The 144,179-nt window shown below is 38.0% G+C and overlaps 4 protein-coding genes across 5 annotated transcripts; 3 read left to right on the plus strand and 1 right to left on the minus strand.

Annotated features, from left to right (window-relative positions):
- Nucleotides 1–7,857: 7,857 nt before the first annotated feature.
- Nucleotides 7,858–22,304, plus strand: LOC140228405 (uncharacterized). Its single transcript, XM_072308625.1, has 12 exons — nt 7,858–8,338; nt 9,230–9,415; nt 10,740–10,816; nt 11,717–11,789; nt 12,402–12,506; nt 12,980–13,177; nt 13,712–13,819; nt 14,141–14,461; nt 19,662–19,784; nt 20,421–20,522; nt 21,305–21,382; nt 21,943–22,304. Exons 1-12 carry the CDS (start codon nt 7,877–7,879, stop codon nt 21,967–21,969), a joined length of 1,860 nt encoding a protein of 619 aa, XP_072164726.1. The 5' UTR covers nt 7,858–7,876; the 3' UTR covers nt 21,970–22,304.
- A 2,509-nt stretch (nt 22,305–24,813) lies between these two features.
- On the plus strand, nt 24,814–63,935 carry LOC140228980 (uncharacterized). The gene is made up of 13 exons (XM_072309238.1): nt 24,814–24,956; nt 52,208–52,691; nt 53,922–54,107; nt 54,838–54,917; nt 55,413–55,476; nt 55,940–56,062; nt 56,392–56,589; nt 57,051–57,179; nt 57,737–58,099; nt 59,180–59,302; nt 61,703–61,816; nt 62,719–62,790; nt 63,909–63,935. The coding sequence occupies exons 2-13, from the start codon at nt 52,209–52,211 to the stop codon at nt 63,933–63,935; spliced, it is 1,962 nt and encodes a 653-aa protein (XP_072165339.1). The 5' UTR covers nt 24,814–24,956; nt 52,208.
- Nucleotides 63,936–71,413: 7,478 nt separating this feature from the next.
- LOC140228982 (uncharacterized) lies at nt 71,414–81,154 on the minus strand. Its single transcript, XM_072309239.1, has 6 exons — nt 81,097–81,154; nt 76,651–76,722; nt 76,047–76,060; nt 75,030–75,109; nt 74,027–74,130; nt 71,414–71,580 (listed from the first exon to the last, which is right to left on the minus strand). The coding sequence occupies exons 2-6, from the start codon at nt 76,713–76,715 to the stop codon at nt 71,499–71,501; spliced, it is 345 nt and encodes a 114-aa protein (XP_072165340.1). The 5' UTR covers nt 76,716–76,722; nt 81,097–81,154; the 3' UTR covers nt 71,414–71,498.
- Nucleotides 81,155–81,351: 197 nt separating this feature from the next.
- On the plus strand, nt 81,352–101,828 carry LOC140228983 (vesicle transport through interaction with t-SNAREs homolog 1A-like). 2 transcript variants are annotated; one of them, XM_072309240.1, is made up of 9 exons: nt 81,352–81,456; nt 85,428–85,486; nt 86,895–87,005; nt 88,685–88,768; nt 89,275–89,359; nt 89,871–89,941; nt 91,117–91,178; nt 92,116–92,232; nt 99,760–101,828. In XM_072309240.1, the coding sequence occupies exons 1-8, from the start codon at nt 81,363–81,365 to the stop codon at nt 92,204–92,206; spliced, it is 657 nt and encodes a 218-aa protein (XP_072165341.1). In that variant the 5' UTR covers nt 81,352–81,362; the 3' UTR covers nt 92,207–92,232; nt 99,760–101,828. The 2 variants fall into 2 exon arrangements, with proteins under 2 accessions (XP_072165341.1, XP_072165342.1); XM_072309241.1 differs by lacking the exon at nt 99,760–101,828 and having other exon boundaries at nt 91,117–91,174; nt 92,116–92,199.
- Nucleotides 101,829–144,179: the final 42,351 nt, after the last annotated feature.

Below are 144,179 nucleotides of genomic sequence, written 5' to 3' on the forward strand. Positions count from 1 at the left end.
TGCCCCGGGAGGGGCCGTTTTAAGAAATAAATTCATTGTCATTGTCATTGTCATTGTCACCTCCCCAAACCGGAAGATTGCACTGTTTGCACATACTGTTACTGTTACGCAGCGACGTGGCGAAAAGCATATTGACCGCTGACCTTTAACCCTGCAAAATAACAACTCCTGACCTTTAACCCTGCAAAATAACAACCGGAATTGCCTCGCAAAACTCCCTCGTATAGGTAATAATGTACATTGTACAATGTACTATAGCCTAGTCTTACGTACTGCCATCAAAATAAAATGGGGATTCCCCTGCCGCGTTTGCGTACCACTCAACATTTGCAATATAAGGCAAGCAGCAAACGCGTCCACCCCTACAAACGTCGGTGAATGACACAAACAGAACTATCTCACACACGGGCTTACTTGGGGATAACACAGGAGAAACACTGTAGGTGGCCTACGGTGCAAGCAACGCGGAAAAGGTAACTAAAAATTTGTGCTTTGAGGTAATGTGCATCATTTTGTAGCGTTTCCCTCGTGCATGTATTAGTTTCTTTGTCGTACTGCAGGCGAGACGTTTCACCTCCCTGCGTACCGTAATCGCGTATACCAGTAATGCTTACACATCCGAAAGATCGGTCTGTATCTGTCCGTCGGGGAATGTTCCGCGGAGACTGCGTCTGGCTTCATGGATCCCCTCCGGAGGACAGCGTTAATGGCAAAATATAAAAGAGTCCTCCGGACAGACGGATCTTTCTGTCTACGTGTGCGTGTGCAGATTACCATTAGGTAATTCTTGCCGCGTTAGTATGCCGTAGCTTTCATTATTCAACAAAGTCACCGTTTTAGGCCTTACAAGCGGGTGCAAATTTGACCATATAAATCTATGAAGTTTATACATAACTATATCCATGTTGTTTCTTTCCACTCTGTTACCGATCTTGTCTAAAATTTATATGTCTATATTTCTTTAATACCCCATCATGCTACACGATGGGGACAACAGTTTGTTTGTTTACGCTGTTCAAATTTTCTTTAATGACATAATGATTTGGGCCTGCTACTTTGTCAGTGTTTGCATTGTACAGAAGAAGCCAGCTTGGTGTGACCAAGAAGGTACACACCAGGCGGATACAGTCTCTCTCACACACACACACACACACACACACACAGAGAGAGAGAACGAAACGGGCCCTCACACTTCCGTTATTATATTCGGAAATCCATGAATGACATCAACTGAACGGGATGCCATTCATCGTCATTGGGAAATTCATCACGAGTCCAGGGGAATTACTCACTACCACTACCATGACTACCAGTACTGGGCGGTACTGCGTAGTAACCGATCCACCTTCCTGATTGTATGTGATACGGCTGTATTACCACAGACACAGTGCAATGAGTGAACGCCATACGTAGTGCAAGGAGCGTCATTTGAGACGACCACAAACCACTCGGACCGCCACCAAAGGCATAGTCGAGATACTGGACAATTTTAATCGTCCGCATTACACATTATTTGCATGCACCCACACAATGCGCCCAACCGCTGATTGCGACACTCCACGTCCAATTGGTACTCCCGAGGGGTGAATTGTATAATACAGTGTGCATACAGACACCATCAACGTACGTCCGTACGTACGCGGGTACACTCACTGATCTCACCTCTGAGAGGGGAGATCAGTGGGTACACTGCATTGCATACGAATACAGTCCAGGAAGTGGACTACCAAAGGTGGCGAGGCGTTGCAGTCTTCGCGGAACATAATAATCCCGACGACCAGATCCAGACCGATCTTCCGGTCAATACAAGCACTAGATCGTCACGCGCGTCAAATTCATACGAGAATTCTCTCGATAGAGTTATACTAGTATACTGTTTGACCATGGGGCTACATTTTCATTATTTGACCCATGTTGAGAGCGTGTACGACCGCAAAAAAAAACAACCCCAAAACAAAACAAAACACACAAAACACAAACACACAAAAATAATAACAAGAGTCTATAATCTAGACTAGCCATAATCTTTATCGCTACATGTAAAATAGTGTATATTGTAGCCAGTGTAAGTCTTGCCTATTTCATATTGGTGAATCCCTCGCTTATATTTAATTCTGACTGGTTGAAAATGCAGACATAATGTTCTGCAATGTATTGTATTGCCTTCATTTGTTATTTGAAAATTAATACTACGCTTCCTCGTAGTACCCGAACTACCCCATCTAAACTGCCCTGGGCCCTGTTTCATAAAGCTGTTCGTAAAATTACGAACAACTTACAAGCAACTGGTGATCAGTTCTGATGTGCTATAACTTATCAGAATTTCCATAATTCAGCACAAGAACTGACCACCAGTCGCTCGTAAGTCGTTCGTAACTTTTATACGAACAGCTTTATGACCCCCCCCCCCCCTGCTTTGATTCGTAGCGGTACGTGTAAGGTCTCACACTTGTAAATAATCGTCATAGTGTTAAAAATATAGGCCTACAAAATAACAATAGAATAACAAAAATCAGTAGTTCATGTGAGAAGGCCAACCCTGATATTTGCCCCCAAAAAGGCGGCGGGGGGGGGGGGGGGGGGGGGTCTGCTCAACTCCACTCAGAGGTCCTCAAAGGGGAATTCCGGACCAGTTAAAAGTTCGTTAGATAAGAAAGAGGAACATTCTATACCAGCCCAACTGCGAAAGTTTGATCAAACTCATATAAAATTTTGGGAAGTTATGAAATTGTGAAGTTTCACTAATAGTAGTTCTTCCAACAGTCAATATTAATATGCAAATGAGTGAGTTTATGATGTCATGGCCTCACAACTTAAAGATCTGAAGATTTCCAGGTGTTTTATGTGTTCAAACACAATCATTCCCCATGTAGTCTCAAATCCGTATGGCTTATCGTTATTTTGGGGATATTCGGCCAGAAATAACATTGATATGCTTTTCACTTTTATTGTACACGATCAATGACGTATAACTTTCCTCGTCACAAAAAAGAATAATTTATTGCCATACACAAACGGTTTGATATAGTATCTCCCTATTTACCTTCGGCATTTTGTAGTGTTTTTATGCATTTGTAAATATTGCTGAATACGTCTGACCAAAATTATACACTGCAAAAAGTCCGGTGTTAAATAGTGAACACCGAGCTGGTGTTAAATTTTTGGTGCTCATTTATGGTGTTAAATTAACACCCCCGGGTGTCATTTCCAAATTTTAAACTGTTTTTTGAAGAGTTTCTTAGTAACTGCACTTCTTGTTGATTTTTAATTTAAACAAGACGATCAAGAATTTTACGTTGAAATACTAGATTTTTGAAAAAATGTGAAAATAATTTTACACCAAAGTAACACCAGCTGGTGTGGTCCCTTATTGAAGCTGGACGGATGTTAAACCATTGATATTAACACCAACAAGTATCAAATCAACACCATGTGGTGTCATTTTTTAATTAACACCAGTACAGTGTCAAAACAACACCTGGTACAGTGTCAAATTAACACCACGAAGTGTCAGGTGAACACTTTTCAACACCATCACAGTGCATTTTTAACACCTGTGGGTGTGGTCCTTTATTGAAGTTTGATCGGTGTTAGATTTAACACCCGTGGTGTTAAATCTAACACCCATGTTTTTACAGTGTACTACTGAAAGAACATCAGGTAAAAAGTCTACACAGAGATAATGCGATTTTTTTAATTGAATTTCTTTGAAAGGTGCGTTTGCTGAAAATTTGAAGGAAATGAACAATCGACAAGTTGTACTGGAGAAGAGCATTCCCACTTGGCAATCCAAGAGACTGACAGAATTGGAAACTATAAACAAACGGCTGCTTGCTGTCATTGCTGGTAAGACATGCTATGTAAAATTTTGTTGTGATGTAATAGGTACACACACACTCACACACACACACACATACAGATATACATATAATAATAATAATAATAATAACAATAATCGTAGATAGATAGAGAGACAGACATACCTGTAAATGCATGTTACTTTTCGATTCCGGTTCATTAGAGATATTCATGTAGTATTCTCTCCCTTTTTCGTACAATGCGGTGCTTATAATGGTAGTTAAAATGAACATTAGGCGTAATTACGTGAAATTTAAACATTAAAATGGGTTAACTAGTCAGCATAATATCTAAATTCTCACTAGACTTTAAGACTTTTTTTAAACAGAGTTTTAACGAAATTCTTATAGAAGGATGACAACGGGCAATAAGCTCAGAGAGTGAGAACTGGATCGTTGCACAAAACTTCGCGAGCGTGCGACGCAGACAAGACAATGATAAATCAGTATAGTTCTCTTCTCTTTGTAACAATATCCGGAAGTATTCTGCAAGGCGATTTGACGAATATTTGCCATACTGCATGCTTGTATTCTATATAATACAGGTAATTCCATCGGAACGCCATGCTGTCATGGGAGCCCACACATAATAAATGAACGGACATGGGTACATGCGGCGTGACTTATACTTTATAACGCATTACCTCTGTATATTTTATCTCATTATCATATAATTTCTGTGACGTATTAGAGACATTCTTATACTCAGAGATATAGGCTCCTAGGCGCGGTCAAATTGGCAAAAGATCGAGAAGATGACGATCTTTAAGATCTCAAAGGTTTGTCAGTATGACCGCGCCTATTGTGTCAGATAGGGGGTCCTTGTACTTCATCAATCAAGAAAGAACCGGAATTTAGGGTTATGCAAAAGCCATAAACTAGGGATTTTGTAAGTTAACAAATTTACAAGAATGAGCATTTCAAGCAAAAACCACTAAGTAAATGGATGGCGCAGTGCATCTCAACTCGGAATTAAGCCAAGTCATACCAGGATACTGCAATATAATTAGTCACAAAGGAATGAATTACGGTACATAATTTACATTCAGACCACACTCGGCTGAATATCCAATCGGGTATTCCTCGAATCGGCAATCTTGGCCAAAGACTAACGGATACACAAAAAGACGGAAATTCTGTAACTTTTTGATAGCGGTACAATGCCAAATTTCAAACGTATACGAAATGCGACTAAAAGAAAAAACAAAACAAAGCGAATTGTTTACACTGTTTGAAGGGGTCAAAATACACTTTTACTATTCCTGAATATGGCAGAGAACGACGCACAAACGTTGCAGTAAGTGCAAGTCGGTAATTATTTCATGTTTTTAAGTACACTGTATGCACTCTAAAGAATCCTCAAGTATAAGTTCTGTGAGTTTCACGTTTTTAAAGAACTGAATATCATCTATGTCAGATGATGAGCACAACTGCATGTATTTTACACCTGTCATTAAAAGGGGTGCACGTCACGAGACCGACACCCACTAGTCATAGTACAGCCCACGAGTCATACAGCCCATGAGTTACACAGCTCACGAGTCATACAGCCCATGAGTTCGACACGAAGCTAACAAGGCCCATGCACGAGACCCGTGTTGTATCTGTCGAACTTGTGGGCTGTTTTTAGCTATAGTGTTTGAGTTTGAGTTTGAGTTTATTTATAACAACAACATATACAACAAGAAAGTTTGAATACATATCGTTGTTTACAGCAGCATTAATACGTAGCACACATAACTGTCGAAACAATCTAGAAACATATCGAATATATACTTGACAGTAATGATTAAGTAATCTAAAACTATTCATCATAAAAGAGCTTCATGAAACATACAATTTATGGTAATAATGTACACATTGAGGTCGCTAAAAGAACAAAGAGGTAGTATAGCACAGGTGCTGTAGGTGTTGGTCCTTGAACACAATTATGTTACATAATGAACAAATAAAATACGTGTAAAAATGCTGTTATAACGCTATTGATTTGTAGTACCATTGTCTATACAGATTTAATGTGTTTTGCTAAATTACTGCGGAAAGTCTTCCTGGTATTAATTCTCCTTAATTTTTTTTTTATTTTATTTTATTTTTTTTTTTTTTTTGGGGGGGGGGGCAAAGCGTTCCACAATATTTATTTAACTCCTATAAGAAAGTGAGAGTTGACCATACATAGTTTTACATTTTGGTAGATAAAGCAAGCCTTCTTTTTTGCCCCTTGTTGAAAAAGAATGTTGAATATCTAGTGTCGAATTTATGGGCTTTATTTGCTCACCGCATGCAGTGTCGAACTCATGCTATGCGCTGTATGACTCGTGAGATGGTGGATGACTCATGGACCTGTTTTCAATGTCTAACTCGTGGGCTGTATGACTCGTGGGTGTTGGTCTTGTGGGACGACCCCATTAAAAGTGATTCGTTGAAGGTCGAATAAGGAACAGTTATAATTCAACACAGATAGAGTGAGAACGCTTCATAAAGAATGTGTAGATTCTTTAAAGGTGAATCACTTTGATGAATCAAGAGGAATTTCTCTTGCTTTCCGGATGTTTCGCCGAAGGGGGGGGGGGGGGGGAGGTTACCATCGTTATTCCGAAACACACAAATTCCCTTTAGCTAGATACTCGTTAATCCGAACATTACGTGGCGTTATTCCGAAAGTCTCTTAATCCGTAAATGAAATAGAATTCGTTAATCCGAAAATGAAAAGAAGGTATAATAACCAATTTTAACCAATAGCACTCGGCAAATAAGAATGAAGCTGAAGAAAACACCACTGCGTGACATGTAACGGGCATGGACATGTGTGTGTGAGTGGGGTTTTTTTGTGCATGAAGTATAGAAAATATCAAACATGCTGAGAAAACAAAATTTGGTATTATCATGTTTGCTTATAGTAATTTGTATGTCATAGCTTCATTCATGACTCATTGAATATGGAGCTTTTCCGTCTCATCATAGGGTATGTCCATAACAAATCGCTCTCTTTTTAGTAATAGCTCCAAGAAAAGGCACGTGTGGATTTGTATGCGGGCATGTTTTCTATGAATCAGGGCTTTTTAGCGTATTTTACGTCGAAAAGCTTGGCAAAAAGTTACAAGTATTGGATGACGCAGTGAATTGTCAAGAACACTGTGTTTTTCCACGATGATTATCAATTACGCACGTCTCGTATAGTTTCTATCGTAAAAAGAGCTAGGGTCACGTACAATTGAAACTCTTTGTGAGGGGGAACTACCCAGTCCTTGTGCATTTACTATAAATGTCTAATGAGACAGTCGTAGTCACGTTTGTTTGAGCACGCGGCTCCTCCTATCTTATCTATCATATGAAATAAAACCATAAAAGTCAAATTCTTTGACAATGAGTTTCTTAATATTACTCAACTTGCGTTGTTGTTTGCTCATGATGGGAGTAGGAACAGTCAAGTATGTCTGTGTGCATGGACATGATGTACACTCGTCGTGTCATGTGTTCAATCTGATCGGTTTATGGAACATAATGGCCTTGAATTCACTTTTGTGAAAGCTCTAGTATTCATTATTCATGGGTGCTTTTTAATGCATGGAAATTAAACAGCATATCCACACTCTGCAGAGTGTCTGCCTGTGCATGCAGTGCGTGGTAAAAGAGATTGGTCAGAAGAGAAAAACTTGACCATGCTGAAAAGAAAGAGTGATAATGAGCAATACACCTCATCATGATATGATTAGTGGGCACAGTTTCTATTACCATTGCTGCAATCACGTGCCCTAAATATAGACTATTTACCTATTGTGACTAGACCGAATTAAAACTCTCTTACCTTTCTCTCTCTGCTTCTAAAGACAATAAGTTTGTTTTATCTGATCATAAACCATGTGATTAGAACCACTGCATTTTTTCATCGTTCAGTTACATGATTAGATAGGGGAATTCCCTCGATTCGAAACCTTGTCGGAGAAGCTTAACTGTCTGTCCATGATTGTATACGGTCCATTATCCTTATTCTCGCAGACGTCTGTGGGGGCAAACTTAAAATGAGTGATCTCAATGATGTATCACTGGCTTCGAGCGACGTGTTGCACCAAATCGACACCCACATCGCCAAACCGCCGAACTACGGTGACGGGGAATCGGCGGAAGAAGAGGAGGAGGAGGATCAAAAAGGTACCATAGACATCAGCACCAAGACCACACGTGAGACTGAGGGCAGAGATGAAACCGACGGCGTGGGCGAAGACGACAACGGGAAGAAGGCGATGCCACCTACTACATATAATGTGTGCGATGATGACAGCGACACTACGCGTCGTGCTGATAAAGGAGTCGACGGCAGCCCCAACTTCGGGTGCGAGATGTCTGGCGAAGATAGCGACGAAAAAGTTAATCGTGCTGTTCATGAGAAAGTGGACGAAGAGGAGGAGGCGACGGGGAAGGGAGCCGGCGGTGGGCAGAAGCAGACCGGTGGTTCCTGGGTATTAGTTCAACGGGATGGTGAGGTAGGGAAAGTTATTGATTCACACTTTGATTACCTATTTATTTATGTATATCCACGTATTCATTTCTTCCACACATGTACATGGTGAGGGTAAAGATAGTTTTCTGTTGATGGATAAGATTCATCGGATGGATCGTCATTTTGTCTTCTAACTGAGATTCAAAAAGGTTTGGTGTTTTCTATTTGTTTTTACCACGATACTTTACAAGAAAGCATTCGAATAAGAAGCACATTCAATTTCTTTCTTCTTTTTTTTTCTGGGGGGGGGGGGGGGGAGGGGAGGGGTGCCCATTGTTGTCATTAACGCCCTCAATAAATTGAACGCTAAACACGTTGTGATTGCAAACCATTTCCCCCAAGTGCGTCGCCCTGTATATTGCACGTTGAATTGACTAAAATGTATTCCACTTTGAGTTTTGTGATTATTGTTGATTGTTTGGGTCACTTCTGTTCAAAGTGTAATTTTCACCAGATACGTTATATAGATGACAATGTCCCAGTCCTTATTAACGTTATTAGAGTACTAGGTTTGTTATTATACACTTTTCAAATAAAAAAGTGTTAAATTTTCTATTTCTTTCAACAGAACACACAAAAATACGATTATGATACACTCTCCAAACAAAGTGTCTAATTTTCTATTTTTCTTCTTCAACTGAATGCACAAAAGTAGCAAAGTTCACGGAAATTAAAACAAAATGTGAACTTAGACCAGAGAAATAGCTCCTGTACAGAATACAAAATATTAGAATGTATAAGGCGTATTGCTTCTCCTAATTCAGCGCAACTGGTGGACTGTGACAAAAGATGTCGAATAGACAGACGAAAAGAATAAAATGATTTTCAAAGTCACCTTCCGCTTCGCTTTGTCACAAATTGTGCCACCTATTAGACGGCAAAAGATGATCACGCAGAGGACAGCAGCGTGGATAATATCCCGGCGCTCGTTGACGGCGTCGAAACTGCGATGGAAGAAATGACAAAGGGAGATCCAGGAGCCTTCAGTCGGCTGATTTCCTTCTTGATGACTCTTTTACCTCAGATTCTCTTCCTTGTAGATGAGCTGAAGACGCTAAAGGTAAACAAAAGTAAACATGGTAAACAAAACTCATCAAATTTCGATGATTTTTGTTTTCCATTGTTTACTTTTGATGAGTTTTGTTTACCATGTGAGCTGTTGAAAAGTAAACATGGTAAACAAAATCATCAAAATTTAACATGGTGAACAAAAGTCATTGTGATCATTATGTTTCCCATTCACGAATTCACAACAGCGCTAGTGATTGTACTGGATTGATATCTTAGAATCGTGTAGAACAATATGTTATTAGAGAAATTCATTCAGTTGTGTACATTTTATTCATTTCATTCATCTATTCAAATGATTGCATGACCATTTGTATATTCATTTGTTCATGCATTACTCGTTTTATTCATCTATGTGTTAAAGTGTGTATATGTTTGTGTTTCATTTAATTTTCTTGTATTAATTGTTCTTTTACTGTGATAGTTTATGTGTTCATTTATTGTGCGTGCTTGTTCAGGATGATTAAATATGCGCCTTTATAGGAAGAAACAAATAAAACGAACGAACAAACAAATAAAATCCCCATTATAAGTGGGAAATTTAAAATGAAATATATGATAGAATATAAAAGCTGATAAATGTTTAAAGACCAATAGTAATATACCCAGTGACAGAAGTGTTCGGTGTAACCGACATAACTTTATAATGGAAAAGTTTACATAACCAACTCCATTACATTGCAAACTGATTGACAAATTGCCCTACTTCGACGTAAATAGTCGATGTAGGGCAATTTGTCCATCAGTCAGTGTAGGACAATCAATAAATTTGCCAATCAGTTGCAATGAAGAACATCTCAGCGGAAGAATTTTGTGAATTTGAACAACTCCATTACGTTTAAAATCCATATTTTGGCATTCCCACGCGATTTCACGCGATCTTTATCTGTAGCATACTGTGTGATGAACAATTCAATAAAATTTATTTCCTGTATAGAATATGGATTGTTTTGACTCAATAAGGATTCATGCCTTGACTACAAACCAGTAAGACAAGGAAATTCGACACCATGTATGATTGCAAATATAGAGTAACGCAGAAAGGATTTTTGACACTTTCCCACACTATGTAATCTTGGTCAATGGAATTGCTGTCCCGTGACAAGTGAGTCATGGCTGTGACGCCGCTGAGGTTGATTTGGATCCATTGGTCTAGCTGCGACCTGAAGATGTCTTTCGCATACATACACGTGCACTCACACACACAAAGAAGAAAAAACACGAATAGCAAAATACTTTGCTTGAATCGTTTCACATAATAAAAATGATACCCTATAATTATGTCGTAATCGTTTTCCTGTCAACTATCATTGAAGGCAAAAATGAGGGGACTGATCATGAGAAATCGGCATCTTGAGAGAGAGGTTCGTCGAATGGAAGAAGCGGAAAAAAGGTAAACCTTTGAAAGGAGATGCCTCTCCTTGGTCGAATTGACTGTCATCAATGCAGTGAGGTAAAAAAACAAGCAAACAAAGAAAAAGCTTTAATGCTATGGGAGAAGTTTCATTACAATAAGAACAAGCTTTATAAGAGGTATTTCTTTTAGAGGTGTAATGCATTTTACCCCCCCCCAAAAAAAAAAAAAAAAAAAGAAAAAGAAAAAGTTGCACGTTGCAACCACATGGTGCAAATTAGAAACTTAAACCTAATTGTTACCTCCAAATTGGATCCGATTCTGTTTTATAAACTTGAATGTCAAAATATTCAACTATAACATGAAGTGGCATTCACTTTGGGATTGCTGTTGTTTACTGTAGATGAGAAGTGTAATCACTCTCAATTATCATCTCCCGTGTCTTTTAGTTAGCATTCAACTAAATAAAACAAATACTAAATATATTATTATTATTCTAATCTAATCTATTATTCGGTGTATATAGTGTATATGTATATATAAATTATCAATCTGTCAGTATAGCGATAAATAAAACAGGGGTGGGGAAAATAATGAAACAAAAAACCGGAAACAAAGAAAGAAGCAAACAAACAAAATCCTGCGAAATTCATGCCTTCACAAGAGCTTCTCGTTCATCCTCGTATAATGTTCATTAATAAATTGTCTGCAAAAACCACAAAAAGCAAACCACGATAATAACATTTTGAGTAAATGGCGACTGCACATCGCTTGTATATCGAAGTTTTTGTGACGTTTGGAGCAATTTCATGAGGAATTTCATGGGGAATGTGTTCTCTCTGGGGTTTTATACTGTACACGTCAAAATTATTATAGACCCCTGTCTGGAGTTCGGAGTAATACAGCAGGTGACTATCTTGTTTGGTATGATTGTTTTAGGAGGCAAGTGGAGAAAGTATCCATAGGTACCACAGCGTTGATTCAACCCGAAGCCCCGAGTACCAAGTGCATGGTAAGTGTCTTCAAGATGGTTGTGGAATCATCTGGATTTTGAATTTCGTCCAATGAATGTTCACGGGGAAGTTCGTACAGCCAATCAAAAGTTTTTTAAGTCAAGAAGTTGGCAGTTTTGATATGAGATGAGTGTGTTGGTTCCGATAACTTCATTGCTCAGACTTAGTAACTGATAAACAAAATCACCTCTGTCATATATCACTAACGGTTATGGATTTACTATCTGATATATCCGTTAACGTCATGTCAGGCTTAAGGAGTTGACGGACTTATCAGAGCGCTACGTCCAGGGGAGTTTCAAGGCACCAAATAATACCACCTTCATTGTGATAACTGTATCTGCCACAAGCGTGGGTGAACATCGCATGATATTATCGCAGAATGCTTCTTTTGGTCAGCCCCGGGGTAAGCCCGGCTATCAATCCTGCTGAAAAATAATACAACTAAAAAGATCAAAGTGCCGTCCTTGTTTTGCCACAGTTCTTTTTTTTTAACCCATCTGTAGAGTATAATGTGCGAGATTAAATATTTTCTGGATATCAAGGATCATTACCTTATTGAAATCCACCTCTCATTCAATCATCTTTTTGTTTATGATATCATTTTGCAGGTGTGCGAGAAACGGAAAGAATCGGAAGTAACGGAAGACACACCACTTGCGTCAGAGACTGACTGGAAGAAAGAGGCGCGCAGATTGAAATGCCAGTGTAGGGAGGTAAGAATTCAGACCTTCGTGTTTTGCTGCAGAACAAATTATAATATATATATATATATATATATATATATATATATATATGCTCAATGCTTTTACAACTTTGAGCACTTTTCATCAATCCTCAACAAACTTTGTATTCCCGACGGATATATATATATATATATATATATATATATATATATATATGGAATTTTGTGAAAAAATCAAATGTAGGTTAGAGAACCAAAGTTGGTCGAAAGTGTTCGAGAGAGTTTAAATAAACAAAGGTGACGTAGTTAACAAGACTTCGAAATGAATAAGGTAAATTATGCACTTCAAAATACATGTATGACAATAAACACGTTACTAGACATGCTAGAAGAAAGCGCTCTTTAACTACAGCTTGGGTAAAGTGATCCATGGGTTATGGTGTTTCAAGATATTTCTAGCTTCACGATAATGATTAATCGACACTCTCTTCTTCCATGGCACAGCTCCAGCGCGTGAATCACTCATGGGAGAAGTACACCACCAAGATATCGATGCGACACGAGGCGGAGATGAGGAAGAAAGATGGCCAGCTGGCGGCCACCGAGGAGAGATGCAAGATCCTCGAGAAGAGAATGGAGAGGAAGTTCAAAGAGTATGATCAGACACTGTTTCATCTCAAGAGTATGGAGTCACAACAGAAGGTACGGAGGCTGCCCGCGATGCCTCGAGTTTCACCCATTGTTTCGGTTCGAAGAGTAAACGTTGTATACCAAAGTCTCCGACCAAGCTGTGTATAGATTCATTCCACTATTTATCACATTCCAACATAACACAATGATATCATAGTTAATAGCCAGGACCAAGTTGAATTCTAATAAAAAAAAATACATATAGATGAAATTTCATTGAATTTGATGTGAAACCGCTTAGGTGTTGTGCTCTTCGAAGTGGAATAAAACAATATTATGTTGTTGACAGATAGATTGCCTTCTGCAGTAGATATTACCTTTTTAGTGGAAAGAGAACGTCAGAAATGGATGTGCAATATCCACTTCAAAGTTCGTAGCAACACAACAAGTATACTTAACTGTAATGTATGTACCCCTTACCCCATGCGCAAGGAGAGATTTTATACAACTATCCCTGACAGTTAGATGCAGAATGCAGTACTATAACTGTTAGTCGTAAACCACGGTGTGGACTCACTCTCTTCACACGGTTTTCTACACTCATAGAACGTTGCCGAAAGGTACCGGAAGGAGCGGGACCACTTTCGCCAGAAGACCGAATTGCTCACCGTTCAGCTTGGAGACAGGGAAGACGAAATAAAACGACTCAACGCGGTATGACGCTCATATACATTGTTGGATATGAACATCGGGTTATTTCTTCATCTATACAACATTTTTCGTTGTCTGTTGAAGGTGTCTGATCGGCATTAAGCAAGGGGAAGAATAGCTCTGCAACCTTAAAAAACCCTTTGTCGAAGTAGCCGTTGTTCAGTGATATTGTGAATTGTTTTATAATTTGTAGTCATAATGAGAACAAAGTTTTGTTAGTGACATACATGCACAATGTCATTAACAACTGATTCTAGCTCCGTATGAAATTACTCCAAGATACCCACGATGCATTATTGCAGAATTTGTGCGTTCTTTAATCAGGTTGTTGAGCGCAAGAATGCTCAAAAGGCCGTTCAAGAATCTGGAATAAAGCAACAAGCGCGCCTCGTCGACCAGCCACGCCCCGGCTCTCCCAGTAGAGAACTGGTTCTGGAAGAAAAGAGGCGCTCTGCTGCACCTCCAGCTGGCCACGCCCAGCACTGCCCGGAAGGGCGCCGCGAAGAGGCACTATCGAAACGCGCCTCGGGCAAGGTATCATCACCCCCGCTCTCGCCGAGGGGTCCGCCAGAGCAAGTGAAGGAGGCACCACTCAGTTTCACCAGGAGTGAACTCAAGGACCAGGTCCTACTCTACAGGGAACAGGTTAGTTTCTACCTCATTCCATATAGCATCTGACGATTGGAGAATAACTTCATGTGACAAGACATTGTTCAGCGAGGAAGCTGAGTTTTTCACTAGGTGATGAAGAAGAAGGGAGAGATCTTACCCATTGTTGGTGTTTGTGAAGTAGAAATGGAATATTATATACATAATACTTATGTATCTATCTATGCCTATACAATATGTATTATAATAATTATTCATATATATAGGACCTATATAGAAGTGTATACTGTACATTCTTTCAACGTCATGCATTTTAACAAACTTAGATGTCTATATTATCGCGATGATGTAAGTTGTGTAAACCTATACAGATATTGTCTGCAATTATATAAGTCATTGCTTTCGGGTTTAGCGATATGGTATTGAATTTGTCACCATCGAGTAAAGTCAGTTTAATTTAGTTTACGTCCTTTACTTTTGCGCCCGTCAAACAACCATCTAACAGTCCTTACATTGTACGACTACTGCATAATACCATTTCAGATTTGATATTTCAACCAGCTGGAAAGGGAGCGAAAATCGCCCATCTACTATGATTTGCCACTAAGAGAAGCAAAGTCTCGCAGATCATAATTTCCTTGTATGAACAAAGAATAAGAACGTTTACTCTCGAAATTCAAAATCAAAATGTGGGTGTATTGTCCACAAATTAAGCGAGCACGCAATATCTGCGTAAAGAATCCATTGCTCTATTTCGATCGAAGTAAAGCGCTTGTATAATTTTAAAGCACCATAAATAATCTAGAACACAGATGATGGAGTGAAATGACTATAATCCCTCGCATGGCCATTAATATGAAATCAAACTGGCGTCTATTGCCTGTTGCATAGTGCGCAAATCATGAAATCACAGCTCATCAAGATAGGTGACCCAAATTGTACACAATTGGAATTATGTCATTAATTTTGCAAATTGCCATGGGGGATTTCCCTTGCTCAGCCCACCATTTTGTTTGTATTTCCTCATCGCAGTTACCAAATTTCCGGGATTATAACTCTTATGAGATAAATGGGATAGGTCATGGTGAATCACGTAAGATTTTATTGAATATACTTCGATTTTACGAGGAAATGGGATCTCGTTTATTTTTAAGGGTAGACTTCGGTCAACATCCCCTGACACTCAAGTCCAAGAGTTATAACAACCATTATAAGAAAAAGGAAGTTTGCGTCGTCTACGTTATTCCTCCTTTCCAATACTCTAAACTTCTACAACATGTACAGAGCTGAATACAATGAAGGGTATTTAAACGTTTGAGACATTATGTCAAATTCTATTCTAAACCTATGCCAAGTGTGTCATGTTTATTCCTCTCCACTGTACTGCTTTGTATGCGCACGCGTCGGGCAAGAAATCAACTTTCGACAACACTTAGCAATATCCGACGTCAACATTACGTTGTCGCATTCAATTTTATGGAAGCTACTAGTATTCTATTTCATGATGTGCTTTGAGTAAACACATTGTTTTTGTGGGGATTATCTTTGTAAAAGACCTCAGTTTTGAAAAGGAAATTATGAAAACACCGTGAAAATGAAAGTTGTTATTCGTATGTATCTGATTGTTCCACCTTCTCGACTCTTAACTCCGATCATTAGTTCAGACCTCTCGTCTTTCCTGTTGTTATTTTATCCCGCTTGCCTCGCTGTAGTTCCTATAGCCTCCCAGCGTCATATTTCAGAGAAGTATACACAATAGATAGATAAAATACGTACTCATTAACGCTTTCGAAAGCAAATGCGTAAAACAGCTTCAGGATTATACTTTTAAAGCAAATTTTTCGTCGACTTCAAAAACATTGAAACGGAAGTGATCACGGTAATTTCACCACTTGCTCACATAAATACAGTTATATCTTGATTGTAACATGCTTGATATTACTTTCACTGACGTCGGTCGGATAATAATTGTGTAATCTTTACTAATAGCAATCTTTAGTGAGTGTTGGAGTCAAAGACAAAAACAATGGGCTTCTCCTTACAAGTGAAGATAAAACAAATCGTTCCAAGAATCAAAGTGTCGAATGTTTTGATATAAGTGTCGCGATATCAATTTTAAGTTCATCGAATAATGTTATAAATATCATTGGCACGCGTACAGGATGGACGTTCATCGTCAGTCAACTCGACATTCCTTTGTGTATATAGTACATTGAATTTGAAACACTTCGTAGAAATAGGGGATTCTATGTCGAATGTGATGTTATGCGAGACTCTGTTTTGTAACAAGAATATATGGATGCATTTAAAGAAGTTTAGTGAACCCCTGCGTTTATACACAATTTTGATATTTTTATGCAACTGATTGACAAATTGCCCTAAATCGACGTAGAATTTCATGAATTTGAATAATTTTGATGTTGTACAGATGATTTTACATGTAAATGAATAGTTAATTTAGCTTTTACCATACGCGCTATACGTAGGCCTACTCCTTACTTTAGTTTACATATACACTGTATATAGAGGGCTTTGTACGTGATTGTATTCTTGAATACCATCCCTACATGGTATGGTCATCTTATCGACTCATGACCCTTAAACCATTCTTAAGTAGCCTCGTCCGCGAACTGCATCTAGTATTACGCTGGCAGAAATGAAGGAAAAATATTACGTGGTAACACTTGCAGTACGATGTGTAATCAGGTCGACTGGAAGAGGGCAAAGTTCCAAAGCTGCTGAAAGATTTCTTGCAATAATTGACGAAGAGGCTGCACACCCAATAGTCTTCCGAGACGAAGATTTGAGGCGTACGAAGAAGTGCCCCTCTATAAAGGTGCAAGATTATTAGTGATCTTTGTAAAATGGCGGCGACAGCAGCAGCAGCAGAAGAAGAAGAAGAATCGAATGTGTGAGACACACTCAGAGACTGTCGTGCTCTAGGTGGTGATAGTCTGGAGCCCAAGATGGGTTTATTCGCTCTCTCCGAACAGAGAGGCGCAAGTCCAACCCCTGTGGTGCCTCTCGTTTATCACTACCGAGCCTGCTGCGTGAAGATGCGAGAAAGCATCCCTTATATAGGCGTAATCCATATTATATCTTACGAAACGCACCGCCTCATTAGGCACGGAGTCGTTGCTTTCTTGTTTTCCCCACATTTTTAGGGAAAACCAGGTGAATGTGCATTGGAAGTCAGAATTGTTCAAACCATTCCTTTTGACTATTAAAGACCGAGACAATTAGAGGTCACTATATGGATTGAAACATGTTTGTACATGTTTAGCATCCTCGGGAGGAGCAATAACCACGCCCATTTCACTTTGCACAATCATTGTTTCCTTTTTTGTTTACTTTACGATGTAATTCAAAAGTATTTAGCCATGTCTGTGTATTTACATTTTAGAGTGTATTTCCTAATAATGTTAGCGTATCATAGCAGCTGTGAACGTATAATATGCACAGTGATTACTGATGGTAGAGCAACTTTCTTTATGCTATACATTCATTTTTTAAGACAATTGTTGCTTGAATAGACTTATGCGGTGGAAGTGAATATGGAAACAATGTTAATAATGATGGTCGTGACGACGACGGCAATGAAATAATGGTAATGGCTATATTTAATAGTAACTATAATAACAGTAATGATATCAGTAATAATGACAACAGAGCACCAAATTCTTGTACGAACCATTAATGTCGAGGAAACCTTTTAGGGGCACGCAGAGGAATACAATACAAGAAGGCTATCCGACAAACTTAACTGTAATGCGAAGCGTCATAAGGCAGGGGTAGAATGTTTCCAGAGATTCCAAATTTCGTATTCTGGATGAAAATAAGACGTTAGTGTCATATGGGAGGTGTCACATAATTTTATATACAACAAATGCTTGTGATGATATCTAAGATTGCATTCTCACGCCCATACTTCCAGTCAAAGAGGATGTCCATGAACCTTAATAGCAGAAACAACAACGACAACGGCAGCGAAACAATCACGAGGTTTCAGATATTTCACAAGTCTTCGTGGTCTACCGTAGATCGTTAACAACTTCCCCAGACCTCAATCTACCGGCAATTGCGGTTTCATTGTGGCAAGGATAACTAAGTAATGAACTCTAAACCAAACGCGTGACGCGGTGACGTTAATGAAGACTTTTCCTGTTGAAAATCCCCTCGAGGTTTAAAGTGTGCGTGAGGCAACATCCATTCATCTTCACGACCACGCCCAAAGCCTGAATGGGCGTCTCCCCGCGCATCCTAGTCTAAATTCTGAGCTGTTTGAATGCTTTCTCGTCGTCGTAATAGTGCAACACGCACCGCAGACGTCCAAAATGTGACGGGACAGTCTTGAGAATCAACTCTAGGTCCGAGGAAAGGTCGGTGCGTGTCTCGGGATGGCGCCATCACACCGTTTGATGCATAAAGTGCGTGTCATCCTAGTATCGTGGGGGGGGGGGGGGAATGAACAAACACGCGAATACAAAATTGAAAAAGCAGTCCAGAGTGTAGACTAATACACAACATGCGCAAATACTCCCTGAAAGGTGTAATTGACACGTCATGCATGCCAACGGCTTTAGTATTTGATTTCATTAAATTAACAATGTTATAGCATCATTCCCTACTTTGGAGGTCAGTAATGAATGAGTCACGGATTTTCCTTTTTTTCACATTTCACCTGGGAACAATGTAGCAAAACTGTGGTGTAATGGATATCGTGTACAAATGCATTCAATTATTGAACAGAAGGTCCGACCAGGTTCGATTCGGGGTGCGCTCATTGTTGGACAATATACATGGTCGACCCACAACGTGTGGGTAATACTAATAGCAAGACGTTCTTGAAGAACAGTGCTGATAGGTTAGATTAAAAAAATAATAATTCTTGAATATACTACTAATAACATTGTAATAATAATGGAAAACTAATAATGCTGTGACGTACAGCGCAAAGTGATAACCACTATTAGTCATGTTATGTCTTTTCTAGTATGAAATATTGAGATTCAGTTGTTACTCTATAAGGCATGTGTATATGGACGTTCTTTCGGTTATTATCTATCTATCTATCTTTCTATCTTATCTACTTTTCTGTATCTATATACCTATCTATCCCTGTCATTGCTTGCCTTTATCTACCGTCTTCCTTGATAAGAGGTACTGTATGAGGTACTGTATGTTTTACTCTCCTCACCAGGGCTTACTAGCGCTTTCCTTTTGTTTTATTTTAAAGATGGACGTTTACCGATCAGATTTTCACCAAGAAAGGCGCGATCGTGAGAAAGCCGTGGGCCAAGTGGATTCTCTGAAGAAAGAACTGGAAAAGACGAAAACCAAACTCAAAGACCTGCAAACGGTGAGTAGGGCGAAGGGAGCCTTATACACTAAAGATGGTGATGAAGTTTTGGAGATGAAAATCTGATGCTGCTGCTAATGATGATGATGATGATGACAATGGGCACAATTACACTGATAGCGATAATAACCACGATAAAAGAAAAGAAAATAATGACATGAGTAATAACGGAAACGATGGAAGAATGATTATGAAAGTAACAAAGCATTATGAGCTATTCATGAATTAGATCACTATGAAAACGCAAATGTTGAATCAACATTTAAAAGGGCCGAGGAGTGACAGCATTTTTTGAAGTGTCGCATCCAACTTTTAAAATAACATTTTAAATGTTGAATCTAGCAGGAAAACCAACACTTTCAAAATGTTGTCACTCCTCGGCCCTTTTAAATGCTAATTCAACATTTGTGTTTTTAGAGTGATGATGATTATGATACATTTATATCTTTATTATTTAATATTAATGTAGATTTGAACCACTAATAGAAATATATTGGTAACACAGAAATCACCAATACACGGTTTTACCTACACGGTCTCACACCATTAGTATCAATAATCAATATATTTACCACAGATATGTTTCTTATTGTTAGTTTTGTGTGTATTGCTTTGTTGTTGTCATTCACGCCACAGCGAAGGAAGGTAGAGGCACACAACTTGTACGTCTTGGCACGCCAGCAGGGGCGGGGCGAGATTTTTCCAGAGGAGGCGCAAGAAATGCGACTCCGGGAAATCGTAAGTCTGCTCCTCCAGTTACGATTCCTCCTTCTTTTAATTTTCTTCTGTCCAACTTCTGCTAGTTTCCAGTCAGGTCTTCCAAGTCATTTTGTCCAGCTATAATATTCACCTACCTGTAGCTTTATTAGTATTCACTTCTAGGCTTACAGATAACATTTAAGTATGTCTCAGTGTCTTATGCTCTTTAATTCATTTAAACAATATCTTTGCTAGCAATGGTTTAGTAACCTGGTCATGATCAAAATATTTGTCATGACCACTATATTTGATCGATATTTTCACTTTGAACATATCATACGTTGTCACAAAGCACTCGATAGTTTCATTTGATAAACCTGTACAAATTTTAGCATCCTTTGTGGCTCAGTGAGTTGACAACGGACCATAAACTCTAATTTACAAGGTTCCATGTTCGAGATAGGTGGCAGCAGATCTAGAGCTTAATAAATCGAACTATGTATCATGTAAAAAAAAAATCATGCTCTGTTATGTATTAGCATTTTGATATTTCTAATGCGATGAACACAAGAAGATATATTTCATCAATATTAATCGGCCGCCATACCCCAGTTGCAGATGTGACAGGGTGGTTTTTTTTTTTGTGTGTGTGTGTGTGTGTGTGTGTATTTTTTTTTCTCAGGATTGCTATGGGCCGCGAAGACATATCAAAAGGAGGATAGATAATAAATTCTGGCATGATAAGTTTGTTAAAACTAAGGACGTCTCTATATCGTGCAGTTAAGATATTTCATTCGTGTCTTTTGCTTATTTCTCTACAGCAACAGTCTGCCAGGGGAGGGCAGAAATATCCTGCGTATGGGAGAAAGCAGGTAGAGGATAATGACTACCTTTTGGAGGTAAGAGCGAGAGAAAAGCGTTAAGGGTGTACACGTATACCTAGCTGCTTGAATGTCGAATATTTTTCAGAAACCTCAATTCTACCCCCTCGCCCATGGGGAAGATGTGTACTTCATTACTCAGACACACGTAACGATCATAGTAATTACCGCTGTTACAGTGACAACCGATTGACAACCCATGTGTAAATGATGCCGTCTTGCTATTGAAGCTGCATTTATTGTAATTTCCATGAATATGAGAACTTTGTTAAACGTCTCCCTTGATGGTTGACTGTATTACGCCGTCTTCACTTTCTGCAGAACCTTACATTGCATTGAAAAATGCAGAAGCATTTGAAATTATTTCAACTGAATCTCAATCCATTTTTTTAATGATTTTCACCTTAAAGACTGCACTGTGTCTGCATAAGTCTCTGAGAGAACATTCGCTATTATTACAGTAGATCTGTCAATGAGCTTATAGTCTTAGAATGTATTAAAAAGTCAAACTAGAAACAGAGCAAAATATACAAACAGAACATAACACTCTGAAACGTGATTCTTTTATTCAAACACAGGGACATCTGTACGAAGAGTTATATTAAACCTTCTACACCCGACTCCACACGAAGCCCATATACAAGTGGGCTCGGCAAAGTCCCTTGCTGATTAGTCGAACTGCGCCTCGTATGGGTAAGCCGAGCCCGAGCTGGAGACGAACGCCGCAACAAGAACTTGGCTTTGCTACCTGTCCACCACACCCAGTTCTGAACAGCACAGGGATTGTGAAGTGTTTTATTCAGCTTTGCGTAATAGCCAACCACTACTGGGTCAAGGGAATTGCATTTTACGTGTGCGTGTGTGGATTGGTCAATGTGACTTTATTTCATCAATGATCAAGAATAATTTAATTTGCAAAGTATACATTGTACTTTTTTTTTTTAAAAACAAACAGTTATTGCGGTTTTATATTTGTAATGGTAAAATCTATCGTACCATTGTGACAATTGTGTTGCTGTGTCTTTGTATGATTTTTCAATTGATAGTGGGTAGTAAATACGCGAGTTCTGCATTACAGTTAAACGCTGATCTTATTTTTTTTGTATCCTAGTTTGCTATTTTTTTTCAAGATTCCAATAGAATTTGCTTATTAGAACTAATCATTAGCTGCATACTACTCTGATGTCGAAACAAACGTTTTGCGACTGAACATCATGTTCAAAGAATGTTGTTCCATAATTACTGAGTTGCTTTTCAAGCTATTTCTATGATGGTCTCTACATTGTCTGTTCGAGAGTTCACTCTGAACGTGATCCATAGTGACTATATGGCAAAAAGAAGCAAGTTACAGAAAGATTGTAGGTGGTACCTCAAAATATCTTAGTCATTTGCACAGACATTAGTACAGTGTTATAGTCTTGATTAAAACATACCTCTGGTGATCGGTTATTTGGTGTTTTTCATTTGTTTGTTTGTTTGTTTGTTTGTTTTTTCACTGTTCACGAGACACCCGAGTGGAAATAAATTGTACTAGTTTCAATCCAAAAATATTCAAAATTTTGAATTTGAGGATTTGTTACTTGCTTCTTCTTGCTATTGTAGGTCAGTAGAAATATCCGTATGTGTCGCCTTATATGCTGCGCTGTGAGCTTTGGCTATGATAGCAAATATGTATTCGCTTTTACTGTGTAGTCACTGGTATTTGAGATATCACTGATTTCTTTGGTATGTTTAGCTCCAACGAACTGTAAACAGAGAAGTTCCTGTTGGAATTCCATGTACTGCAGCAATACTTTTACGATGACCGGTATAGCTACGATATTATAACAAGTTTGAAATAAACAGAAAAAAAAAAACCCACAATGTCTGATGAATAGAACTGCGACAATTTTTTTTTTTTTTCAGGGAAAAATAAATTACAGCAAGGAGCCCAAGTCTACTGAACCATATAATCAGTAAATATTATTTTATTTGAACTGACGAATTGTGCATGTGTATTTTGTAAAGAAAAATTCATTTGACCGAGAGTTGGACCCCTGTAATAAAACGAGACTCCAATTTCTTCAACTAGGCCTGCTTAGTGTATTGTATTTGAATATTATGTGACTATTTTCCTCCGAACGCCTGGTAACAATATAACTTTTTAGTAGTCTGCAACACCTCTGTTAACAAAGTGTCAGTAGTTTGAATATACTTTCGTGAACTAGTACACACGACTTACGTTTACAAGCACGTTTCATTTGTATGAAATTGTAGCCAAAATAACATGATTTTACTTGTAGTGGCAATATCTTTTTAAAAGAAGACACTTCCATGTCACAAGTGTCCCAACAGAGATATGGGCAAACATAAGAAAAGAAGAAGAAGAAGAAAACAAGTTGGATGATTTGAACTCGTCCTGGTTTAATATTGATTGATATGCCCAGGCGTGTGTTAATGGGTTTCTTGTTCATGCTGTGATATCGTATACGTGTGTTGCGTGTTCACAAATTGTATTATGTGGCGGTTGTATGTTTGTTGTTGTTATGGTATGAATTACGTGCCATTTACACCATCTTTCTCCCAACGTTTAATGCACATGTTGAAATATAAGGTGTTTATTTTTCTGTGTGCAGGTGCCCAAATTATTTAAAAACAAATGTAGCCAAAAAAAAAAAAAAAAAAAAAAAAAGCTGCTGAAAACTGCTTATCCAATAGTGGCGAGCCAATGATTTTGCCTCTGACGAAGATTCTGCTAGGATCGAAAGCTCAGGCCCTTTATGAAAAACAAATAAACAAACCAACAAACTCACTTTTTAATTCATATTCTGACTTGTCTGAAACTTACCCAATCTATCACTTTTCTATGGGTGAGGTATAAGTACTGTAAAAGATTTACTTGACATTTCTATGTAAAAATTATAGCTAAATGAGCAACAAGACAGGAAATAAAGTTGGCGAAGGAGGAGACTACAGTAACGGAAATCATCCTCACACCAACTGTTGACCAGATAGGCCTACTCGGCCAACCAGGGAGTCAAAGTAAGGGCAAGAGCACGAAGTGGCAAGAGAACTTTATGGTGGACTCGGTCATATGTATAAGTTGTCATTCATACCTTGCATGCAAACCTTGCTATAAAATCTCATGCCAATGCTCGTAGTCGTCTGCAATCACACCCAGGCTTTCAACCACCAACGCTTACAAAATAAAAAACAAACAAAAACGAAACATCAGCAAAACGATTACGAAACAAGCACAATAAAGGTCTTTTTCGTATGAACGTTTATGTTTGTGTAGAGGTCAAACCTTACTTTTGTAATACAGTACAGAATAGACCGCACACGTCCGTCAATCAGTGAAATAATCTTGCGAAATAGGAAACGGGGAACCCCTTTTGACGTCATCAAAAATCCCCTCCGTCTTAGGACATTGCGCAATATCAGTGTTCATCCATGATACATGTATTATTAAACTGCAGGCTGCATTTCGCAATACCTGTCGTCGTGTTAACTGTCTTCGCCGTTTGAGAAGGGCGTTTCATCGGATTTATCTGAATCTTGGGACATGAGGACTGCCATTGCTCTCTTAACCACTTCATCATTGCAGCGGAAGGTATGCTTGTCCCATCGACAGTTTTCCGTAGACTCTGATAGAACACACATAAGGCACCAAAACGCACTGGTGGAGTAGTCTTGACCAAAGGCGTCACCCGTACCGATTATTTCTTGTCAACTTCCGTTAATAGAGTTCTGCATAATACAAAGTTTAATAGGGCTATCCTGCGTTTGATGTATATAGAAATTATAGTAGTAGGACAGCTTTCAATAGAAGCGTACAAGTTTTACGTGGTCTCTTAATCATTTCAGAGTGTACCATTCTCACTCACCCAAAACCCCGTTGTGACGGAGAGCCCAACTTTGTACTATGGACACTTGAAGAATATTATTTCGATTTGAATTTAAACAGTAGTTAAAGAGGGAATTATTTTCAACGGATTTGTATAACCTTTGCGCATGCTCACGATTTCTTTTCTTTTTTTTTTTTTTTTTTTTTTTTTTTTTTTGATGTCAAAGGATCAGAGGTCATGGTTGATGTTTCCTGGATCGTAGATACTATTTCGGCCGCTTTCTTCATGCAGTAATCGTTATACAGAACGTTAAAGGTCAATGTTCCTTGTGATTTCAGAAATAAATACCTCTTTATACAATAGGAAGCAAAAAAGAAAACGAACCATTCTTTTTCAAATAATGGCATTCGGTTAGACACGTTTTAACATTTAGTGTGATCATCAACGTACGTTCGCCGTCTAGAAAATGGTACTTCGCAGGCGGAAAATTTTGTTATAATTCATGTTGGTTTGGGAGACATTTCTGCTTTGCCCACTATGCATTATCTGTTCCCAGGTCACAGGCACTTATGACTTGAAACATCAAATCTATATGGATATGCACATGTTCATGTACAGGACGTTGGAATGAATATTACCCAATGCATTTCTCCCAACGCACTCACTTAGCACAGCACAACACCGGCCGAGCAAATTGCACCCAAACGAAGAGCTTTCAAGGGTTGTGGGAATCGTGAATACGACGTGTAGTACAATATTTCACAGCCCAGTCTCTGACGAGGTAGAGACGAGAGCATAATGCGAACAACACTGGACGCCATGAGCTGGACTACGGGCTGCACTGAACCATAAACCAAAATCCTTTGTGCATGGACTGCATGCTATGGTTGAAAGTTGTTGTAACTCAACTGTATACTGTTACCACCTGTTTGGATTTAGTTGTGCTTGATTACATGATCGATAAGACTTCATCTGCCGAGTCATAAAAAGACAATTTGCATAAGTTTCACGAGATTACCTCAATGGTACCGTTTTTCTTCCGAAGAGAGTATACATGCTTTGTATTATTTTGCATTTACCATACTGAAAACAGAGATTTGAAGTGTGCAACTCGGATATATTTTTGTCATTCTAGTGTCAACTAGAATGTTATACAAGACTGTACCCCTATGCAGCAAGCTGTTCTTCACAAAATAAGCATCGAACACCACTTCTTACCAGGTGACTTCTTGAGTGTTACAGAATGAAGGAGACAGGGTAAAGAGAAGAAGAATAAGAAGACAATGATATGAAAGGAATGTCATCTCAATGAGTCGTCGGCTTTGAGCTATTCGGCGAACGACAACGTGGAACGAGAGTGTGGAACCATGGAGCTACTGTAATCATGTGAGGCTTATTGATGAAATTGACCTGGAGATATACCATCAAGGCACGTCACGGATGGGGACCTCGCTTTATTGTAGGAGCTCCTTGTAACTTTTGTAGGTCTATACATATACTTCGTCCACCCCATTTCCATCGTCCATTTTAGACTCTGTTGACTGACGACACAATGGTGATCTGACCTTTTCGCAGAGGTCACTGCAGCAGCGTCGATTGAAAAACAGACGTTATACCATACTCCCATGCACGAACACACACACACACACACACAAGACACGATCGCTTACACACTCATGATCACGAGTATAAAAGTGATTATACTAGTACTTCATAAAATGTGATTCTGTAGAACGTACCATTGCGAATCGCGTGTAGACGGCCTATCCAGTGTTTTGTATGGTTCGCATTTCAAAAATGCAGTTTTCATGTCTTTGTATGTCTCGTGTGTTATGATTATATCGTCGTGCTTTCTTGTGTGAACGCCGAAAAAAAGCCGAAAATTAAACACTTGGTCACTTTTCATGTATATTCGATATGCTATACGAGAGCGATTGTAAAGTTTAATCATTGCAAGTCAGAAGTTTATGACAGTTCGGAAGGTGTTTGATGATCTCTGCCATCGATTCTTGATAAAATTTCATAAAAGATGTATATAAAGAGAAGAAATAGTAACATGAACAGTCAAGTTGTAAATACTGTAGATATACATAATAATAAGAATACATATGCATAATGTATACATCAATACTAGTATTTATGTGTGTGTGTGTGTGTGTGTGTGTGTGCGTGTGCGTATTGCAGAATGGCGGAGATTTACACACATTCGAGAAGGAAAATGAAACATTGATTGTTTACACGGAGTGTAAACATCACAACTTATGTAGAAATCTAGGTATCATATGCATGGTGTGTGCGTTTTTGTGCCTGTCTGTACAATATATTGTGTCAATAAAGCGTTTCTGTAATATATTACAGAGTGTACAATTCATTGAATTCATGGATGCTTCTTTTGATAGGCCTACAGCCTATAATAGAAACGAAACATCTTCACCTGTCCTCACTCTCCCTTGAGTTCCATAGACAGGAATTCACTCAGTTGTTGCTAGGTATACGATAGGGCAAGTCTCTGTGATGGTAAACTTTGCAAGTTGTAGAGGGCAACATTTATGAAAAAAAAAAACCCACACACATTACTGGAACGGTCTGCTCACATGATTGATATATAATATCCTCACAGTCACAAGCACGTGTGCATAACATTTAACATTGCAGACTGAAGAAGAAGAGTTACGATACATTTTTTATTAGAGGAGCTACTTTCACGTGTCTATACTTTGTGTGCATAAATTTGATAAATTGTCACCATGGGTATTCGAGGTTTTCCAGATCTTTTGCATGGAAAGGTGCAAACAACAACAACAACAAACAAACTTGTTGTTAACCACGTCAGAGGTCAAACTGTCGGAGATGAATGTTCTAGAAAATTGAAAATAAATATCAGTCCAAATACTGTTTATTGTTCGCATTTTTACCTCCGACAAAAAAAAAAAAAAAAGATGTTTGTCCCTGATATTCCCCAGCACCTTTTTCGCGACCCTCATAGACACGATACATTGTATGACGTGACAACAGTTTTTAGAATTGCCTTAGGCACAGATGAAAGCTCTACAAACGTGTTAAATGACTACTGAACAGTAGAGACTGCCTATTACGAAGTGTTTTCCGAAGGTTTTTTGAAAAGATACTTTCTTCACCTGTGTACATCCACTAGAACATCTCCTGCGTGGGTGCAAAATGATATAGTCAACATTCTGAATTTCAATTTTTGAATACATAAAAGAAAGCGCCATGGTCTCAATTTGTATGTAATAGTTTCCGAGAAAAGGTTTTCAGTAGTCATCCACATGTTGACATGAATAATTTTATGAATAATGAGTTACGAAAAATATAGGCCAAGTGTCAATGAGACTTCGACTAGATGTTGAAGCGAGCGTGATCGGAAAGAGCGCGACAATAACGACACAAATCATACCAACAACAGTATTTTCGTGCTTCATCTTTTAATATACCTTTCACTTGTAATACAGTGTGTCTACAAAGAATGAAGTGATAAGTCAAATGTACTGTTTGTCATTTTTACTTTTCTGTACTAGTTTCATACACAGTAAAAATTGATACATTTTCTGCTTTATTTTAGAAAACATTTTAGTTTAGGCTTCTACCGAAATGAGATTTTCATATCTGTTTCATGAAATATCCATATTCTATTTCATTTTCTGTAGTGCGCAGAGTGCGCTTCACATTCAAGGTGACTTAAAGTTGTAGAGTTAAATCAGACATTTGTCAGACACGCTGAACAGAGAAAGTACAATTTCATGACACTGAACAAAAGTTCTGAATTTTACTGTTTAGTTTTTGGTGTTAGGATTGATGTTTTGGTGTTGGATTAGGTGTTATGATTAATGGTGGATTAGTTTTCACAGTTTTATAGTGGAACGTGACATTAGAAGAAAGAAAAAACAATTTACAAACCAATGACATGATCCTGAACATCGATCATAAAAAGAGTATCAACTATCACTATAATGATATATGATTACTATTAATGGTTGATACTCTTGTTTGCATATAGCCCTACCGCACCGTATGCTATCTTGGTAAGATAGTATACTGTATAATGACCACTAACTCGTGCGTTTATTCCATTACTCTTGCGCATGCGGATGGTCTCACAAAAGTTTTCCCATTTAGTTAAATAAGTCGTTGGCTACCATGTATAGCATGAGCTATCTTCCCAGCATAAGTGGCGACTTTTTGACAATTATTCAAAAGCAATAGCATCATTCTGGCTCAAGAAAGTACCAGTTTGAGTCAATTTTCAAAACGCGTTCGGCTCTTTAGATCCACTGCGTTATTCAATGGATTCCCAACACAGTCCATAAACATTGGCGGGCTTTTTACCTGGGATGACATGAGACAATATACATGTATGAAGAGAGAGACCACACATCGTCTTTCGTGACAAATGACTGCAAGTGGTTACAAACACATTTCGGTTTGTCAGCAAGGTGGCGAATACCTTGAACGTGAGAGGTATTGCGGAAATGAAGGGGGACCAGCTGGAGAAAAAAACAAACAAACAAACTACGCACAAGTTGGCTCAACGTACTAGGCCTAGACGAAAGCAAATGATCCGCATTAGTCCTGGTATAGGCACAATGTCCCTTCGTCTGGACACCAGAGCTCTGTGTTTTGACTGGACAAAGCACATTACCACCAAAATACATGTATGCTCGAAAATCAAAAGGACCCTATACAGGCCTTTTTAGGAGCAACCTCAAGATCTCTTCAAGGGCAATTAAGCAGACAGCGTATTTGATAAGACCTACGTCCGGCCGATTATGGAATATGCTAGCATCAACATGCAGGAGGCTGTCCAATGGCCTCTAGCTCGCGTTGTGATGACTGAAGAACCTTGTTAGAGGATTGCAATTTTGGCAATGTTGTACAAAGTACATAACAAGCTTGCCTGTGTGAAAATATCAAGACGCAACTCAAACCTTCTTCGCACGCCAAAGGATCGAGGGGCTATAGCCAGTAGTTGCTCATTCTCTCTGTCGGACCCAGTATCAACAAAACTCATTTCTGTCATAAGACCTACGTCCGGCCGATTATGGAATATGCTAGCATCAACATGCAGGAGGCTGTCCAATGGCATCTATAGCTCGCGTTGTGATGACTGAAGAACCTTGCTAGAGGATTGCAATTTTGGCAATGTTGTACAAAGTACACAACAAGCTTGCCTGTGTAAAAATATCAAGACGCAACTCAAACCTTCTTCGCACGCCAAAGGATCGAGGGGCCATAGCCAGTAGTTTGCTCATTCTCTCTGTCGGACCCAGTATCAACAAAACTCATTTCTGTCGCGGACTTATATAAGATCACGGAATAGACTTCCACAGGGCAGCATCGAGACTACCTAACATCGACATCTTTGTGTCGAGGATCTCGAGTCGGGAATAATAGCCCAGCCAATACCATCTTTATTCTTCTTTTTTTTAATCCTCAACAAGATAAACCAACCAATGTGTATCGCCGACCTCCTTTGGAAGTGACATGGTACTAGTTGATTACAGTCACTTAACATGAAGAAGATTGAAGACTTGCGTACATCCTCTGCAGCGATTTTTTTTTGAAGTCTTATTGTATAGGATGCAAAGAAGCCAATACATGTACCTCCTTGGTCTGACCTGCTTACCCATACATTTTCTCGTATCTTGCAGTTTTCTCTCTTTCCACTTATTACTTGATGCTCTATTTGCAAAATGCGACTTCTGTAACAAGCGTTCTAACTTTCACGACGTCCACCACATGGGACATCTTTTTTTTTTCCGTCAGATTCTTTCATGTGCTTTCCAAATTAGGTCTGTTGAGATGTATATAGCTCTGTTGAAGTAAAAGAGTTAATGACTAGATGAACTTTGCTGACCGTAGATCCATCACACTGAGAGTGAGCCTGTCGAAAATATACCACCGTAAATGGACAGTGAAAGTTGCCTGCAGATTCACTTCTTCCTCTGTGTGCTCCGGGTCCAACCCGGAAGTTTGCCTGCTAGGCGACGCCCCCTGTTACATATTGCTTATCCATATGGACATCGTACATCTATTTATTCTGAGCATACTTTCAGAATGTGTATTCACACCGGCACTTAGATCGAAAACAGGTGTTGCACGCTAGCTCAATCAGGTCTGGATTCGTGACGACCCGTGTTGTGGTCCTTTCATGTATGAAAGCCGCTTTAGGTCCATTTCAAAATTTCCGTCGAGGAAGCCACTGCAATGAACAAAAACTGTATAGTGACTGACAATATGATACAGACTGTCAATGTGAGACTCTTAACTAAGCATTATTTTGAGGACAATTCGTACTGTATTTGACAGTCAGTCGTATGCTAATTAAAGAGCAAATAGCAACCTTTTATCTAAGTCTGATCATGTGAAATCTCGTGATTCATGAGCTCTCTTAAATCAATTAAACTTTTGAATATCATATTTCTAGAAGGAAGAAAAGTTTTAGGCCTATATTAAGAATAAAAAAACCCTTCTTTTTATATTACTTTTGGAAGAATAAGTGAAAGTTTAAGAGGAAGAGATGACATAAAGGGCAAAAAAGAAACTGTCTTGATCCCCGTGCAAAACTTTTTATTTTGAGCCCAAGTAAAGATTACGTATAAAAGCTGAACGTCTCTATTTGTAAAAAAAAACAAAAAAAAAACAAAAAACAAAACAAAAAAAACATATATATGTATATCTATCTATCTCTCTCTCTCTCTCTCTCTCTCTCTCTCTCTCTCTCTCTATATATATATATATATATATATATTCAGTGACAATTTCCGATGCAAGGTACAGAACGAGAACTTCTAATTTCTACCAAAATGAAAATCTAGTCTTCTGATTGGCTGAATGAACCAAGCTCGGGTGTTTTGAATGGATCACACATGCATGAGGAGCGCAACCTTTAGCAGGCCAGCTGACATTTTGGTCAGATCTTCATTGACCAATCACAGCCTTTCATAGCCAAATGAAGAGGCTTGCCCTCCAGTCACAGTATAAAACTCTTCCTAATCATACACAACTCTTTTGCCCATGGCTTTCAGTTTAGGAAAAGCTTATTCTTGACACGATTAAAATACAAAATATAGGTACCAATAATCACATTTTGCAAAAATCATATTCAGATTTGATTGTCATGCCAAAATTATTGAGACTCAAAATTGAAATAAAACTTGCATAATGACCACTTATAGCGAATGTTTAAGATATTTTCACACCATTTTTCTTGCCGTAAATCTCCCTATTCCCTTAACATTCTTCATGAGATAAAGCACATGTTACAAAAGAAGTGATTTTTCTCCTTAACATTATCTAATGATTACAATTTGAACAGATTCAAAGCAGCTATACAGCAAAGTAGAAATAAGTGTTCCAGAAGGGTCAAGCTCATTGTACATATAAGGACTACACTGACCATGCATAATATTCAAATGAGCTAAGGGGACCTGTTGATATAGGTTGTTATATAGTAATATGTGGCATGTATAGATGACGTAACCCTTCTCATCTGTTCTTTTGTTATTAGAATCATTTTCACGCTTTGATAATAACATTTTATATCCGATAGACCTGTCTTATGATCACCACGCACAATACTTCTAATCCATGGTTAATAATACTGAATTATGCTTAATGTAAAAATAGATTTTAAAAACCCAATTGCAGAAGTATCATCAAAATAGGACAAAAAATTGTGGAGTTATAACGACATTTCAATGTTTCACATGTTTCACGTAATAGCTTTTTTTTTGTCACAATCACAATGAATGCACATTAGCAAGGGAAAAGACATCCTCACCTCGCAAATAATATTATTCTTCCATTGATCTATCCACGATATGATATATGATTCTTTTGTTTTGGTAGACAACGTAGCAACTTACTTCTACATATTCCGCTGAAAGTCATCATTATAGGATACATAATAAAATAAAGCTTGTTCCTTTTTTCCTACCTTAAATAAAGAAGTCATTTAACGAAGATCAAGATGTTAATGTGTACGTCAGAGACTTGCGAGGCATATCCTCATTTTGAAATTACATATTTTGCATTTGAATAGTATTACTATTTCGCAAAGTATGTGAATTTAAGATATTTTCTAACTTCCCTATATATCTTAAATCTAATTCTGATGAAAATGCTAACTGTATGTTTGTGCCAATATATTTTACGCTATAATAAGACATCTTTAACTAGGAGTATAACGACATTCATAGTGGATGATACACCCTGAGAGTGTTTGTGCATTAAAAACTTGGTGCCGAATGTTTTTATCATTATTTATTTATTCTTTACCTTTGCTGTGAGTAATAGCATTCATTCGATACTGTATGTTCAGTCGAACAGCTCATACAGTATGTCAATATGCACATTATACATTTATAGCGTTTAATGGTCAATGATAGACAATGTACATATAATATTAATGTCGAATACACCTTAAAAAGAATAAGTTTGACCCTCAGGATTCCTGCCGTAACGTAATCATACAAACACGAAATAGACCAAAAATATATTTACTTACGAATAAAAAGATGACATGAAAAAATTTACAATCGTGGCGGATTGGTTTCACTTTTTATGAAACATTGAAGCAAGGATTATCGTCTACCATATCACCCTGCACCTTACAGATACACTAACTTCTGTTATCAAACAGTGGAAATCTCTATTTACAAATATCTCAAGGAATAGGCAACTCGTCTTCTGTTAGTAATCAAAGAAATATGAACTCATCTTTTGAAGCTTCCGTGAATGTCTTATACCAACTAATTGTACAAGCTATGTATGCCCTACCTCTGTACTATTGGACAAGCCAGATCAAATTTCAAGAATATACCAAGGCAACCGTGCATGGATCACGAAATCCCTTCTCAAGTCTATTAACAGAAAAAACAAAATGTTTCGTAAATGGGTACTGATAACCTTCTAAATGCTACAACAAATCTCTTTATTATTCTTTATCATAATGCTTTCTTCTTCACTCGGTACTGGGCGTGTAGCCAAGCAATTTTCTATTTCCAATGAGTCTGCTAAATCTAAGTTTGATATAAAGAGTACATGGAAGGTGATTAACACAGCTTTGATATCCGATTTCCCATATTACATTCTTTCAGACGGGTTTTCAATACACAATTCCGTATAATGGTGGATGTATTCAATGGTTTCTTTCTCAATATATCTAGGATCAGATCTTGCCGGCAAATTGCCTAACTCCTCAACAATCTGATTCGTTTTTCAAGAGACAGGAATGCACAGAATTTGTTTTTGTCCCCATATACTGTTGACGTCAAGAAAGCAAAGCAATTATTGGATATCTAAATAACAAAAAATACAGTTACTTACGGCATTTGAAAAACCTATCTAGTGAAAAAGTTCCGGAAAAGACGAAAATCGCAAGAGTTGTCCTCATATTCAAAAACGATTAAAACATTTCTAAACGATTAACGCTTGATATATCTTCTACTTTCAATCTCAAAACATAATAAATAGATGCATAAAATATAAGAAGTAAACAATTCAAAAATACTCGTTTGAAAACAAACTCGCATTTTATGTTTGATTGCAATATTCTTTCGAATTTCCCAGTTGAGATTCAGGAAAACAAAGAAACATAAAAAAGCATAACCCACTCTTTACTAGTTTTTATTGGTGAAGTAACTCACACCGATACGACATTTCTCTAACTGTATCGATGTTTTTCTCGATTTCATGAAGGCTTTATCAGTCAAGCCATTGTGACATCGGCTTTGTAGAGTGGTTTAGCTTTATGGTAATTAGCTTACTAATGGAGAGCAATACGATTCCACAAAATTTAATGGTCGTGAGTCAATCACGAAACCAATTTCTTGTGGCGTCCCCCATGGTTCTCTCCTTGGCCAAATATCATTCATTTTGTACAACAATGGAATCTAAAATCGTCACAGATTCTTTCTTTTATTATGTTTTGCTGATGATACAACTTTATTTCTCACAAATCTTAACTCTAATACGCTCATAAACCGTTCAACCGAACACTTGTGGCGTTGTTCCTAAGGTTCGATTATCCGAAAATAGAAAAGGTTCGTTATTCTTATGGTTCGTTGTTCCAAAAAGGAAACAAGAAATAAAATAGCGTACCAACGCACCGTCGGAATTACAAACTTGAGCATTTTTTTTTTTGCATTAACAAATCTTTGGAATAACCAACCTTATCTTATATTCCGAATTGCGGCGAGCCCTCGGAATGACAAACTTTTAACGAACTGTAACCCACTCATGTAAGATAATGAATATAAACGTGTCCAGTCCTGAAAGTACCCATGTCCACGTTAACAAGTTATCATTCAATATTGATTTAAAAAAAACCACACAAGTTATTCCTACTCATGTAAAGATCAACATTGATCAAAGATATCAATTTGACCCTAATCGACAGGACCAAGTTGGTGTAGGACAAAGTAGGACTCAACATTGATAGCGATTTACTTGGAAGACTCACATCAATATTATTTTTTTTTTTTCATGCCGGACATAGGAATCCTAAGCAAGCTGAAACCTGCATTTCCTAGGTGCACACACACAGAAATTACAGTTAACTTTGATTTCTCCATATATCTTTTGTGGAATTTTAATATGGGGTAATTCATCCAAACTTTTATGTGAATCGCTTTTTCATCTTCAGTATACGCCCTATTAGAATACTTTACCATCAAAATGACCATGCGGGGTATTTATGTCAAACAATCGATATAAAACAAAACAAAACAAATAAAAGCCAAAATTCTGAAAATGTAGATTAAGATAGCTATTGAATAGTTGCATATCTCAAGTTCATTAGCATTCGGTTTTTATCCCATGCATGTGGGTGTTGTCTTGTACTGCTCTGTTTCTACCAAGCAAATAAACTTGAGCCGAGTTGTGCTCTCGAATACCAGCCTATAAGTGTTCTCGTTCCTACTCGAAACATTTCTGGGGCTTGAAAATAAATAATTTATTTTTTTCTTGACTGGTTAGACTGTTATAAACTTGTTCTTAATGCTAAGAAAACAAATGACATGGTATTCGCGACAATACAGATAGATATCAACGAAATTAAGATTACTGTTAAAGATTTACATTTTGATCAAGTTTGTTCGATTACATTCCTTGTGACAATTGATAACAAACTTAATTGGAACGAACATACTGATTTCCTCTGCAATAGATTGTCAAAAAAATGTGGGCCGGGATATTTCATAAATTGCGATTTTTGTCAAGAAAGGTGTTGCTTCTAGTTCTTTATAATACTCTCGTATTACCTCCTTTAAACTACTGTGCAATAGCTTGGCCAAATTCAGGTATGACCAATGCCAGGAGATGTTTTCCAAAATGTTTGATTAACTATTTTCAAATTTGTGATAACAGAAGATATGATATGAGAATCAAAGATAAATTTACACTGCCTTATGCCAGAACCATACCATCATATAATTCTATATTTCTAATGGACCCAAAATCTGGAATGCCATTCCGGTTGAAATAAGACAGAGTTCATCGCTGAATGAGTTTAAAAGAAAATTAAGACTGCATGATTTAAATCAGTATGCCGAAAGTGTGTGATAAATTGTTCTCTTATGAAATATGTCAGAGAGTGTGTGTGTGTGTGTGTGTGCGTGTGTGTGTGTTTATGTGTGTGTGCGTGCGTATACACTGGTATATATATGTGTGTGTATCAATTCGTAAAGAAATGTTTTCGATTAATATCTTGATATTTTATGAATGAAATAGTATGGGGACAGGACTTTTCTATAAGGCATAGCCTTTCTGTCTGTCTCCGAACACTTTCAAATGTATATTCGTAATGTTATACTGATGCTTATTGTGATCATTCTTTTCTTTGTTCACCATGGTGTTGCCAATTTTCTACATATTTCCTCTGTTTTTACTGAAAGCGTTGAATAAATCGAATCGAAAGTGAAGTGACAACAGATGGCTTTGTTTTGTTAGCTTTAATGGGCCGGATGCATAAACGCTAGCAATTGCTTGTGCTAGCCTTTTACTCGAATCCGTATGCATAAAAAACAAGCAATTGCTTGCGAGCATGCGAGCAGAAGCTTTTGCTAGCAAGCACAAGCAATTGCTTGCTGCCCGCAAGCAATTGCTTAGAGACCAAGCATCTGCTTAAAAACGTATGCATAAAACATACCTTTTGTTTGTTCTTGCTAGCAATTGCTTACGATTTCCCAAGCTCTGCAAAATGAGCTTGAGCTTTTGCTTAACTGGGACGTTCCCTTTCAAGTATCATTTTCATATTCATAAAAGAAAGACCACACTTGTGCAGGAGTGGTACAAATCTGCAAGAAATTACTCCTAAGTAGTGTAAGAAACTTTTTCGTTTCAACAACGGGAATGTCCAGTGGTAAGCACGCAAAATGTGATGAGAAACAGGTAGGATGTCCGACTTCGGTGGAGAGCGAGGAGACCTCTCTCGACGTGCGATCTGGCAGATCCGGGCTACTACAGACAAGCAGTGAAGGGAATCAGCTAGTACGTGTCTGTGTGTGTGTGTGTGTGTGTGCGTCTGTGTGTGCATTTATGAGTCAGTGTCATTTCATAGCTCTTCTGGTATGTCAGGATATGTTTCCGCACACGCATGCGCTTTCAAGTACATGCTGTCACATTCGCCTTTGTTCTTGTGTTCGCACAGGCGTGACGTCCTTTTGTTGAAAACGCAAGCAATAGGTATAAGAACAAGCAAAAGACAAGCATTGAGCTAGACCTTTTGCTGGACGAGCTTGTGCTTTTGCTTGAAGCGATTGCTTGTAAGCAATTGCTTGTTTTATGCATTCGGCCCATTGTATCGGGCTGGTGGCACATTATTGTTTTCTTTTCTCTTTTTTTTTCCGTCAAAAAAGAGAAGAAGAAGAAACAAAAATCTTTCCTTTGTACCCATGCTCCGTGCCGCCAATAGAGTGGTGCACCCTAATTCTGTAAATGCTAATGGGATTGCTTCGACAAATGACCGCAAGCATCATTCCTCATTCACAACTAACCAAGTGAGCAGCATTTCGCTGTCCCTTTTTACAGTGCGTATAAAAAAAAGGGTTATCCAACTTTGGAGGGTTACTATTTCATAATTTTCAGCTATTGAGAGCTCAATGTTGGTTGTGAGGAAAGGGGAACCCTTCCTCTTTCCATTGGTACCTAATTATGTTGACAAACATCATGTATGGCTGAGCATATGAACTTTTTTAAGACAGCAATGACAAACTGCCCTTTTTCCAAGTTTGAGTGTCACATGCAGGAACAATGAATGTCTCACTGGATGGATGCGATCTGTCAATGAAAGTGGTCAAATTAACAGGAGAGCCTGCATGACTGCAGGCTTGTGTTTCTTCTAACCTTTTTTGGTCCATAACCTTCATTATGGCCATGTTGTTGACAACTTGGTCACTCCCATAAAATGTTAACCCATTATCCATTTTCTCCCTTCATTAGGTGATTTTTCAAATCATGTTTTGTTGCTACGAGCTCTGCGTTGAATATGAACAGAGAAAATAGACTGTGTGGGATGGCCTTAATTGTGGGAGTGACCAAGTTATCGGACAGGTACAGGTGGCCATGTTGCAGATTTAATATGGACCACAAAATGTTAGAAGGAACCCTGAGCAGAAACCTAAACACAAACATCCTTTCCTACACGCTGGCCTGTTTATTTGGGCACTTCCGTTGACAGATCTCATCCATTCAGTGAGACATTCATTGTTCATGTATCACTCAAACTTGGAAAAGGGGCATTTGTCTTTAAAGTTCATGTTCTCAGTCATGCATGACATTATTTGTCAATATAATTAGGTACCAATGGAAAGAAGAAGAGTTCCTCTTTCCTCACAACCAAAATTGTGCTCTCCATAGCCGAAAATTAAGAAATGGCAGCCCTCCAAAGTTGGATTACTCTTTTTTTTTTTTTTTTTTTTTTTTTTGGGGGGGGGGATACGCACTGGTATATGTTTGGCAGCAATCATTTAGTGTGTCAAGAACAGGACAAATGTACTTCTTTAAATGTAAATTCTATTAAACACGCGGAAACATGCATTAGCCGATTATTTAATCTGAAAGATTTCACATTTAGGTACTAAACCTGGCAAACAACCTAGTGCGCAAGATGTCTAATCGTTGACTTTTTTTTTTTAATGAGATAGCGAATGTTCCATTATTCAGTCCTGGGGTATTGATAACAAGAAAAGTTTAAATAGGTTTTTTTTTTTTTTTTTTTTTTCTTCCGTAACATATGACCAAAAAGTTCCACGCAGGAGTTCAGCATTTTCTTTTGAAATGCAGCTTAAATATTGCTGAAATGAAGAACCTCTCATTTGGTCCCAATATTATGAAAGCTCTATAGGGAAGAGTAGCTTGGAGCGTGGAAAATCAAAGCCAATGGAATGCTATGCTATAGAACCCACGCTTAATTTACACACAGTTTATAGAAATTCAACTCCCTCCCTTCTATTGTGAATGCCTCTTATACTGCACAATAGTAGTACATATATGGCAATACTAACCGTTATTTGTCAACAGGATGTGGTTTATTTCGTTCATCATGCCATTGTATTTGAGAAATGTTTGCTGCATATACATTGTATACCCAAGAGTATTTTTGCATTTTTTTAAAGTTTGTTTTGAATATTGTGTCCCTGCTCCGCATCAAGTTTTTCTTTTTTTTTTCACACTCGAAATCTACTGGGACCTATACGCTTAACAAGCTTGCTCTTATTGCATTTCTCTAGCATTTTTACCTAACTAAAAATCTTGACAAATTGACTACCATGTTCTATGTTAGTATGTTTGTACATGTATGTTCTATCCTACTGGATAGAGTGTCCCTTCTGCAAAAAGAAAGTTCTCCTTGTCATCTGTTATCCTTCCATACCCTCCCACATAAATTTGTTATTTGCCTCTAATAAGCTGTTAAAAATCAAAAATTTGTGTTTGTCTAATTTTGGGCAATTTATGTACATGTACAGCAACAACTCACTACCGTCCATTTTCGATTCTATGTTTCCAAGAAATCAATCATTCCATGAGTATCCCACTCAACGTGCCAGCGAATTTCATTTACCTATTTTACGAACGATTCTTGCTAATAACACATTTATTTATACTGGCCTAACTTCTTTGAATTTTTTGAAAAATGATATAAGAAATGTCTCTCTATACATAATAAAAGGAGATTAAAGTAATTTCTATAGTAATCATGGTAATATTCTGTTGATTAATCTTCCGCAATCGGATTGTTATTATTTTCAAAGGATTCAGAACACTGCTGCCCGCATCATTGAAAAGCTCCCCAAGCATAGTGAAATTTCATGTACTTTTACTCACCTTCACTGGCTCCCCATTGAAAAGCATCTCATATTTAAGATTCTCCTGTTACTTCAAAATGACATCAGTCCACAATACATTAAGGAATTAATTACCTCACCTGTCCCCACACGTAGTCGTAGATCACAACATCAATCCCTTCTGCGCATTCCTAAAGTTAATACAAAGTTTTATGGTGACAGGTCTTTTTCAGTGTATGGAACTCATTACCACAACATATCCGTCAGTCATCTTCCTTGATCTCATTCAAATCTTCTTTAAAGACTTATTTATTTGTGAACTGTTTTTTTCCTTTTCTTTGTACATGTGTGTGTGTATTGAAAGTAATTCGTTAATTATGTTTTATGATAATATTGCAAAGCGCATATAATATAGGGAACATTCATTTGTTATATGCGCTTTTAAAATTTCATTATTATTACCATTACTATTTATATCGCAACTTTATGATCCCACAGAATTGAATTAGCTGTTAGTTTATTTTAATTCCTTTTCAAAGAACTTGCATTACAAATAATATATTGTCACGTATTTTCTCGTCCCTGTTGTCCTAAGACAATTGCAGAGTAGATTTGATTTTAGTTATATTACTTCTGTATCTATTTCTCTACATTTCCGTGTCCTTTTCACGCATCCCATTATTTTATGTACTTCTGTCGAGGATCACTGGATCTGTTTTGCCTTTCTGATCGTTGTATTGTCTTCCTGTTATGTTAGTCTTGTCTCATTCTGTCTTGTGTCTTAGTCTCCCTTTATTAGTTTCGTCTCCCCAGTCTCTTTTGATGTTTATTCGCGTGTGTATGTGTATCTGTTTATAACTCTGTCTTCTTAGTGGGCTTCCAGACTTTTTTTCAGACCTTTTTCCCAGCCTTTTTTCCTTCGAGCATTATTTTATTTTTCTATTACGATCCACATTCTGTACCTGAGTGGCCCCACATTCTACAAGCTTTGTCTCTTTAGTGGGTCCCTGAATTTTTCGATATTTGCGTATTGTTGCAACTGATTGACAAATTGCCGTACATCGACGATGTAGGGCAATTTGTCAATCAGTTGCAATGAAAACATCTCGACGGAAGAATTTCATGAATTTGCGTATTGTTATTTCATATTTATAACTTCAGTTCTCATGACAACGTATTGTTATTCCAAGGTTCCCCAATTATATTTTTTATCAGTTTACTTTGTTTTGATTATGCAACCTTATTCTCTAGTACCAAAGAAAGTGAAAGGTCTATGCTCTTTACGAAAAATGAAATAAAGCTTGAATTGAATTGAATTGAATTGAATTGAATTGAATTAAACTGAACTGAATTGAATAGTAATATCTTACTGTGAATCCAAGCTAGACACTCTCTGCCATAATTTTGATGTACTTTATCATAGACAAACATGACAATGACTTCGTCACCGTTGTAACACTAAAGAAATATTTTTGTAGATAAAGGAGAAGAATGAAAATAGATATTACATGTGTCGTGTTTGTGTGTGTGTGTGAGTGAAGGTGTTACTATCAGACTATATATGCATTCACCAACGTCTGCCACTGTTTGCTCCCACAGTTTATAGTGTATCATGCCCGTCTAGAATGTTGACTATGGCTGTGACTATGACTATGATTATGACTATGACTTCATGACTATGTTTTATACTTTGGTGTATTTGTTATCGACGGCGCCAAAGTCGTCAACAAGCGGTGCTGTTTTATGGGGCCTTTTTCACATATAGAGCGAGACCTCTTGAAAGACCTCTAAAAGACCGTAAAATTGACAAATCTTTCAATGATCTTTCAGCAAATGTTCAGCGTAGTTTCAACGATCTCCGTGGGTGTTCATAATTCCTAAGTTATCTTCCAATAAACATCATGGTCCCCACATGGCCTCCGAAAGTTATGAAAAGAGTCAAAATAGTACTTCGGCAGACTTTCATGAGAATGATCTTTCAATGGTCTTAAAATAGTCCTTCAGCGAACTGTGTGCTCAAGGGTTTTACCAGTCTCTCAGTTGTCTTCCGGCGTTCTCTAAGAAAAAAATTGCCACCTTTTCATAGAGGAGATCACTGAAAGATTATTCAGAAATCATTGAAGGATCATTGAAAGGCAAGTCCCTCAGCGATTGTGATTGATCTCTTGAAGATCTCAGGGAGAAAGTCAGATGATCTTGTAGTGATCTCTAAATAGTCTTATCGGTTTCTCAATCACTACAAAAACGTCGGTGTCAGATTTGACACCATAGGTGTTAAATCTGAAACCGATCAAGTGTCAATAGAGGACCACACCCAAAGGTGTAAAAAGTATGTTGTGATAGTGTTCAAAAGTGTGGCTTGTGCCGAAAGGGTGGGTTGGGTGGTGGCGCGTCGCGTTAATGGGAACACCACCCTTCGTCCAAAGCCCCCCCGGTTTTGCCGAAAGGGTGCGTTGGGAGCGTTGGGTCGCGTCGCGTTGACTGGAACCCCACCCTTCGTCCAAAGCCCCCCCCCCCCCCCGGTTTTGCCGAAAGGGTGCGTTGGTACTTTTTCTCATGTAATATTAAAAGACGCGTTTTGAATTTATATTTAACCTTCAAACAACCATTTCAAAGAGGCTATCGTCCGGATCGGTTTACACTCTATTACAACTTGGTCTACAGCCAGTTGGTCTAATAGACTGTTTAATATCAGTTGGTCTAATATATACCAGTTGGTCTAGTCATCATTTCGTCCAATTACTGTTTGGTCTAATTGCTATTTGTTGTTTAATACAAAACTCGTCTTTTAACCCTATAAAGCCCAAGGGGGGGGGGGGGCACATTGTGCCCCCTACCAGGTTTGTCATTCGCCACTCCTTCGCCCTTAATCCAGTTTTAACCAAATTTGGTGACTTTTCCAAAAATCTTATTTCCAACATTTTGATATATAGTTTAGCTATATTTGATATTGCTGGTTGCCATGGCAACAATAAAACTGACAACCATGTCAGTCAGATTTTGCATATTTTTCTGTTCCAATTCCAATTAACCATATTATAATGTATAAAATGGGCGTTTGTTGGCTGAAATTTGCTGAAGGAGCAAAATGTGAAGTAATTATCGCCCTGAAATGTTTTTCCTATTATTTCCTTTGTTTTTCCGTGACAATGCCATAAAACAGTAGCTATAGTAGAGATACTTGAAAATAACAGTATTTTCCAAAGATTGCCATTCTATTTTGTGTCATTTTGATTCCTCCACCCAAGTTATACCTCTAATATCATTTGTTTATCACATTATCAATCTGCAAACTTAAAATTCCGATATTATTGGACTATGAAATATGATAACTATGCATGTACCTATCCCTAACAATACATCACAGGTCTCATAATGTATTTCTTTATTTTGTTATGAATAGCGCCCCCATGTAGTGACCTTGAGAAATTTCAACCATAAAAACTAATGAGCTTTGACTTGCAGATCATTTGTGGCAAATATGAAAAATATTGGTCTATGATAAGACATACTGGGGATAAAGAAATTATACAGAAAAATCATGTTTTTAGCATATTTCCTATGTATTTCTTTATATTGTGGTAAATAGCGCCCTCTATGTGTCACCATGAAAAAAATCAAGTATGTGGTCATGTAGACTATGAGTTGCTCTACCCATGTGCCAAATGTGACGATGAAACATCAAAAAATAACATCAAAATAGCTTGGGCTTTATAGGGTTACATGAGAAAAAGAGAAAAAGTACCAACGCACCCTTTCGGCAAAACCGGGGGGGGGGGGGGATTTGGACGAAGGGTGGGGTTCCAGTCAACGCGACGCGATCCAACGCTCCCAACGCACCCTTTCGGCAAAACCGGGGGGGCTTTGGACGAAGGGTGGTGTTCCCATTAACGCGACGCGCCACCACCCAACCCACCCTTTCGGCACAAGCCGTTCGAAAGTGTTCACTTGGCGCTTCGTAGTGCTGATTTGACACTGTAGCTCTTGATCGTCTTGCTGAAGTGCAAAATTAGCAAGAAGAACAATAACTATTAAAGAAACTATTCCAAAAACAATTTTAAATTTTGAAGTGACACCCGGAGGTGTTAATCTAACACCACAAATGAGCACCGGAAATATAACACCAGCTCGGTGTTTTATATTTAACATTGGACTTTTTGCAGTGGTGAATGTTCGACAATTTTCAAGGTCCTGCAAAGAACTCTTGATGAATTTGTTGGAAAAATTTGGGTTTTTTGTTTTGTCTCTCAAAAGTCTTTCGAGGGGGTTTAGAGCCATTCCACATAGACACTGTTTTATCTGGTTTTAGAGACTGATGATGGTATCTTACTAATTTTAGGACTCTCAGTGGTCTCTCAAGCGTCTCCGTCATGTGGAATGGGGACCTTAAAAACAATGCTTAGAGAGCATGCACATGTCGTCTGGGTGGACTATATACAAGTGGGATAAATTCCTTAGGTAGGTAGGTAGGTCGGTAGGTAGGTATTTATTTCCGTTAAAACATATAAAAATTACAGTTTAAAATGGCTGGAGTCCATCCTATCCATATTCAAAAAGAAGTAGTATGCACTCCCTTCTTCCTTACTCCTCTTCTTCTTTTATAAAGCAAGTCGCACTTCGAACCCGCAAACTTATATCTGATACGAGAGCTACTAGCATGACTAGCACGTCACTTTGCTTTGTGGCCCCGGGTTTGTGACACTTCCGTTTGCTTCACGTTATATCTCCAGCTCATCTCATTATGAATAATGAATAAATGAATAAATATTGTATTCCGGGCGATCACATAAAGCTAATTTTGGTTTTGTTTTGAGGTTTTTTTTTTTCACGTATTATAATAATACAGAAACCATCAAAACAAACAAATCAAATCTAATCAAATTTGCATTCTCAAGGTGAACGAGAATTGTAGCGTTTCCTTCTTTCACCACCTTAACACACATGACCCGCGGTGGACCACAAGCTTCAAGGGTCAGTTTTAATATCAAATTTAAAGAGGCATTAGGCCTAAGCAGAAAAATATGTCTGGGAATCCCGAGTTGCTACATAATGTTGTCGTTGTTGTCGTTTTTCAAGAGCGATCTTTGTTCATGGAATTTCCCACATCTCAAGCCAAACAAACAAAAGAAAAAAAAAACACAATTTGACAGTCTATCGTACAGATGTGAAGACGTGAAACGTATTTGAAACGAGCTCTGAACACCGGTAAGAAACTTCAAAGCGTGTAGACATATAGATATTTCGTATTATCTGAATTTTCCTATTAAGTGAATGTATGTAAATGTATTGCAAGTGAATGAGGGAAATGTAGTTGATTGAAGTGAATGTATATGGCAATGAATGTAGAGAAATCGTTACAGCCTATATGAACTGTATATCCTACGTTAGACATCTCGGGTATATGGTCTTATCTGCGCGTGTCGTTTGTGCTAACATCATTTGTGACTTTAAGTCTCGTTCGCCATAGAAGTAATATCTTACACCACAGTAATGTCATTTAATGTAAATCCCTGATTCATCTCTTCAGTTATTTCGTCTCTAATATGGGAATGAAGGAGAGGAGAAGGACGAGCTACATATGCCTGAGTGTAAACTATCAAATCAGTTAGACACGGTATGACGACTGTGCTTGATATCACTCCGGGATATCACGGACAAAGAGAAAGTACTGGCCAACTAATAATACAAGCAAAAATAGGTAAATCTGAAAAAGAGAGTGTTTTCAAATCTATTCCATGATTAAGCATAAAAAGAAAACATAAAGAATTGTCTTCTTAAGATCTTTATTTTGGCAGTTTTGATGATTTACAGATTAAGGACGTTACATCTGAGGGTAAAAAGTGGCTATACGTTTCCTGCAATATTTCAAAGTAGCTCGTTAGAGGGTTTGCCTATTGCGCCATACCTCTGATCTCTAATTGCTTGATAGACAACGTGTACACATGACTCGAAGCTGTTCGCCAGTTGACACATGGATTGCGTCTGTGGCGCCAACTCGACGTAATAGAACGGTCCTGTAATGTCTTCGGAATTTCTGCATGCTTTATCCAAAAAAAAAAAAAAAAAATGCCCTTAAAGTTAACATTCAAAGAAAATTTAAATGCTGTGTTTCTGCTAGAATCTTGGAAAGGACAAAATGTAAGACTTTTATTCATTTCACAACGGGGAATGCAACAAGAGCAAAGAGAAATTTCGTTCAATGTTTGCGGTAATACCAGCACTTCGAATGAATTCGGGAAAATTCGGTGAAGGTTTTACTGACGTCATAAAAATGGACCAATCTAACAGCAGCAGACGACGTGTCACAAGTAAATCACCAATCATAAATGCATTCATTGTTACTGAAAAAGAGGTTGAATTACTTCGAATTACGCTATTTGTGATATTCTTGGAATGAAAAAGGTGGCACTGAACGCTGCTGTACCAGTGCCCTGCTTAGAAACCATCACTGGAAAGGCATTACGATTTTAGAGTGCAAGGGCCATCGCATTTTCGAATTTGAAAAGCTCGTCTAACAATGCTGAATGTGAATGACCAACAAACCACCCCTCGCTGCAGTGCGGCTGAATTAATGCATAACTCAACTTACGGTAGACTAAGATTCACTTTGCATTGGTATAGCATTTATCTCGGCTAAATACCAATAAAACGCTCACCAAGAAAATCAGTTACACCTTCAGTGACCTTTGAACCTCTAAATTGTCTATAGGACGTAGTATGCTTTTGCTTGCTGAGTCCATTCTGTGACGTCACAAATATCAGGCTTGTTCGGCGAATTTTGGTAGATTTTCGAAATAGAAAGGAGACTGACATTCTCCTTTATGTTGCACAAATCTTAGCTGGGGCTAGCTACAACCAGAGTAATATCAAGAATGTCTAAGGAACATTACAGAGTAGAGTTTGTAAGATCCTGAAACGTCAAGGTGAGACGTGGAATGGTAATGTCACGGAAACCTTCAGGACATCCAATCTTAACCACATGACGAGACAGGCGCGGTGGAGCAACCCAATTTGCATCTCATTATCGCCCCGTTCTATTTGAATTTCCAACGGGCATCCACGGCTGCCCGAAACTGTGTGCATGAAAAAGTCAAATCTTTACCTTCTCCTTGTGCCGCTATGCGTGCCGCTAGTAAACTCAAACTTCCCACACTATTTTTTAAAAACCTTCCTTTTGATGAAAAAATTATTTGCTGCACTAGAACTTGAGATATTAAAGCGTTTTGAAATTCACCTCTCGCAAAACATGCTCTCTGTTTTTTTCCGACTGGACTATGGCCGGGCTCCAGTGTGTCCGAAATTGGCAACATAAGTTTATCAGGCCTCAATCCATATATGGTGAAAGTTTTCGCTTGGTTCCACTTGTACTTTTTGAGAAATCAACTTGTTTCTACAGGGTTTGGAATAGAAAATTGTAGTCAGCGAAACGATTGAAAATGACGTCATTTCTTTTCCCGTAATATTGGGCATGCGTGGTACGTGAGATTCAGGATTTCGTGCTCATTGTTGGTTTGCATGTGACGCAGTCAGTTTTGCTGAGTGTCGCACGGCGGTGACTGCTGAGCTGCTGCCGCGCACGCTGCATGCAGCAAAGCTTTGTGTGTGCTGTGACATACAGTCACGCGATTATATATACATGGGACCGACCTGCACGCTTTGCGTTCGTGTCATTTTTTACATCACCTTCTGTTTTTTCCCGACACAACCATGGCCGGGAATATTACGGTATGACATTTAAAATGCAAGCAGATAAATAAATTTCGATGTACTTTGTTCGAATGGCGCTTTGGTTCCGCAATCACACTTCGTGAATTTTAGGATGATTTTCGAGGCATATTTTTGGTAATTTTGCTCGCCAGGTTTTCGCTAAAATTTCACATTTTATCATTGTCAAATCCTTTAATATGTTATATGTGCATATTCGGACATGTTTTCAGATTCAAACTCACTCAATTTTAATCCGAAAATAGGTTTCCTTAAATTGTTATTACCTTGAGAAGTTGTTTACTTTTTCTCAACTACACGAGTACATGTTGTTTACTTTATGCAAATGAGGCTCGGCTGCCGATGGATTTCTGCGAGATAATAAGCCAGTTCGTAGTTCCACTTTGCGCATGAGCAGAAAAAGGTCATTTGTACCAAGAGGCAAGTTGGTTTTTAAATTCACTGAGATAAGCATCTGTCATATACAATGATTATTCATGCAATCCTGGTAAATGTTGCTTGCCAGTACGTCCACCTGACAGCAAACCTGGTACAGTGTATTTGGCAATAAGAATAAAACAGTTTTTTAATGCGTTCAATGAAAAACAATGAAATGGATGCTTCCCCGCCGGTTGATTGACGGACCATTCCGGTCACCTGGTCTATGCAAGTTCATTCATTGTTTGAACACGAATTCCATGAATTAGGCCTATTACGTCGGGCAAGCTTACCGGTACCAATAATGTCTCTTTGAAAACGATTGAAGTGCCTAACCAACCGAGAAAAAAGAAAGGTCATTTGTACCAACGTGCCCATGAGCTAATTACGAACTAGCTTATTGGGGTGCTCCACCGCGCCTGGAGATGATAGCAAGAAGTTGAATCTCTGCAGAAGAAACCGAAAATGCCGACCAATCACCTTCGTTGCTTGTGGAGGGGACATCATGGCGTCACCGTTTCTCGGTCAACCGTTCACCGGGATTGCTCGGCGGTTGACTTAATGTCCATGGATTATTTGTTGCTCTTCGTTGCTGGGCTAAATAGCACAGAATGGTTCGGACTTGACACTGGCGACATGTTGTCTTCACGGATGAAAGCCGCTGCATCGTTGGTAGCGGCTCAGTGATGATCTGAGCTGGCATTCATTCTGGTGGAAAACGCCACTGGTGGTTCCGGTAGGAAACTTCAACACCGTCGCATACCGGGATGTCTTTGAGAACCGTGCTGTCTTCCACATGCAAGATGAGTACGTATGGACGGGATTTCCGACTGAAAGACGACAATGCTTGGTCGCACATGGCCGCTGTGAAATTCCCCGCGGCAGACAGTTGCTATGGCTATCTTGCTCGCCGGTATGAACCCTATAGAGCATGAATGGGATCGCCTATCGGGCCGAGACATCAAAGACAGAGACGCTATCCCTCAAACTGTGCAGGAGTTGGCAGACGTTCTCAGGAAAGGATGGGATGCTATGCGTACGTGACGTTCTTAACACACTGTTATAGTGTTGAAACTTCAATCAAATCGAAATCACTGATTTTTATTTTTTTTATAGATACTTACAGTTAATCGCTTCTCTCGTGATGTTCAATTATTTTGATTTTCTTACGTATAATCTTATACAATCATTGTTTTTTGTTACATAAAAATCATTATCATAATCAAATGGTATCATATCTACTTCTGATGTGATTCATTAATTCTTTATGAATCGTCATTAAAGTTTAGAATACTTAAAATCTCATAAATCATCTGAATACCGAATGATAAGCATGACTTCCACACTCACGGGTTTAAGGCACTCTTTTTTAAATGTCAAAATGCCTCTTCGATACCATTTTCATAAAAACAAAGTGAAGGGTATCTAATAATAAACATGTATATATGTGATACGTGTACTACCAAATCATATAATTCATGATAATGACTATTACTCGGTAAAAAGCAATAATTGCTTCAGTTTCTGATTATGTCAAGGCTCGAATATATGGAGGATGCCCCCCCCCCCCCCGCCCTCAAAAATGAATAAATATAAATAAAAAAATATATATAACGAGAATGAAATCATTAAAATGAAACATCAAAATGAGAAAATAAACCATGATAACGTAAAAATAGACGGGTATGGTAAAGTGCTTCAAATGTCACGTAAGAAAATAAACAATGAATTGAAGCGTAAACATGATTTTTCTATGACATCACATACTCATGATGACCTTTTCTGTTATTGGATAGATAGCATCTAACGGTTAAATTCTGCCAAGAGAAACTAGCTTGGCCGAATTTGACCGCAAAATATAGACTGAATTCGGCCATAAAGACCAGATCGAAAACCGATCTGGCAAACCCTGGTCAGCACAATTAGCTGAAATACCTACAGTTATCAAGCACTAAGCCGCAAGTAATCCTCACCTATTCTGAACATGCTGAATGAGAAAAATGCATGAAAACAATGTATTCATGACATCTATAATTAGATTGTGGTCCCGGACCAACGAGCCACAACTAATGTAGAGCATTGCATTTTATATATACCTGTGTTTCTGTTTCTTCTTAGCACAATCAATCTGAGGTTCGCAAAAGCCGGTTTTATTTTTCTCCGTTTCACTAAATATTATATCGAAAGTGCTGGCTATTCTATTATCACATGGATGATCGCTTGTTTCCAGAAAAACAATTACTTTTGGGCATCTTTAGTAGATGTGTATAGTTTTGATTCTTGAATATATTCTCTCTCTATATATATTATATATTACGTATCATAGATCATATACATACACACACACACACACATATATATATATATATGTATATATATATATATATATATATATATATATATGCTTGCAACTAAGTTATTCCTTCATCCCTTTGTATTATTCTGATTGTGTGCTTTCCTCTTTCACCGCAGTGTATATAAACATGACACAAAATTTCACGGTATATGCAAAGTTGGTAGAATAATCATTGTGAATGCCTTGGCCATTGTGAAAACAAAAAAGCCAAACTTACATCAAAGAAGACAATATCTATGTGGCTCTTGTGGTTTTTTCGTTAATATTCCTATCATAACTTTACCAACTGAGTGAGAGAAAAACAACATTTTGCTATTATCATTATTATTATCAATATCACCATCTTCATTCAATCAGGCAAGCATTACAATTAAATATATTTACATGGAAATGGCACAGCTGATATGTAATAATGTATAATATGACCAGAGAAACAACTACGGCTCACAATAGAAATTGTTTTACTGTTATACTTAGGCATGTGATCCCTGTTCTTCAGCATAAGATGTCATTATTTTCGTTGGATGACACAATACATGGTTTTAGAACGTAAGATTTACGTCTTGTTCGAAGTCATGTAACGATTTACATTTAGTGTCAGGATACTGAGATGGGTCGTCCATCCGACCACATCCTCCACACAATATACGTATTACTATAGTTCGCAAACTCATTGGCTTGCTGGTCAGATACTCTACGTGTTTCGAAACATGTTTACGTTTGTGGTCTTTACCAATCTGAAAGAATTCACAGTTCGTATCTCAGTATCATCTGTACCTTTGACGTTAGGATCACAACTTTTCGAAACCAATCATTACTATATGAATTTGTGATGAGGGAGTGTGGAGGGTAGATTTAGCTCAAGCCAAAGTTTGAATTTAGGTCAGCTATTGTTTGCGTATATCTTTTTCTCAGAAACAAAGTTGCATATGGAGACAATTTTCTGGAGACATATCATTTCCGGCATGGTTCATCGTCAAAATAATTATAAGTGTCTTGAGCCAAAACAGTATGTCGCGCGACCAAGTCAACCACAACAAGCAAATAATGAGAAACATCGTGCAAATGAGTGTGTGTACTTGTGTTTTTCTTCATAAATGTATCAAAAGTGTCATGACAACAACAAATTTAAATGCTATACTAAATGAGTACAGCTAAGTGCTGGTTTACAAGGCTATTAATTCCATTTCGATTAATTTTCTGTCATCAGTTATAGAATGACCGACTTGAAAAAGGGCTCTGCAGCGGAATCCATTGACTCCCTGAACGATGGCAGTTTACAGATTGTCAGACCTCCGAACGCCAAGGCCGCCGACTTCTCAGATGAATACCTTGATCATGCCTCTTCGCCACAGGCAGCGCCGGAGAAGAACGTCGATGAAGACGTCAAAATAGGTAAGATTACGTCTGAGCAGAATGGCAGAAATGACGGGAATGCTATGTCTGGGAAAGCGATGTCAAGGGCTTCACCGGCTGATTCCAATGGTGGTAGGATGTCCGAGAAAAGCAATGGAGATCTTCCCGAGAATGCTGTCGGAGATGTTGATGACGAATCTTCCGCCGCGGGGAAGACGGGAGCCTCCCAAGATGATCAGGTGCCTGGTTACCAACGGGAAGAAGAGGGAACGAAGACTCGAATAAAGACAAAGTCACCGTCAGAGAAAAATGGAAGTCGGGTTCACGGAGAAGAGAAAGAAGGGGTAATAGTGACCAGAAGACACTATCACAGAGTACCAAAGTGTGATGTCACAGCCATTCATTGCCATGGAAACTGGTTCTTAACAACCTCACGTGGCATGAGTGTTTATGCGCGTACCTGGTTCCAACCCAATCTATAACGATAGACTGTGGCATCGTCACTTTGGTACTCTGTCACATTGTTTGTTTGTTCGGAATGTTCAGACTTTAAGAACAGATACAAATAAATGCTGAAACTAAAACTGCAAATGATAAATCGACGGAAATATTTTTCGAAATAATATGTGCCGAAAATCAGCAATTGTCCAACATACTATACATGAAGTTACACTTAAAGGACTTGCCTCTTTCAGAAGGCAGGGGGAATGATATTACCCTTAATATACATCAGTGACAGGTTGAGGAAATGTACACTTTTTTCAAAAGGAAATAATTTTGTGAAATTTTCTTTATATTTTCCTTATATCGTTGTACGTATATGTGACATCATACACTGTGGTAGTCTTCTCATACAAAAGTGACTGCACAGATAATCTAAAAAAATGCATAACTTTTGAACAGATTGTCCGATTTTCCCCAAACTTTCAACAATGTGTTCTAATAATGTTGCCGCATTCACTTAATCCACATGTATATGAAGGTGAACCTGTCCTTTAATGTTGTCTATGTAATTGTTCATTTGCTTATGTCAGTATGTTCAGGATGAAGTTGTGCAAATTGACAGCCCACGCCACATTTTTAACGGTAGTCTCCTAAGTCCTTATAAAATTTCAGTCTCTTTCAGCAATGTTCAGACAAATTTTTTTCATAGGGAGAGACTTGACAATGTAGCATCAGGGTGTGTTCAATTAAATCTTTACATGATTTCAAAAAAAAAGTTATCGAGTTGGAAATCAATACAGCTACTTTGGCATCTTAAACTTAGGTCGTTAAAGTGCAGCTATTATAAATACAAATGTGACATTTAATAGAATGTAAGAGTTCGTGATCAGTTGATGCAGAGAAACATCAGGTAGGATGACGTGACAAAGACATCAAATCGTGCGTTTAAGCGAAACCTCTCATACAAAAATCGCTGAAGGTTCTATACTGGAAGCGATATGACATGTGCATATAACACTAACGCTACTTCGTTAGTCTTTCAACTTGTCGACAAGATACAGTAGTGAAGTCTCTGAAAACAATGTTGAAGATAGAAATTAGTATTTTGCCCCCAAATAATTCTCTTCTAGATGGCAAAGGAAGAGTTGGCTAAGCAATACGAGAACATGGAACTATCTGAACTCGTTGTGGGAGTCGAAACTGCGCTGGAAGCCATGTCCAAGGGAAGGAGTTGGGCTTTTGTCGATCTGATGGCAGTCATGGACGTCTTACTCCCTCACGTTCTTTACCTTGAGGATGAATTGACTGCCGCACAGGTATTACTAGATCAACATCACGTGTTCCACACAATGTCGTAGACGGGTTCGAACATCGTAGAAGTACCATAGAAGTAGTTATGGTGCATGGCCGTAGAACGATGTTTTTACACCCTCCGAGACAGAATGCCGAAAGTAGAAACATTTCGAATGCGTTTGTCCGTGGTAATTAAACGAAGTGCAATTGAGGAAATAGTGTTAACCCTCCCCGTCAATTACAGAAAAACCAAACCAAATCAAAGCGAATTAAACACACACACACACACACACACACACACACACACACACACACACACACATACACGCAGAACATGGGACTCTTGAAGTCGGACAGAAATTCATCGCTGTCAATGACAAGTTACAATGATTAGAGAGGCGGGACTGCAAATTCTGTTGTTCAAACATGAAGCTATCATATTTTCGAGAGGAAAAAATGCTGAACTTACACTATCTTTGTTTGGATGACATTAAAATCGAATATGTTGCCTATGGAGACTGAAAAAATACTTTGTAGAAAATTTGAGGACATTAAACGGTTTGAATGTCTGATTTACTGTGAACCTTTGTAACCAAACATATAAGTTCAACCTTGTTTGGCTCTAAATAAGTTTCATCTTTTTATGCAGGAAAAACTTTTGAGCTGTAGATTTATGCGCTTCACAATTCTGTACTATGAGTTTTGACAATGTCAGAAATAAATGTCAGAGTACGATTCACTCATCTACTGCAGAAAAAGAAAAAAGAACTCCTGCTTCAGATCAGGAATCTTCAGAAAGAGGTTCATCGCCTTTCTCTCGCCGGACGTGATAGGTAAGAGTAACGGACAAAGGTTACTGTACGTGACGAGACAGAGCAGGGAGGTGGTACCTCCCTGGACAGAGTGCGTGTCGTTATGATGTATTTGCGAGGATATGTTAGGCTATACCAGGGAGGTGGACACCTCCCTGGCTATTATACTCCCGAGGATGCCTCGCGATCTTTGCATGTACAGCAGCGACATATGTATGTACATAATCAGGTGTGTGATATATCGTGTTGATTCTCTATTCATTATGCGTTGGCACCGTTACTGATATAAAGGTTCCTGAGTTGTGAGATTCTTATCTCTGTACTGAGTTACCTTAACCCATGTCGAAGAAGGATCCAACATTATCAAGCAGGTCACATGACTTGTGAAAGAACAAGAAAAAAAAAATGAATCATTTGATCCAAATCGGAGGTGTTTCCTGTAAATGTATTTCATGTATTTCTTTGTGATGGTTATGATCTGAAATCCATATGACCCATAATGTTCTCCCTTTACAGAAAGAAACTGGAAATGGTGTCGACCGGAACAACAGTCCTGATCACCAACGACGTGAAACAAACGGTATTGTTGGAACCACTGCACAACATCACTTTCAATTTTAGGGCATGTACGTTGCTTTCTCGCCACGATTGCCCTTTGATCGCATACAACATTGTATTACGTGAAGGACACAATCATCTACTTGTACACTATATACTTGAGTAGACGTTGTGTCTGCAGGTATAGATTTGACCAATTTTGAAGAGCACTTTAACTGAATATGATAGGCAGCCTACTATTTTTGTATCGTACCACATATTTCAATCATGTTGTTCATAGGCACAGGAAGATTTTTCTTTATGTCACAACGAAGAAAGTTGAATATCATCCTTGGAGGAAAGATAATTAATAATCAGACAACCATATTTGAGCGGGATTTATAACCATATCTGTTTAGCTACGGTATCTGACATGTAGGAACTACAATACAGAAGCAGCGTCAGTAGCTAGTGAACAATGAAAACTATACTATCTCCCACAACAGAAGATGAAAGATGACGATCCTCCAGCCACCCCAAGTCCCACCCTCAACCAAGGAGCCGAGATTGCTGATGACATGGCAGCTCTGAAGGGAAAGTTGAAGAAGCAGAGATACCAGATCCAAGAGGTAAGTCACTCTACCATAAAGCATTGTGGGACACATTCAAGATTAAAAGTGAGTGATTTCAATCCAAGTGCATACAGAATAATATTATATAAACACGAATAGAAAAACAACTGATGTTCAGACCATTTAGGGATCAAAGAAACAAGGTTGTTTAGGACATTTTAGCAGGAAACTCTCTTCAACGTTGTTACAGTATATTACAATCCCGTTACCAAGAATTTGAAAGATAGGTGTGTAAACCGACACATTGTGGTTATCTGCAATAATGCTCCTAGGCAATAATGCAAATATCTCTGCAACGTCTACTAATTATGTATTTCATATCATAGCTTCATCAGGTGAATATGTCTTGGGAGAAGTACTGCTCACAGCAGTCCACCCGTCATGAGATCGAGCTAAAGAAGAAGGACGCCCAGCTCGCAGCTGCTGACGAGAAGCGCCAAGCCCTGGAGAGAAAAGTGGACGACAAGTTTAAGGAGTACGACCGCATTCTGCTCCACGCCGGCGCCGAGAAAGACCAGGCCAAGGTAGCGAACGCGTTTCCTTTTCAATTATATCCAAGTTGCTTCCCAAAATTCCTCGATTTTGTTGAACGATAATATTATCTATCCTTTGCGTGAGTGTTAGTTATTTTGCTGTGGAGAAAAAACAAACAAACAAACAAACAAGTAAAGGAACAGCAATCAAACCAAACTATAATCACCTTCATGTTCACTACCCTATATACCTGCCGTAAAATCAGTGTAAACAAGACAAACACTTGTCTTTCTACAGCAAAGTATAACATTCATCAGAAACTAAAGGCTTCGTCTCGCGTCGTCAGCACCGTTTGGTCAGTATCTTTCCTTTATGCCTTATCACTGTTGTCATCCCCGCCATATTAACATTTCTTCTGCGTTTTGTGCGTGGACCCTGATAGTCCGTTGTAAGGATGTGAATATTGCAATTAAGAGACGTGACAACTACCTTTCTCCTCGCATGCAAACAGACCGATGCGGCCCGGTACAGAAGAGAACGGGATGGCATTTTGCAGAAGTACGAAGAGATAAAAACACGACTGAAGGACTTGGCAGTCGAGGCGAAGGAGAAAGACGCTGAGATCAAGCGTCTCAACGAGGTAAAAAAAAAAAAAAAAAAAAAAAAAAAAAAAAAAAAATGTGTATATTTCTGCGTTCTGCTACTTCTGTTGCTCTCAACCTATAGAGCATACTACTACTGATGCACTTCAATGCCTAACACAACAAAGGACATACATCACACGTCACACACAAAAAAAGAATGCTTTCAGAACGATGCTTATAAATATTATCTGCCATTTTTCCGTCATGAGAAACCTAATCTAATCAGTAGGGCAATCCATCCGTTTCTCTTCAGCTTTTTATTCCAATGGTATTGTATCATCATTACTTGTATTTTTACGGCGAAAAAACAAACAAACAAGCACACACACACACACACACACACACCTAAACCCCCTGACCGTCGAATTCTACGCACAGTTCACTCACTTCAGTTAATGTCTTTTCAAGTTAATCAAAGTTAATTCAGTTACAGTTATTTCGTTTTTCAACAGAAGATCAATGGCATTTCAGAGCTCGTCAATGCATTTCAATGTCTCTTACGGAGAATGTCGATAATTACATTCAATAACTGCCACTGGTTACGTTCATCTAGGTTCTTGGGACTTCTGGGAGATCCAAGTCTTCCTCCAAAGCCAAGAAACCTGATGGAGCTACTCAGCAAAAAGCCGATATTCGAGACACGACGCGCGCTGCAACGCGGGTTAAGAAATCATCCGATTCTGAAGAAGATGTGCTAATAGTCGTCCGTGAATTCCCAATCGAGCCAAGGGGACCAAGGGACAAGAAAAAACAGATGCCTTCTGCATCGCGTTATCTTTACGAGAACGAGTACGATGAGGTGCCCGAGGTGCGAAACACACCCCCTCGATCACCTGTCAACCCCAATCCCAATGGGGGCACCAAGAGTTTGACCAAGACTGAACTCAAGGAACAGGTTCAACTGTGCAAAGAACAAGTGAGCTTTCCGCCTAACAAACAAGAATGTGAAATTTGTTATCATTCGATTTGGACTGTACACCTCTTTATTATTGGAATTCATACTACATAAGTCTATATTATTTATTTAAGATAAAAATCTCTCTCTCTCTCTCTCTCTCTCTCTCTATATATATATATATATATATATATATATCTGAAATCCCCAGCGCATTTTCCCCGCTTTTATAGAATTGTTTGAGTAAGTCTATAGTGCGCATATAGACTATGTCTCCAGGCTTGTTGACTGTATTGTCGTTTATTTTGTATCATTGTTTACTCCACGTAAACATTGAGAAGAATGGCGGGGTCGTTTCCTTTCCGTTCCATACGAAATTCTGAAATTCTCATAAACTTAATTCACATGCCACCAGGTTCCCGTGTAATGGAATGGTTTAACTGGGCTTTCCATTGCCTGGGGAATCCCACGTCCCGATCAGCAGTTGTATTGCATACGATAGGCCCTGTTGTGACTATACGCGGGTCAATGTATTATACTTTGGAATTGGGGCAGAGATATTGTTTGATTAAGAATAGAGCCTGGATATGCACAGCAGAGATATTTCAGTAATTACAACATGCAAGCGGTCTAATGATGGTCTCAATGCTCCCACATGTTATTTCAGCTCACCTAGTTTAAATCCAACGGCAAATGAGCATAAACGACAGAACGATAACATAAGTTGGATGAATTTAATAATTACTACGTGGAGAGATTGTGAGTTATGAGTGGATCAGCCAATAGCTATATAACTGAATCAATAAAACCAGCAGTCGTTCGATTACAGTTCATCTGTCATAAATCCACACCGTTCACTTCAGCAAATCTGAACACACACACACACACACACACGTATATATATATATATATATATATATATATATATATATATATATAATTATATATATATTTAGATAACAAAAAAAAAAATAACTTTCTGTGAGTCTCAGGAGCAATGCGATCATTAAAAAAATTTGGAAATATATGACAGTGTACAGGGAACAGTGTATTAAACAATAACTTTCCCTCCCTTTATTCTGTCAAAATGAATTCCTCTAGATGGAAATCTTTCGAAACGACTTCAATCAGGAGCGACGGGACCGTGAGATGGCTGTCGGCCAGGTCGGCGCGCTGAGGGAGGAGCTGAAAAAGGCTAAGATCAAGCTCAAAGATGTCCAGAAGGTATAAGATATTTGGTTATCAGCTATAAAGGCTGATAACCAAATCCTTGCAAAGGATTGTGGCTGCTCGAAATCAGCATCTTTGGATTTTACAAAGTTAGTTCGTAACTCTTGCGATTGACGACTTGCTCAGCAAAGCTATCTCTGTAAGTCATTTTTTTTTTTATATACTTCTGCTTCTTGTAAGGGCAAAATATTGGAGAGATATATAGAGATTTACTTGAAGGATTTCATGCGTTCAGGCAGTGAGAATCTCATAATCAACGTCACATCTCAAGTGAATGATATGACCAAAGAAAAAATAAATAAACAGAAAATAATAAGAAAATATGGGATATTAATCATAACTTCCAGAATAACTCTCGCTATGAATAACAAATGGAGTAATTAATCACCACTCAAAAAGGTTTTGCTTTCTTTTATCTGATGATGAACTTACATTAAAATGTTTGAATATGGCGCGTAACCATGTTGCGTTCAAACTCAAAATAATCTGCGCAGGATGCGTTTAATGAATCCTTTGTGTATTATTATACTAAACATAATAATCGCATAGAGATGCGTTTTTAAATCAATTTCGTTGTTTTTCACAAATATGCCATATTTTTGTGTCATTACCTTATGATGTGTTCTTTGCATTTGTTTGTGACGTTAATAATAACTGTTTTATAAATTGGAATGCTCGTATATATCTCCATTGTACACTAGTTTTATATTAAGTTGTTTCCACTTTTTATTCTGATTACAGACATTGTGCTGGAGCATTTATCATTACTCAGAAAGATGAATAACGTTAGTTCATGTATAAACATACTTAAAATAAGTAGATTAGTTGATAATTATCTATACACATAAAGAGAAGTATCGATATATAAATGATTTACAGATCTGTAGATAATAAGGAAAAGGAGAAAACAGGAATGATTCACAAACAAACAAACTATAAAACCATTTCCTCTTAATGTTAAAGGAGACCAAAACCCAAAGAGCAATGTGGATTCAGTGAAAGCATGACAGCAACATTAGTGAAACACAATGTCATCAGTAAAAGTTTGAGGAAAATCAGACAATCAATGCAAAAGTTATGAAAGTTTAAAGTTTTGGTGTTGGAATTGTTGGAGTTTTGGCGCTGGATGAGGAGACTACTAGAGGTTAGGACGTCATGTGTGGACAATAATATAAAGAAAATATAGAGAGAATTCCACAAACATTCATTTTTTCATGAAAATTACACATTCCATAAGCTTGATACTGACATATGTTAAGGGTAGTAGTAATTCCCCCTGCTTTCTGAAAGCGGTTAGTCAAGTGCTCTTTCATTACGCTAGAAAAGTGAAGGCATGTTGAATTTTATTTATATTTTCTTTACATTGTTGTCCACCCATGCCGTCATGAACTCTAGTCGTCTCCTGATGTAGTGGTTCCAACACCAAAACTTTAAGAATTCATAACTTTGCATCGATTGTCAGATTTCCTCAAACTTTCTCTGATGTGTTTTACTAATGTTCCTTTTTCATACATTCATTCAATCTGGGTTTATTCACAATACTGCCATGGCAGCCAAGTGGCTGAATGGCGGAGTGGTACAGCTGTATATACAATAAAATATAAAAGTGCAAAAGTACAAAAAGTCATTATTGCATGAAAACAATACATAATGATCATATACACACATACATATAATATTCATGTATAAAACTGTGAGAAAATGATGTTTAACTCACGGTGTAAAGAATACATACTTAAACGGCAACAATCAACATAAATAAAAATATCAATCACTTATTTATCATTGACCAAATCAAAAGTGTAAAAATTATTGCATCACTAAGAAATGAGTATCGGGTGCATGGTTTGCTATTACATGGTGTACAATAGTATAACTTGAACCAAGTGATAAAATATTAGCGCCCCTGTTATTCTGTATACCGTGTGCTTTGAATTATGGCATAAAACACTAAGATGCACACACATACACTCTAAACACACACACACACACACACACACACACACGCACACACACATACACACGCACACACATACACACGCACACACACACAGATACACATACACACTTACACACACAAACGCACGTAGATAAAAAGTAAATGACTTTCAGATGTGGATATACAATACAGAGGTAAATGAGAGCAGCAAAGAAAAAAATCCAGTTTGTTGAGTCTTATATAAACAAAGCTGTAAAATCTTATCTTCCTGCTTTCACTCAATCCAAACTTCGGGGTTTTTTTTTCCGGGTTTTGGTTTTCTTTGGAAGTAGATTACTTCCTGAATCCGTAAAAAAAAAAAGAAGAAATAATAATAATAAGACAGTTTCCTTTCGACACGGAAGAGGTAAGGTTCTCTTTTGTTGATGCCGATTCTTTTTTTTTCTTTCTTTCAGCAACGGGATGAGAAGGCGAACCAACTGCAGACAGCCACTCGGCGTCGCTACAGAAACGACAGACTGGATTTCAACGACCTTATCGATGAAGAAGAAATGCACTTGCGAGATGAGGTAAGCCATTACCTTGCTTTGCATCTTACAGCTACAAGCGATGGCATTATGCGTGAAAGTATAACGCTTCTCTTACTTTCTTGTGTATCCCCATTGGCATCTGATTGACAAATTGCCCTTCTCCGACGTAAAATAGACACTATTTTATTCAGTGTTTTAGTAGTAGCAATGATTAAAAAAATCATGGACACATATACGTCCTACCCGCTGCAATAATGAATGAGAACCAGGCCTGGCTGTTGCATGCGAAAGTTTGGTGTTCTTTAGTGAGTGGATACGACGCCTGTTCAGTAATCAGGATGTCGTTGGTTCCCGTCCAATTAGAGTATGATGCTCATGATCTTTTTTTTTTTCTTTTAGTCATGACTACTACTGAAACATTGAATAATTGATGTATATTTACGTCGATGAAGGGCAATTTGTCTATCAGTTGCAATAGAAACAGCTCTATACAAGAATTCAATCCTTACAATTTATTTTATGCTTTTTGCTTTGCCCTTGACGGAGTGCTAGACCCATTTTCAGCAAATCACTAATACATAGTGTTATCAGTATGTATTCATTTGCCTATAAACTTGAAAATTCCAGTGTTACGATGTTTCTCTTTTATGCTATCAATGATAAAGGAGACATCTAGAATATGACAGTAATCATTCTATTTAACCTGCCAAACATCTAACATAATATTCACTCGTCGACCATTTTGACATTCACTTCCTGCGTCGTTAACTGGTGCGTTGAGGAAGAAAGCCTCTGGAGATCAGCTTATATCGTATGTAACGATGTAATGTATTCATCTGATTCGTTAAATGTGCATTGTATCTCATCTTCTCCAGCCACTTTCTAAAAAAATACGCGTTTGGTAATTAGACATTTTTCGTTTTACCATTGATACCATGCAGAAGCAGGATCCTAAGAGACGCACAGGCCATGGGAGAGCGCTCGATGACTACCAGGACATCGACTGGCTTGCAGTGAGATAATCTTCGCTTTTAGTATTTTATAAAACAAATATTTAGTTTAATTCAATTTAAACTCTATTTTCATTTTTTTTTTCTCAACAGAATGTACAAAGAATTATGTGAAATTTGACATTCGTGTTTTTGAAAATATACGCAACCAGCGAGGAATAACAACATGCTCATGTCTATATGATCAGTACAAGAAAGAAACAAACATTCGTATATTTACACTCTGCGAAAAAAAAAATCCATGCGTATCCTCCTCTCTCCATCTCTGTATAAAATTATATATAACATATCACAAAGCGTATGAGTTTGTGTGTGTAAATTTATCTTCCTTTAGGTAGAAAGAAGACAGGATGATGTTCAATATGTGACATCTTTGAAACGAACATAAAAACCCATTGATAAGAGATGGGTCTTTTGCCAGTCACCAGTTATAATGCAAATGCGCCTGCTCATTCCGCCGGCAAAACATTAATTGACGACAACACGTCAGTGCAAATCACATTTCTTCCTCTGCAGCATACACGTCGTCGCTGATTCGCTTCTGAATGATTATTATATTCCAGTCTTATTGCTCTGAATGTCTGTAGTTTCGTCTTATGTAGCTGTTATACCATTTGTCGATATTTCTCATGAAAGGGATCCCTCTGTAAAACAGCTCTGCTACGATAACAGTCCCAAGTAGGGTTATCCCTGCGTTGAAGGTCTATCTTTATATGAAATATCTTTGTTTTCATATCTCTTCATGACGGAAAATTAATACAATGCAATACAGTGCAATACAATACAATACAGTACAATACAATACAATACAATACAACACAATACAATACAATACAGTACAATACAATACAACACAACACAATACAATACAATACAATACAATACAATACAATACAATACAATACAATACAATACAATACAATACAATACAATACAATACAATATAATTACATTACAATACAATACAATACAATACAATACAATACAATACAATACAATACAATACAACACAATGCAATACAATATAATTATACAATACAATACAGTGCAATTGGTGAATGCATCATGCTGCATGTACTCTGACATTTTGTATCTGCGCTCATTTCCCACGTTTCCCGCAGGAACGATTGTACGAGGAGGCATATTAGAAGTGAATCCACAACTAATAGACAGCCCCCGTCCGTTTAAACTGCCCTCTTACGGGCTGTTTCTGCGGATTGACCAATCTCGAGACCTCGACATACCACGTGATCAGCAGCAGGATGACGATGTGGGCCTTTTGCGCCCATCACCACGAGTAAAGGGACATACACGCAAAAATAGAGATCCTTTATGGCACTTCCATGCCGTTTTCTTTCTCGCTAACACTTATATAGTGGCAGATGGTAAAATGGTAATGCTGGCAAAAAGTGACTATGTGTACGAAAGAATTTACGTGCCTCTTGCAAAGATACGTGATACTTTATCGCATCTGATACCCTCAAAGTTCCTGCTATATGTTATCTTAAAACATACGGTTTTATGACAGCGGTAAATTAGACCCTCTTTACAAAATTGCGGTATTCATGATCTGTATACAATTGATGTACAGGCCTGCAGCATAAAACTATATTGTAAGATCTTAATTTCATTGATATGTTATGTGCACGTAACGTTATTCAGAAGCTTTTTTAACCGTGCTGTTTCCTACGAAATAAACTACGAAAACAAGAATGCCTTGCCATCTAACAATGACAGGGATAATCATATCAGTAATCCATTCGCTTGAATTCACCACGTTCAGCTTGGAAGGTTTCTGCATAAGCACGGGCAGTTTAATAATTCACATCATAACCATTACAACTGTCCGTGAAAAAAAAAATCCGAAGTAATTCAAATGTAAGAGTTATAGATGTTTATACTTAATGCTCGAGCCCCATGCGTGTTCGCTAAAATGTAATTATTATATAGTCGCCTCAGTCAACGTAATCATTGATCATCTTTTTTTTTCTTACCTCCTGTCGAAACCAAAATATGAAAATTCTTTGAACTAAAACGGTGATAACATCTCTTTAGCACTGTTGCATTAAACTTCTGTGGTGCGCGACACAAAGTGTTGCTATCTTAGATGCAGGACTAATAGATATATGAATGAAACTGAAAAAAAAGTTTAATTGTGTAGGGATATAATTATGTAAACACTCTGCCTCTTATTATGCTGAAGGAAATGTGGATTCAGGCGTTGCTACTGGTTAATATTGAGTGTAGATTAACAAAGTGCCGCTTGTAATGATAATCAAGTGTGCATCATAAGTGTTTATTAGATTAATTAGATTAATCATCAATCGAAACTTGTTATTTACTCTAATGTCACTTTATATAGTGTAAAATAATGACTTTAATACTAATGTTGTACCTATAATTATATCAATAGTATATCAATTGAATCTGATCTAAATACATCGTTCCAATCAAGAGTTTCTATGCTCATACCTTATGTTATCATATAGGAGGCTAGATTTTCACTACCGAAGTGGATAATAATGAATTTCGTTGTACAAAGTTATTTCACTTTCTACAATGTACATAATGTAGCTTTAGAGTTGTGGCGCTGTGCGCACAACATCAAAGGTTCCTGGTTCGTGCTATAGTGGATATGATTATGATAACTTTGTATCATAATCATATTCACGAGCACTAACCTGGAACAATACTATTGTCTGTTTTGTTCATTGCATGAAAACGTTGTGTATGGTGTGTTGTTGCATATTTCGCATACTAACACTTAAACTGCGCGAAATTGTTTTTTGTAATAATTTTGATTTATATTATGCGTCAATATCTCGATCATTTTAATATTATAGGTATAGGTAGGCCTATATTCATCCTCAAACGAGTGTAATCTGTACCCCACCACTGATATTAGAGTCGTATATATCGCATGAAATACATATAATGAAATAACAGGTCTTTACGGTCCAACAGCCTATACAACATTGTCTTGCGGCGCTTCGCCTTGCTTATACCCATCCTAGTTTCAAAATTGATGTTCGTTACCCTCAACGCGAACAGTCATCGGTTACTAGTAATACTGCGCATTTTTCTTTTAAGCTCCTGTGTATTATGCGTTTTTAATTTCAGCAATGGCGTTTTATCAACAGCATATCAAGAGTTACTAGTAATATCATCGCACCGATATGACCAGAACTAGGGAAACCATTTCACATATTTCTGTATACAAATATATACCGATTTGAGAGCTACTGTACATGATTTTCTGCATGATACTGAGTATTTGCACGAATTGTCTTCCTTTAATTATCGAGACGTGTGTGTGTGTGTGTGTGTGTGTGTGTGTGTGTGTTGTTTAGATTACTTAATTTTAGATTTTTTTTTTTAGGCTTATAAGGTGTTTGTTATAGGTGTTATTATTAGTGCAGTGTTTGTTAGCATCAATATCGCTAGAGTTACCAGCACCATGCGCATTGTTTGACAAAGAATTTGCCTACATCACTGGATATTAATTCTAACAATGTCGTGTTGTATTTACAAGCGTGATTTGCAGTGGGAGTTTTGTGACATTTCGACTTTTGTTCGATGTAATGTTCTATAATAGCATTTACTGTATCAGTAGCGTTTGCACGGAGAAGTCTCCATTTTCGCTAGACTAAAGATGTAACCTTTTTGATGAGGTGTAGTGAATCTACAGATAGGACTTTGTGCAAGTCTTTGGCAGTAGCAGTTACGTAAGTAATACGCCCCAAGGCAAGGTACTTATTGCCAGGTCCTTTGAAGGGGGGTCCTTTGAAGGGGGTCCCGCGGTTGCTTGCTAACATCGCTTTCTAAAGGGAACACAATCATAAAATTACTCAAAGTTTAATTGAATCAACTAAATTCTTATTTGATCCAAACCTCAGCATTTCATTTACCTTTTCGACGTTTATATGCTTGGGTGAATGTTTTTCCCGATCAGTCACTCGTGATGCTTGTAGCTGCACCCTTTTTTAAAAAATTGAAGAAGGATACCGAGTATCTTGCCCGTTTCAACCCATTTTCCGCTGTCGGACAGGAATAATTATGTCGTAAGATGTTTTAGTCACTAAATGATCCATGGGAAGTGTGGGGTGTCTGTCATCGTGGCAGAACAATATCAAAACAATAAGCTCCACTAGAGATAGAGCTTTAATAACTTGATACTATGACGTCTAATGCTAAAAGTGATACTAATCTAAGAGATTTCAATAAAGGTAGAAAATGCCCGATAATTTGTAACATACAAGGCATAACTGGGTTTCTTCGACCATACAAAACAAGCAGAAATCGACAGCCTGGTGAGGTAGCTTTTTCAAATACATTTCGGTCCCCCCCCCCCCCCCCACTGTCTATGCTGTTCATCAGAATCTATTACCCATTGATACGCAGGTAAAATTGAGAAGATGTGTGTATACCGTATCGATTTACACCTTGTCTTGAAAAAATCTGAAGAGAGTAAACCTTCAAGCTATATCTAGTCATTGTTGTCTTTATGACGTCATTCTTCTGGTAATTTTAATGGCATAGATAAGGTATATTAATGTATATGTCTAAGTATTACATGAATGATGTGAAAAGATCGTAACTCCATACAATCATATCTATTATATATACAGATTTCTTTTGCCCAAGCGTTTTCTCTGTTCTACTCTTTCACTATACATTATGCTACTTTTTCTATTCACAGATGGCAGGTTTAATATCCGATTGCAGCATTTCATTTCATTAGTATATTATGGTTCTGAACGCTTGAAAATAATCTTGTATATCATACTTCAATAAATACTTCTCTTCTAACAATAAGAATTTCGCCTCGTCTGTTTATGATCTCCCGCGCGTTCTTTTATCATTCATTTTTTTTTAATCCTTTGATTCTGCAGGACAAGGAATAAGTAAATAGACACAATATTGAGGGAACAAGGCAAAAGGCCGATTTTCTTTCGACTGTTGAATGGCAGAAAATACGAAATCATTCCAAAACTATTTCAAGAAAATATGTCCGATTACATTGGCGTGTAATGTACAGAGCAAAAAGAACGATTCTCTCAAATGTTAAGTTTGAAATTGTGCCTAAAATAGTTTGTTTAACTTTGTGTCAAAATAAGTTATTTCAAGGAAAGAAGAAGTTAAAAACAATAAAATAATAGCATGTACTATCTGTGTATTTTGTTTATTATTCCCGTTTCTCTAGTTTATCCCTTTTCTCTCTCTCTCCCCTCTTGATTCAATTGCATTCTTTGTTTCTATTTCACTTCAATCTTCTCTCTCCTCTCTCTCCTCTCTTTTCTCTCACTTCAGTCCTTTCCTGTTCTCTCATCTTTCACTCTTTTAAAATTTTTTCCTCTTCTATTCTATACTCTCTTACTCGCTTCGCTTTAACAGTTTTCTTTTTCTTCCTCGTATTCTTAGTCCAAAACTTTCAAATGAAGTTAAGTCGATGAGTGCAATAAACTATTTGAGTGTGTTTTATGAATTCCTTTCGGTTTGGTATTTCTAGTGAACATTAGACCCTAAAATATTTGTTATGTGGTAGATCGATGAATGGACTTTCTGAAAATACCAAAACAAAAAATTGACTTTTCCACCCAACCCAGCTATTTCAGCCGTGTACGTGAAAAGTCGCATTGCGACTTATTGGTTTTGTGGTGGTGGGTCACATAGGTGATTTACTGTCTCAAGCGAGTTCAGCTATCGATTCGAGATTCTATAGTCAATTATACATTAGTATTTTCTGTGTTTTATCACTCAAGCACTCGCGGAGTTCTCGGAACAAGCATGCTTTTCAAAGTCACTTGACCAAGACCACGATTTGCAGGAGTCGAAAGAGAACACGATGTCACGTGATTTATCGATTTCGCAATGACAGTGAACATAATACAGCGTACAGCGTATATAGTAGCTTTACCATTCTTCTATGCAACTTCACGCTGATCTGTCGCCTATGATTTGTTTATGCAGTGAGCCGTCTTCAAGACAAAATTCTTTTATAAGATAAGTTTCCCCTGGAAGGGATCGGCAAAGCGGGATTATAACTTCTTTTCGGAAGGAAGATACCTTTTATCTCAGTCATTTCAGGTACAATATTGTATCATCATTGGTGAAACATGCGCAGCCTTGCTTTTTATGCTTTTAATTGTACAAACGTCTACAAAATGCATGAGCCTCAAGTTCCTACAATATCAAACTCCCTAGAGGGCGCCCTAAGTGTTTAACCCCCTTACAGACATCCATAAATGAACAAGAGACCACAAACCACAGACAATAAATGTTGATTATGTTGTAGATGAGAACATCATCAGTACATTGTGTTGAAATATTACATTGTACGATGTTACATTCGAGCAGTACACAAATAGTAATGTGTGACATTCAAAACTTAATATTTTATCTACCGAGCGATGTCTTTTATTTTCAAAACGATTTTAATTGCTTTTGTTCTGTTGATCCAATCACCATGTGTATCCAGTAAAGGCAGTATAGTATTCATTTCGAAGTTCTTACTCGGCCCTATAAATATGTTTTCTTTATTGACAAACTTTTCGAGAGGTATATGACATCTACTACATGTACATGTACACTGTATTACTTTGCCAAGCAGATTACCATATTATGTGCATCATTTCCGTCCTGTACACCATAGAGGGGATGGACCAGCGGTGTTCTGTTTTCATGATTTGTTCAGTTCTTTTTAACACACCTATGTACACACTCAAGCAAATATACACACCACACACAAACTAGCAAAGGTATACTTGTGGGAGTACCCCATTGTTTCTCCCATAGACAAAATACTGCCACAATGACATTTTTACCCCCACAGTGCCTGACTAAATAAAGCGAAACATAAGATGGAACTCATACAATGTACACATATTGACCTCTTGCTCGTCCACCAACACACGTACACAAACACTAAGGAGCCATTTGTATTGACATAGTATGGTGTGTATGAATGATGGGTAACAGCAAGTTACGTTGCTCAGTGTTGACATAGTGACTGATTGAACGCAGACTATTATACCAAGAGAAGCAGATAACATATTATTTGCCCTGTGCCACGTGAAATCTTGAAATCTAGTCCAATATAAGTTAGTCTGATAAGAAAGAGTAAAATATTACAAGTTCAATGGTAGAAATTTGGTCAAAATTGGAAGAAAAATAAGAAGTTATGACATTTTAAAGTTTCGCTAATGTTTGAGGAAACAGTTCTTGAACAGTCAATATGAAAATGCAAATGGCAAACTGAGCATGTCATCCCCTCACCACTTGCCATATAGTTTGTACATAAAATTTTGAAATTTCCAGTCTTTCATTCAAAACGCAATTATGCTCGAGGCTCAAATCCTGATATATCTAACTAATCGCTACAGTTTTGTATTCTGAAGTTATTCAACCAGGAGTAACATCATGTTTCAGACTTCAATGACAGAAACATTGGATTTTCGTCATTTTTTGTACACAATCAGTGGAAAATTGTGAAGTTATGACATGGTCAGCTCACTCATTTGCATATTCATATCCACTGTACAAGAACTGTTTTGCAGATATTAGCAAAACTTCAATATTTCATAACTTCTGTATTTTTCCTCCAATTTCAGTCAAATTTTTATCTTCGAACTCATAAGATTTTACTCCTTTTATATCAGACTAACTTATTTTTGGACTGGATTTCCCCTTTAAATTCATGTACTGTATTAGCTCAACTGCTTGATCATTATCACGAACACTCACTCATTTGCACTCGCTTTCTGCATAATATGGGTCCTACTTTTTTAATACATGTAACAATTCCCCACCTTCCCTCCTTTAGTTTGTGTACAAAAATTGTGCTCTCTGTTGTATTCCACACTGTTGCATCATCAGCTTTGAAACAAGGTAGTGCATCTCCTACATGCACAGGATGGTTCCTTCTGTACATGATTTATTATCCACTATAAAAGTGTCATTTCTGGCAGTACACACACACAACACACACACACACAGCTGAAAGTATACAATTTGGATGGATTTCTTATTTCTATCTTGTGTAATGTGCAGGTATATGGCTTGACAGCATGTAATCGGCAAAATTCTGTGCATGATTGCAACGTTGAAAGCTAAAGGGCTTGTACAAATACAGTATGTATTTCAACTCATATCCAGCCTATTGTCAGTGATGCAATAGAACACATCTTTTCTTCTTGAAAAGTTACATACTGCATTCACCAGTGTATTCCGTGAGCATTGTACATGTATTTCCTGGATCAGGACTAGTAGGGCAATTTAACAAAAGCTTGAATTCAGATCAAGAATCACGACAGACTGAGAAATAACGACTCACCCTTTACAACAATAAAGTTTGCAGTTTTCCCCTATGAAGACAAAGCACATGGGCAGCAATACCTAGTTTCAGGGGATGTGAATTCTACTGATATCGGCAGATTCATAAAATTTGCAAAACTAAATACATTTTGGAACACATAGTGTACACAGTACATTGCAAGTGAAAACAAAACAGAACAAAACAAAATCATACTCACAGCATCCATGCCAAAATCAAACCGGCAAAATGACCACGACACATTTCAAGTACATTACAGACAATAACAACAACAACAAAAAAAAGACTGTTCCCTTCGTTGTCTTGGTTTGCCAATGGCGTAATTTATTTGTACAGACTAACAACCCTCAGTGTTCCCATCTCAATGCCACAGCCCAGCCTACTTCTTCTTTCCCTGTTGTGAAGCCTTGAGAACTTTGTGGACGATCTTCTGTTCCTCGATCAGGAAGGCACGGACAATCCTACACAGGGTAAGGGAAAAAGACAAGGCACGGTGTGAAAGCAATGATTATACAAGTATACAATGGAAATTAGTCATTGCTGGCAATATGGCAATCAGGGTATTTTGCTTGAAACAAACTATGAAAGACCCTCTTCCCAACATGCAATGTGACTCGTCCGAGACGAGTCGGCTATCCTATCTCCTCTCTGAAGGATATACTGCATTGCTCATAAACAGAAGAGATGGCATGATGACATACAGTCAACCTTGCAGACATCAAATCCATTTGGACCAAAGAAATAGCTTCGACTGAGAGAAAATTTGACTTATGAGGGATTAAAGATCAATAGAACATAAAGAGAAGAGGGCTTGAAAAGACTTTTGACTTAGGAGATTGTTTGACTCATGCGAGGCCAACTTTATGCAAGGTTGACAGTAATTTATTCTTACTAAGTCATTAGACTACCGTCCATGTGTAGCCTCAATAATTAATGAAGAAATTATAACTCGGATTTTCATATGACAGAAGGATAATGAATTTTTACAACAAATCATTTTCATCATCATTGTTATGATTCTGAGAAAGTGCAATGTCTCCTGAGCTCTCTACATTTCTTCCATAGCATGCTGTTTATAATACTACTCACATAGATGGTATGGAAAAAACAAAAACAAAACTAGAAATGTCGCCATGGCGACTGGTATGCCTCCGCCATAATGCATGATTCTCCTAATAGGTCTAGATAGTACATGTGGACAATGTGTGATTAGATTTGTGACCCGCTACAACGAAAGGGTCCTAAAGTCGCTGACGGCTGAGCCGAGAAAATCGAGTTCAAAGTCACATCATCAAAATTGGTCAAAACAACCAGATTTCTGTTTTTGGCATAATTTTGTAGTCTAATGTTTTGTCTATCATCTGGCGAAATTTTGAAGCTAAATGATCAAAGGAAAGGCAAGAAATCAGTATTTTTCTGGGTCATGATTTTCCGACTTTCAGAGTAACAGAAACGTGTCCGAAGATTTGGATTTAGTGCTGCAGCTAGACTCCTCCCCTAGCAACGAGGGAGTGATCTTATTGGTCAGTGCGTGGCATCCTGATTACTGATTGGTCATGCGTAGACCGCTGGCGCTAAGCTTGACTGAACATCACAGAGGTCGCTAGGAGCATGCCTTCTATTGTCAAGCGGTGAAAACTTACTCGCCTTCCCTTGATCATAATAGCGTCGGAAGGAAAACTTTGAAGGCGTTTGACATGCACTAATAAAATCATCAATATCTCCACAACCGAGTGCTTTTATGAATAAGGCTATATATGAAATTAAAGTAGAAGAGTAAGGAAATAATGTCATGCCATTTTTTAGAAAATTGTCCTCCCCGACTTTCGGATCCTTTTGTTGTAGCGGGTCACATTTTCACAAAATTGGCAAAATATTAAAATGACAAGTTTGTCACGAATGTGTTGAATGTTCACCTTCCTTGACCTACAATGCAGGTTTAATTGGATGAATAGGAGAGCATGTATTTGGGGATTTAAGGACTTTAACTTGACTTTGACCCATTCATACGTTTATGCACTTAGTAATTTTCAAGGTATGGAGAAAAAGTGCAATTTCTGTACTGAATAGTAAATTGTTACCATTTTCATCTGGCCTTTGACCCAAAAATTCATAAGATAATTGAATCAGTGTCAGGCAGAACATGCATAAATATGTAGTAGGTTTCAAGATAACTTGAGCCACTTTCGAGATATGGAGGAAAAAGTTAGTTCAGCACTTTCACTTGATCTTTGACCTTTTGACCTTTGAGGCAAAAAACAAAAGAAAAAAAAAACAAACTTTCCAGAGAATCTCTATTAGGTTACACATGCATACACCAAGTGAAAAAAAAAATAATCCTGTTGGCATTGCATAAACATGAGGGAAATAGTAAAATTTTGAAGTGTTGCCCTTGACCTTTGACCCCATGAACCCTAAATTGTCTAGATAATCACTGCCAGTCAGTACATGTATATACTATGTTCCATGAAGATACCTTGAGCAATTTCCAAGGTACAGAGAAAAAAGTGAAGTTTTAATATTTTTACTTGACCTTTGACCTTTGACTTCACGACCCCAAACTTTCTCCAGAGAATCTTGATTGGGTAATACATGTATACACTAAGTTTCAAGAAAATATCTTCAGGTATTGCATAGATATGGTGGAAATAGTGAAATTTTATGTATCTAACCTTGACCTTTTGACCTTTGACCTTTGACAACTTCACCCCCTAATACACATACATGCTAAGTTTCATTAGGATACCTCAAAAGGTTTTTTAGTTACGTTGTCCACAAAATTCATTACGGACGGACGGAAGGACGGACGGACAACCAGAAAACAATGCCTCCGGCACCACTTCGTGGCGGAGGCATAAAAAACTTCTTCATAATACTCAGGAAGATAATGTTTGGGTCAGACAATACCTCTGCTTGACTGCCTTTGCACAGAGACATCCACCGTAGGCTCGCGAGACCTTCTTCTTGGGCTTGGAGAGAGCCATAAGCTTCTTGGGGCGGGCAGCTTGAACCTAGTGAACAAGAAAGATGCAATAATATCACTTAATTGAAATCATAAGGTCGTGGAATAGCACTGTCACACATGTTTATCTACAAGTGTATGCAAATTTATACAAATGTGAAAGGAGGTCCTGCTTTTCTCTTCTAAACAATCTCAAGTGCGGAAAAATACACTGTATGTCTCTTTAAACTTAAAGCACCTACCCCTCATATACTGCCTACAGATAACACTTAAAACATCAGAACATTCATTCATCATACCAATCACAAATTGACAAAAAACAGACTTTCAGCCCTATTTTGTCACCCGATATGATTATGGCAAAAAGCAATCTTAAACCAACTACTGCTGCCCTGAATACATACACACTCCAACACTCCAGCAGGTTTGCCTGCTACTGTATGTGCTAGAAATTTTGAGAGCAATATTTTGCTCTGGGATTCAGCAATACATAGTACAATCTTTTGCACAATGCCTGCAAACCCAAACCAAATTAATCAACTCCCTCCAAACGCCTTACTTTTGTCTTTCTGTAGTACATAATTATAAGAACACCTTCTTTACAGAGTAACCACCTTCATCATCTTCCCTTTGGACAAGGAGAAACATGATGACTGTAAATCAGATGAAACATGCTAAATCATTTCATCCTGACTTTGAAACGTTAGTCCTCAGACCTGTAGGTCGCATCTGAGTAAACTAGGGGGCATTTCATAAAGCACTTTGTCAGGTATATTTTCTGACCAACTGTCACTGAAATTTACTGCTACTGAAATTTTTGCATCTCATTGGCTGAGAGCAAATTTGTCTGGCAAATTTATTTTGTTGGACAAAATGCTTCAAGAAATGCCCCCCTGATTCACTAGTTTTACAGTACAATGACAACATTTTCCTGCCAACAAATCTTACCCCCTTGAGCTTCACTCCTGTGTCACCGCATCTGGCTGGTGAAGGCTTCTTCTTGAGGTAGTGGTACACCAGGCGCCCACCTATATGATTAAATGTTCAGGTTAGAAAACTCTAGTTAACATTGGAACACCTAAGATAATCATTAATTGTACACAATATGTCTAGACCAGCTTATAATAATCACACATCAGCTTTTTGATTCAGCATTGGTCCAGCAATCTGAAATTCAGCAAGTACCGCTTCTGGTTTAATTTGGAAGATATGACAAAAATAAGGTGATGAACTCAATTAGTACAGGAGGCAGTTTCCAAATGGTATATGCCGATTAATCTCAAAGTAGAAACGTACACTGAACCCTTTGCTTTAAATGATCATGTGTGTACCATGCATTCAATGTGATGGGTATTCTGATTTTATATCCTAAAGGCATTGGAGTATTATTTACTGTCTAATACAGTCAACCCTACCCAAGTCAAATCCAAAGACTTAACATGAATGTTTAATTACACAATAAATTTTATGTTCATGTCCTTCCACAGTAAAATTTTTCTTCAACCCAGCCAATTCATTGACTTGTGTGAGGTTGAATTAAGCAAGGCTGACTGTAAATTTTATTCATAAGTAATTAAATGTCTCACAAATTCACAATCACTTTAAATGTTCACCTTAAACCCAACTTTTCTTTGAGGAAAAAAAAATATATGAATAAGAAATCATATCATGAAGATGGAGTAATATGAAGTCTAATAACACAATACTGCCACAAATACTACTTCCACTACTATTACTACTACTAGTAGTAGTGATAATAATAATAAAAACAAAGTGTTCACGGCTCGAACATTCTATATCTTGTCATATGCACTACTCATATCATAATGCTAATGTACAGTGGGATAGTATCAAGGGTATTCACTTTACTCTGTAAAGTTTAAAGGTAGTGGGTGTATTTTCACTCTACATTCACTGATTATGGGGTAAATGGCAAAGAAATCCACAATGCAAAGCTTCACTTACCAGGCGTCTTTACCCTGTGATAGGAGAATAAGAGAATGAGACAGGAATAGGTATAATTCATGGACAAATGCTGTTGGTAAAATCTCATTTAATGTACACTAAAGAAGAAAAATGGCTTAAATTCAGACATAAGGCAAATTATACACACTGACGAGGAACAACTTTTAAAGTATTACTGTACGAGCAGAAATTTTCGTGAATTTCGCGAATCGCCTTTGAACCACGAAAATAACAACACACGAAAATAACAACGCATGAATAACTTAGTTCAGTTAGACCCTCGCAACTGCGAAATTAACAACACGCGGAAATGTCCTACAAGTAGCAATTTGCGAAAATATCTGTACACGAACATTTCAGCTTGTACAGTATTCATAACTAATGAAGTTCATGCACAATATATTTGCCAGAACTGTTGATTACACATTATTAACCAACTATCATGCATGCTTCATGTACATCACCTAGAAACTCTATATTGTTCACACATGTGCAGCATAAAACTACCAGTCAACACTATGACTCCAGCCTCCTTTGGCTTTGCATTCAAACCACACAACTGTCAACACTCTAACAATGTTTAATTTATTCTTGCTTTACTTACACTTTGATTTTGTTGGACTTGGTGGCATATGTGTGCCTACGTCGGAAGGTGAGCCTCTGCACCATTTTGTGGCTGTAGGGTAACAAAGAATAAAGGAAGTTTTGTAGTAAAAACTTTCAGTTCATTTAATGAACTTATCTGTAGACGGTGAAAGCCCATTTGTTTATCCTGGTACGATGGACTCCCGATAATAATGAAGTCCTGGGGACAGCCAGTTTTCTTTTTGTTGAATCAAAATTTTGTTTCAACCAAACAAATAACACAGAGCAGATGATGTTGCGGCCTGAATTGTTACTTCGTTGTAATTGAAATATCGTTATAAGCATGTTTGTTATAATGAAAGTGCACTGTATGTTGCACTTCAATCTTTCTCATGCTTTGAATCTTGCTTGCTACTCCCCATCAAAGGTTCCCGAATATCTTGGCTCTATTGATGCCTTTCGGTCTGTAACAACATGATGAGCAGATGAGCCTGAGCCCAACAAAGATCTAGTAGACTTTAGTCTACATATATTGTACAGATTGTACACTGATATGAAGTATAGATCCAATAGACTTTCTACTGTATTTATGGGTAAACTCAGCCACTAGGGCCTTAATAATAATAACAACAATAACTTTTAACATGGTGCCTGTTGGCAGCAAGGGCCATTTCATTCATTCATGAAAAGGCCCAATCGGGTGTCACTTCCCATTACACTTGGAAGTACCTCCTGCCCGAGTTCTAAAGTGGGACTTTAAGCACACATGATGTTCATTTGCTGTTTTATTGATGAATGAAAGTGCCCCTGCCAGAAACAGGCACCCTGCCGCATATTGGGTATTTCACTCTAGAGCATTTTGGCGCATATTGAAAGAATGAACATACACGCATTCACAGAGTCTACATCACATGTGTAAGTGCAGTGCTCAGTAAGTGGTTTTCTTTGCAACTGATTGACAAACTGCCCTACCTCGACGTAAATAAGCACTGAATTGATTAGTGTTTTAAGTAGTAGCCATGACAAAAAATCATGGGCGCACATACTCGAGCAGGACTCCAACCCACGACCTCCCGATCTCCGGACAGGCATCACCCCCACTACTAGACCACAGAGCTTCCGCCCAACAGCAAGTGTTGGCTCCAATCCCCACAGCATGCAGCAGGTACTGCTTTTATTATTCAAATTAGTGAATTTATTTACATCGAGGTAGGGCAGTTTGTCAATCAGTTGCAATGAAAACATCTCGAGGGAAGAAATTCACTAATTTGAATAGGGTAACATCCCCAGTATTCGGTCACTGAAGCTTTTTTGCAATATATTACAAACTAAAATAATACATACATACATCATTATTATCTACAGCAATGTATGTGGAATATATCAAATTTCTTTAATCTCAATTTTCATTTTGTTAAATATCACACAGAATTTCACAAAATCGCAAAATATATCACCTTGAAAATTCCCCAGTATACGGTCACCGCCACCAGTATTCGGTCACGCGATATGTGCGTTCAAAGTCAATGCGTGTTCAAGGCAGCTGAAAAACGCACGTGTGCGCTACCTTGTTGGCGCAAAATTGCATTGGGGACATTGCGGCGCCCGTTGGTGACCGAATACTGGGGACTCGGCACTTGCATTCAACCCTTGTACATTGAGACATTGTATCGGCACATACGGAAATTTTGTTTTTCTTTTGCGTTTTTGAGGATACCATCACACTCCAAGCTTGCGATAAGCAAAAAATCCCGCGAGAGAACGGCCTATTTCTCGATTTTTAGCACTTTTTCGGGAACCCGTACTCTTCAAACTGGGCCTTATCCGTGTGCGCTTTTGGAAAGTAGCGCCGATTCTGCACTTTTGGCGGTAAAATTTGGGATTTTGGATGGATTTTTGGAGGGTGCTATAAGGGAGTTTCCTGTTGTGAATGAGTGTGAAAGTATGTGAATTGATGTGATTTGCATGTGATGTGACAGTTGAACTTACTGGCTGGTGACTAGATCCTAGTGATAAGTTTAAGTGACCGAATACCGGTAGCTAACCGAATACTGGTGCTCTTACCCTAAAGTGGTTTTCTATTCTTCGCTGGGGATTTGAAAATGTCCAAATATTACTGAAAAACCCAATGATAAACAAGATCAACAGCAAAACAATGATACACCGTACCGCAGTCCCGTAGATTATAAATATACATGCACGTGTTGGAAAAGCATTGAATGGGTCTACGCCCTACGGAGTATAGTAAGGGTACTAGGTCTCGCGCAGGGACCTAATGATCGCGCATAGCGTTAACTGCGTATAGCAAGCGATATTACGCATAGGACTAAGCGCAAAATTTGCCGATACGCCCATGGAATAAACATACCTGACTTACCGCTCAACATGAGAAGGAAGCAGGTAAGAAATTTTGATTTCCAACAAATTTTTCACTAAATTTCCAATTTTTTATCTTGTAATTTACCTACCTAACCTTAAAATCTGTTCTAAGAATGTTGTAGCCTAACGGTGTTAGACATGTCGTCTCGCTTGTCTCGTTCGTAGTCGATAGAATTCGTAATTTGTTTGATCGATCGTTTACCACGTGACGTCATCATACACAAGAACAATGTATGCTGCCAGCTACACTGAAATACTGTTAATAAATGTTGTTTTAAGTCAAATTTTAACACAACGATTATAATATTACAAAGGAATAAATATTTCAGTCTATCGAAGTTGAAGTGTGATTTCAATTTGAATTTGCTTGTGATTTCTTGCGCTAACTTGTGATATATTTGTGACAGGGGAGGGTCATAATGATACTGAAGAAAAATTAGATGAGAGTGTGACAAATGGGTGACGAAAATGAGAGGGTGACGAATGGGTAAGCACACACACACAAACACACACACACACAAAAAAAATATGTTCATATTTTACTTTTTTCCATTTTATATTACGGGTATATTATTGGTTAAAGTGATTAGAAATATTGTAAGAAAACTTTATAAATGAAAATCATTAACGATTATGAAAATATCAATGATAAAAATAATGATAATAAGAATGATAAAATGATGATGGTGGTGGAAGTGATACCGGTAATAATAATAATGAAAATGATAATGATGATGATGATGATTATGATGATCGATGATAGTGGTGGTGATAATAGTAATTATTTATAATGATAATAATAATAATAACAATAATAATAATAACACATATAATAATAATAATAATATACACAAGTTAGGTAAAACTTAATATGAAGTGAAAAAATATTCTACGAAAGCCGGAGCACGTTACAGCCGCAGAAGGGTAGACACTTTCACGCATGAAACTACAGAGGGCAGCTGCGCGATCTTTACATACCCCGAGAAATTGAACGCATAAAAAAAAGTCCGACATATAAACGGCGGCAGCGCACTACTCCGTCATCGTATCATCAGGGGATTCCGGGAGGTGATTTTTCTGCATTTTCGTGATATTCATTGAGAAATTCGGGTACGATTATGGAATAACTTCTATTATAAGAGCATTTCAAATTTTCGTCCGCGATATCTAGACCCCTCAACCATGCCTGATTACTAACGTTAGGGACCAGGGTCTACGTGCAAAGTGCACTTCACACATTCACATAGACTATTGGCAATAGAAGGCTAGATAGAAGGCAATAAAAAGGGGACGGTATTGGTTACAAGGTGTTCAACACATCGACACTGACTGTAAATTATGCCCCTCTATCTTGCGCGTAAAGAACAAACTTTCAAGCACGAGAGTCACGCAGTGGTTTTGCATTCTTCACTGGGGATTTGAAGGTGTCAAAATTCTACCGAAAAAACCTAGAACCTATAATAAACCAGATCAACAGCAAAACAATGTTACCGTAGATTATAAACAATGATAAATGCACATTGGAAAAGCATTACTACGTGCATTTCACACGTTATTGTCAATAGAGGGTAGGGCCCTAACAGTTAGGGGTGTTGCTGTTGGTTTCAAAACTAAGCCTACCGGCCTGCGGCGCAACCGACTGCCGAGTCGAGTGCCCCGTTAACAACCCACGCGTTCGAAGCAATTATCTTGGAGCGTGTACCGTAAATCGCATTTAATGAGCGCTTGTAAATTAAGAGCATTTTCTTTACATGTGAGTAAAATTTCAGGCAAATTGTAACATACTTTAAGTATTTATTGATATGAAAAACATTAGGGTGTCGATGTGTTGGACACCGAACCATACCATTAGCTGTAGGCCGCTGTAGGCCTAACTGCTAGTGATATCGTGTAGGGACTAAGGTGAGTCGGTGTATGGATGTACATTGGGAAGATCGCCTAATTTCTGGAAGAGGTTTTAGTATCTAAGCAAGATCTGTCAAATAAATCCTAGACAAGGTCCATCCTTTATTGCCTTTACTTGAACTGTGTATAAGGCTTTCGTTGAAATCATCGAATTAGGCTTGATTTAGAGGGATATTCCTACCGATTTCGTTACTACTCCAGTAACAGAATGGGATATGTCTGAAAAGAAAGATACACTTTAGGCTCTTTCAATATTTCGAAGATTATGAAAAAATAATTTTTCACTAAGATGGGCAATTATTAAAATTTCTTCTATTAATAGATAATATATAAATAACTAGTAAATTCTGAATGTCATCACAATCATACAAAGATATTAGATTGCATTCTACAATAAATTGTCCCTCTGGACATTTTATTGCAATTGGCAAATTACACGGTGGTAAAATGGCAGCCGCCATGGAAGAATTCGAGCATCAGTTCGCGGCTGTTTCAGCTGAAATTACATCTAAAATCAATAAAATACCAATGCTGGTAGGAGGTAAGCGTCATAATTACTATGCATTGTATTTTATAAACATCATAGATGTTTTTATAGCTGAATGGCAGTGTCCAGCTGTGTTAGTGACGTTGCCCGTAGGCGTACCGTAAATAATAAACAGCACAGTCAGTATGGCCTACAATAGTGTAGCTACACGCAGCCGCTGTAGAGACAGCGGCTGCACCTCTATTCCGTCGCAGACGTTGTCATTTTTCAGTGTGGTTGTGCGACTCCTTCATGAATATCTTTATTAATCGTGGAAAACTAAAATACAAGGAATTATCATAATCTATGATAATCATTCAATAATCGGTTAGCGATTTTTTGTTTAATTACGTCAAAAACTCACCGAAATCTGTGGCTGAAATCAGGTCTGCACATCTGTAAACGTCCTCATTGCTTCACTTCTCATCTGCGTGTCATGAAGAATGGCATTCACTCTCGTATACTACAACGTACGAACGTAGGTAGTCGGAGAGGCGCCCTCTAGCTCTCCGACGCGTTGCTTCGCGACAGCGGCTGCGTGTAGTTAGGCCCTACTAGTGTATTAAAGTGGGAGTTAGTGTCCACTTCACAGAATATACACTTACCAACTACGCCAGGCTGATGATGGGCTTGATTCAGGTGGATTTATACAGGTGTATGCCTTGTAGTCCTTTCCTTTCCCAAACCGTGAGTCCATCAGCGTCAAGTCAAGGTCGTGGGGGTCAATTGTCACCTGATATAGAGTTGGATGTGTCGGTCAGGTGACCCCCTAGTCATGTTAAAGTCACAGTCCGGGTCTGGTTAATGTCATGAGGTACAGTAGATAGGAGGGGAAGTTAAAACCAACCATCCCCCCAAACCAAATCCCACTACAGTATTTTAGCCCGTGGATGCCTAACCCCGGCGCGGGGCGCTGATGTACAACCACGTCAGTTCTCCATGCGACCATGGAATTGCCCATCACATAGGCGTACTTGGACGATGAGGTTGAGGGGAGATCACTGAGGTAGATGTTGTTGAAGAGTGTTCGAGCCAGAACTGAGCCCTGGGGGACCCCATTTTTGAGACGGCGCAATCGGCTGACCTGCCCATCGCTTGTCTTCAGTATAAAGCTGCGGTTAGAGATGACAGTGCAGATGAACCGCACGAGATGACGGTCAGGAATGGTGTGAAGTAGCTTCAGGGTAAGACCCTGGTGCCATACCGTGTCGTAAGCAGCTGTGAGGTCCACCAAGATCAGGCCTGCCTTGTAGCCTGACCAGACACTGTGCTGCGCACAGGGTCTGACATGTGTTAGTGTTTCAACGTTGTAAACGACCGTCACTATTGACGGCAAAATCACATAAAATACCTTTTATTTTGTATGATTTTAAGAGTAATATAATTGCAACACTTACCTACAGCATATTTTCCTGATTGTTGAGTTGAATTCGGCATTTTGTTGGTATCCAGACCTTATTGTTGAATTTTTCGGAGTATAGATCGTGCGGTGGCATCTTTTCCTTCGAGAGCTTCAAAAAATCAACAAACTACCACGCATGCGCATTCAGAAGTGGTTGCTTTTTACCTACGCCCGTGCGCCCGTGCGTTTCATGTGTTACGTAAAACTTGTAGTAGATCCGCGCGTGCTGCACCGGCAATGATTTGACCTTTTTTAGTCGGGGTCATCCGACTATCTCATCACTTCCGCCCCGACTACCTACGTTGTAGCATACGAGAGTGAATGCCATTCATATAACACGCAGTTGAGGAGTGAAGCAGTAAGGACGTTTACAGACCTGATTTCAGCCACAGATTTCGGTAAGTTTTTGACGTAATTAAACAAAAAATCGCATACCGATTATTGAATGATGGTCATAGATTACGATAATTCCTTATATTTTAGTTTTCCACGATTAATAAAGATATTCATGAAGGAAACGGTGAACCATAACAACGTCTGCGAAGGAATAGAGGTGCAGCGCTGTCGCTTCGCGACAGCGGCTGCGTGTAGTTAGCCTGCCTTGTAGCCCTTTTCGAAGGCTTCCTCAATGTCATCGGTAAGGTTGACAATCTGATGGACAGTACTCCGAACAGTCCTGCCTTGGCGGAAACCAGCTTGCTCGTGCGGCAGCTGTGGGTCGATGATAGGTTCCAAACGAGCTAGAAGGAGTCTTTCCAGGAGCTTGAACGGGACACAAAGGAGCGATATCGGGTGATAGTTCTTTGGGTCGTCGGTTGCCTTGTTGGGTTTGGGTATGGCGATGACTGTTGCCTTACGCCAAATCTTAGGTACAGTCGTATTTGAGAGACAGTTGGAATAAAAGCCTCTCATCCATTCAAGACATCTTGGGCCGCAGTGGATAAGAAACTCTGGAGGGATGTTGTCTGGGCCCTGGGCCTTTCCACTCTTGAGTTGGCGGACGGCTAGCATAAGCTCCTCAATGGTGAAAGGAGTGGACAGAAATCCGTCGACTCCAGGGGTTTGCCACAGGGCAGATGTTTCTTGTTTGACATGGAGTGCCTGCTCCTTGCTGGCATCTTTGAACTTATAAACAATGCCTTTAAAGGTATTAGCCCACATTTGTAAACCTGCAGCAATTGGTCTCATAGTTAGCATGGAGTTTGGGTATGATTGCAGTAACACCTGTGCAAAATTTCGTTCCAATTAGTCCATTACTTTCATAAAAATAAATGGAAATGCACCGTATGCATGCGTATAAAAACGGTCACTAGTTCCGGTCCACGCACGTACTACATGCATGCGATACATGTGTAAGTTAATGTGCGTAGCTAGCCCGCGCTCGTAATTTGATTTTGGGTCGGGTTGACCCGGTTTGAAAATTGATTTTAAAACGATGATTTTCTCTCTTTTATCGAATGGTACAGACAAAGAGCAACAGGTGAGGTATGTTTCTGTTATAACTTGTACTTGAAGTCATATTGGACCTGTTTTATGCAGTTTTGATTTTCGTGGGTTTGCAAATGTGGGCTAGTACCTTTAACCAAAGCCATTCAATGTGCAGTTGTGCAGCCTGCATGTTGTTGTCCTAATTAATGAGATCAAAATTTGAAGCTAAAATCATCACTTTCCACAATTTGTTGTGATTCAATTTCACATTTTGTAGTGATTTGATACTTGTTTTAAAGTGCCAAATTTGTGCAATTTTGATGCAGTTTGATCCAGCGCGGCAGCAGTACCTGAGATATCCACTGAGATAAGTTTAGCACCATCTGTGTATGGATCTGGGTGGAGCATGTATAGATGTATCATTCTCTTGCTAAGGGCAGTACTGAAACACAGTTAAGAAGTATAGACATTTGCATTATTTTAAATTTGAAAAAATGTGAACAAATCAATTATAAATGCATTTTCTTTAAAAGTGTGAACAAATCTGTTATTTCCTAATACTAAACTTGATGTAGAAAATACAATTGTAAAGCCGGATGTAGCAAACAGGGAGAGGCAACAAGTGTCGTTATCAGCCTGGGGATTGGAAGTTACCGGGTATTTTTCTTTTTTTTTTTCCCAATAAAAACTGATGAGTGCCATATGGTACATAGCTCTCTGTAGTGCCAAAAGTTGCTACAATGTATGTAAAAGATGAGGTTTATGGCAATACATTGTATCAATTGTATGTGTATATGCAAGCATCAGGATACACAACATGACTATAGTGTAACTAACACTGGTACAATTCAGGTGTGTGTTACTGTGACATACTTTTCTATGGGGCATCCTTTTTATTATAGATTTGGTTTGATCCTGAATCGTACGTACAGTGTAGCAGAGGTACAATCTGTAGAATTGCTCTTGATCATGCTGTGCACATGTTTACAGGGTACAGTATGAGTGTTATGAGGGAATTGTACAAATGCATGCATTGTGCAGTCAATGTTTTTCTCTGTGTTTAGTATTCATAAAGTTGTATGTTGTACCATTCAAGCTTGTACAGTTTATGTACGACTGTAGCTCAGATTTCATTTCTTTGTGTTGACCTTTTCAGCTGAAAAGAAGCAGCTTGTCAGTGCAGCAGAAAAGCAAGTTGATGAAGCTCTTGAATTAGTAAGTTTACATTTTATCTGGCTTTCTCATTAGTAGTTATTATTATCTATATTTCCTTCTCTGTTTTACTCATCAGGCTTTCTATCTTCCATATTCTCTCTAGCCAGTTTGTACATTGCATATCATTATGAAATGGTACTTTGCATCTCACTCATGGCAATAAATGCCTTCCATCCCTGTAGAGTTCCAATGTCTTTTCCTCATAAACATGAAAACTCCCCATAATAATAATAATAATAATAATAATAATAATAATAATAATAATAATAATAATAATAATAATAATAATAATAATGATAATAATAATAATGATAATAATAATAATAATAATAATAATAATAATAATAATAATAATAATAATAATAATAATAATGATAATAATAATAATGATAATAATAATAATAATAATAATAATAATAATGGAGTCTTGTAATGCGCCATGTCTGTCACACAGTGGCACTCCTGGCGCAGAAAGGTAAGACCTCCTCCCACATTACTTCATTCAGGAAAAGATCCCAATTGAAAAAAGCACAGTTACTGAAATAAAAAGGTCTTGAGTTCCCTCTTGAACAGAGGGAAAGAGGTCTCCATTCTCAGTTTCAAAGGCAATGAGTTCCAGAGAGAAGAGCCAGACTGGGTGAAAGCTCTGTTCCCCCATGAATGATGAGTACGGGGAACTATAAATATCATTGTGTTTATCCTCTGGTGTGGATATTAAAAAAAATGCATAGGACTGCTGCTTGGATAACAGGTTAATGAAATGGTTTGTTAGTGTTTGATTGGATATATTTTGTTTTTGTATGTACTTTGTTGTAGATAATTTGTAGGCATATAATGTACAATATACAATATTATACAGTAGCAATTATACATGTAGTTCACACAAAATATCACTCCAATATGTGCAATAGCATTACAAGGTGCATTTTATATGACACCATTGTATGAAGGTTACTGAATCATTTCATTTAAGAAATGTAAAAAGAACAAAAAAAAAAATGGTGTCTTTCAATTTTCTTAATGGCATGTCGGGTGATATTTTTTTTTTTCATATGCATTTTGAATACCATTAAGAGGTACAGTGGACTCCTGTTGTAACAAAGTCCTTGGGACTAGCAGTTTTCTTTATTATATTGAAATTTTGTTATATCCGAATAAATAAACAATAAAAATAATGGATGTGGAGTGGATGGAGTGGATAATGTTGCGGCCTGAATTTTTACTTCATTGTAACCGGAATTTCGTTATAACCGTGTTTGTTATAAAAGGAGTGCACTGTACAAATAATATATTGTAGTTCATCGGCACACTGATGTTTTGTGATGTGATCACATGCTTTGTGCTTCATTTGTCAGTTCAATCTTACTGTACCTGTTACTCTTATTCAATGTTTCTCATGGCAAATCAGCTAGAACAAATGGATATTGAGATCCGCAGCATTCCGTCCAGTGAAAGACAGAAGTTCACCACCCGCTTAAAAAGCTACCAGACAGAACTGAACCGACTGGAGAAAGATTTGGTGAGACAAATGCTCTTGGTAGCATATATTGGAAAAAAGAAAAAGTTGTATCATACATTACATGGATGATGACTGACGGGGGAGGAAACACACCGAATGTTCCACCCGAAGGGTTTGAAATGCTGTTGAGGGAGGTTATAAGTCCCGAAACGAAGTCGAGGGACTTATAGCCTCCCGAAATAGCATTTCAAACCCTGAGGGTGGAACGTTTGGTACATGTTCCTGACAAAAAGAGTCATCATCTGTTATATTATATGGGTTAGTCAAATACATCAAATACGTCAACGTCAACCACCAGCACAACGCACTCGATTGCTCGCTCGCGCAGAGCCAAATTCACTATGCGCGCGCGGTCCTAGGCCTTCTGTCATTTGAATGTGAAAATGTTTTCCCGTGGGAGAACATTACAAAAATGTTCGCCCATGGGTGAACATAACGAATGTGCCTCCATCACGTGACTGTGTTTAGCCAATCACTAACCGGTATTTGACTAACCCATTTAATATAAATGCCTTTTTGTTCCCCCTTAACAGGAAAGTTAGCCAGAGGTGTGTTATTGATATTTGCCAGGCTTTAAGTGACGATGTACGTCTCTACAACAAATAAAGATAGTGCTGGGGTATGTGGAAGTGTGTCATGGTAGTAAATTGTTATGTCTGTTGTATGCAGTTTCTGTTTGTTGTTCCTGCATTGACGTGAAAACAACTTGGGTGTGTCACACAGAAGCCTTTTGTTGCATACCGAGAGTGTAAGGCTGAACTGGGTAGAATTTGAGCATAAAAAGCTGAACTGGGTAGAATTGGGAGTCTTGACACCTGTGGTATATGGCCACAGAATGAAACTGATAGCCACAATGTCATGTTTCATCGTCGAAGGCCAAGCCACAATTACATTCATCTTTGTGTGCAGAAGAGAAACATTTCACTTATTTCATTAAAACTTTTTACATGGATGGAATATGTCAGGGAGTGGACAAGTCTCATATTGGTAATAATGATGGTCAGTACACCAATGGTATCATGTACACCTGTAAGTAACGCTTTTGGTTAGACAGGGCAAAAATTGCAGTCCTCGGAAGAATAATAAAGCTGGTGGTTTGATCATCCTAATAGAATACATTGTCTTTATACATTGAATATTTTGGTCTTAAAGAAAGTCTAATGTGTGTCAACTGAATGGATTGAAGTACTAAGAAACATGCGTTGGCACATCAGGGCTTGACACTTACTTTTTTTTTTCTGACCTGGTGGCCCTTTTTGGCCAATAAACTCTTTAAATCTGAAATGTTGGTAGCCCAAAAAGATACTTTGTATGGTATGTAATGGCCCAAATTAAGAGCAAAAGTAACAATCCATTTTGAATCTAAGTTACTCGTTCGGGCCCCCAAAGGACAAATTTGTTAGCCTGACACTAATTTTTAGTGGCCCCGGGCCACCAGGCCACCAGGCCACCGTCAATGTCAAACCCTGCACACACGATGTAGATTACATGATGAATGCAGGCTTGATATGGAAGCCGTGTGATTGATAGTGATGCAATGTTGTTTGATTGCACATTCTGTGAAATGGATAACCCAAGAATGTTGTTGAGTCGTACAAAATACAAATGTCACCAGGATGATGCTGACTAGTAAGTTGATTTTGAGATTTTTTGCCTCTGATATAACTTGACCCTTCTAGCGACGGTCCAAGGTGTCTTCCAGGGATGATGGAACCAGGGAAGAGCTCTTGGGGTTGGACGACTATCGCAGTTCAGAGGACCAGGTACACCCCAAAGTTTGGTCTCACCTAGAGGCCATGTTTTGATGTAGATGCTTCCCTCAAGTGGTTATGAGTACTGTGCACCAATATTATCAGGTTAACCTGTCATGTTTTGGGGGAATTTGCTGCAGAAATTATTATCCTTTCACCACGAATTGGCCACTTAAAAATTCTTACTATATAGCCTGTTAGAGAAAGACTTGAGAAAGACTTGGAACTAGTTAGAAACAACAGAAAACTGCTGGTCCCAAGGACTTACTTATAAAAGGAGTCCACTATACTAAACCAAGGATCCTTTCCCCTTCCCTAAACTGTTTTATGTGTTAGCTGGTGGCATATTGCCAGTTTGTATGTTTTTGGCAAAGTTTTTGAATTGCATTTGCATAGTCTTTTTTTTTTCTTTGCTTCGAACCTTACTTGTACAGGAATATAATTTTGATGTGCACAGACACTTTTCAGACGCTAGATTTGTGTTTGTGTGACTATCCCTGTTTTGTTTTCTCTTGCAGAGGACAAGATTACTGGATAACACTGAGAGACTGGATAGAACCTCCAGAAAACTTGAGGCAGGCTACAGAATGACCGTAGAAACAGGTCAGTGCAGTGCAGACGGTAGTTCACCTGACTTACTTCCTTTGTCCATGAGTGTTTTTGTTGTTGTTGTGGGGGGGGGGGGGGGAGTGGGGTTTCTTCAATATCATATGGATATGTTTGTTTCTGTTTTTATTTTTTTCATGAGAGTTGTTTGCATACTTGCTTGTAGTACTTTAATTTGAACATGGTTCTTTAGATTAATTCATCGAGCTTATAATGTAAGGAAATTTATTACATGAAGAGAGGTTCATGCTCATATGATACAGAAATACAATATGTGCATAGAAATATTCATCCATGTTAGCAGTTTGATTTTGATAAAAGCCATGTGTAGCAATGCATAAAAGGAGCTGCCATATGTAATGAGGAAAAGGATGATTCTGTAGGTCTAATTATGACCAAAGGTAATGATAATTGAGATGATGATGATAATAGTGATGATTTTTCATCAAGAATAAAGGTAATTTGTCAGTTTTCATGTTGAATACCATCCTTTGTTTGTCATTCACAGAGCAACTAGGGCAAGACATTCTTGACAATCTCCACAAAGACAGGGAGAAGATTGAGCGGTCAAGGAATAGGGTAAGATTAAATTATCTAGACTTTGAGGTTCTGTTGAAGGAGTTTTGGTAACCCCTACCATCAGGAATAATTGAGATACATAGTTTCTTTTGTATTTATTGCTATTCTTGAATTTTTACAGTATTTGGTTGTTATCTCATCTTAGAACTCTGTCACTGAGAGTTTCTGCAGCTCCAGAGTCATTTTTACCAGAAATGTCCATGAAGCCCATGATTCTCATACCCGAGATATGAAAGTTACAATCACTAAAATTAGTACATGTGAACTGGAATAGGTTTGTGTGTGTTGGTTTTCTTTTGAATTTCTGAGGGGATGTGGATGTAACGGCAATAAGATCATATACTTGAGAGAAGGCTGTACCGAACAATGTCTTTTTTTTTTCTTGATTATCTGTGGTAGTGACTGTGATGCATACCATACTTGGCTCATAAACCAGGAAAGTGATATTTAGATGATATTTGCTGAATTTAAAATTGGTTTGGGGTTGATCAATACCAGATGAGTTGAGGTCTTTGCTTTGCTAAAACACATATCTGTTCATTTTATTTTTTAAATTTCTTTTTGAAGGAAAACAACACAGTTGATATTTGTTTGTCCTTTTTTTTTCAATTTCATGAAAGTTGACATACTTCTAGCTGTGCACTGCTTACCATACTGAATGGGAAATTGGTATTGCTGTATAATCCATCAAATTCTGTGGTAATTTTGGTGTGATAATGATTATCTTGTCTTTACTCATTTGGCAGCCTGAAGTGTGCTGCATATCCTGTATTGAAGAAGAGCTTTAGGTGAAATTGGTTACATAAATTCAATCTGCATAGAATCAGAAATTTACACAATTCTATGTATTATTCAGTTGATTGTAAGACAGTGCATGTGAGACCTGCGCGTTACCTTATAGTATGTGACTTCCTGGTTTACCGTGTTGTGCAAATTCCATCACATAACCCTGCGTCACTGCATATTTTATTGCTTACTAGAAAGAGTTTGGGTAGTAGTAAGATACAAAGGTGATACAGATGATAGATATTTGCGTCGATGCAAGGTAATACCAGGTGATGATACATAGGAGGTGTCCAGTAGAAACACACACCTTGGTTGCATAGCAAAGTTTTGTCTGGTGAATGTATAGCAAGAGGTAGGTGGCTGAAGTCTCCTGTGAAATTTTCTTTCAGTTACGTGACATGGATGCTACTGTTGGCCAAAGCTCCCGCGTCCTCAGTGCAATGATGCGTAGGTATGATCTGTGTCATCGCTTTATTTTCTCCACCCAGCTCTTGAGTCTTTTCATGGTTTATTTTTATTTGCCTGTCTTGCTTCTACCTCATTGCCCATTTATGCTGTATTTTGAGTTATCTTCAGCTGGATTTGTTAAAGTGATGATGTTCTTTTTCCCCCTATTTTGGCAAAGTAGTGATAACATGACATTCATGTACAAGAATAAAATATACCAGTTGATTTCCTTTAATATCCCTAACAGTCAAAGCTTCATTAATCAATAATATGGTATTTAGTCCATATTGTGTGCAAAGGCAATGTGCCAAACATTCATTTTATGGATAAGGGGAAATTAAGATATATTGAGTTTGCCAAACAAATTACATCAATAGAATAGACCATCTGATTTTCATCCATCTTTCCTCAACTGTACTGCATAATTAATGATACAGAATGTTTATAAGTGGAGGAAAAGAAGACCCCAAACACAAAGAAATATATCACTGAATTGCCGTTGTTTTGTGTGTTTGTTTTTCTTTTTTTCGTTGTGGTGTGGGGTGACGAAAATTTCCTTTTTGAAGTCATATGTCACAAAGCGTTCATAGAGGAAAGAAGTGATAGTTCAGCTAAACAGGGAGTGTATCGCATATTAACTAATTTATTGTCAATAAACTATTTAACGTTCATCTGCTCTCAACAGAGTTAGTATTAGTTTTTAAGTAGTGGTTTTGCTGTTTAAGGATAGCTGCTTCTTTGTCCTGTTTTAAGACATACTTATTTCAGTGATGCCCTGCCCCTCTCCCATATAAGATGAACTTCTATGACGGCCTTATATGTTTTAGTTGGCATGGAAATTGTTATCATTCTTGTTACTGATATTTATGTCTTGTGTTGTATGCTGGCGTAGTATTTCATATGCTTATGAAATATCCATTCATCCCCATTTCTGCTTGCAGGATCCTTCAAAACCGTGTAATAATGCTCATCCTTGGCCTCATCATCCTGACCATCATCATCCTCATCATCTACTTCCTGGCCAGGAAATGATGACGGCTGTGATGTGCTGCTGAAAGGTGCAATGAACCCTCTCTCCTAATAGTGGGACGATTCTTTAAGGTGGCTGGTAGTGATGTCTGGCAGGTGTAGTAGACAAGACGCTGATTGCCATGCAGCGCCCTAAGAGTTGCTAGTTTTCTGTCCAGTCATATGTGTCTTCTTGGTCTTGTGTTAGAGAGAAAAGTACACATGCAGACAAGGTTTATAGGTCAAGACTGCCATCTTTTGTTAAAATGACCTGTGTATGTTTTGTGTCCACTTGATCTTTGTACTTGTGCTTAAACTCTCACTTAATACTGCATGCCTGAAATAGGTATTAAAGGAAGAGTCAGAGTGGAAAAAAAAAAGAGTAGTTGCCACTGGAATCCACCAAGCATAGTGAGCATGGGAGTGATAAAATGAGATTATTACCCTCCTTGACACTACTACTGAGTGACAAGTGTCACAGTTTTCTTTAAAGGGAAGATAAACCCCAAGAACAATGTGGATTGAGTGAAAGCAGCAACATTAGTAGAACACATCAGTGAAAGTTTGAAGAAAATCGGACAATCGATGCAAAAGTTATGAATTTTTAAAGTTTTGATGTTGGAACCGCTGGATGAGGAGACTACTAGAGGTTATGACGTATGAGTGGACTACAATATCAAGAAAATATAAAGAAAATACTAAAAAAATCAATTTTTTATGAAAATTACAAATTCCATCAACTTGATATTGACATATGTTAAGGGAAGCAATTATTCCCCCTGCTTTCTGAAAGCGGTTGCTCCACTGCTCTTTCATAATTCTAGAAAAGTGAATTTTTGTAGAATATCCTTTTTATTTTCTTTGTATAGTTGTCCACTCATACGTCATATCCTCTAGTAGTCTCCTCATCCAGCGGTTCCAACACCAAAACTTTAAAAATTCATAACTTTTGCATCGATTGTCCGATTTTTCTCAAACTTTCACTGATGTGTTCTACTAATGTTGCTGCTTTCACTCAATCCACATTGCTCTTTGGGTTTACCTTCCCTTTAAGGATTGCATTAGCAACAGGGCAGTAACCTTTTGGCTTTTAGAAATTCAGGGAATACACAAAGTGTTGATCAGCCAGTAACAGGGTTGGATGAGAAAAGTAGGGCATCTTTACAAGAGTACGACATCAGAACTGCTTGTATGTTGCCATGACAACAGGCAGTTATTAACATCATAAATTGTGTGATTTCAGAACACACAGAAGGTGTAAATGTAGCTTGAAAGCTATAAGGTAGTCAAGGCATCCAAGCTGCTTGTACATCAAGGCTTATCTTTGTGGTTTGTGTTTTTTTTCTTGGTGATGATGAGATCAAAACCACTCTGTGGTCTATCATGTACCCGTTCTCCCCAGTGAATTAACTCCCTATCGCCTTTTCTTGCTGGTACGTTTGCATGCTGTTGTTCAGCATTTCCACCATTGCTGCTGTGGTCAGGCTGCTATGGTCAGCTGGTGATTCCACCGTTGCTGTTGAGTTCTGGCTGACCATTACCCCTTTTGTTTGTCCTGCAAGAACTGTCGTTCCTATCTGTTATATCTTGCTAGATTGTCTGGCATGGATTCCAGTTTATTAACAACATAATACCTGTTGTTTGGACTTAGTGATCCATAAAGAGTTATGATCTACATAGAGTTTACTAGGCTCTCTTCTTGAAAAGAATGCAAGTTTACCTGCATGTCATGTTGCTTTAGTGCAGGCACTTGAGAACTTCTTGACTCTCCTAGTCTTCTAGGTAAATCATCCGCAATGTACAGCCTTGAACTTTTAAAATTTTTTGCCAGTTTTTGAATCGTGACTTTATCGGTAAAGCTGACACAGAATTTGAGAGGGTTTGTATGTAATGATGTTTTAGTTTGCCATTTGTGATCCTCTCAAACTGTAATGAAAAACTCTTTCATCACATGCAGAACATTATCTTCCTCTGCAGCCAAATCTGTAACAAAGTTATTTTGAGCAACATAGAGTATGCAGCAATATTGTCCATGTCTTACTGCAATGCAGCTTCCTAATAGCTCCTTACTCTGTACATCATCCTAGCTGTAATTTAGTACGACCTCCTGAAATTGCAGTGACAAAATGTTCCTAAATAATTTTTGTCTGTTGGTTTGTCACTACCTTGTATATAAATACCATTATTCTATGACAAAAGTGAATGAATAAGAATGGCTTCTGATGGAAATACTGGCACAGGATCTCTTTCTGGAACATAGTTGTCATGGTGCAATTTGTTAGGAGCTTGTGAAAGTGATGTATTAGGACAGAGAATTGTGAGAAGACATGCTCCTTAGACATTCTTGTGATAGTTGTTGTTGGTAGCAGGCCTCACAGACTGATAGTGGGGTGTGGAAACATGAAAGACTGCACCAAGACTCAAATAATTCCGGTTCACAATGATTCAAAGAGCAACTACAGAGCTGCATTGAGCCCGAGCATGCAGCTCAGTGGTAGTGGGGAAGCAACACACCGCGCTGCGCTTCAGCAGCATTCACAACACGGCCGCGGGGATCACCACCGTGCACCGTACAACATGGTAAAGCTTTACATTGTATATGCCTTTTTAGCTACGTATCAAAAGGTCTAAAGTCGCGAAGGAGTGGAATTTGGCACTAACAGCTGGTTTATCAGTATACCCAAATCAGTATTACGAACCATCACAACAACACAACCGTGTCAAAACCTAACCCCAGGGCGCTCCTTGTACACACAGTTATCGGGCTGGCTGGTCGCTGTAAACCAAGCTAGCTGCAAAGCTGCGTAATGCACTCATCACATAATGCAACATGTGTGCGTATCATTGTCACACATTTGGATAAAGTGCACAGTACATCAGCGTAGCAATATTTTCATCAGCGTAAAGCAAACTATATTCACAATAATTCTTACCCTCATTTTCTGTCATTTTTCAGTGGCTGGTCGATGAACTACATCCTTGCTGCCCATGCTGGCGGCCTTGATTGTTGGAATGACGTCTGGTTTTTGCCGTTTCTGTCTTTTGAGGCCAAACTGGGCCCATAATCCAAGATCTTCGAAGTCCAACACATTAAAATGTTTGCTTCGTATTACACTGGCGTCCAAAGGACCCTTCCACCAAGCCCTCGTGAGCTTGACCTTTGCTTTCCAAATTTTCCGCAGGTTAGGGTCCTTTGGAAAAGATTGAAGGCTAACCCCATCTTTGTACGTATTTGAACATCCCGCTACAATACATCGCATAGGCATTTTCTCTTTTCTCTGCTCTCTACAGAAATGACAATCGAACAAATCCTCGACCGAACAAAGGTCACCACACATATACAACATGCAATACAAATCCAATGCAATGCTGGTTGCGTGATCACGATTGAGGCACAAGAGCCGAGCGACATTCTCAAACTGATGTCAGAGGGTCACGTGATACTATAGCCTTGTTTGGGAGAGTTTTTGGCGGGCGGGGCAATTGGAGCTGAGACAAGGTAAATTCTAATGAGTTAATCGGTAATAACTCCAATTGAAATTATTCTTTCTTGGCACTTTTTGTGAAATTGGGCTCGTAGGACGATACTTTTCCATATAAAAGTCAATTTCAATGGTATTTCTTGGGACCTTTAAGGCGACAAGGCAAGTGCTGGCTCCAAATGACATACGGTATAGCTTCCAATAACATTGTAACTCTCTAACAAAAGGCGAATACATTTTCTCCAGTGCATAATGTCTGGCTTGATCTCCACTAGCAAAGATCTCTTACAAAGATATGCCTTTATCTGCTCTGTCCTATGATCTGCCTGAATCTGACTGACTCTCTAACTAATCTCTCCTCTGATCTCTTAACAAGGGGAAACCTGGCTTGATTTATACTGGACGTTGGCAGTGGCCGTCTGTAGCTACCTGTCAATCACTTTCAATGTAGACGGTCAAATTGATTGCAGCAGATTCAGCGCAAACAAAAAAACAGTTTTCCAGTGTCATTTTCCTGTTCCTGATGTTCTCCTTCTAGAGTCACAAAAATGTGGACCTCTTTTAGGATGGTACTTGGTCTGTGCTTCCAAGTTCCAAAGAAGAATCTCACTAGTTCTCCCTTGTTCTCACTGCAGACAAGAAACTTCTTCCACTGCTGAGGCCGCTGGTGGTCTTCACCATAGATTTTTGTCATTAGACTTCCTCTTGAGCCACTGTGTCCTCTCTCGGCTTCTTTGATTCTCATATTCCTGTGAGTGTCTACCACAAAGTGGATACCTTCACTTCTTCGATATGCTGTTTGCAAGATATGTAGGTTGCTTCAAGACATTATCAGAATATTGGCCAGATGTCGCTGGTAAATTTGCCTGTGGAAGTTCTTGTATCATGGCCACGACATCTATTATCTATGTGTTTCGTGATGGAATTTCAATGACTGTTGAGGCTGAACTTTTGATTCTGAATAGTGAGGCAATGATGATTTCGTTGTTTTGTTCCTTGATCCATCTTGGTGTGCTAGTGACAGTGGAAGTGGACCCATGTTGAAGCTAAGCCTGTTTCCTATACGTAACTTCCCGACATTTGGCATTATCAGAAGTCTCTGGAATAGATTCCTTTGCTCTCGCAGTGTGACTTGCTTGCCATATATCTTTGTCTGAACTACACTTGTACCTTATTCTTAGACTTGAAAGCCTTTGTTTTCATATGTATTATTTCTGCCTACACATAGTGTGTAAGGGGGTATGTAGGAATCACTTTGAGGTCGGGTGGCTGGGCGGTCGCGTAACCCATGGACCTGCAGAAAAATTGTCTTAATTTCTTAACATATGCCATTCACCTTAATCGATGGTAGGAGATAGGAACCACAGTATAGATAAATCTTTTAATTACACGGACTTACATGTTAATTTTTCATTTATTAAACCAAGAAACCTAGCAATTTTGGCTAAAAACTAGGGCATAGTTTTCCAGAAATCTACTTATGTACCTGAACAAATTATAGAATTTATTAATTCTATTTCTTAACAAGTTCTTTATGAAGGCTCTTTTCCCCTTACAAAGTTGTCTTTTTTTTTCATCTTCTGCACTAAATTAGAAGCCTTCACAAAAGCATGGATTCTTATTTTTGTCCAGTAATTGATGATAGTCAGAAACAATGGTTGCATGTTCGTCTTGTGGGAGCAGGATGACATCAATGTATTCCACAATTGTAAAACAAATATGTCCATAGCACACTTCTCTGTTAGGGTGTCCCTAACATTAACATTTTTCATTACATTCAAATTACTCCTTGAAAGACATCCCTTGATGCTTTTTCCATTGCCCAAATATGTCTGACAACATCATCAGTGACACAAAATAGGCTTCCTCTATTTTGCATCTTAATCCATGCGACAGTATACGATAGAAATGACGGAGCCATGGTTTTGCCATCTTCAGCCGCCTTCCAAGACTGCAAGATTGCAGCATACTCCTTGGCTAAAGATTGTTTAGAACGTTTGTAAAGCTTCAGGTGGGCATACGGAACAAAACCAACAATATAACGTAGCACCTGGGCATCATGGTCATTGTCTTCAGGTCCATCTTCCTGTGTTATTTGTTTGGGGTCTCTGGTGTCCTCCTACCCATATAACTACCAAGTCCAGCAGTTTCTCAAGCACATGCTGATACAAAATATTGTCAGCTATTGATACGGGATGAAAATCATTCATGGCGAAAAATGAATCCCAAGCAATGTTTCTTATTCTCTTTGGACATTTGAAATTCATGAAACTTTTTGAACGTGTCATCTTGGAGAGCAGGTCCGATTGGGGTTTTACTTAAGCTGCCCACCAAGTCCAACAAACATATGATATACTCACTGGGGCACTCAAAGGAGTCTGTGTTTTCTTTTGAGAGGAGGTTGGATGCCAGCTTTCGTATGTCAGCACCATATCCATACTTCCCAGATAACTGGTCATCACTTGAAACACCATCTTGTCGTGAGTTCATTATTCAGAGAAGTTACCGGAGGCTCGTTTGGAGTGTGCTCATCGCACGTTACCACGGCAACATTGTTAGCTTTCATAGGGTGAACAGTGAACGACCTCTGGACGTCATCCACTTTTCAGCGTCTGGTGTGAAAGGGGTGTCAGTTTTGAAGTGATTCTTTTGATATTCAGCACATTTAGGTGGCATAATGTGTAGTTGTGCAAGATACCTTTTTGTGAGTGTCAAGAAATGTATTGCCATGGAAACAGCATCTTGCATGGGGGTTGAGAAAATTATATCATGTGATCTTCTGTTACATAATGCATGGTTTGCCAATCAGAAGACTTTGAAAAGGCATGGCATGGACACATACTGCCTTTATGAATGCTACAACTTTGTGTAGTGTGGACTTCTTTTCGTAATGGACAGTGACCATCACACACACATTTAATCATTTGAAATATTCAAAGTACCTTTATTATTATTTCTATATGTGTATGAATATGATACAAATTTGCATTATATACATATATATATATATATATATTGTATACACATATGACTTTTGAATAATGCATTCCATGTTATGTGTTTTACAAAGATATGCCATGATGTACTAGTACTCTTAGAGGATGTCTCCACAAAAAGTCAGTAATTGAAATAAACTGTTCTTTAACTCTGTTTAAAACAGATATTACTAAATAAGGAAATATAAGAAATATATAAGAAAATATATTTTGTACATTAATTTGGTTTGAAGGAGATATGGTAATGATTACGAGTTAGTAGTGCTATGTTGTTGATGGAAAACAGCATTTCGCAATCATGTGTTAATAAATGTCTTATGTTAATGACATGTAGTGAGGATGTGGCAGAGGTCTTATCAGTAAAACACACATACCATTGTAATTTACAGCTGTAAGTGCAAAATTTTTATGCATTTTGCATGACGTAAAACTAGGGTGGAGGGTGGAATAAAAACATGCACATTTTTTTTTTTTTTTTTTTTTTTTTTGCTTGATATGATGTTATGCTACTTCATTTATGATTCCGCTGAATTAAAAACAAACAAAATTTGTCTAGCCAGGTTGATCACAAAAAGTTACTCCCAAGAGAAATTTCCACTTTTTCAGTATACTTGCATAACCTGGTGAATGCAGTGGCAACTTTCTACTGTAGTACTGATGAAGTTGTACAAATGTACAAAATATTTATTGCCTAATAGCTCATAAGACAGATGAGCTTCTTGTATTTTCAGTTCAATTTCATGCACAGTACATCACATTAGTTGTTTGCAATCCATTGGTTTGTGGTAGGTTTCTTATTCTCTGCATATATATGTGTTAGATTCATATTTTCATCCACAAGTGTCTGCAAAGTGCAATATTTTGCGTTATCATTTCCATTCTTGGTATCGCCAGCTTTAGTTGTATGATAGTAGCCATCAATATTTTAAATACAGGTACAGTGGGTGTATGGGTGGTCATCTACTCCCAATTAAGACTTTACTATTCTGGGAGAATAAAATTCTGAAGGTTTCACCCAAGTCACCTACCACAGTGCTGCCCTACACACATACAAGAGACATAATCAACCATTTGTATTCCACATTATCCTCCTTTGTAGGTGAAAGGAGGCAGAAGTACTTAGTCCCACACACAAGGAACTACACCAATGAGTATGTTTGTTTGTTTTCTATAGGATGGAAATAGCGGGGTTCGATATTATCCAGAATATGGAAGCTATGTTACATTACGTACGGACAGTATTGAAGTGTATTACTGTACTTAGCCATGATGGGCTCAGATTTTGACTTATATTCCATCCTTCTCCCTCCTCCTCCTCCCCCCCCCCCCCAAAAAAAAAAAAAAAAAAAAAAAGGAGGAAAAAAAAAACATGCAAACATGAAAGGCAAAACAAAACAACAAATTGAAATTGTTAAGAGTTGAATCTGAAACGAAGGCTTGCTGTGTCAGTTGTGGTTGATAATGAACAGCTAAACAGTGGATGAATGTTGAACTCATGCCCTTTTCAGTGCAAACAAATTCAAAATAAACTTTCAGGAACTGAAAAATTACCCAAAAGAAATATATCATGCTCTACTCCACATGCTTTGCAGTCTGTGATTGTGTTCTTGGAAATTCCTTAATTTTGGTCCTTAATAAAGGTAGCATCACGCAAGTTAGGGTTCATGGTATGCTACATACTCAACTTGAATTGTGGCACGAAATGGCGGGGATAACAAACCTACAGAATAACAAAACCCTCGGAATAACAAACTTTTTCAATAAGGCATTGTAACCAAATTCCTAACCATCACTTTTCATACATATGTTTCTAAACAAATTAAGAAAGTACAAACAATTGTATGCTCTCTCTCTAGAACGTAAAATCAAAATGAAATTAATTACATAGCATCACAGTAAACATTGTTTTTCAGCATATGATGGGTATTCAGTAAACAACGTACAATACAGACTATTTGCCTGGTTTGCATGTTTAAATCATATCATATAGGCCTATTGTTCGGTTTTAAAACAAAATTTTGATAAAGTGAAAGATAACTGCCAGTTCCAGGGACTTTGTTCTAATGAGAGTGCACTGTATCTTTTAAAATCATTTATGTGTACATGCAAGGCTGAACATTAACCCGTTGAGGACGAGTCCCGAGTATACTTGGGCAGGTGTCTATGGGAAATGCGTGTTGTAGCAAAATCAGTCCGTCCTCAACGGGTTAAAGGTGATTGAAAGATGCAAAATCATAGATTTACCCAGACTTTCAGCTCTTTGCTTGTGAGGTTATGGTACTCCATGAGACTTTGGCGAAAGCTTCCAAGGTTCCTTCTGGTAGTGGGGTTAGTTTTCATCACCCAGGATCAAGCAATCATACATATCATCAGTTAAGAACCAGAAAGGCAATCACGTTATAAGATATGAGCCTAAATAAAAGATTTTCACAAAATATACATTTTTTGATAATCAAAAGTGAGTGGATTAATAAGCATTGTTCCAAATATAGGATGAAATAGCACCCTTGTGATTTCATTTTTTTACATTTTACTGAAAATGAAAATAATTAAAAATGAAAACCATAATGTAGAGGAGATAGAGCTCTACAACGTGATACCGATAATTCAATATTCCCCAAAATTGTGGTAACGCCCTTCTGGTTCTCAGCCGGTGATATGTCTGTACATCATTTATATGTAAGTAACATTCCATTTGTGTCATACAGCATATTTGCATTGCTTTATGTTTGTTCTTTGGAGCTTGATGAGATGGAGGGGAGATGATATCAAAGTACATGTACTTGTTAGAAGAGGAACAAGTTTCTTCTGAAGATTATTACAAATAATTTCAAGATCCTCTCAAGCATTTAATCATGATGGTCCGTCCTCTGGCTCCCTTAATCCTTGTATGTGAACTAAGATGTGCTTATTATGCAACACCTTGCCATTTGAGCCAGGTGGACATGTCCAGTGACATCAGCATTGCTGTGGTTTCTTTTTGTCTTGGGCGAGCAGAGCTCTATGGGTGCAGAAAGCAATTTGGATCTCAGCATTGCCACCGTCCTTGTGGGCCTCTCCTATCTCAGCTGCAGCTTCTGCTTCTTCTTAAGTCATGTCTTGGGTCATTTACTGTATATCTTTCTTAAATCTCGGTATCATCATCATAACCCAAAGCCTCTTCTTTCATGGTCATGTAGGGGGGGGGGGGAGGGGGGAGGGGGAGGAATTGCATTTAATGCATGTGGTGCCATTGATGAATATTTCAGTGTAAATACATTTCCTTGTATGTAGATTTCACTTCATGTGTACATGTTGTAAATTATGTGATATAGAAAATATATTATTATATAACTGTGTATATGAAAAGATAATAGGTGCAAATAAAAGTACATGAGAACAGTAGACCCTATGCAGACAGTGTGTTTTGTTTATTTTTTTTTAATGGAGTAATTAGGTGAGAATGAGAAGTTGTTTTGGAGAGCAACACATTAATACCTCCGCCAAGGGGGAGGTTATGTTTTTTCCAGATATGAAAATAATATGGTCGCAGGTTTATTAGTGAAACTTTGGCTATCATACTGTTGCTAGAAAAACACTATGTCATGTTTGGTAGCATGAATAACAGTGATATGTCACAGCCTGATTGATCAGTGCTGTCGACTGCCAACTAAAGTTGGTTCTCCCATCAGACATGACTATATGTAGAGTCTATTTTCAATACCTGTGCATCATGGAGAGGACGATAAGGAAATTAAAAATCGGTATGTCTTTTAACTCATTGACTATGTGAGAGCTTAAGACTGTCAAGAGCAGATAATTGTGCACTTCAATTAGCTTTACAAACCAATTTGGTATAACTTTATGCATGATTTGTCAATCAGAGTACTTAGAAAAGACATAAGCTCAAAGCAGACATTTTATAAAAGGGGAACAATTTGCCTCTGAAGCAAAATGAATACTATGTATGCATACAGGTACACTAAGTGCCATGTATATACTTATACAGTATATATATATATATATATATATATATATATATATATATATATATATATATATATATATATATATATATACAGTATATATATATATATGTATTAGAGAAAGAGAGGGGTGAAAAAACAGATGAGGTGTACATAGTGTATTAGATTTTAGTAAGTCTGTCTCTGTGTGTTGAGTGTGTAGAATGTACGTGATAGGACCGGATGTGTTTGATTTCAGTGTATGTTTTTGCTTTCGTAATGATGTAGTGTGTGTGTTTGTGTGTGTGTGTGTCTGTCTATCTGTCTCTGTCTGTCTGTCTGTCTGTCTGTGTGTTTTGTTGGAAGAGTCAAAGAATGACTGTGGTCGGATCGTGTATTTATGACCTTGAGTGAAGTTGCACTCCTTGTTGAAAGTGACTGACAAAACAAAGAGTTAGGAGAAAAATGATTAAAAGGCATGAAAGCTCTGGGAACTTGAAGTGTGAAAAGTTTTGCGAACACTGAATTATGTATTACACCACATCAGTTACTTTAACAAGGTGATAATGTCAATCACCTCTGATCTCGAGATCAGTAATTACAGATACACAATCATTCTCTTTGTCAATTTATACATTTACATACCCACCAACAGTAACATTCAACTTCGTACCATCTACCCTTGCACATTTATGTATATTAATAATATACCTTGATAACGATAACGAAAAACATAGATAATGTGCCTTGTTCAAGAGAAGACTGTGTGATGGTAGGGCTCGTATATTAATGATTGTACTCAGAACATATTTGGTACAGTCAAACCTGTCTATAGCGGCCCACCCAAGAGAGACCAGGGAGGTGGAGAGACAGAAAAAGTGGCCGTTATAGACAGGTGTCCGCTATAGACAAGTTATCCGACTTTTGTGTGCATGGCCTACATAATGCATGTATCATCGCTGTATACATCTATAAGTAGGCCCTACTGACATATGCGTATACATGTGCATACCTGTGTTTCTTGCTTTGAACAATGCTGGTGTTTATCAAGTTGTTGCACAGTAGCATGTGTCCAGTTGTGAAGAAAGCTTTACACTAATGCATTATATGACTGAATGAGTGATGAATGACTGGCAGGTTGACAAAGCAGGAAAAACACGCTGAATTACTGGCTCAGCTACAGCTCCATGTGGGTCTGTGGCCGCTATAGACAGGTTAAAATCTACCGCTGGGAACAAAATTTGTGGCCGCTGTACACAGGGTCTTTAACAGGGCTTTTTCACTCGGGGGATTTTTCAGTGACCGCTATAGACAAGTGGCCACTATGGACAGGTGGCCGCTAAGGCAGGTTTGACTGTATATAAAATTTGATGGATCTCGAACTCTGGACTCTGACTGAGTGGACAGTAAACGCAATCCAGAAGACCGCGACATCTCCATCATTATGACAATACATTGTCCCCCCAAAAAAACTACAATCGGATTTCCGCATTGATAACTTTCAATATGATTAACTCTCTGAGGCATATTTCAGGGTATAAAAGTATGATATCTTACTTATATTTTGCAGAAAACCCCATTCAATTAGGTTAAGTGGTCACAGAGAAATGTGGATCGTTGTAAGGCAAGTCATGGGTCTTTTTCTTCCACGTTTAGCACTTGGATGCTCTTGGAACTGCATGTTAATGTGTAAACGCACTGGACAGAACGGAGGGAACATCCCTGATATGCTCTACAAAGATCCTCATTTCTCTTTGACCGCTGTAGCAAATCGGATGGGGTTTTCTGTAAGATGTGGGCAATGAGTAATGGTTTCATACCCTGAAATTGTATTTGGATTGACTCACTATTTTTAAAGTTATGATTGCGGATGGTCCCCTTGTATCTTCTTCTTCTTTTTTTTTTTTGGGGGGGGGGGGTGATAAGCGGTAGGCCCTATACTGTCTGTTCCTCTCTGTTTTTCTCCAGTTTCATCCTAGCGTGTTACATCATTTCTCTTTTTCCTTTTGTGGCTGAAATGCAGATCGATCTCAAGGATTTATTCTAATATCATAGAGAAGTTCGCTAGCTGCTGTAACTTTTTATATCTTTGGAAGCCGACAATGCAATTATAATACAAGGCCGTACATTTTCGTTACAGACATGGATACAAGAAAATCAATGACAATCAATTGATTTCAGCTTCGATTGTTCCTTTCGGAATAGAATATCACTATCACTTCCATCTTTTTGAATATTCGGAAATGCATGAATGGATTCCTGTATCACAGTATGCTCTGAATACGCACAACTGATGCAGATTATCTAAATAAAGCGATAGTAATTCTACTTCCTCTATTATGAAAAAAAAAAAATCACGGGAAGAAATGACAGAATAGAGAGGGTACCGAAGTGACATTCTTGCTATATGATCGTCAGCCATGGTGACTATAAAAAGTTATATTGCCTCTTCGTCGGGACTTCCGCTTGAGGAAACATAATTCACACACACACACACACACACACACACACACACACACACACTCCCTCTCTCTTCCGGCATGTCAGCAACTTAGTGTAGGGAATTGTTCAGGGTGTTTGTTTTGCGTTAGTTAGGTGAGTAATAATTTAGGTCTCCATGTCTTATTTTCTCTTGTTTTTTCCACTTTTTATGAATATCAGTCAATCAATCATATAATTTGTTGTATTACGTGTGGGGGGAATGCACCCTACAAGCACTACCTTTTAGCATTCCTCCCCATTTCGAACATTTCCGTATACTTACAATATTTTGTAAACTTATCCTTTATTTTGTTTCTTTATTGTTTATTTATTCAATTTCTGTAAAAATTTTTTATATGTTTCTGTTGGAAATGGAAAAATGAATGAATGAATGAAATGAATGAATTCGCACTTTGAACTCATGGCGGCGATTTATACTTTCAAATCCCCTTCCTTTTTCTTGTTTTTATGATTCAAGAAGCATCCCCAGTCATTGAGAAAGACAGCTGTAGGAGATTGTGCTGCCATCACAATATTATTAGATTTCAGTTTAAACGGAGACACAGTATGCCATGCATGTGGTGATTATTTAATCGTTCTTTGCCCTATACTTTCTGTAAATCCATGATTCCACCTACTCATAAATCGATATTTTAAAGTGCAGTTGTAAAACAATTTGAAGTTTTAAAGAATGTTGCTATTGCTACAGCTGCGAGATATTACATAAGCAAAATGTTATCAACAGTTTAAATAGTCCAGGCTAGAAGGCACCCAACCTTGTTTTTTGATATATACAATGTTTTTTGATGGTTTCTTGTCAATTCGAGGGTGCTGATTCCAAATCCGATTGATGCCACTCGCGCAACCTTGAGCATTTTTGGCAAAATGCAAAAATCCAAAATGGCCGGCAGATATGCTAATTCGGCCGCGAGAAACACAATAATGTGCATAATATGACCAATTATTCCACCAAACTTTGTACATTTCTGTTCCTAGAGTTACTCCATCTGCATTTGCAAGAGAATTTTCATTTCATATAGGTTCATTTAGTATTTAAAGCTCATTTTTTAATTCAAAATGGCCGCCATTCCTATGCTTACGTGCTATATGAATGGCAAAACATATGCATGGAAATATAGAACAAATTTACTGTATTTCCAGTCCCGTACCTACGCTGTCATAAAGTGTTGCATGTGTAATACAAATATGTTGGGTGTCACTTACAATATAGAGGGCCTACATGTATATTTGAGCATTTAATATTCATAAACCTTACGATGTTTAACACAATTTCTTATATATTTCATTTTGTCTCAACAACGAATATAAGTTAATTAAACGTCTCGCAAGAAATCAATATACCATCATATTCTACATGCAGGTTGAATATAAAAATGTAATAATAACACAATATATTAACAAGCCTAGCTGAATGGTGTTCATCAAATAATGTTGATAATGGAGGGGAAGCTAGAAAGCAAAGCTTCTAATATGCATTCCCCTGAAACCATATCAACAAAGTACAGAAAAATCCTATACAATATAAGTGCAGAGATACATGGTTGCAGACAAAAACACATCGGACATTAATGACCCAACTAAAAACCCTTTACATTGTAGGCTTTTTGTTTTACCAGCAAGGAGTTGGGGGGGGGGGGGAGGAATTCCTGAGGCGAGTTTGAAATGGATCATAATCTCCATCACTTTGATATGATATAATTTAGAAGTACCGCCGTGATATTATCGAGCAAACTTTATTTTCTTCTTGAATTAAAACAACAAAAACTTGTGAAGGCATAAACGAAACTGTCCAAACGCAATACTGTACAAATCATTCATTAAACATCAATTAAGGAGCAATGTTGGATACCTCTTTCAGTTCTTTCACAGTTCCCAGGTCTTGATAATATACACTTTGACATCATGATCTCATTCAATCTTGTCTTAAAACTAAAACTTTCATTTTTATTGTCTTTAAAGAACCCTTTAATTGGATGTTTGGCAGCAGGCGACATCAGTCCCAAATTTGAAGAATTCTAAGGCTAAAGATGCATATTAGTCCTGCAATTGCTTTAATTGCAACCACATCTGGTGACGTTCAGCACTTCCTCAGGGGTCAGAGGGCGATTATTCGCCATAGACACAGAATGAAGATATGAAGACTTGCTTGATCACCACCTGTTGAAGCCCTATTATGGCTTTGTTGCCAGGCCAGAGACAGTTGTATAGGTAACTTGGGTGGTATCAGAGATGACATGAGACCACATGTAGCATCTTCACCAACCTGTTTTGGGTCAAATCTTTCAAGCTACGGGAGGGAAATCTAGGCTTGTGGGATTTCACACGCATTGATGGCAGGTTGTTCAAGGGGGCATTCCATGAAGCGCTTTGTCAGATCTTTTCTTTTGGACAGCTGTTATAAGCTACTAAAATCCTTGCATCCGATTGGCTGAGAGCAAATTTGTCAGACAAATTTGTCAGACAAAACGCTTCATGAAATGTCACCATGCTATCGTGTTTAGAAGGTCAGGGTATGCGTTGACGGCACTGGTGACACTTGCCATCCTTTCCTTCCAGTGTGAGGGAGAGTGATCGAGTGCCAGTGAAGGAGGGTAGACTTCCTTAGCCTATGCTTGGAAGGCTTGCCACAGAGGGCTACCTTGAACATAGCGTTGGCAAGATGGTTATTAGATGGAAGGCATGGGTCTGATGATAATCTTATAAAGGTTGGGGCAAAGTCTCCAGAAGGTGAAGTACTCTTCTATTGTCTTGAGATGGGTCAGTACTCGGCTGATGTCATCCAAGGACTTTCTGTGAGACGTAAAGGCCAGATCATCTGTAAACTTCCTATACGTGAAGTGAATGTTATGTCACCATATTTTAAAAGAGCTCTAGTGGAGTTAGTTTACAGCCACCATCAAGGAGGCCATCATTCAGAGTCCTAACACAGCTGGTCTGGTTACCTAGAGCAATCCTGAATCTGCAAGTGCTGAAGATTAAAGACAAGCAGTGTGAAGTTGCTATAACACTGCTTTCAGAATGAGGCAGCGCTGTACAGATCTCAGAGTCTCCCTTGACATCAATATACGCTAATACATTCACTCCGAAAAAAAACGGTGGTAAAATTCATCTACTATATATAATTCATCTGGGTTAACAGGAAAAACTATTAGGTGTTGTTTTCATTTCAGTGAGGTGGTCCGTTTTTTCCCCCTTTTCCCCTGCCTCATATTCTTTCTCGGATGAGGGGACTGAAAAGTTTGTATGATATAGCTTTTAGATGATGTAGAACAGGACAGGTAATTGGAAATTTCATTTGTGTCATCATCTATGATTCAGCCGTTTAATTCAGCAAATAAGAGTAAATAATATTATGATGTTAAACATCTCAAGGAAAGGAAGTATCAAATGTTCATATCTAATGATTCCTGATAAACAATCTTGATGTTGGCGTCAATTCAAGCTTTGGTGGATTTTTTCAAATTCCTAGGGAAAAATTCAGATTGAGGTACGTAGCAAATTCGGATGTTTGCATCAAAAATAAAACAGCTTTTGTTACTAACAACCTTCTGATTTATAATCAGCACCCAAATTGATAAACAGTGTACCTGAGTGACAAAAAAAGAAAAGAAAATTTGTTTATTTCCATGTACACTTTGCATTTCATATTGTGCAGGGGTATATGAGTGGCTTCCATTTTGAAGTTTTGTATTAAAAAGAATATAATATATAAAGCCTAAAAACAATAAATTTTCTGTTTGGTTGCTTGTTTGTTTGCTTGTTTAGCTATTGGCACTCATCAGATTTGCACTGCACATTCAAAAATTAATAAAAGCATAGGTATGTGACTGAAAAATTCGTCTTCTATTTCTATGCATATTTTTTGCCATTCACATAGTACATGAGTATAGGAGTGGCGGCCATTTTGAATTGAAAATAAGCTTGAAATGCTAAATGTACCTCTTAAAATGAAAATTTTCTTGCATGTGCAAGTAGAATTACACAAGGAGCAAAAATCTTAAAAACTTTGATGGAATAGTTGGTCATAAGATTGACATAACTGGGATTATCATGGCCAAATTAGCATATCTGGCGGCCATTTTGGATTTTTGCGTTTTGCCGAAAATGCTCAAGGTTACGCGAGTGGCATCAATCGGATTTGGAATCAGCACCCTCGAATTGACAAGAAACCATCAAAAAACATTGTATATATCAAAAAACAAGGTTAGGTGCACTTTCTATGGAGCCTAGCCTGGACTATATATAGATGTTTGAGGCATTCTTTTATAAGCAAAATGTTATCAATAGTTTAAATAGATGTTTGAGGCATTCTTTTAGATGTGAACAATGCTCTACATAATAACCTCAAATGTTCAAATTTTTTTTTTATTGTTTACCTATGTCTATTTCTAACCCCCAGGGCCCGCCACATCAAAACGCATTTGTGGTATCACGTACATGCTGTTTAACATTTGTGGTGAAAGAGTTAACGACTGATCAGAGAAAGCATCGTGGACGAGCATGCAAATAGTGCTGACGTTTACGAGAGGTAGAAAGGTCTTTCTCTTGCCAGCAGAAGTCATTCCCCCGGTCCTCTATCGTTGTCAACGAAAATCAGAGTTTCGCCCTACTGTACTAAACCATCAGAAAGAATGTGTTTAAACTTTCAGGAACTCGACCGGTTTAGGAAGGAGTGCCGATATTGAAAGTGATATAGAAATGTGCGACGAGCCTTCGTCACGAGCGTCTTACTGGCTAAAAGCTAGTCAGTGGGGGATGACTCCAGTTTTGAAAAGAGGATAGGACTAATGTACGTCGGAGGAGGCTTTCCACGCTTGATGTGGGCGGTCTTGACCATGGCTGACATAATCTCGGGCATTTCCAAAAGGTTTAGCATAAAAACATCAGCTCACCTTAGCTTGCCTCACGCAGATTTCAGCTTTGAAGTGACTTATCAGTCTACAAAAAACGTTTGTTTGTTGTTTTTTTTAAAGTTTTCTCAGTTCCTAAAAGGACATTAGACATGTTAGATGAGCATGGTTGAATTAAGCAACATGGACTATATTCTTCACGGGAACAGATGGCATGCCCTTACGTTAGGATGTTGTTTATAAATAAAATAACTATATATATATATATATATATATATATATATATATATATATATATATATATATATATATATATGTATATATACATGTGTGTGTGTGTGTGTGTGTGTGTGTTTATGTTTATGTTTACGTAGTTTACCCATATTGCATTCCTGGCTAGTCGTAAGAATTCATGCTTTACATTCTTTCAGTTGATCGTCAAAGTCTCTAGTAATGAATTTCTACTCCTCCTGTGCACCTGCAAATAATCACTATTGACTTTTCTTGATTTTAGATACTTCACACTATAGACACTGTGAGCTATGTATTGTCGGAAAACACATATCCAATTAAAGAGGTGATATTATAGTCTCTTCCTGTTAAAATGCTCTATTTCGGTCACTTCATTTTCAGATGAATATTCCATAATGAGGCGATTTTCGTAGTCATTTTTTTCTTTTTTGCGGCCGTACCACGTGATGTCTTGCGTCGTATGATTTTGAAATGAAAGGGCAAAGTTGGGTATCAAAATATGTTTAAAATGTCGCAGATGGTTTCTTTAACTATAAAGGGGATGGCTAGTAACTGATCAGTGGGAATCAGTGGGAATGCTGGGGGATGATTGTTTCAATCCTTGTGGGATTCATTTAAGAGTATATTGTATATCTATTGTTGTGTGAAAATTATTTGCTTCAGAATGGTCTCATATTCAAGTAATGTGCAGTTTAATGTTTCCAGGTTAGCATGCGTGTACAGTGACGGGGCATTAAACTGCACATTACTTGAATATGAGACCATTCTGAAGCAAATACTTTTCACACCACGATAGATATATAATGTACTCTTAAATGAATCCCACGAGGATTGAAACAATCATCCCCCGGCATTCCCACTGATTTCCACTGATCAGTATAGCCATCCCCTTTAAACAGATTCTGAATTGTAACACCTGTGCCCTGTTTCATAAAGTTGTTCGTAACGTTACGAACGACTTACGAGCGACTGGTGATCAGTTCTTGTGGTGAATTATTGAAACTCTAGTAAGTATAGCACATCGCAACTGATCACCAGTCGCTCGTAAGTTGTTCGTAACTTTACGAACAGCTTTATGAAACACCCCCCTGTTATGTTTATATCACGTCCCTTAACTAATTAGTTTTCATTAATAAGATAAGTGTGCTGGGGGTGGTCTCCAGTAGTGAATCATTGTGTGTGTGTCTGTGTATGTGTGCGTGTGTGTTTGTGTGTGTGTGTGTGTGTGTGTTTGTGTGTGTGTTTATATACATACCTACATACAAACATACATGTATGCATGCACACACATGAAACATGTGCATCAAATGTGGCTAGATCAAGTCCAGTCATAGTGAGAGAAACAGATAAACAGGCAGACACACACACGCACACACGCATAAACGGACACATTTATAATAATTATACACACTCTTGTCTCTAAGCACAGTAATTTCCATGCATATTCAGGAGATTACGCCCTGAAGATTCATGATTACATTGATGAGCTTTCTCATCTTCAGATGACTGCCGTTGTATTAATGAGATACTTTAAGAATTCGGTGGCTCAGATTTCATTTGGAAGGAAGTACCTCAGAGAAAGCCTGATGCGTTTTATTATGACAGTGAAATTTGATGTGCGGATGTCTTGCGGGATGTCAGTAGATACTTTATCTGAATCATTGCTACTGTCGTCTTGATTCCAGTGAGTAAACCATCGCTTTGGAGAAAACGTGCTGAAATCGCGAACATGTTTCTTTTCTCTTTTAAAACAACCAGAAAATACAGCATTTACTCTTCTGTGTATGTGTGTGTGTATACACGACTAATTGTACGTATTGAGTACGGTTTTGTAGATTCTGCGTAAATAGATCGGTTAATTTATCTTGACTCAAACACACACACACACGTGCACTTGTTGTTGTTGTTTTCACTTTACGATAAGTGTAATGTCAATATTCAAACAAAAGTATGTAGGCTACGAATTAGGGCCTACGTGTTTGTAATTATGGATCGGGCGGTAACTACGTGTGAGGTCGGTATTTTTGCTTTGTTGTTGTTGTTTACGTGTTTGTTTGTTTGTTTGTTTGTTTGTATTTTGTTTACGTTCTGCTGTCGCGACATTACACTGAAACTCACAAATTCATTGCGTTGATGTTTCTGCATTAAGCGACTGGATGCAGGAATCTAAGACGAAGTTTTGCCAGCTGCTTTGGGAAGGATGCGAGGAAGCAATAAAAATGATGTTCATATAAGCTGAAAATTTTTGGCCGCCCGGCTCACAGACATGATTAAACTCGAAACGCTTCCAATCAGTAAACTGTTATTTTCTCACATGCACTCGCGAACGAAATGAACTTTGTTATTGTGACATCTTGAGTTGCATCGTGGTTGCTGAAACTTTACAACGTATGTGCTTGTCAAGGTCGTCTAGGCCAGCCTCGTTATCACCCGCCTTGCACGTTCGTATCACAGCCCGTCGATGCAATATCTCTCGGATTCAAACATTTAGTTCTGACCTGCAAATTATTCAGCATGGCGTCATGATGATGGTGAGTTTTTGTGATGTGGTTCCTTTGAGAATTAGTGCACAATGCACCAGGGACCAGCTCGATCATTCCATCGGCAGTATCAGCAGTGAGTATCACAACTGCTCGCCCCCATCATGCAGAAAATTATCATAATACGTGTATCATGGTGAGTATTTCTGATAATCAATTTCCGCAGAAACAACAAAACCCAGTTCGCTAGTCATGGGATATTATTTTGCTTTGTACTGCTCGGTGATATACATGTTTTTAGAGTTTGTATTTATAAGTTATTCTACATTAAAGTGAACATGAATTGAGTATTATTATTTTTTTTGCTGAAATACTTGGATGATTCATGGTATTTCGAGTGAACGATATAGAACTAAGACTGGACTTGAATTGGAGAGAAGTATAGCATTTTTATAGTATGTAGCATTTTCATAGTATGTGCGAATGAACTGCATTCGTATACTTTACCACAATGTGAAATGCCAGCCTGCCGTGCTCAATTTGACTTCAATAGATAGAGTAAGATTAAATATATCGAAAAAAAAAACTAAAAAGATCTTTAAATATGACTTTAAGTGGGGAAGCTGTGTAATTGTTTTATCGAAAATTACTTGCAAATCTTACACTTACTTTCTTGTCATGAAATAAACGAGACAAGAATTGTCTTTTCAGGGAATTGCTTATTTAAAAGGATGGGACGGTAGCATAACTGCCCATGTAGAAGTATTTCAGAAGTCTAATATGCCGAGAAAGCTATTTCCCGATATGAACAATTATGATTTTTATTTTTGGTAACTTTTTCATTCTTGTGGCATAATGGAAGACCATTTGACTTACCCAATTCAGATAGCAGAGAGAATAATATTACCTTTACCATATCTCAGCAGGTTCCATGGCATTTGCTTCTGGGACATATTCCCATGAGATATTTGCACGTTGGTTAAGCCAAGCATAAATTCTAACCACAAACATAACCCTAACCCTAAACCTAATCTTCACATCAAACTAAGCCTAAGACCGTATGGCAACTTTTAATAACGCTAACCCTAAGTCCTTGGGGGAAATAAGACGGGAGCAACAGTCGCAAGAGCAAATGCTGTGTCGCCATCTTAGTAACAAGTCAGGAAATGTGTAGTTCCATTGAAATTTTGTTGAACTTTCTTAATATTTTCTTTTTTCGTTTGTGACGTCACAAGCTGTATAGTAGTCTTCTCATCCGGCGATGTCTGCAGCTAAACTTTAAAACAATTCTTTAACTACTGAGCAGATTGCATGTCCGATGTTCCTCAAACTTTCACTAATGTGTTCCACTATATTGCTGCATTCACTCGATCCGTATGTTTATTTGGGGTTCATTCCCCTGTTTGCCCCTGCATGTTCACCATCAGGCGTCGAACTGGAGAAAACTTGCGATCTTACCGTTTTCTTGTGCTGCTTTGTTTTTATTTTCACTTCCTTTTGAGAGCATCTTCTTCTCTTTTCTTTAGATAATTAAAGGCAAATTTCCAAAAGAGTTCATAGCGAAAACCATGCAATCTATCATCATCATGATTGAATTACCAGTAAATGCTTGATGTGAGCAAAACACGTCATCGCTTGTGCTTCTTGGGACATTTATCCAAGTAACTGCTATATGGTTGCGTAACGACTTGTCGGTGTGCAGAGCACGTATTAATGTTATTGAAGGCCGGCTACGTAAAAATAGCACAAGGGTTTTGCATGTGGCAGTCCTCTTTTAGGTACGTCTTAGCACGCTGTGACGTGTATGCAATTACTATAACGTGGAACGCCATCAATGTATGGCCAAATTAAACTTTGCATAAGTGCGTGTTTTGGGGGTACAATGAAGGCAAAATTCTCTATGGCAATCTTGCCAATTAACTAAGATACTCATCCACACCTATATCAGGATTCGACATTAACCTTTTTTTCTCTCTCTCTATAGTGGCCGCCGTCTGGGCCACAAAAATCTTTTTGAATTTGACATTTTGGTGGCCCGACAAAGAAATGTTAGTTGTCCGAAATAAAAGGAAATATAATAATTCATTTTGAATTTTATCTGCCCGATCGAGCCACCAAAAGATAGCCTTTTGAAAATTTGGTGTCCGACATCAATTCTTAGAAGCCCCGGTGGCGTCAACGCTAAAGTCGAGCCCTGTCTATGTGAAAACGGCTTCCTTGCATATAGTTGGTGATGTCACAAACCCACAATTGAACTTTGAATTCTCTAAAGGAATAATTTGCCAAAGGTTTACCTGACACACCGACAACTAATGGTGTTAAACGTCAGTTAGGGTTGAATAGATTCAAGAGTTATATACAACTTCATGCACTGTTTGACGTAACGCCTTAATGTCAAAGTGTAATGTCCATATTTCTTTATGTATATAGGTATCGGTAGTTCCACAGAATGTTCGTCTTGACATTCATTTTACTTTATCAATATCTAATTGAATTAGTAGGAACCTACTTTCAAGTGTAGACATGAAATGCTCCTCAAACTTCATTTTGTATCAAATCCTTAACAGATTCTCTTGTATATGAATAAAATCCTGTTATTCAAAAGTCTACATTTTGACTACGAATGGAATTTGCAGTTTGGATACATTATGTTATTTTCACATCTATGTTTAGGATTGTGTGGATGGTTTTGTAGACAGGGACTTCTCGCTAAGTTAGATTTCTCCCTTAATGATTGTCTTTTATTTTCTTCTGTTTGAAAGTCTATTCGCATTTTTCTATTGATAACACAATAGCATTGATTGAACTTCATTCACTCAGTTCTTTGCTAAGAGTAACTAAATTATGCTAATTGAATTCGTTGCCTCTGAGAATGTTTTTTCGAGATGAGCAGTCCTCAAACAGATGAGGATGTTTGCTTCCACGATATAATGTTACATACGACTAGGAATTAGTCGCTGTTGTGCATCGTAAATCAAAAGAACATTTGGACGTGTTCAGCGTCGCGCTGAATCATACTTTGGGAAAAACTATAAACTGATTTTTATTGAGGTGAACACCGTTCAGACGCTCGGCGTCATTTATAGTAAAAGAGTTAGTAGACCCTTATGTCCTAAATTTTGTCATTAATTTTGTCAAACTGTATGTGTTAAACACTTAAAGCTTTTCATATACAAGTCGACCTCTCCTTTCATTTCTTCATGTACTCAATGATTGATAGATTGTTTGATTATATAAAGGGCCCTACATTTGACTTTATCCGTTGAATGTCGAATTAGTCAACTTCATCTAAATTTTCTGCATGATATTAATTTGTTAATAGCTAATGGCTCTTATTCATTTACCTGTTATCGACGTATGAAGCACTCGTTTTTAATCTGTAAATGCTCTCATAATTATATATTTAAAACCGATTTATCCTGTGATCAAATAAACGTTTATGACTGTCAACATTATTTCAATAGAATCCATGAAAATCGCAAGCGGCATCTAGTTTCATTGATATCCTTTGAAAGGTAAGAGATGACATTTGTCAACGACTGGTTGCGAGATCCGGGGTAACTTCAATTCAATTCTAATTCAAGATATTGCCAGTCAAAGGGCAACTTGATGCCATTTGTCAACGACTGGATGCGAGATTCGGGGTAACTTCATTTTAATTTTAATTAAAGATGTTGTCAGTCAAAGCGGCTCCTTATTTCAGTACATGGAGAGAGGTTTACTTCCGACATATAAAAACATAGGTCAAGGCTGGGATTATTCTGTCGTCACTCATATCTTACAACCTGCGTTTGTGGTAATCATGATAAGCATCATACTTTTTCTTTAACGCGACGATGTATTTTCCACTCAAACACCAACTGGCAAGCAAACCAGATTCTCTAAAGAGGGTCCAATAAATCTCACTCGGAGATTTGCGAATCGAGCCCCACAAGGATTATCTGGAATTGTAAAATGTTATCACAAAGCAAAGACAGGGTTTTTTTCTTCAAGATGGCTCATAATGAGTAGTTAATAATGACGGTTGCTGACCACGCGAATAACTGAGTTTATACTTCCATGCCTTACCCGCATGTGTTACTGGGTCATCCCATTAGATCGACACCCACGAGTCATACAGAGTTCGACATTGAAAACAGGTCCATGAGTCATTCAGCTCCCGAGTCATACAGCTTATGAGTTCGACACTAGGCAAATAAAGCCCATGAGTTTGACACTAGGTAAAAACAGCCCACGAGTTCGACAGATACAATACGGGGCTTAATGTGTCGGTCTTCTGGGCCTTGTTAGCTTGGTGTCGAACTAATGGGCTGTATGACTCGTGAGGTGTATAACTCATGGGCTGTATGACTCGTGGGTGTCGGTCTCGTGACGTGCACCCTTTGTCACCTGGGTTGATGCAAGTTCCCAGTTCATCTCAAGAGGTTGAAAGTGCCTGCGTGCTTCCGAACATGATAAGCCACTGATTTACGACTAACAATTCTGTCTGTAATGCTCTATAATCTGAAGAATTGTCTTTCTCACCACAAAACAAGTTATTCGAATAAACATTATTAATTTCTAACTCGTTTAATAAGCCGTTGAATAGAGGCAAACAAGTTTGGTATCTCATCGTTTTGTCTATTGTAATGACGGGATATGGGGAGAAGAAAGGCATTCATAGCGTTAAAAAAGAAATTCCTTCTTTAAAATTGTTCAATCACTAATGACTAATATTGCATATATATATATATATATATATATATATATATATATATATATGTGTGTGTGTGTGTGTGCGTGTGTGTGTGTGTGTGCGCGTGTGCGTGTGTACGCATAAATGCACACATACATATCAGGGACTCTCAGTTGACAGAAAATGTGCTTAGAATTCCTTTCTTTCCCTTTTTTTTTAAGTCTCAAGTATTCTTCAAAGTCATGTGACTCAAGCAAACAGGTAATTATTATCAATCCCCCCAGGAAAACAACACACACACACACACACACACACACACACACACACACACACACACACACGCGCGCGCGCGCGCACACACACATAATGACGGTAAAGTTAACGGAACATGGGGAAATGTTCCTGTGCACCACCACGAAGCGTCAACTCATAAATCCATGACGGGCAGTTCGAACACGCTTGCTTCTTTTCAAACTCACTAGAACTTTTCACCCTGTAGATGGCGAAACATTATGTAAGAGTTTGACCCACTCGACATCTACACAAGATATACTCCCGTTACGTGTTCATTGCTTCTCTCTTCCTCTCTCTCTCCCTCTCCCTCTCTTTCACTCTCTCGTCTTTTTCTCTGTATATCATATGCATATTTATAAACAGAAATAAAGTTACGTTCTCTTCTTCTCCTTCTCTCTCTCTCCCTCTCTTGCCCCTCCTCTCTGAACTCTCTTGCGCAACTCGGATCCTGCCGAAGGGAACAATTATCCTCTTTAATTGGAGTGACGATTGTTTTACCCACATGACTGTTTTAGTGGTTGGGTCCATGTGCTTGGTGATTGGATTCGGTCTGGTTGCCTTTGTGTTTGCCCCTGGCATTGAGTTTCCCGTCCTACTACCTCTAACTTTCGATTGTTTTGGGATTGAGTTTCGCAAGGGAGTCGGAAAAGGGACGAAGAGATATATAGTGAGAAAAAGAGAAATATCTTGCGCCAGGAGTTCGCGGCAAAGATGTGAGTAAAGTGAAGACAGAAATGCGCAAATGAGACGAGATACCACAAAAGATATTTTAGTAAATTGACAGACAAGATGTATCAGCTCGACATACTGACACACATTGGAGAGATGATGGGACAAGCTCCTATTTTCGGGAAGTAGTAAACTGATGCGCTGGAACTTCACCGAGAAATGGAGCAACTGGGATGAGTGAGTATGTACTTTTTGCGCCGATATGAATATTGATAGGGAAGAGACAGAGAATGAGGGAAAATATGAAGGCGATAGAGGAGAGGGAGGGAGGGAGAGAGACTCAGAAGTGGAGAATTTAGGACAGCAGTCAGATTTGACTGTATAACTTATAACTGAATTACTTTTTTTGTGAAAGTTTTAGAACAAAATCCTCTATGTCGATGGAAGCAAATATTCAAGTACAGCAAAAGTCTTGATCTCTACAAATCATGTCAGATAATGTGATCATGATCAACGCTCCTTTCCATTTCAGTTTTGAGGATTTGGAGATTACATTTCATGTGATCTAGAGGATTCTTTTACATTGGTATGGTAATGATGAAATCAGGAGGCTCTTCAGAGGATGTGATGGGGTAATGAGGTTGGCACAGAAACCCCGAAGGGAGAGAAATTGTACCCCAAACTCGTCGAAGAATATATCACGTGACATGAGAAAATACCTCCAGTTGTAAATTCTGCAAACTACATGGCCGTGGCCGTTTAATACTACTCTTATTCCTTTTCTCCAAACAAGCCCTCATCACATCAATAGTTTGGAAATTACAGTGCAAGGGTAAAGAAAATGTAATTACAGTTAAAAAAAACCCCGGTTTTCTAATGAGTCCGATTTTTTTTTTTCAGATCGTGAGTCTGTCACATTGACAAAATCGTAACAGAATCGTAACAATTTGTAGATCAATAGTTCAAAATATCAAGTTGGATATCCTGTTCAGCAAGTTATATGTTTGCGTAGTGACTTTTTGTAATTAATGAATCTTAATATGCATGACTGAGAATTGTCATATAGCCTTCGTGACTGTACTTCTGATGCCTTTATTCAAACCAACCTAAGCATCATCCTTTTCTGGCATTTCTAAACATTTGCCCCGAAAAAATGTTAGAAAAATTACCGAAAATGTGCAATAAACAATGACCATTCTAATTGCAAATACCATTCTTAAAGTCAGCTGGTATTTACATGGCAATTGTAATCTGAAATAGTGGTGAAAGAAGAGAGACTTTATTTTCATTACAAGCAATTATTCTTTTTTTTTCCTGACGTCCTGTATCTGCAGGCTTATACAAAATGCAGCATACGAGTTTCATATCTTATACAGATGACGTGTTTGTGTATGTGTGTGTGTGTGTGTGGGGGGGGGGTGGCGGGGTGGGGGTGGGGTGAGGGAAATGGTAGGGGGTAGGTCGGGGAGGCACGAATGAAACATAATCGAATATGAGCACTGGATTGGGGTATTGCAATCATTATCCATTCATATGAATGCGGATATTCTCAATTATAGTCCTTAACTACCAATGTAGTTATTATATTCTGCATAATGTACATTTAATCCCACTTTTCCTTCACGGACTTAATTTCATTTCCAAAAGGGATCATTATCGATAATTACATCCACTGATGGTGGCAATTATAAAGAAATGATGATAATAATATCAACAATGATATTCATGAAGGTCGTGATGACTACGATAGTGAAAACAATAATGAAGCATATGAAAGTGTTACTAAACGTGTACACATATTCATGTGAAACAACTTTCAATCTCAAACGTTTTTTTTTTGTTTTTTTTTTTTGGGGGGGGGGGAAGGGGGGGGGACAAGATTTCCTTTTTCCTCTTCTCTTCAATCACTACATTTGTCTCTGAGAAATGCGTGGATGGCACATACAATGTGATATTGGTAGGGGCTGCACGTCTTCAACTGTGCAAGGATCTTCTATTTGCTTAAGCTCAAAATCTGAACACACACTTGACACACGCTCTCCGAGTCACGACTTCAATAAAGCAAACTGAACTTCACGCGATCGAGCATGGGGGGGGGGGGGGTGGGTGCATGAGCAGACAACCTTTCTTTAAAGACGATATGGCTTGTAGCGAAGTGAGGCTTACTACAACGAATGCCCTTATTGTGTGAAGAGGAAGAGATGATTCCGACAATACAAATCTGAAAAGCAAAAAACCGGATCTTGGCTCAAGGAAACCGAATCCAGGCCGGGCCCTCTTATCGAAAAGACGATAAAAGAGTTCTCGCAGCATTCCTTTACCGGGCATACAAGAATCTCCCTGGCCATAAACGAAGATATTCTCTTTTAGCCACCAAGTCACGAAGATTGATTTGATGCCTTTCATCTGTGTACGCACCCTCTTCCCAACAGCCCGGTATTTGTTCTACTTTTCGCGTCGAACGTATATCGCATTTCTCTTTGTCTCTTCAGTCTGTTGGAGGGCGCAGGACTTCGATTAGACCTTACCTGTTATTCGATCTTGCTCCAATATGATCAGCTCGCTTTGTGGGACACTACATGCAACGCCCTCCCCAGCGATTCCGCCATGGGGTTATCGTTATAACTGGGGAGAGTGTCGGGCTTTCTGCTCGAGACGAAACATTCTCGCTTTTCCTTAGAGTGAGAACGCAAACAGATCTGGTATCCAATGTGAAAGGCGATACTGCAAACAGCCATTATAGCATGTAAGATTTTTTTTTTTCTTTCCAGGGACTGTTAACGTCTAAGTGGCATTGAAGCTTACTCTTTCGTATATGAGATATTCTATACATGACATGTTTTTTTTTTTTTTTTCAGAAGTAAACTGATACCAATGCTCAGGGATTGTAAAGCACAAAGTTAACAGGTTATACGAAAGCTCGAATTAATATCTTTATGCAGTTCCATCCGTCATCACAATAAAGTTTTTGATACGATCAAAATAAATATTCAATTCGTCCAACGGTTTCGTTCGTAAACCATTCGATACTATAGCTCAACCCATAACCTTCCATGGTTATCAAAAGCCTCTCAGAAAGAAACGAGGGGCAGGGATGTTCCTGATCAGGACTAATGCTAGCCCGAAACCATTACAGTTTGAGGTCATGGACCCCCCCCCCCCTACAAATAGATAACACAGAATTCTTCCGATCGAAGGACCACGTAATTGCAAGCGGTTTTTGTCGTCCGCTTAATGCACCATTGTTTTTGTTTTGTTTTTGGGACGCCTCTTCAGAAAACATTTACAAGTAGCCTTTGTCTTTCTTTACGGATCAATACAGTATCAGTTAATTTTGTGTAGAGTTGAATCTTTTAGAACGTATAAAATAGAAGTTGGACAAGCATTGCTCTTGTCAGTATGTTGTGTGATTGATTGTATGTTTGTATGTGATTGAACTGTCCATGGGTTTGAGATGACTCACTATGTGTGTGTCACAGTGTGAATGTGAATGAGCAGAGTGAATGAATATGAATTTGAATCTGTATTAGTTTTCCGGTGTGGATTAGGAGTAGAAAACCTTTTGCTCGTATAATAAACAATTAGGTGAAAATACTCTTCATATATAGCGAAAGAGCAGAGCAGGTGAATGGGAAATATGAAATCTAGCAATGAGCGATCGAAACGTTCATGTAGACCAGTAAAAAGGTTCCTGTGTATTACAAAGAAGAATATCCTTCACTGGGTGAAAAACACGTTTCAGTGCAAGGAATGAATTAACCCCTCCCCCCCCCCCAAAAAAAAAAAAAACAACCCCAAAACACAACAACAACAACAACAAGCAAACAAAGAAAACAAAACAAAAACAAAAACAGTGTGATATTACTGAACGTATATAACGAAACTTACTGAAATCGGAAAGACTGCTAGAAATTTTGTTGTCTGAATTTCCCAGTGACGAGTAGTAGGCTTATACATTTTGAGTACTATCATAAAATAAGATTAGATGGAATCGAGTCTCCTCGTTCCTTAAATTAAGTGGATGGGGGTGACTATCCATTTTCCACATTCTTTATAACCCTCATTATTCAGGCAGCACGGACACTCGTTCTCTGATAGATTTGACAGGTTTCATTAGATTATGTCTTCTACTTCAAAGAAGCCATCTAAGATTGTCATGTCAAACTGGAGCTGAATTTCTGTACGATTTTAGTGAAATACATTTTTAAAATGCCAGTTCACCGGGTTCTACGTGTTAATGCTAGGAACATTATCATATGAATGTGTATAAATGTAATGTAATATTTGATTTCTCCTGCTACTTCCGTCTCTGGCAAAACCCAAACAATCCCCGGGAAAAACCCGACCCATCGCGTAAACATTATCCTAGCACTGCAGGCATCGGTGATGTTGTCATTCGGACCACGCGACATCCCGAAGGATTTATGGGCTCAGTTCAAAGTTTCATTGGGTCACTGTCGAAATATGTCGGATTCAGCTACATTCACGAGAAGTGTTAAAACGAAAAGCACACACATACATACATACATACACACACACACACACACGAACACAAAAACAATTTTAACACAGACTTGCTACAGGCTTCAAATTGATGAGGGTGATAACGTTCTACCTCAATGTGAATGGGGAAATACCGGTGCACAGCTTTTTCCCGTAATTGAATAAGACATCAGACGCTTATCTCTTATCGGGCGATCTTTAATGTAGATTCTGTTGCGCCACTCTCCGCTGTACAGGATTTGCTGTACCGTGAAAATTCGTCCGAACACTCCACGAATGTTGCGCCTTTCGAAGAAAATTGATGACTTGATCACAATGGAAATGGAGTGAGCGCTGTTTTATTTTTACATTGCCTGTTGTCATTGATTGTATTTGTCACCAGAGAAATTTAATACTCTATCGATGTGAAGCTGTGCTTTCAGCAGTAAAAACAATGTTCATACTGAATATTTGTATCTATATCTATAAATATTTCTTTTCATTTGAATGTATTTATGTAAATATCGTGCTTATTTGCTCTTTTATATTGATACAATAGCCATAAGGAACTTGCTACAATCTTCAAAGATAATGCTTCTCGCATAAGAACCATCAAATTTAATTGTTATTCTAGAGACCTTATAGTTAAAAACACTTAAAAACTTCCGTTTTAAAGGTGACAAGGTTGAACGATGTATACCCACACAATCAAAGAATTGCAATAAGAGTCTTTTGAATAGAAATTATTGTCACTTTACTTCTACTTGCTCAGGAATCTTTGCCAAGTTCCACATGAAACAAGCTAGTGGAATGACAGTACGCAATAGGTCAATATTCATCACACTATGTTGTTCTAACTTCTTCAGCGCACCATCTTTTATGCGCCGGCACTGCCATTGCCGAAGGCGTATGAAATTCATCTACACCAGCTCGTCCGCTTCGGATTCTTGTTTCATGTTAGATGAATGAGGGGCATTTTCATTTGGCTTTACTAAGGAATATTTCGCCTTTTTACCCCTCTTTTCCTCTCCTCCTTCCTTCTCCTTCTCGTCTCTTCTCTCCTCTTTCCTTCTCTTCAGCCCCTTCCATTCCTTTTACCTATACTGGACATTAATCACCACCATTATTTTCTTCTTCCACTTCAAATTCTCCATCTTTTCGTCTTTTTTGCGCTTCTTCTTGTTTTTTCTTTTACTGCTAATGCAATGCGACTATCTATATCCGATGATATGACCTTTCTATTCGGCATATAATAATTCAACATCAGACCACAGTCAACCCCTCGAAGTCCACGTGGCGTGCTCAGAGAACCTACTAATTTTCACGCGTTATTCATTTTCCAACTCGAGATGAAAACTCTCCCCGCCGCGGTGTGTACGAGCGAAAAGCGTGATATTAAAGGTCAAGATATCCGCCTCTTAACCAATCGCAATAAATCTGCGGGAGACGCTCTGCTCTCGTGGCTTGCCGCCCGGGCTGGAGTGTGTTGGTATGCCCGGTTCGAGAGGAGACTGAGTGATATAGTGACATATACAATACCATGTAATCATCATTGTTTTGATTTCTTCCCGTTGTTCGATATGTACATCTTCAAGTGGTCCGATAGAGCAGTCCCCGCGTTTTGGTTCCAGGCCTTTGCTATCTTACTTCAATCGTTTACCTGCAACTACATTATTATGTGAAGTACTCACACGTACATGTTTATGTTTGTATATGCGCGCGCGCACTTACACCCACGTACACACACATACCTATGCGTCGTCAGAAGTACTAGCTAGGTATCGTATGACATTTGCAGATATTAGTTTATCCATGCACATTTTCAAAACATTGCCAAATGTTTTCTTTACCACCGAGCCTTATAACGAAAAAAAAAAACAAAACAAAACAAAACAAAAACGAAAATGACGGGGAAAAATGCTATTGTAATCATGCCTTCATGCATTGCATTTTATTCCTCGCACCAGCCGTAACTCCTGGAGAAAACGAGCACAAAATGTAGCCGTATGAACCTTACAACACTTAAAAAAATTACTAGTTGCTACTACATTTCGATTACTTCAAGGCTTAAAAACACTTTGGAATTGGCAAAACATTTCGTGGAGTGCCAGAATTCCCCTGAGTTCTTCCGCATCCCCTCAGGTGGTATCAAGGAAGCATCCAAACCTGTCTCGATTCGCCAACACTTCGTGAAGAGAGGCACATTAATCGGTTGACAGGCTGACCGGGTTTATATATTTATATACCGGCCTATCACTGCAGTGGCAGTATCAGTATGTATAATTCATAAATCGTGGTTTTTAAAGTGGAAAAGAATGTATCTGCTTTGACAACAGCCCTCATGAATAATTAATATTGTCAATTTACACGGCCAAGATTTCTATAAGACAAGACAAGAAGTGGTAGACATGGTGGACATCTGTCGCATTACTTCGACTAATGGTATGTCATGGCAGAAACCAAACAAGACAATACAACAACAATCACAAAACGAAATATGCAAATTTGAAAATTAACATCTTGTCTTTCTCGGAAAAGATTGAACAGTAGGTCCATGGATTAAGTAACAATATCATGTCCTTGCTACACACACGCCAACAAATATACCTTCGTATTCGATACACGGACATGACGGAAGTCGTATACTCAAACATTTCTATATCCATGGATGTGCATCGCACGTTCTCACTCATGTTTTGTTCTCGGAATATGTAGCTGAACTGTCAATGCTGGTTCTAGCATAATTACCCCTTCCCCTATAACCCTAATCCTAATCCTAATCCCAATCCGGAACCTTATCCTAAACCTAACCCTAATCTTTACTGTAACCCTATCACTAAGTGGTCTTTATCCGGGGGTAATAATTGTCCTCGGGGAGCAATATTGTCCTGATACGGTCAATGCTATATGGTTATCACAGAGTTGCCTCACGTAACATATTGGCAGTGACAGTAGGTCACGCTGACAAGTAATTGACTAAAATGGACTTTGTTTTATATTTCAATTTCAACAAATCTCCAAGTAGTCGGTATGATGAAATTGCCACCATTTTTAAGTATTCATATTTATCATGTTGATGGAATCAAAGTGTTTTCCTTAGGTTTCGACCAAACTATAATGTTTACGGAAGAAATTAGTGTGACTATATTTCATGAAAGAAACAAAAGCATTCGCAATCATAAGAGACATGAACACTGATTGTCCTTGCAGGTTACGGGCACATTGTATAGTTAAAATATCTCTTACCCTATGAAACATTCACCATAATGTTTGGAAAGAATTCGTCCACTGTCTTTTTTTTAATGTGAGACATATTCAGACTGTTGCTATTGTTACTTGAGACCTTTTTAATGAGATGTAGTTGCATTTTGTGAAAAATAACCGGTATTGACGTAGATTGTATGAATCATTTTCTGAAAATGAACAAACCATATATGAATTTTAAACATGTTAAAGTTTTGAGTTCACAATGGTATTGAAATTACCATTTCGTTAGGAATTTCATTAAATAAAGATTCTTGTAAAAAGCAACACAAACTTGCCGAAGAAAGCATTTTTCTGGGGCTGAAAAACATAAATCATTTAGTAATGCAGGCCAACGCGCACTGTGAGTACACTGTTGTGAGTACATTGTTATGACGAACAATGTTAAAGTCGTACATGACGATGTTAACATAGCGACCGTTGCTATTTGCCGAAAAATTTTATCAACGGCTTTTAAAATGGAACTCCTTAAGCTAAGTATACTTGGAAGCAGAATGCAGTGTTTGTTATATTTTGCGTGTTTTGTTTTCTGAAAGGCATTTAAATCAGTAACTCTTTTCACGTTCTCATATATTTGCAATGGCAAAAAACAAAAAACAAACCCAAGCACACACACACACACACACGCACACACACACAAATCACACACCTCTAACTTGTGCCTATACTTTTATGGCAAAGGGATTATGCTATAGAACAGAATCAGGCAGTTATTCAACATTGTCTTGGAAATTTTCCCCAATATCCCTTTATTATTACCAATCCAGGTTAATCAGGAAATTTGTTAAGGCCTGTGGAAAGATCAAGCAGAGAATCACGTTAACTGGCGACTTTTCTTGTGCTTCAATCCCTCTTAACTGGTACTCAGGGTGTGCATGTTGCATAATCAGTTCCACCGGGGTATCAAAGTCACAGACAGCCAAATTTGAGGTGATGAGAATGTCTGCATGACCAACAAATTTCCAGGACTATTTCATTCTGCTTCTATGCCCTTCCGATGAATCTTTCATCAACAGCTCGGCGTAATCCCGCATAACTATCTTCAACGGCAAGCGATTTACTGCGGAAAAATAATGATCAGCTAATAGATATGCCCCATTTACGAGCCCAACTGCGATTGCTCGCTTTGAGAGGATTGCATAGATGGAACTCACCAGCTGCGTACATCCTCGTTTTTCCCAGTTGAAGTATTATTGTTTTGGCGCCACCTGTGTATCAAGAAATTTCGTCGTTTTCTCCTTGTAAAAGCAACACCATGAATCTTAACGTTGTCATCGACGTTTTTTTTTTTCGGGGGTTGGGGAGCTTATCTTTTCCAATACTAGATTTCATGGTAATGCATTGTTTGATTCTTCTGAATCAATGTCTTTATCTTAGTTTAAGTAAAGTTCATAAATTTTCCAGTATTTTATTGGATTTCAAAAAACTACCTAAACGAGATATAAAAGTGATCAGGTATACTTATTACAGGAGAGAGAGGTGTGTTTCATATAAGTTTTGTTTGAAATGTATACAATATGAATGCAAAGTTAAGTAAAGGAAGAAAGGATTAAAAAAGGTAGCAAGCTGTCATCCTAGTTCAAGCAAAGGTTGCTTGCGTTCTCTTAATCTGATAGCGAAAAAGATACTTTCTTTGTACTCCTACACCATACTGTGACATCATAAAGAGTTCTACCGCCACTTTATCCAAAGATGAGTCAAAACTTTGAAAGTTCATAACTTTTGACCTGCTTGTCAACTTTTGCTCAAACTTCACTGATGTGTTCTTCCCGTATTGCTGCATTCACACAATTCATACATGTTGGGGTAAATTCCTCTTTTATCGGTAAATCTCCAATTCTAACCACGAACTAATTTGAATATCTCTTCTTTTTCATTTCCCTCCAATTTCCATGGAGGGCAAACATGTCTCGATAAAGGAAACGATTTTCGTCACCTTTTAAATGATATAAGTGATCATTCATCGTGTGGGGAAAAGCAAATGCAAAAGCATAAACAAATCAAATCTTGGTTATTCACCTCGTAAAGAATGCTATGAATACTGTTGCATACAACCGCCAGGGAGCGAACGAGAAGCGGCGCCGTTTAAAATGCAAATAGCGGCATTGAACAGGCGAAGTGGGGTGGAATGGCAGTCTTGCCGATGTGTGTGTGCGTGCCACATATTGGTAAAAAGCGGGCTTCGACAATTACTACTAATCCTTGTCGATTAGCGAAATCATCGGGGCGGGGCGTTGTGATCAGTGAACCCGTGGCTGACTGTAGAGCCAATTGCACATCCCTCGCAGAAAAATCGTTTTGACTGTAAGTTTGTGTATATTCACTTTGTGCCTTTCTAAATGTCTTCCAAAATTCGAAACAAAAAAGTCAACCATAAGGACACATTTAGGTGGTATATTCGCTGCCGCAAAAGCATCACTGAAGTTTTGAGGTAATCACGTAGATTAATCAGTATATTGCTCAGAGTTCTTGGTCTATAGGAGGATATTCAACCACTTCAATAGTTTAGTTTCACTTTTCTTTCTGAGTTAATACTGCTTTACTCACCGAGATAAACAACCACAGGAGAGAGGGATGACGTACAAACACTGACAAGCTAGATTAGTCTTTAATTTACTCTTATTTGTAAACAGTTATACCCGACCTATGTTAGCAAGTGTTCCAAGTTAGTTATCCCGCTTCTATCTCTGCTGTGCTTGATAAGACGACAACAACACCAATACCGACAACCAACGACAATGACAAAAATGACAAAAATTCAGAAGGTATATCGCTAGTTTTTGATGATCAGCAACCTGTCCGACTCCACAGCGGAAAACACCATTTGACCCCATCCCCTCGGGATAGGTTTCTCCTGGCTTATCTCATCAACTGATAGAACAATATCAACGAGGCACTCTCGTGTATGAGGAGGTGTATAGGCCCATCGTCAGGGACGCTGAAATCGGCTTTTCTAACACGATATACCAACGGGACAGTAATTCAACGCAGAATCAAGTCGCACTTTTTTTCCCTGAAGGGAACTTGAAGGGAACTATGCTCACGGGTCCTCAAATCCCATGACGGATGGCTGTACTCCATAAAGCTGGCATGGAGGTCGCAATGATAAAATATCCCGTTTCGCTGCCATCCACAATTATCGATTGCTCTTTCCAACAAACAACAGAGAGCATAGAAAAGTTTAATACACTTTTCAATATTGGAGATCATCTGCTTCATCCTTCAATATAGATTCTTATTTTTGTTTCGTTCAAATGTCATTAAAATCATTAATTATTTCTTATATGCGGTGCATTCATTCATATGATCATGCATACTATGTGGAAATCGCATTGACAGTTTTTGGCTATATGGTGCGTTAGAGGTTTGTGTTCTTTTTTTCTACTGAATAATGAGAAATGAAATGTCTGCTGCCCATGAAATTGAAATAATCTTTTAACCTTATATTGAAATAGCTCTGAATTGCATACAAAGTAATCTGACCTAGCCATAAACATTATACACAATGTATATTCTATTTAATTCTTATGATTTGATGCCATTTAGCACATATAGATAGAGCAACAACAAAAGCCTGGTGGTCTAGTGGAGATGACGCCTGTCCGGTGATCAGGAGGTGGTAGGTTCGAATCCTACTCGATTATGTACGCCCATGATTTTTATCATGGCTACAGTGCTTATTTACGCCGATGTAGGGCAATTTGTCAATCAGTTGCAATAGAAGGAAAATAGCTGTGTGAAATAAAAGGGGATCAGGAAGGATCTGTCAGGTTCCCATTATCAGCTGTACGGCATTGCCATTGCTTTCCTCCATTTTCTCAGTACATACTAATTTCCAAAGTATGAAATCATAAATGATTTGTTTGAAAATCAGTACATAGCACATACAGTCATGTTCTTACTGTATACATGATGGTATTTCAGGTTTATGTTACTTTTTAATCTATCCTGCTGGACTTAATGAAACAACAAAATACAATGATGATTGAATTCAAAAGCTCTCTGTTACACGCTGTCACGTCATATGGCGCTCCTGTAATGTACAACTTATACAAACTTAAACACAATTTACACGTTGGGAATGCACATTACACAGGGCATTAGAAAGAACTATCTACCCGATATTAACATTTAACATTGGGAGCAATGAAAAAAGTGGAATTGTCACATTTGATGCATTTATAGATATACTTAAGTTCTATCACCAAACACCCTACCGTACAAAATTTCGCAAGAACTATCTACCCGATATCAATATTTAACATTGGGAGCAATGAAAAAAAAAATGGAATTATCACATTTGATGCATATGAATATACTTCAGTTCTATCACCAAACACCTTATCGTACAAAATTTCGCAATCAAGCCGAAAATACAGGAAGATATTACTGATTTTCTCGATAAGCCGTCACGGTGACGGTGTATTCTAGAGACGACTTTTAGTAAAACTATTGTTCACATTTTGTATGTTTAACAATAATTACCATTGATTGATACTATTAACATTTTCATGTTGGTTATTTCTATTCCTAACTCATATTTTAAAACTATTTTCAAGCTCTAGAACTGTGGTTTTTTTTAATCCGCAAATGTAAGCAAGGGTGCTTTTTAACTTTGGGAAGCTGTTCAAAAGTTAAGGCGCAGGGCTTTTACAGCAATGCTTTCAGGCTAGCCCAGCTCCGAACTAACTGAACAGCACGAACAAACAGTAGCAGTGCATTTCATAATTTACAGGCAATGCCAGGCCAGCAGCTGAGCGTAGACAAGCGGTCGTTAGTATACCGGTCATTAGTACTAACGCCCGGTAAAAGATAAAGTTGGGCCTTTAGGCAAAAATACAAGACTGGTCACGTGATAGCTCTCAGCCTATCACGTGTTTAGGATCCATATCACCATCTTATACAGATACGTAACACACACGTTCCTGGAATATCGAGAAGCAAATGACTACACGAAGCGGAGTACGTGTTTAATGAGCGACAGGGATTTATGGGAAGTCACTCGGGGTCGTTGTGTCGGGGGAAAGTTTGTCTGGCGCTCCGCTGATTTCCTCACGGGATTGGAATATTGGCAGCTAATATCTCACTTACGTGACTTCCCTTTGGTTTGAAAGCAAGAAAACGAGTGAGCGTTTCATCGCTGAATGGCACCCTGTGCAAGAATAATCTGCTACAATGAAACCATCATTATTTGTTTGTTTTTCCATTTAACTAAATCGATTGAATGAAAGCAGATGATTTTAGAAATATGTGAAACGATTTTCTGCTCCGCCGTGAATTTACCTATACTAGCATTTCCTCAATGGTGTTTGAGATAACTCATAATAACTTCTTCATCAACAAAATTACACTGTAGCATTTATGCATTATAATGGAATATACTCGTAGATTACTTTGAACTAAAAAAAAAACAAAAAAAAACTTTCTTTAAACATCCTATCTCAGATAAAAAAAAACCCAAAACATTAGCTTGATGAGCCTTACAGCGTAACCGTTTTCATCTAGAGCTGAGCTATTGTAAGCAGAATTAATTGCAAAGAAAAAAAAAGCGACAGACAAGAGTCAAAGAAAGAGAATAGAGTCAAAATTACAAATGATGCATGAATAACCTTATTTGAAGAATGAGAATAGTATTTTCATAAAGAATGAAACACTCCAGTCTTTCAATAGCGAAGCTTTTGTAAATATGTGAAACCACCTCTTACGTGGAGTATGAAGGTGTTTTGATATAACATGATGCGGGGGGGGGGGAGGGTAAATAATGTATTGTCCCTTCGACCCGTAAGGAAACAAATAATCATTCTACAAACGAAAGGAAAAAAAGGAGAGACAGAGACGGAAACAAAATAGAGGGAGAGAGGGAGAGATTAGATGTCAGCTTAAATGGAGCTGCCCATTTACCGAACAAATGAAGGCCTAATGATGAATCCCATTTAAAAAAGACCTTTATCTATTCATAAGAATTCATTAGTCAAGCTTTCCTATTATATGACATACCAATGAACGTTTAAAAAGTATTCAACGGTAGCTGACCCAGTGTAAGAGAACCTCAAAAAAGTATTTCCACATGATGTTCATGCTGCATTAACTTTATAGATTAAAGTTTAATTAGACGGGCAAAATGGTAAAGGTTTTTTTTTTTTCAAAATGAATGGGAAAGTTATGGAATTTTGAAATTCACATGTTTCCACAAATTAATATACAGAAGGAAAATCTTCACTAACTTTCTTTTTATTTTGACGTAAACTCTAAAAAAAAAACAAATTGAAATTCAACATTTTAAATGTGGTCACTCCTCCAACCTCTTGTCAAATGTTAAATTTAACATTTAAAACGCTGAATTTGCCATTCTATTAATGAAATGGAAAATCCAACATTTCAAATGTTAAATTTAACCTTTGACAAAAGGTTAGAGGAATGACAACGTCAAAAATGTTAGGATTTCCCATTCTATTTTTTGAGTGTAAGAAATAAGGTGTAAACTTCGAATCAAATTGCTGTAGTCGAGCAAGGGAGAGATTTTAGCATAGCTAACTCAATCATCGACCAAAATAATTGTGATAATATCCTTTTGTATAAAGCAGTGAGAAGGTTATGACGTAATGACATCTTTGCCTTTTTTAGTTGCTTTCATTCCGATAAAACATGTGAAACTTTTGACATTCAGCACTTTCTCATGTAACTTTTGTATTTTGAGGAAAATTCTATAATTTTCTTTGCCTAAGTTTACTCTATCTCTCAAGTCAAATCGAACATGGTGTGGAATGGAACTTTTCAAAATCGTTTCAATAAATAAAAAGACTGGGAAGAAGTAAAAAAAAAAATCTGAAGGGCATTGGTGTGAGGTGTTTGGCTTTGCACGCGATTAGCCGCATTCCTGACATTGACCACACGAAAATGTCTGAACACATGTCATCCAGGTAATCAGTGAGGCGAATTTGAGCTCTTTCAAAGCACCGCTTTTAAAGCTATTTTTACCTGTCGTAACGTACTTTTTTGTTGTTGCTGCCTCTTCTTAAGAAATCAAACAAAGATTGCAAGCATCGACCCTGTTAGGCAAACAGAGTGCCGCAGGTAATGAATTAGTTAAAAAAAACAACAACAGTGTTTGGACAATAACAGCAACCAGATTTTACAGAAGTAAAAGGTGGTTTTCATCGATATGAACGTATAATACATTTTATGATAGTGTCCAACAGTGAGACGCGGGTTAATAGTTTCTCCATAGGAGAGAAAAATAAGTCATGCTAACATTTTCTTTCTCTTTTTTTTTTGGGGGGGGGGGCTCTTTGGTAATTCGTTTTGAATCCATTTGAAGCATATGAATACAGGTCAACTCAAGGTATGACTTACGTGAACAAAAAAAAAATATTTGACAAATTTATACTAGTCAGCAGCTACAGTAAAAATGATAGAGGCTTGACCGCTCATAATTCATCAAGAATGCAATTCCTATTTTAATTTTCATGTTGTCATATGATTTTATGGGTTAATGCAAGCTATTCAGTTTGCCTTATACATTGGCAGACTTATCAGTTTGCCAATATACAACAAGACAGATTTTATTTGATTATCATTTCTTTTTTTTCAATGGTTGTAACTTTTCATGGTACTATAGCTTTTCCTCGTCGTTCCCATTGACGCATAGAACTTCCTTCGAATAACCAGAATTCCAACTGAAATGATTCTCTTACTTATGGCATAGTCAAACATATTTTAGACTAGATGTTTCAAATCTACATATGACATTTTCTCTCATATTTGCAGTATTTACATGACAATGTAACAAGAAACTTGTCATTTTTGCAAGATTAAAAAGTTACAGCTAACTTAAGACAATTAATGATAACCCCCACTTACCCCCACTCTAAAATTCTCTAAGATAAGAGTGAACAACATAGACCTTTAGAAACAAACAGAGGGCAGGTAATATAAAGATAAAGACTGAAGGAGAGAGAAACAGAGAGAGAGAGAATGAGTGAAAAAAAAAGAGATAGAAAAAGAACTGAGAGGGGGAGGGAGAGAGGGGCGGCTTTGGAGAGCGGGAATAAGTGTTTCGCATTCTGTATCGGCTAACTGTCCTGGAAATCGATACACAGGCGAGAATTTGAAAGTTCACGCTTCGCCAAAACATCAACGACCAACGCATTGAATGACATTATAAGAATACCGCTCCGGCTTTGTCCTTTTCCTTTTTGAATGAAAAAAAAAAAAGAAGAAAAAAAAAACTTCCCAAAGTAAAAGGAGGAGTTTGTGAGTGAGAAGAAGGAAGAGGTCTGCGGCAGGCTTGGAGTGTTTTTACAGGCGCAAGGTTGAGGTTGTCATTCTAATTAGGTTTGTTAATCCAAGCCTAAACGTATAATTTTATCACTGTCCACCATGGCGATACACATCAGCGCGGGACACAATATTTTGATGTTCCGACAAGATATATCAGGATTTATGACATTCCCTGAAAAAAGAGTAGGGCCTATGTACGTGTTTTGAATTCCACCCACGGTATAGCTCTCTTTCTGTTCTTGTGTGTATTTGATTGAAAGTACCACGTGTCTTCTATCTTTGTAACGATGCATCGCTATAAGAATCGTGATTACCGTATATATCTTGTGATGTAGGCACGTGTGTGTATACGAATTACGTAGTGGTGCCGATACGATGACCCCAAATCCGATTTACCTTCTATTTATTTATCCCTTTTCTGTCCTTATAGTTTAATTGTTCCTTGCTTATGTTTTGCTTATTTCCCATCTCCTTCATCAAAATTCTAAATTTTGAGGATTTCAGATGTTTGTGTCTTTGAAAATGCAGCATACTTAAAACACATTTCCATCACATTTCTAGCGGATCATTCCCCGTGGAAAACCCTGAAAGTAAGAAAGGACTTTCAAAAATCATAAAAAGTGACATTATCACCCCAAGTTCGCGTACCAGTTCGTCATCTTGCGTGACTAATCACTTAGCATTTTGGCCAAAACGATGACAGGCGGAGAATGGAAGGACGTATCGACAAGCTTCCGAGAGAGATTTGGGATATGGCATTGCACCTGCCGCTCGAATGTTGTGTATCACCCTTCTGAACAGCAACGCAGCAGTCCGGTGCATGATGAGAGATAAAGAATATGATCACCATTCCTCGAGATTGTCAGGCTATTGAGTGCAGCGATGAATAGTTCCTTGATGACAATCACATTCTGTATATGTGACATTGAATTACACTTATATATATATATATATATATATATATATATATATATATACATACATACATTTTTTAACAATATATAAAATATATCATGTATGTATGCAACATAGTATTCCATTTAACTTGTCCATGCAAGTCAGGAGAAAGAGTGAAAAAAGGAATATGGAGAATAGATTTTCTATATTTTTCCCTTCGTGAAAGAATGATCAGGATTATTCCTTGGCGGAGGCATCTTGACTAAATCTAGGAAAGTAACACTTCATATAGAAAACTTTGTCATAAACAAACCATTCTACAAGGGCTATGGCAAGGGAAAGTCAAAGCTGAGTATGGGAGTGGTATGCATTATATAGGCTTATTTGTTTGTTTGTTCGTTTGATTATTTATTTTGTTTTCTGGCCCCATCATAGTAGTGATGTTTAGCTCGTAAAAAGATGTTAAATAAGCGCTTTATACTTCCCTTAACGCACATGTGTGTGTGTGTGTGTGTGTGTGTGAAAGAGAGAGAGAGAGAGGGGGGAGGAACGTGTAAATAACACATAAATAAACACACATGAAGTCTTGCTGCTTGGTAATGTCGAAAACTTCATCTCTGCGCTGCAAATTTTCAAAGAAAATTTCAGAATCACCAAAATAATTGTCAGCAACGTAAGTCTGACTAATAAAGCAGAGTTCCTTGCCTATCTATCTGTGTTAGGCGGCGTCATATACCCGATACAATCTCTCCTCAAAGACATAACACTGCGTCGTCTTCCGCTTCCAGCCTCTAGGGCTATTTCACACTTCGTAATTGGCGCCCTATTCGCCAAACGTCTGTCGCGGGAAAGACGTACGTTGGTTCTGTGAAAGGCCGCCTAACGGGGGAAAGGCCCGATACGTTAAATTTGGCTTGAGTGGGACACAGCTCGATCTTCATTCGCAAGATGATCAGTTGATTTTATTGTCTGACAACGACTTTGAAACTGGCCGAGAAGAGATATCGTCTGCGGTAATAACATCTTTGGAAATGTGGTTTAAAAGACTGGCAAACATTGTCCTTTTCATTCTCGGAAATTCCATCGTTAGATTACGCTTTTGGAATGCATATTCTTCGAGCAGTAGGCGTTCTATAATATATTTTCAAAGGCACCGTACAATTTACACTGTCCCTACACATTTTAACGTCTTTTCGGAGTAGAAGTGATGTGCAAACATTTTGGCTTTCTTTTCTTTTTACCTTTCAATGCTGAGCAACACGCAGGCTGCCTACTAACATATCTTGTTCGAAATGAACATCAAGTATTGTGAAATCGCTATTAGGAAACCTTATTTCCCTTTTCTTCCAAAATGGTCAACAGTTATAATCTCAGGCATAAAATCCGGGGGGGGGGGGGTAGCAGAGAGGGAGATTATATGAAATCCAAAAGAAGTGGATCAAGTGATGATTACCCGCACTTGTTGATGTATCGAGAAAAATAGTATGTTTCATGCGTGTATCATTCTATCTTAAATGATACCAAGGATGCTGGCCATTAAATCAATCTATGATTGGTAAAACGTCATCAATGATTCAAGTTTGGATATCGATAAAACTGTTATGGTTGGACATTGATATAACTGTTATACGGTTGCCTATAGCCCTTTTCAATTCAGTTGATTTCATTGGATGGGTAGTATGCTAGCCATCGAGCCCCATACTGAAGTGGACATTGCTTATCCTACACTTACGTGATCTTTACAGAAGGAAGAGTTCTTTTGCACGCCGTCAGTGTGTCGAGCAATACGTATTTAGGCCCATGACGGATAACCTTTTCTGGAGGTACCGCGCCCTAGAAATCGTTGTACAGCCATCGTTCATTTGATTTGTTTTTACTGTGTTTTTTTTTTCTACTTTGCGAGTTCCGTTTCGCTCTTAACGTCCCTCTCGGTGGTATACATATTGCCCACCTAAAAATCAATTAGCTTAGTAAAGACTCTTGTAGTACTGCCCCATCATGCCCTTTGTAAAGTTGATAATGACCGAAGAAATGAAATGACCCCTAATGCACGACGCGTCAGAAGCATGTAGTTTGAAGTGGGCTGTGATCTGTTAGAGGGTGATTCCTGACCGTGTCTGCTTCGCTATCAGCTATAGTCACGGCGCTAGGAAAGTGTATCCATTTACACAAACTGGAATGGGAAGTTCAAAGGGTCGTCCGCTTAAAAGGGGAAAATGGCAAACTAACCAAATTCTCATGGTTGTGCACAGCCATGAGCATTTGTTCAGTTGGCCGTTTTCCCCTTTTAAGCGGAAGATATGCGACCGTTTGAAACTATATATGCAAAACATGTTTACCCATTGACGATTGATCGATTATTGGAATGTGTATTTAAACATTGCATGAGATGTCATAGTCATGACACATATACAATCTTCGAAATGTAAAGAAATAGATGCATCCTCAAGTTCTGTATGTATAATCATCTTGTATGCTATTGTTCAGTATCATGACTGTGTATAATGCATGGGTGCTTACTCAGATAGAATCCTTGTACTTGGTCACTTTTTATGGGAATTACATCCCATGAATTAAGTTAATGGCTGGTGATAAGGTCATACACATCTTACATTTCCCAAAACGTTAAGTCAGCCTCAACATTAGTAAGTTATTTATTAACTAACATTCCCTAGTAATAGTAATATCAAGAGATATACCTATAGAAATATATCTCTGTAAATATCGTCTTTGCGTCGATCAGTTTGAGAAAGAAGATATTAACTACAAACAGTGTTTAACAGAGAGAGTCAGGTATTCAAAGAAAGCACAGATGCCCTTTCATTAAAAATTATGTTTCAATTCAGAGGTTTTTTTTTTTTCTTTTTGACACAGTGATAAAGCTGTCATGATCGATGTCTTCTCATTTCTCGTCTGTCAGGTTTGTCAGAATTGATGAATCCTAAATCAATCAGGAAATAATACGAACGGATTTGTGAGGTCTTAAGAGGCATTTCACCAAGATTACAGAGGCGCCATATGTGGAAAAAATGAATGAAACTGGCTAGCTCCCCATTAACTCCCTGTGTATCCTACTGTAAATTTCTTTCCCTTTTGCTGTGGCAGATACCAAGGCAATGGTTATCATACACGCATAATACTGCAAGGACATTGAAGGTCTCTAACCGACCCTTGCAATTTCATATCTCTTCCCTCTGTTTATATGACACCATCATATTCTATATCAGCTCTCTTTTTATATGTGTTGCCTATCACAGATAACAGCATCAACCATAACAACAATAGTACAAGAATAAAAGTAAATAGCAATTGAAGTGAGATCATTCAAATGCGCGCCTTTCGCAGACCCCTCACGACATAAATTTGCCTCCGTTTCATTTGATCTAGGCCCATTCAAAGCCGACGCCGTGTAAATCTGACTTGTTAACCTCTCTTTTTAGGCTCTTATGTGGAAAAGTCCTCATAGTCCCTCATCCCCCTTCAATTGTCCTTCATTTGATTATTGTTGCTCATGGTTCCTCATCAAGTCTTGATTCTTTACGATACAACAACAATCACGCGGCTTTCACAAAATTATTGACAGTGCACAGGGTTATCTGCAATACACTGAGATATGATTATAGATTCATATCTTTCAACGGATTTTTTCTGTGTTTACAAAGAGCTCAACAGATTTCTTTCCGGGAAGTTATGAGATGCATAAGATTCCTTAAAGGAATTCCTTGTAAACGGGATATCATTTTGAGGATGATTCTAATTATACACGCAGAATTACCGAAGTGAGTGGCTATGAGTTTAATGCATTTGCAATGTGGTTAAGAAGTTTGTTGTATTAAGTGTTAGTTTTGAAGAGCGCTGCATGCGGATGAGATATTACTCTCTTTGTCTTATTAAGTTGCTAAGCGATAGAGTCGTCAGTATTTCTTTTCTTTTCTTTTCTATATAATCATCCACGAGTTGGTCCAAAATGCGTCTTCATTTTACTCTGGCCTGTCATATTCTGTGTATATCGTTATTTCCCAACCATTTCCTCTTTAATCACATCAACCTTAATGAGAGGGACATTGTAACTTGCTTCCATAAAGTTATGTGCTGATATTTTCTTTAATGTTTCCACAACTTTGACCCCCGAACTAAGGAAGATGTGGAGATTTTGACAGTGAAAGTTACTTTTTGTTAATTTTGTAATGTAACGAGCAATAATAATTGTCCCTCAAATATGGCATTGCTGCAATATGTTTTGCTCACACGTTCGATTTACATGATTAATTGTCTTCTTTACACATTACAAATAATATCTCTTGTTATTTCAATATTGTGAATTATTCTATCTTCAATTTCCTCTTCGTGTCTGTCTCAAGATATATTTGAATATAAGAGATATACTAATATATACATATAAATATATATATAAATATATATATATGTACATATATATATATATATATATATATATATATATATATATATATATATATATTATTATTATTATTATTGTTATTATTATTATTATTATTATTATTATTATTATTATTATTATTATTATTATTATTATTATATAGTGCGATGATGCTGATACTCGTACCGTACGCCCCTGTCATCTTAGGAAGAATTACATTGTCTCGATTATATATATATATATATATATATATATATATATACATATACATATAGAATTGAGAGAATGAGAAGGAAGAAAGAAGATTAAACAAACAAACAAAACAAAGATATAACTAGAGATCAAACTGTGTTTGTGCATGTGTGTTTGGGTGAACGTCTGCAAACATACTGAAAAAATTGTGTGGAGGGAATATGATATGCATTTCCTAGCAGAGGTTTAAGAAAAAAGCGAGGTGGGGTAAGGACTGAAATGCGCCGATCGATGTATCCTCCCCGAGTAGATAGCTAGGCCAGGTGAGGATACAAAGATTTGTCATTTGGAATTCTAGCAGGTCATCTTATTAAAGGGGCGGAACTCAATTAGATTTGTGTTTTCGAACAACGGAACTACAGTAGACCCGGAAAAGGTTAACAGGACGAAGTAGGCACACACAGGTCGATGTCGGATTACTCTAGGGTAAAGAGACTCTCTGGTTCCAACGAATTTTTCAACTACGGCTCGTTGAATAGATCCTCTTCAAAAATATAAAATAAAAAGGAGAGCTATGGGAGGGACTATTTCCCCCTTCTCGTTCGATTGAACAAACAAGGAATTTAGTACGCGGAACTGGATCAACGGATGCAGATATTTTCTCAAAGCGAGGCAAGGTGTGCATGATTTTTGTTCCATACATGACGGCGCATTCTAACTGCCTGTAGTCCATCTTGTCTGCAATGTTAACACGTCGTTCTCCGGAAACTCTAAAGTCTATATCACCAGCAAACAGAAGCTTCCAGTGAACGAACTAAGATTGAGGTCTTGTGAGATTGAGACCATTCAAAAAAAAAAAAGAAAAGAAAAAAGGTGGTAACAAGAAAAGCAAATTGAAATATATTTTTTTTCTTGAGCGTTGAGAGAATTTGCAGTATAGTTAGTAACACACACACACACACACACACACACACACACACACACACGCACACACACACACACACACACACACACTCACACACACACACACACACACACACACACACACAAAGAAAACAGCGAATATGTAAATACAGGAGGGCTGGTTAGACGAATGATAGAATGATACGTCTTAAAGTCGTTACTTTCATTATGTAATATGTGAACAAACAAAAGCCTTCCAGTGTATGAAGATAAGATTTTTCTGGCGAAGGTCTCATCATGTGATTCGTTGTTCTATTCTTTGTATTCCTTCAAGCACAACAGAGAGCAAATGTTTTACTTCATAAAAACGAATTTGGTTTCTCTCGTCATGTCTCAGGAACGTATCAATTCCAGATGAATACATACAATGTGAGGGAAATAAACATATTAATGTTTAATCTTTTCATAAGTGTGTTGTGGGATGTTATTTTAGACTTTGATAGGAACTTCATCCTATTACAGCAGAAAGGAGATGGTTAACAACACTCAAAAAACAAAAACAAAAAAACATAATAAAGAAAAGAGACAGAGGGACAGTGCGATTAAGCAGACCTCTGTGTGTGTTTGTGGGGGTGAAAGAGGGTGAGAGACAGAGAGAGAGAGAGAGAGAGAGAGAGAGAGGGGGGGGTGGGGGGGGGGGGAGGGGAAAGAAAGGGGAGAAAGAGAGAGGGTGACCAGCCGTGGTTTTATATTGATGGAAATGTCCTTTCGAGTCGGATCCTGTAGACAGTATAAAAGATTCCTATTGAGGAGGAGGATACCCTGAATAAACACAAAGGGACTGCTTTCAGTTTAGACGTGTTTATTTGCCATCCCAGTTACCTTTCTTCACTTCTCTCTAACCTTTTTCACTTAACCTTTCTTCCTTGTTTATTATATTTTCTATGTACACATTAAATTTTAAGTCTATAAAATTCCATAAAAATCCTAACCATAATTCGTCTTGGAGTGTCTAATTCCATTTATTTTGTTTTGTTTGTTTGTCTAATCTTCTCTCTTTCTTCTCTCATTTATTTCTAATTTCACTTATTTGATTGGTGTTTTTTCTTAATATCTTTGAGTTTACTACCCTCACCTCACGAACCTACAGACACATCCTTCCGCCCCCCCCCCCAAAAAAAAAAAAAATCTTGGCATTTGGTAGTAGGGGCTATACAAATTTCTCGGGATAACCAAAAGATTAAAATTGAGCGCGCCAATCTTATGACCGCCTAGCACCCACGGAAATTGGCGCCGTTTGATTTCCAGCCTCAGATGATTAAAGACACGCCTTAGAGGACTCATAGGCAATGCCATTCCCTCAGAGATAAGCTTTCTGTTTTCATGTTCTCTGTTTACCCAGACTCGATATTGTGGACATATTAAAGGAGACTTCCGGATGATTTTCAGACGTACGTATTTGAACTTCTATAAGTTGGTAATACTGATGGGTACAGAGTTTCAGAATTTATAGTGATTGCGATGAAGAATAAGAATTATTTCAAAATTCATTAAAAAATACATTGAACAAGGATGATTGCCAAGCAGTTCCACATAGCAATGCATGATTAGATGCTCAAGGAAGCCGAACAAACGACGAGAGCATGCATAAATTCTACACAGATGAAGTTGATAGGCAAGTGATAATGGAATTACATTGCTACATTTCTGGAATATGCGAGCCTCCACGTCATCGTCCTTGTTCAGTGTATTTTTTTTTTAAGAATATTTGTTTATCTGCTCAATGACCACAATAAATTCCACAATAAATTCCATCAATTTATATACTATATATAAACATGGTGTGAAATTATGAAAATCGTCTGGAATTCACCTTTAAACATCTGTGAGACTTATTGAAATTCTAGACGTAATAAATTCGTTGATTTGAATTCACTGACCATCTACCAACAGCTTCAATACACATTGCCTCTATTACCAACCTCTGTTCAGAATCTTAGGAATATGACTATTTGGCAAGGACTACGTGTAACTTCATTTTCGACTTTGACAGCTGTGTAAGGCATTACAGGTGTAATGGATAAATACGCCAACTCTGAAACGGGATACCTTGATTTCTAACCCTCCCGGGGAGTGAATTCTTAATCGAAATGTATAACCCACCCTAACTGATCTCTTGAACTGGCTTTATAAAAATGGCTGAATATGCTTGGAGTCATTATAATGACAGGGTCCTGAAGAAGATGGATGCAAATACTGAAGAGGCTGCAATGGATAAATCGGACCTAATATCATGTTACATTGTATCTGGAAGCATGAAGAGCGATGCCGGTCCGGCGATATACCTGCTTTGGGCTAATCGCCAAATCCTGTCCGATATTTCTCTGTCTCCTGGAGGACCGATGTAAGCGACTCAGCTTTGTAGTAGGATCCTTAAAACACTTGTGTCGAACAGCACAGACACCTGAAATCAGTTCTCTCTCCTGCCTTTATGACACCATCATTTAGAAGTATACCTGCCAGTCTGAACCTAGCATTATTCTCCATTCATTTTATTTTATCACAGGTATGCTATCTACTTCTACGCATTCTTCTTGTATCGTTCAAACTTGTATGTGCTCGCTTTTATGTCTTTATGTATTATTTACTGCAATGTTCATTGGTAAATTTTAAAGTACATTACCAGTTTTTCTACATGTCTTTCATTAAACTTTATCCCTCATCTATGTATGTTAGTCTACTTTCACTTTAGATATCTATCTTTTTCTATCGCACACACCGTTGAATAGCATCTTTGCTGTTTATCGTGGGTGTAAAGAAAACGCTCCTTCATCAAGCTGATAGGATGAGGAAAAAACACGAGAAAAGATTTTGAAAGGACCAAAATATTCAACTTGAGAGTTGAAGAAGAAAGTGTACACCAACGTTAAGATAAATTTCCCGTCAATTCCCCCAAATCATTACTGGCAGTTTCCATTTTGAAAGAAAAGAGAGGAGAAATCAACACTCAGAGTTGATATCTGATTTATATTCAAAAGCATCTTTAGGACACCGAATTTTCAAAAGGTGATCGTGGCGCCGAAAAGACGTCAAAAAATCGCATGCACCCTCTCTACTCTCAGCCTCTGAAAAGAAGAGAGAAAAAGGTCGCCTAAAGGTAAAAATCTTGCATGTCTTTCCGACCATCAGTCTCAAACGCTTTTTTTTTTCCAGTCGAGTCTGTCAAATTGTTATACTCCTTCACCAGCATTTTTCTCTGGAAGGCCTCCATCAACCTAACAACGAGGAAAATTTCATATACTACCTTAGCTCGTGGTCAGCAACATCCAATCTAATACTGAGGGGATGAGGCCTCCAGATATTAACTAAAATATTAACTGCACAGATATGTTTTCTCTTCTTCTAACTGAATATTTGCTTCCCTACTTATATAATA

This window comes from Diadema setosum, chromosome 5 (assembly GCF_964275005.1).
Source record: "Diadema setosum chromosome 5, eeDiaSeto1, whole genome shotgun sequence".
Classification (NCBI taxonomy): Eukaryota; Metazoa; Echinodermata; class Echinoidea; order Diadematoida; family Diadematidae; genus Diadema; species Diadema setosum.

Coding starts and splice junctions, on each gene's coding strand:
- LOC140228983 (XM_072309240.1), top strand. CDS start 81,363: ATGGCAGCCGCCATGGAAGAATTCGAGCATCAGTTCGCGGCTGTTTCA. Junction 89,360..89,870: donor CAGAATGACCGTAGAAACAG/GTCAGTGCAGTG, acceptor TGTCATTCACAG/AGCAACTAGGGCAAGACATT. Junction 91,179..92,115: donor CTCAGTGCAATGATGCGTAG/GTATGATCTGTG, acceptor TTCTGCTTGCAG/GATCCTTCAAAACCGTGTAA.
- LOC140228982 (XM_072309239.1), bottom strand. CDS start 76,715: ATGGTGCAGAGGCTCACCTTCCGACGTAGGCACACATATGCCACCAAG. Junction 74,131..75,029: donor CAGGAGTGAAGCTCAAGGGG/GTAAGATTTGTT, acceptor CTTGTTCACTAG/GTTCAAGCTGCCCGCCCCAA. Junction 71,581..74,026: donor GCAAAGGCAGTCAAGCAGAG/GTATTGTCTGAC, acceptor TACCCTGTGTAG/GATTGTCCGTGCCTTCCTGA.
- LOC140228980 (XM_072309238.1), top strand. CDS start 52,209: ATGACCGACTTGAAAAAGGGCTCTGCAGCGGAATCCATTGACTCCCTG. Junction 56,063..56,391: donor AGAGATACCAGATCCAAGAG/GTAAGTCACTCT, acceptor TTCATATCATAG/CTTCATCAGGTGAATATGTC. Junction 56,590..57,050: donor CCGAGAAAGACCAGGCCAAG/GTAGCGAACGCG, acceptor GCATGCAAACAG/ACCGATGCGGCCCGGTACAG.
- LOC140228405 (XM_072308625.1), top strand. CDS start 7,877: ATGAGTGATCTCAATGATGTATCACTGGCTTCGAGCGACGTGTTGCAC. Junction 12,507..12,979: donor TGAAATGCCAGTGTAGGGAG/GTAAGAATTCAG, acceptor TCCATGGCACAG/CTCCAGCGCGTGAATCACTC. Junction 14,462..19,661: donor TCCTACTCTACAGGGAACAG/GTTAGTTTCTAC, acceptor TTTATTTTAAAG/ATGGACGTTTACCGATCAGA.